We start from the raw sequence: 144,179 nt of genomic DNA on the forward strand, positions 1-144,179 counted from the left end.
GTGGGATTTTCTGGCCTTGGGGCGAGCACGGCCAGAAAATCCCACCCAAAGTCTTCCTTACAACATGCGCAACACTTTAAAAACTTCTGCAGCACCAAGAAGCTTTAGATTTCAGACTGTTTCCTGCCATATTTCAACCAATCAAATGATACTTTACATCAATGTACTTGCTTCATTCACTGACTTTCACACAAACTTCCACCAAATCCTCTGTCTCACTGTGATCGAGTTCATAACAGATCCTAATTGTTCATAATCTTATAACACAATGGCCTTGCCTTAATCAAGATTAAGATCGTCTTAACTCCATAACTAGTATGAAATACAAGAGTTTGAAATATTTAAACGATAAGAACGTTACTATAAACTTAATCAGAACTGAATGTATTTTTCTGCTTCAGTACAAAAGAATCCCCCATGCCTCCAGGACCCATTAATGAGCTGATTCATTTGGTCTGGCTGCCAATTGAATAGCAGCAAGAAGCACACTACCACAAGCAACAGTTAGCTTCAAAAGGCAGTGCATTTTGTTGTTAAAATGGTTTGGTTGAAAAAAAACAGGAATATCCAGCATCAAATGAGAATCAAGCATTTGGTGCAAATGTTCAAAGCTGAGTAACTAATCTTTAATGTTATTGGACATCATAGACACTGTACTTGGAAGATATTTGTGCCCGTTGGACAATTTCAGCACTGATGACCCAGAATAATAATATTATGCAGCCAATTGACTTATGGTTAACTTAATTAAATGACTGTCGTGCTTATTTGTTTCTCAAAAGGATTAGTCTGGAAGGCAAACATTTTTGTGACCCAGTTGTTAATCATTCTATGATTGACCAACAGAATGTGGGCTGAAGTAGGGCACATCGACTTGTGTCTTTCTTCCATTTCCTTTCCAGCACAACTTACCCCTTTCCCTCTTTGTCCTTGTCCTCAGGAGAATTCGTTTCACTTTCGCAAGAAGCTGCACCTCGGGGTCCGGCCAGAAATCTGCTAAAGCCCATCCCTGATAGCTGAAACAGAGGAGCCAGGCAGCAATGTCAACACAAGTGGAAGCACTTAATCACCTCGTGGCAACAATTAAAAAGTGAAAAAGTTAAAAAGCGCTCTTTATTGGCAGAGAGCCAATTTAATCGCTTCATTGGTTATACCGAATTTACTGTACTTAGCCGTGACAGATCCAAATCAATAAAATGTATTGAAGTCATGATCATATCAGGTTAAAGTGTTAGCAATTACATTCTGACACGCTTTGAAGTCTCTGAAGCCTTGGACCTTTGTTCCATTTGAAATCAAACATGTTTATCGAGCAGCAATAACATAACTTAGTAAGGCTTATGCTGATTCAGACAGTAAAAATGTGGCTATGTGCTTCTTTCTGTTAATGAAATGGTAGAAAAAAATGTACACACTCTGGATAAAGGCATGGGGCTGATAGGAAGGTGACAAATGTGATTTTGGCCACTGTGTTCAAACAAAAAAAAACATTTTACTTTCAAAATAAAACTAAAACTCACTTCCTCATTCCTAATCACATGAAGTACATATTTATGTAACAAAATAAGGAAGATTGGCAATAAAAATATTTTTTAGTGCAGTGCAGACTTCAATGTCAGGTTCATATATACCCCCTTAAAAACAAGAAGAATTGTGAGTTAAACAACTATTCAACCTTCTTTAACTGTATGTTGCATATTGGTTAGACTAGTACAGAGATATGTTGGAAGTACCAGAAATATTCTCAAATATTGCAAGTAAGTGCAAATTTTGCAATAAATAAATTTACACATTTGCACAATTGAAAGAAAAATCTTACATTTTAAACTAAATGGTTCAGAATTAAATGACCTGAGGCTTTGGAGTATATAGTGTGTGTGTGTGTAAGTAACTCTACTAATAAATCTGTAAAGCTAATTTATCTGGCAACTGGTTTACATGGGCATTCAAAATGTCCTAAAATAGACTTATTAGGCTGTGTCACCAATTTTCCATTTTTTTTTGTCATGTACATTTAATGCGACCTTTTGTTTCACCTCTTCAGCTTGCAAGTGGAGTAGGATGATGAAAGTGCGTAGGCCCGTGTGTAGGTGGTGTGGGAGGAAGCAGCAATGAACAGTGAGAAGAACCTCTCTGCTGATAAGCAGTTTCCTGAGCATTCGGGGAAATGCAGCAGTGTACATTATAGGCAGGGATTACCACAGAGAGTGAGAGAAAGAGAAAGAAAAGAAACACCAATCTTCTGTTGATCGTTTTAGCTTTTACTTTTCGGTGAGTAAAGAAGCGGAAAGGCAAACAGAAAGCACAAGGGGTCAGAAAATTTGGCTGTGCCTTGAATGGGTTTAAACTTGAGAAGTTGTGCGGTTGAACTGGTTTTCAAAGTCCAATTTGGCTGCTCCTGTCAGCATTGCAGTATGTCGATGGAATTATGAAACTGTGATACATGTTTGTTCCTGCCCTTTTTCCACTTAATGTGCTCTGTGTTCTCTGCACTTTTAGAAACAAACTTCATGGACACAGTCTGAGCAACAGTCAGCTACTGCCATGGTGATGTAACATTGTCCTCCATACATTTTAAATGTATTCCTGTTGTTGGTAAGTTACTTTGAGATTTTTTTTCTTGCTCTGTGATTAAAATGATGTGGCATATATACCAGTTTCATACCTGTTCCTTCGTTCTGCTTTGTACCTGTGACAGAAAAAATGGGTAAATACATTGTGTGTATTTTAACAAGGTAAAATAAGATTAATCTAACACAAATTTGAGAAACAGATACAATATTGCATTGTATTTTGCAGAGTATCATGAAAGAAATGTTTGTCCAGATTTTTAAACTCTGATATCACTTAAACAAAGTGTAGTGTACTGAAATGGTAGTCCTCAGATTCATAAGTAGTTCAGATAAAAAATGAATGAAACTGTATTTAAGAATGAGTTTAATAGTACAGTTCATTAAAATATGTGCCTATTGAGAAAAATAGATCCATTGTATTGTCATTGAATTCTTTTGCTGATAGAATTAGTTCTGAAAATAGTTGAAGCATTTCTGTGGTCTTTATTCCAAACATAGAACACGAAGGAGTGCCACATGGATCAGTTATGGGTTGTTCTTTCTGTTTTCACTTCTGGTGCAATTTAACAGCAGATTATCTCAGAAGATAATATTTTGCAATGCACCTTTTGATTATGATTGCATTCGCATCTGAAATATTTGAGGCTCAAGTTGGATAAAAACTTTAAAAATTGTATTTAAAGTTACATTTATCAAAAGTTAAATTGAATCTATTATTATTATAAAGAAATGGAAAGCTTAAGTATAAGTAATTTCTATTAAATTATTGACCATTATGGGCAATGTATCCATTATTAAGGTATGATTTTCCGACAATATGCCAATTACTTTCACAATGAGTTAGCTCCCAGTTTATGAGGCTGTAAAACTGAGGACTATACAATGTCAAAGTGAAATTTGAACAAACTTGTTGCTAATGAGGAATTGATGCACTTGGATGTCAGTTTTTCCTTTGTGTTGTGCTTCTTGCTTATACACAACACTAGCATGCATACACAAAAAGTTGCGAGAAGCACATGAGAATTAGAACATACCATTGATAAGTGTATGGTTACCAGGATCCATCCCACAGGAGAAGGTCTGGCACAGAGAGGCTTCCAAACATCCTTTCCAATTATCCTGATGAATTTTAATCTTGCAAACACATGTTTATTTCTAGTACGGTCAACACCTTTTAACGGAATATTCCACTGGAGAAATCAGACATGTTAAATCCAAAATCTTTTTACTTTCATTATATTACCCATTTGAGATTAAATTCTTTCAGTTGTGTGTTCCTGTTAACTGAAGAAATTTGGCTTGCACTTCTCATTCTTTGATAAATGTCAGCTATTCATTACCATACTCTGTATCACACTCAGGAAAGAGCAACCAGATCGCACCTAAGTGTAAATTGGGATAATCTATGAGAAAATGTTTGAGAAACTGTGCTTTACAGTATAGATTGGACATTTAGGGGAACATCACTCACACGTATAAAATATTAAGCGGCATAGATATTACTATAAGTTACCTCAAATTCAGCCAGGTAGGTGGAACAGCATGCATCAATTCAATAAATTGATATAACTTTAAAGCAAATGCAAAAGGAAGGAAGGTGACTAGAATTTAGAATAATCTGTCATATTAATGAACTCAAACATAATAAGAGAGACTCAAGATGTAACTGACTGCAATAATAGGAGATTTGGAGCTGTCGGAAAGTTGAATTTTGATGACATAGAATCTTAGAATCCCTACAGAAGCAGGCCATTCAGCCTATTGAGTCTGCATCGACCACAATCCCACCCAAGCCCTATCCCCATAACTTTGTGCATTTACCCTAGCTGGTCCCTCTGACACTAAGGGACAATTTATCATGACCAATCCACCTAACCCGCACATCTTTGCACTGTGGGAGGAAACCAGAGCACCGGAGAAAACTCACGCAGACACGGGGAGAAACTCCAAACAGACAGTGACCCAAGCTGAGAATCGAATCTGGGTCCCTGGTGCTGTGAGGCAGCAGTGCTAACGACTGTGCCACTGTGTCCTTGACTTTTGTTGTTATTTTCTTATTTGTAAGTAGTGCAAAGGGAGGTTAATGAAGGAATCAGAGTCTATTTGTTGCAGAAATATGGCAGTCATGTGCCTTTTAAAGTGATCCCAGTATATGACTTGAATCTTACATGTGATGTACACAGCAGTGACAGCTTCTAAATGGTATTGGGTGGAATGTTCAACTTTGACAAAGCTGTGAGACAGGCAACAGTGGATCAGTTGCCCATTATACACCTAGCATAACTGTCAATCACATTTTTCACAAAGTCCTGTGCAATGGTTTTATTCACTATCTCTATTAGATGAAGAAATCTTTTGCATCCATTATTATCTTCAATGTGCCTAAATTACATAAAGATACCAGAAACTGAATATAGTTTAAAGTCCTGCAATTTGAAGGAACATCTTATTACCTGTAAGACGGTAGCTGTTATATTGATATAATTCTTTATAATAGATGCCTTAATAAACTATTATTTCATTGCCTATTGCTGAAAAAAGACATTTCGTTGAAGCTTTTCATCTTGCACTCACCAGAACAGTTGCAAGAATATCAACATCAGGAAAGCAGTACGAGAAGAAAGTGCTGATTTGTTGACAAGTGGATTCTGATTGGTAGAGCTTGCCATGTAAAATGCACCAGTTAATGGTGACTGACAGTTAACTGACATACTAGTTGAGCAAGCTGCCAGGGAGCTGTATACCATAAGCCTATCTTCAGCAGTCAACACAGACATTGGGATTCTTGCAGTTCCACACACTATAAGGTTGGCCTTAGCAGCAACGCCATAAATAGGACCAAAACCATTTGCTTACAATGCAAAGTTGATGCTGAAATAGGCTGCATCGCCGATATCCTAAGGAATAATGACTACTTGATCCCTGATTAGATCATTTTGTGCTGTATATCATGCAAATTTATGAACAGACCCAAGACCGTCGATTTTGGCCCTGGAAAGCACCCAGTCCATCTCAGATTATGCTGAAAAGGCAAGATATCTCAGAGGAACGGTGAAGTTAGCTGTTTCACACTGCTACTATGCACTTGCAATGCAAGTGGTGTTTGCTACTAATAGGATCCTCCAGTCAAGTCAAAAAGACATTCTACCTCTCACAATTGAGTAATGTAGTAAATGAAATTCAGTGCCAGTGCAATGTCAGGTATGTAGGCCGTACATCCCAAATACTGGCAGAAGGTATCAAACAGCATGTCCCTGCTGCTGTTCGCAATGGGCAAGGTACATACTGTCCCCAACCAGTCCATGCTCAAACAGTTCCACACGCTATAAGGTTGGCCTTAGCAGCAACGTCATAAATAGGGCCAAAAACTATTTGCTTATGATGCAGACTTGATGCTGAAATAGGCTGCATTACCAATATTTTTAGGGATAATGACTACCTTGATCCCTCATTAGATTATTTTGTGCTGTATATCATGCAAATTTATGAACGGCCCCAAGACCGTCAATTTTGGCCCTGAAAAGCACCCAGTCAACCTCAGATTACCCTGAAAAGGCAAGATATCTCAGAGCAACAATGAAGCTAGCTATTTCAGTGTCAGTGTGATGCCAGGTATGTAGGCTGTACATTCCAAATGCTGGCAAATAGTACCAAACAGCATGTCCTTGCTGCTGTTTGTAATGGTCAAGGTACAGACTGTCCCCAACCAGTCTGTGCTCAACCACAATATCCAACATTAGATGTGATTCCGCAATTGGACAACATTTGCATAAAATCCTTAGTGTGCTAAAAATTATGCTGACAACCAATTTAAGGTTGTAATTTGGGCTCGCAACATGGCACAGTTGATAATCAGAGGACATAAATATGTGATTGATAAATGAATCAGAGGTAATGTAAGAGAACACTTCTTTATGCAGTGAGTTGGAAGCTACTCATATTAATAATGGAAACTACATATTAGTATGCAAGGACCAATTATTTGCAGACAGGAAGAACATGTACACACATTGCGCCTGTTTCAGCTAAGTAAAATAAAAGATAGACATTCACTGGTTCATTCCTCAGGTCATTGCCTTGACCAATCAGATTCAAGCTGCCTGGTTTAAATTCTAAGCAATGCTTAACAGTTAACTGTCAGTCACCATTAACTGGTGCATTCCCATGGCAACACCTCTCCCAGTCAGAGTCCACTTGCCAACCAATTGACACTCTCTTCTCATACAGAATACAGTTGTTGCTTCCCTTAACATTGGCATTTTTGAGAACCTCCTAATGAGTGCAAGATGAAAAGTTTTGACAATTTTTTCTCAACAATATGCAAATTCTGTACTACCAAATATTCTTTACTTAACAAGTAATATCCAACTTGAAAAATATACAGTTCAATGCGAATCTTTATTGCATGGTGACATCTAGTATATATATAGACACGCGAACATATAAGCAATTTTACACACAATATTTTTTCTCACTCACATCAACATTCCTAAACTGCAATATAACCTTAAAATATTTACCTGCGGGATGCCTATTAAAGTACAAATCCTGTCTCATAGTGATGTTACAACCTTTTTTCACTAAACCAATTTACTTAACTTTGTGTGCAAGATGATCTACATATCATGATATAAAATTATTAAAGCTACCTGTAACCAAAGATTAATAGAATGATATGGCACAGGAGGAGGTAATTTGGCCTATCATGCCTGTGACCTCTCTGTGGTACACTTAACCAGATACTCTCACATCGTTATCTTTCTCCATAGTCCTGAATATTTATCTTTCAATTACTTACCAAATTCCCTGATGAAAGCCACCGTTAAAATTTTCTTCCATCACCACCTCAGACGATATATTCCAGATCACAACAACTCACTGCATTAATAAATGTTTCCTCACATTGCATTTGTTCATTGGCCAATCACCTATCAACTTCCTTTGATTATCATTGAATTTTCCTGTTCATGATCGTGAACACATCCATCAAATTTTCTTTTAACCTTTATGAGAACATCCCCATTTTCGCCATGTAGTTGAAGTCCCTCATTTTGGATAACGTTTCAGTAACTGTTTTATAGAGCATGGACATCCTTCTTCAATTGTGCTGCCCACAATTAGTCATAATATACCAGGTGAAGCTAAAGCAGTGTTTTATAAAGGTTTAGCAGAATGTCCTTGCTCTTGCCCTTTGGATTTTCACCACAATGGAGACTACTGCATGGAATTTAGAAGGATAAGGGTGGGGGGGGGATCTCATTGAAACTTACAGAATACTGAAAGTTCTGGATAGAGTGGATGTAGAGAAGATGTTTCAATTAGTAGGAGAAGTGGCATAGTGGTTAGCACTGCTGCCTCACAGCGCCAGGGACCTGGGTTTGATTCTTAGCTTGGGTCACAGTCTATACGGAGTCTGCACGTTCTCCCTGTGTCCATGTGGGTTTCCTCTGGGTGTTCCAGTTTTCTCCTACAGTCCGAAAGACGTACTGGTTAGGTTCATTGGCCATGCTAAATTCTCCCTCAGTGTACTCGAACAAGCGCCGGAGTGTGGTGACTAGGGGATTTTCACAGTAACTTCATTGCAGTGTTAACGTAAGCCTACTTGTGACACTATGTGGTGGACCTCAGTTGTGCCTTTGTCCTATATGGACCACCGTTGTGTGTGTTTGTCATACCTGGACACATCCCCTTCCAGTTTGGTTCCTCCCCTCAGCACCTAGTATAAAGGTGGCTGTCTCCTCCCCCTTGTTCAGTCCAGGTCGGTTAATTGTTGGGATCTGCTCCTGATTCTGTTGTGAATAAAAGCCTACACTTATATTGGCATATCGGTAGTCTTTCGCCTTATTGATAGCGCATCACACTAATAAACTTTTAAAACTTTTTTTTAGACTAAGATCTGCGGGCACAGCCTCAGAATAAGGGGATGACCTTTTAGAATTGAGATGAGGGGGAATTTCTTCAGCCAGAGGGTGGTGAATCTGTGGAACTCATTGCCACAGAAGGAGGCCAGGTCATTGAGTATATTTAAGACAAAGATAGATTGGTTCTTGATTGGTAAGGGGATCAAAGGTTATCGGGAAAAGGTGGGAGAATGGGGTTGAGAAACACATCAGCCATGATCGAATGGAGGAGCAGACCCAATGGGCCGAATGGCCTAATTCTGCTCCTGTGTCTTATGGTCTTATCCTCAAAGTGGCAAAAAATCCCAGAAATGGACAAAATTAAAAGTCCCGCCCCTCCAAACCCAGCATTTCCTATCTTCACAAGGGGCGAGACTGGCGTTGGGCCGGTGTTCACACATGCACAGGGCCATTTAACTCACCAGCTATGCCCCACTTTGGATTCTTGCAGCCCTCCAGCATTGTGTACAGAGCAGACCAGATCAGAGAAGACTTGCTTTCTGTGCATTTCCTTTGGAGAACCAGCGTTCTCCTCGGAAATGTGAGATCACCCTGTGAAGTTATATTAAAGTTTTAATTTAGTGCCCCAGAAATGCCAGGACCTTAACTCACACTGTCCTTTTGTGACCCAAGAGAGTGGGATGGTGGGGCTGCTGCAATTTTTCATTGCCCCAACTGAGCCTTCCGCCCAGATGCAAGAGGAAAAGAAATTGTGCTTTGGAAATGCAGCTGAGGAAGCATAAAGAATGGGCATAGCACCCTCTCACATAAAGGCAATAGAGGCCAGTCAACATGGGTCCTCCATCTTAGAGCTCAGATGGAGGACCCAAAGGTCATGAAGAAGAGACAGTGGCACAAGCAACAGGAAGGAAGGGGAGGAGATGGAGAACAATGAGGTTCTATCCTGTGGAGTAGGTGTACAGAATGAGGACATCCTACTCAACATGACAGAAAACCAGTGCCAGAGAAGACTCAAGCTGAGTCCCAATGTTGTGACAGATATTTGTCACATGGTGCAGCAGCAACCTGATCCACAATTCATGTCCTGCCAGTGGCTGCAAAGGTAATCTATGCCTCAAGTTCTTTCCAGGCCTCAGCAGGAGACCTGGCTGGTATATCCCAACCAGTAGAACACAGATGCATTAAGGAAGTCACTAATGTCCCATTTGCTCATGTGAGGGAGTATCTTAGTTTCACCATGGTTCTCAAGTCTCAGGCTCAGAGAGCCACAACCTTTGTCCAAATTGCAGGCTTCCCTCAGGGGCAGGACATAATTGACTGCATTCATGTCATAGCCAAAGCCCCAACTCAAGCACATGGATGCCTTTGTAAACCCCATCAATGTGTCAGTGATTTGTGACCACAATAAGGTGCTTCTTCAAGTGTAGTAAGAAGTTTAACAACACCAGGTTAAAGTCCAACAGGTTTATTTGGTAGCAAAAGCCACACAAGCTTGTGTGGCTTTTGCTACCAAATAAACCTGTTGGACTTTAACCTGGTGTTGTTAAACTTCTTACTGTGTTTACCCCAGTTCAACGCCGGCATCTCCACATCTTCAAGTGTACACAGATTCCCGAGATAGCTGCCACTACTCCTTCGTACTAAGGAATCTACAATTCCCCAATCTATTTCATAGAACCATACAATCCCTTCTTATAAACTGCACACAGAACATCCATCTGCGCAGATCTAAGGTTGGCTCCAAGGGGACAAGGACATGGCCAATGACCCCCTAGAGGCACCCACAGTTGGAGGCAGAGCAAACTACAATTGGCAGCTGTGTTGTAACCGGGAGCACCATCGAGCAGGCCATTGGCATTTTAAAAATAAGGTTTTAATACCCCAGTTGCTCAGATCAACCTCTGCAACATATCGCAACAAAGGTTTCAAGATTAGTTTTTGTGGGCTGCATGCTGCACAACATTGCACAGTGTGAAGGGGAAAGCTTCAACCACTGATGAGGAAGAAAAGGAGGAAGTGCAGGAGGACCTCGGGGACTGCAACGGTTCAAGCATGTCACCACTACCTTCTCATGGGCAATTAAGGATGGATAATAAATGCTGGCCAAGCCAATGTTGCCCATGTCCTGTAAATGAATTTTTTTAAAAAGAAGCCCAAGTGCCTTCGGGCTATTCCGATAGAGAGGAGGATGCTGAGCCCATGAATGGCAGAGCAGAAGGGAGGCAAGGGCATGTATCCAGGGCTGATACCATGCAAGAGGGTGTCCTTGTCAGAGGGGTCCTTGCCCAGAACAGATTTTAGTAACCTTCTCCAAAATTACTAATGGCAGCAGACAATGGTGGTGACAAACCGTCACAGGAAAATCCTTGTACATTGATGTCCGAGGCTCTCGAGGGGTTGCCTATCCCTCACAAGGGAGCAAATGGGTTAGATTCTATTGCATTCAAACTACAACTATTCTTTCCATTATAAACATGGTCATCAGTATTTCCAAATAGATATGGAAATGAATCTCTTTCATCCTGGCCCCCTCACATGAAGGCCATTAACTGTGAATGAAGCACCCATGCCGCCATACGTACCATTGTCAAACCATGACTGCAATGCAGATAATGGCAGGAATGAAGGCGTTAAGCCCCATACACTTTGACATAAGTGTATGATGCATCAATCATGCAAATATGACATCTTGCACATGATTAGAGAACTGCACTGTGACTAGAACTTGGTGCTATGTGCATTCCAACAAATGTTTTAGGTTAAGACCTGGGACTCACATGCATCAGCTCTGCCTTAAATCTACCCTTGCAAACTGTTCAAACCACATCCTGTGACATTGGAAATGACAATACAGTCACTGTATTGGTGACAGTGGACAACTTGTGTTAACTGGGTGATACATGACCTACTGAGCTGAACGGCCTACGCCAATGACAAAGTACAATACTGTAATGTGGATTAATGTCTCGCACCCAGCATTTGGTCATGGAGTTGGATCATTACCTCCTTTAATGTCACTTATAAATGGAAAGTGTAGGATATACAAGGAGCTGTTAAATGGCAGAGCCTTTGACCTCTGGACTCTTATGTGATACAACAGAGAAACAGAGAAACTCTCATGCAACTCCCCAATCAGGCCACATCATTGCTCTAGATGAAGCCATATCACGATGCAACTTAGCATGCTGCCTTCAATATTACCCGTAAGAAGGGGCCTTACATTTTTATCTTTCCTTTTGAGCTCTCTATTATACATATTATACAGAGCATGCAGAGGTGAAAATAAATTTATTAGACAAATGTTCAAATATGCTATATGCAATGTGAATACAGTAACTATGGCGAACCCATTGAACTCTAGGTGAGATAGCACCCTCCAGTCCAGCATACTTCTATGAAGTGCCCCTCCATATAGTTGAAATGTCCTCCCCACATGCTAACCTGCTGCTTTGCTTCCTATTAACTATTATACTTCCCATGGTTTTACCCCTCCCTTTCCCCCACTTGCTAGTTCAATTAATAAGTTAATTAATGAAAATGTAAGTCAAGAGGGTCATAAGCAACTCAAAATATATTGCTATAATTCAATTTCTTATGCTTTCATACACATGTACATCTTTTTTATCTATGAATACTCTTAATGGTATGTTTGGGAGAAGGGCTCTGCACTTAACTTGCTGCCATGTATTTTGTTTGATTTATTTTTGTCACATGTATTGGGATACAGTGAAACGTATTGTTTCTTGTGCACTATACAGACAAAACATACCATTCATACAGCACATAGGGGAGCAGGAAAGGAGAGGGTGCAGAATATAGTGTTGTGGATGATGCTCCAATGTGACATACTCGAGGAAAATTGACTGCCCTCTTCGTCAGGTTCGCCAAACAGGAAAAGCTCCCAACTCTGTGAACCCGACCCATGGATAAAAAATCCGGGTCCCAGTCTCAATTTAATAAAGATGTGCTTTTTTAACAACCTGCTCAACTTGTTTTGTCACCATCAAGTATTTGTGAACATACACCCCTAGGTTTCTCAGTTCCTGCATCACCCTTCCCCACTTTAAAATTGTACCATTCAATTTCTGTTGCCTCTCTTCCTTCTTCCTCCTCAAAATTAATCATTTTGCGCTTCTCTGCATCAAATTTCACCTGCCATATATCTACCCATTCCACAAGTCTGGCTGTGTCCTCCTGAAGTCTGTTCTAGTTTCCTCATTGTTATACATGCCAATGTTAGTGGACCTTCATCTTGCTAATCATTCTACTGCATAGTAGTTTGTGAAATGCTTTCTGGAAGTCCCAATTTGCAGTGTCAACCACTCACAAACACTTTCCATTACTTCACCACCCACCATCACGTCAGTCTGCCTGGCCTGTAATGTTGGGTTTATCATCCAATCCTCTACCGCATAATCTATGGAAGACTGGAATAATGTGATCAAAGATTTTTCAATTTCCACATTTGCTTCCCTCAATAACCTCGGATACAACTTTCCTTCTTTGAGTACGACCAATCTTTGAAGCATCTCCTCTTTATCTATTTCTAATGCTATCCACTATTGCTACTATCTCCTCAGGAACTGCTACATTGGCAGTATCCTCTTCTCCAGTGAAAACTAATGAAAAGTATTTGTTTCATGGTCAGATACGCCCACGCACTGATCTGCGCATTATACTACAATATATTTAGAAAGACCCATTATCTCCACACTAGTCTGTACATCATACCACAATGCAGAAAAGCCCATTTTCCACTTACTAGTATATGTGTCGGACTACAAGATACACAAAAAAAAATTACACACACTTCAATTTATGTATCATACTGCAACATATGTCAAAACTTCCATCACCCGCACACTAATCTGTGTCATACTACTATGTAGAAAACCTTCATACGCACACACTAATGTACATATCTTAAGACAATGTATAGAGAAAACTGACCAGAGTTCCTGATTGCTACAGAAACCCGACTAGAATTGGTGTGTGTTGAGGGATTGTGATTCCCCACCCCTCCTCCAGCTTTCAAGTAGCCTGGCAATATTAACTATGAAAGTCCGACACTAGGCTGAAGCATCAAATAACAACTGGTGTCTGTGGAACTGTACTATAGCAAGGAGCAAATACGGTGAGGAGGGGACAAGGCAGGTGGAGACAACTCCAGGGAGTGGCTGGAATAACAAATTCCTCAGCTTGAACTAAAAGTAACTGTTTGTCACAGCATCAATTATTTTTGCCCAGTAGATTTCAGAAATGAACGCTTAACCATCTTGACTGCTGACATTTTTGATCTTGAAATAAGTCATCAATTTGCAAAAGAAAAGATAAAGGCACAACTGTAGAAATAAAAGGTTTCATTCTTCTCATTTTAATGCAATGCCCATTCAATATGAATCAAGCACAAACTATATTTCGTGCACTACAAAGTCATTCATAACCAGGAAATAGAAAGGATATGGAAATTGTGCTGCTTTCAACTATATCACAAAATAAACAGTAGCTTTGTTCTCCACCTTTGTCCACCTCAGAGAAAAATGAATAAATAGCTTCAATTAACTCAATTCTTTTCAGATGATGCAGCTATGCTAACTCCTGGATCAACAGTAAAAGCCGCAGTGGGCTGTATTATGCTCTGGAATAGTTTTAATATTTAATTATCTGCACTAATACAATTACTAATCAAATCCAACATGAAATGATTATGAAGATCAAAAGAATATTCTATAAAACTGAGTCAATATAAATCCGACCATGAAAAGCTTGGTTTAACTTAACAAATAACATCAGCAACTTAGTCTTTGACCAACATGTACTGGGTCAATAAAATGCTGAAATCCTGAATTGCCTGAGAGGTTCTTTTTTCCCTCTGGGCTTTAGTTAAATCAGGAGGTAATAGAACCATATACAAAACTCATTGATTTTCAGCATAGATTTTGTTTAGTAGAAATTTCAGGTATTATTCTGATCCATAAATGACCTTAAACATGTCAGGGTTATATGAACTTTAATGCTGTTTGTTTCGATTTCTATATTTAGTGATTACCGTGCAAGATTTTTTGTTGCCTCATGTGTCGTTATTTCCATTATGAGGTTTATGTTTTAAAGTATTAGAATTACACATATATGGATATTGTCAAAGTTTGAAATAAAATTCAATAATCTTCAGGCTGAAGTTTGAATTTTGTGTTTCTCACCGCAACAATTCTTTTAAATTTTCTGATCATTTACAGTCAAGTTGCCATTTAAGGGGTGCCTTCACATCCGAACCAGCCTGGATATTGTGGAGCCTGCAGGTAGTCTCAGCCCAGGCCTGCCTTGTTCTGAGGTATATTCAACGCACAGCATGGTACAATCTGGGCTAGCTTCTATTCCGGTACATACTGTGAGGTCAACCTGCAAAAGAGAGCATGGATCCTTCAACAACGTTCGCCACATCATTCAAATCAGTAAAACAAAGCCGCCTTCAGGAACGGTAAGAGGAGAATGATTCAACAGCTGAAAGAATCACTTCTGCAGAGAACAATTTCAGTCAAAATCATAGATTTAAAATAGTTGGGTTTTTTTAACATGAGAGCAGAGGAAATGTCTGTACGGAATAATTTAGCAGAACCTTTGTATATCTATGATCTACTGATCATGGTCTTTTGTGGCAATAATTTCTTAATAACACCTGCTATCATGTAAATCTCCAAATCATACACCATGGGCTCAATATTAATTCTGTTGATCCTCTGAAGGCACCATGATTTTTCCCAGTGAATAGGAAAACCACATTAGATCCCTACTCTAGGCTCATTTGCATAATGTCACCCACAAAGATATGATGGGGGAGTAATACCATTTCTAAATATCATTAAGAATGCCATGCGGTCGACCCAGGTAGCTGCCCATGGCACTGTCCACCTCCAGGGAATTGAGATAAGTCTGAGTAAAGATGCTGAAATGAATTTCGCCCCCTGCAAGTTGGCTTCAATAGAGAAAGGTTAACCAGGCTCCTGCTGCTAATTGCAGTTGGAAGCATATATGTGATAATATCAAACCAGGCATGGAAGGATCCATCTTGTCTGTGATCCCCTCCATAGCAACATAACCTGCTGATTCTCATGCTGCTGACCTTTTCCCCTCTGCTCTGCAGTTAGGTTGATATCTTCTGCATCTCTCGGAGTTGAGGGATAGTGTGGTAAATAAAACAAAATGAGCCACGTTGTTCCCAGAACTTAGAACTGAGATGACCCGAGGAGGTGCATCACTTGTTAACTTACTAGCAACTTACAGCTATTGCAAAGTAACAAAATTGTTTGCTGCAATGACTAAAAAGCTGTTAATGGTTCTCACTTTCTTTCCAAAATGGAGGCCAGGGAAACTTGGAAGTTTGTTGCTAATTGTAGAAGGTTCCATAAAAAAAAAATTGATGACCAACACAATGGGCTGGATTTTCCATGCCGTCACTGGGTGTATTTTCTGGGGGGAGGGGAGATGGTCATGCCCACACTTAGCTAACCCAAATAATATGCTAGTTGGCAGGCGCTGAAAGGGGCTGCCTACCATGTTTAAATGAATAATGAAAGGGCAATTGGGCTTGTTCACTAACCTATTGACCTGAATAATACACTGTCCACACCACAATATGACTGGAGTGGGCAGGCTGGTAACAGAGGCAGGCCATTTTTCGAAGCGCTACAAGACAAAAGGCAAGAAAGAAAGTGGTGGGCACCTCAATCAGGCAGCTGCCCTGCATGTATTGGGAGCACCTTCCTGCAAGATGTCACCCAGCCACCTTCTTTCCATACCACCTGCCTTACCAAACCAGTTTTATTCAACATTGGAGAAAACTTTATTTATGCCCAGTTGTTGACCTGCCTCATTGGTAAGCTGTGGCAAATAAGATGGTGCAGCAACACATAAGTTCCCTTGCATTGAGACCCCCATCCTGCATTTATAATGAATTTGTCACAAGGGGGCAATGGGATGGGGATCACGGGTGGCATGTAGGCCTGGAATTTCGATTGGCCAGGATTTTTGCAACACTTGCAGCAGAAACGTGGCAATAAAAGAAAATCAAGACCATGAAGCCTGTGCAGCTATTGCATCAGTTAAGAAAATTTCATGTGCCTTTACTCATGACTTTTGAATCTTCCTTTGCATTTAGCAACAAATTTTTGCTTCTTTTATCAAATGAAAGCAGCATATTCAACCTAATCCCCTTTCTCATGAAACTAACAGGATCACAATTTTACCCTTTATTAACATCGCATGAGATGGGAAACTGGTGCCCGATCCTATCTTTGAGATTTCCTGCCAGACAAGTTTGATTAAAATGACCCCTCAAATACCTCATTGAAATGGGGAGGCAGTGGCATAGTGGTATTGTCATTGGACTAGTAATCCAGAAACCCAGGGTAAAGTTCTGGGGTCCTGGGTTCGAATACTGCCACGGCAGATGATGAAATTTGAATTCAATAAAAATCTGGAATTACAAAAGTCTACTGATGACCATGAAACCATTGTCAATTGTTGGAAAAACCCATCTGGTTTATGAATGTACATTAGGGGAGGAAATCGGCTGTCCTTACCTGGTCTGGCCTACGTGTGACTCCAGACCCACAGCAAAGTGGTTGACTCTTAAAGTGTCATCAGGGATGGGCAATAAATGCTGGTCCAGCCTGTGACGCTCACTGCTCATGAATGAATTTTAAAAATGTTAGTCTTTAAGTTGAACGCTATTAGGTGCTCATGCTACAAAGTTGCCCAGAGTCAGAAAATCTTTGGTGCTTTTATTTGTCGCATTACCTCACTATTACAAGGCAACATGATTGAATGCTGTTAAGTCAAAGGCATTACTAAAACAGTGCTCGTGAGAAAGTGGCTTTACACTGAATCCTTGGCTCTTCCTTCTTCATGCTGCTGCTCAGCAATATCATCCAGAAGTATGATGCCAGCTTCTGCAGATCGAATGATGATGCACAACTTCATCTGTCAGCCTCCTACATTGGTCCCAAAGGCTGTTTCTGTACACTTCAATTTCCTGGTTGCGATTTAAGGCGTGAATGAGTCAAACTTTCCTATGTCTTGTAAGCATCAAAATTAAAAGCTTTTCTTTGACATGGCTGGCACTGGCAATCTCTCAGTCTTAACTTCTTCAATCTCCCTCATTGCCACCGCCTCGGGCTAAATAAGGAGGTGTAGAACTTTGATGTAATACTCGATGACCTACAAAATGTTCTTCCCCCGCATCAGTTCAGTTACTGAGACAGGTTTTCCATATTTCTCATGCCAAATGCTTCCATCTCCACAGCCCACCACCAGGCCAGAATCGAATCCACAAATTTATTCCAGAGAAGTTATTCTCAAATCGTCGGAAATGTGCAGCAGGTCCAGCAGCTCCTGTGGATAAAGCAGTAGAGTTGATGTTTCAGCTCGTAGATCTGGCCAGTTCTGATGATCGGTTATTGAACTGAAATGTTAACTCTATTTGACTCTCTAGTGGTGCTGCCAGGCCTGCTGCCTATTTCCAGCATTTTCTGTATTTAAATTTTCAACATCCATGGTGTTTTATTCTCAAATAGTCTTCTAGCCAGTCTCCACCCTCACTCAGAATGTTATAGCCCCTATTCTCATCCACCTAAGGTCCCACTCTCCAATCGCTTCCGTTCATTTTCTGCCCATTCTGTAACAAGTTGACTTTAAGAACCTTGGCCTTACTTTCAAATCCCTTAAACTCCATCTTAACTTACTTCAGTTTGCCTTCCACTGCACTTTCTACTACTTCAACTATGGCCTACATTTAGAGATTTCCCCTTCGAGATGGGGAACGGGAAGTGGGTTCTATTCCAGGTCGTAAACTCGCCTCCATTCCAAAACTGTAACTGGCAGTGATTTTTCCATAGGCTTAAATAGGTAAGGGAGGCGTCTGTTTCCAATAGGCTATCCTGGTGCAGGAACAATGGTGGACCTAGAGCATATGAAAGGAGGCCTGCAAAGGAGATCTGTAAATGTTCCTGTATCTGAGACAGCGGCTTTCAAATCATGTTGTCAGCTAATTGTTACCATGCGCAGCTTATTTATTAAACTCCCTCCTGCCTTTTCCAAACCCAGTATTCTAGAAAACATTGCTGTGCGTCCTCTATGTTGGAAGTATAAGGCAAGCCCCCTGTGTTCTCCTATGTATTTATCCCCACATGGACTACCACCTGTAAGCCCCTTCCTGCAACCTTTAATTCCGCATTATGTTTGAGAATGACATATTCAAATCATAAAGAAGAATTTAAACTTAAACAGCAGCACTTTATGAGGGGAGTGCCGGCTAAGGTTAACTACAAATAGATTAAAATATATTGCAGCAAATTGAACAGTGGGAAACATTCAAAGAAATAATTCAAAATGTTGATCAAAAATACATTCCATTGAAAAATAAAGACTTAGCGAGGAAGATCCATCCAGGGGATAATATTGGAAGAGGCTTAAAATGTTGCAAAGAATAGTATTAGTAAGTTTGAGGATTGGGGATATTTTAGAAACCAGTAAAGGGTCACCATAATGTTGATAAAAAGGGAAAAAATACAACATGAGGGTAAACCTGCCAGGAATATGAAAGCAAGTTGTAAGAGTTTTTTATTAATAAATAAAAAAGGAAGAGAGTAGCTAAAGTAAATATTGGTCCAATAGAAGCAGGGCAGGAGAAATTACCGTTGGGAAATGAGGTAGTGGCTGAGTCATTGAAGAAATATTTTGCAATTGTCTTCACAGTATGCGACACAAGTTACATGCCTGAAATAGAGGGTAACCAAGGGCCTAATAAGAATGAGGAAATTAAGGTCATTAATATCAAAGAAAATGTACTGGAGAAACTCAAGGGACTAAATTTCAACAAACCCAAGACCTGATGATCTACATCCTAGGTTCTAAAAAAAAATAGCTGCAGAGATAGTGGATACAATGGCCATGATTTTTCAAAACTTCTTAAATTCTGGAATGGCCCCAGAAGATGAGAGGTTAGCAAATGTAACACTGCTGCTCAAGAAAGGAGGGCAGGAGAAAACCGGGATAATCAGCCTAGTTATCTTGACACCTGTCATTGGGAAAGTGCTGGAATCTATTATTAATGAAGTCTTAACAATGCACTTAGAAACTTTGGGTGGGATTTTACGACCTCGCTCGGGCGAGATGTAAAATCCTGCCCGAGACCAACGGAGATTTCCATTCTGCTCGCCATTCCGGGGTGGGTGAGGCAGTAAAATTCTGGCCTTTAAGTTTAAAGTTTATTTATTAGTGTCACAAGTGCGCTTATATTAACACCGCAATGAAGTTACTGTGAGAATCCCATAGTCACCACACTCTGGCGCCTGTTCAGGTACACTGAGGGGGAATTTAGCACGGCCAATGCATCTAACCTGCATATCTTCTGGACTGTGGGAGGAATACGAAGCACGTGGAGGAAACCCAAACAGACATAGGGAGAACATGCAGACTCTGCATAGATAGTAATCCAAGCTGGGAATTGAACCCGGGTCCCTGGTGCTGTGAGGCAGCAGTGCTAACCATTGTGGCATCATGCCACCCCAAGTCGACAATGATTAGAACAAGTCAACATGGTTTTACAGAAGGGAAAAGAGAGTAGGAATAAATGAGGCATTTTCAAGTTGGCAGTCTTTGACTCGTGAAGTGCCTCAAAGGTCACTGCTGGAGCTTCAGCTATTTATAAAATTTAGGTGGGAATGCAAGCTGCGAGGAGAACACAAAAAGTCAAAAAGAGATATAAACAGATTAAGTGAGTGGGCAACAAGGTGGCAGTTAGAGTATAATGTCGAAGTGTGTGATTACTCACTTTTGTTGTAAGTATAAAAAAGTAGAATATATTTTAAAAGGAGTGAAACATCTAAGTATTCAGACTTGGATGCCCTTGCATAAGGAACACAAAAGTTAGTGTATAGGTACAGCCAGCAATTAGGAAAACAAATGACATATTAACCTTTATTGCAAAATGATTGGAGTACATGAATTAAAAAAGTCTTGTTAGATACTTGCTAGGTAGATACTGAGAGGTTATTTCTCCTGGCTGGGGAATCTAGAACAAGGGGGCACACATTCATGGTAAGGAGCCAATCACTAAAATTAGGAAAATATTTTTTCACTGAAAGGGTTGTGAATCTTTGCAATTCTCATGCAATCAATGAATACTGTGACACTACTGTGCCTTTAAGAAATGTATTTTTAAAATCATGTTCTCTGCAGTTTGTAAGCAGCTTTGATTTTTTTTTCATTGGTGCTGACCTGTCTGCTTAGATGTCCTTTTATTGCTACTAAACTTGGGTTTGGTTTATTTTTAATCTGGGCCTAAGTTTTACAAGTTTATGACCATTTTGAATTATTCGGGGAAGAATGATTGATAGGTCAGGTGACAAGAGGTTTTACTTCCAGTTTTGGTTGCTGGTTAGTTAGAAGGTGTTTGGACTTCAGGATTGATGCAGTATTCTGTGTTTCTCCCTGGTATTAGAAATTCTGGCTAGTTATTTGCAGTTTTTCTTACTTTCTGAAGTGGAAATTCTGGTGTTGGTGGTTTGCTAGCTAGAGGCCAGCAGTGACATTACCTCCACCTTAAGGTGCTGGGATTTCTAGAATGGAGAAACCAGAGTTTCAATTCTTTATGCAAAGGACTAATTCACAGCAGGTGTTGCAGAGCTGCAAAATCACGTGAACATCCTTGTTTTCTGTGCTAAACCTGGGACGGGTGTACGTTTGTAGGGAGGCAGAAAACATGGCCAGAAAATCCTGCCCAGAAAGTAATGTAGCTAAGTTTGCTGATGATACAAAGTGAGCTGAGCTGTGGACCTGAAGAAGGGGCTTGGGGCTCCGAAAGCTTGTGTGGCTTTTGCTACCAAATAAACCTGTTGGACTTTAACCTGGTGTTGTTAACCTTCTTACTGTGGGGCGGACACAGAGATGATGCAAAGAAATATAGGAAGGTTAACTGAATGGACAGCAAGATAGCAGATGAGTTATAATATGGGGAAATATTAAGATATTTACTTTGGTGGAAAGAATAGAAAAGCTGAATATCTTTTAAAAGATGAAAAGTCTCTAAGTATGGGTGTTCAAGGAGACTTGGGTAGACTTGTACAAGGAATGTTAAAAGTTGACTATACAGATACAGCAAGCAATTAGGAAGGTAAATGGCTTGGTTGCTTTCATTGTACAGGGACTGGAGCACAGGAATAAAGAAGAATGGGAAACGATCTCAATGAATTGTACAAGATTCTGAAGGGGCTTGAAAGGGCCAACTCTGAAAGATTGTTTCCGCTGGTCAGGAAATCCAAATTGCAGGGGGCACAACCTCAGGATAAGGTACTGATCATTTAGGACTGAGAGGAGGGGAACTTACTTCACTGAAAGGGTTGTGAACCTTTGGAATTCTCTGTCCCAGGGGGTTGTGAATGCCCCGTCATTGAATAAAGCAGCGTTTTTTTTTCTCAGAGAATCAAGGGATACGGGAATGGGCAGGGAAGTGGAATGTTATTTTTATTCATTAATGGGATGTGGATATCGCCGGCTAGGCCTGCATTTATTGCCCTTCTCTAATTGTCCGTGAGAAGATGGGACTGAGCTGGCTTCTTAAAACTGCTGCAGCCTATGTAGTGTAGGCAGTTGAAGCCCATGAACAACAGAATAGCATAGCAGACGCAACAGGCTATATGGTGACTCCTGCTCTGATTTCTTGTGTTGTTGAGTTGCCATTCGACCCCAAGCTGGATTTACCAGGATGCTACTGTCTGGCCTGGCAGGAACTTCGCTTTTAAAAGATACAAAAATTTAAACATGGAATGCTATGCCCTCATTCCCCCTCCCTCCCTCAACAGGCATACCCACCCCCCAAAAAAAAACTGTGAACACATAGAACACCCCCCCCCCCCCCCAACCCAATGGAACATCTCTGCATGGCACAACACTGCCTCCCTCCCCCCAAAATGCATCACCACTTCACCCCCGCCACCCCCCCCCCCCCCCCCCACTCCCCGGCACACCCTCATGGAACCCTCCCCCACACCCCCACAAAACACCTCCACCCTCCCCCGCCCACTGAACACCTATTCACACAATGCCCCTCCCCCAGTGAACACCCCCAGCAGTGGCTGGGAGGTGCTGGGTGCAGTGCCAAGGCAAAGGACAGTGATGGGGTGGTGCCAAGAGTCATTGCCTGGGGCTGTTCTGGGCAATGCCAAGGGTCAGTACCAGGTGGCTTGCCAAGGGAGCAGTGCCCAGGAAGTGCCAGGGGTAGTGCCCAACAGAAGGTTAAGTCCAGTCAGTACCAAGGGGCAGTGCCAGGGTAGTACCAAGAGTCACTACCAGGGGCAGTGCCCAAGAAGTTTCAGGGCCAGCCCCGGAGGACATTGCCAGGGGACCATGCCATGGGGCCATGCCCAGGCAGTGCCAAGAGGCCATGCCAGGAGCAGTGACCAAGCAATGCCAGGACCAGTGCCCGAGCCTGACCTTCTCTGCCCTGCCCAATGCATACACCTGAACTCCTCTGGTAGGTTCTGCTTGCCAGGTGCACACCCTGGGAGACCTGTCGGGTTCACATCAGCGGAAAGTCCCATACATGTAAACTGTATTTTGGGACTCACAAAAGATTTTCTGTACCTGCCGCTGATCCCACCCACTGAAAACAAGAGGGGAATATTCGTCCCTCCAACTTTCAGTGGGTTCCAGACGCAGGGTAATTAATTGACCAATGAAAGTTGAAGCTTCATGGACAATTTCCATGCAATCCAAACATCTGGGGTATGACCCTCCCTCTTTCCAGCACCTACATCTATGCCTCCTTTGGGTAAACCATAGCTAAATAATATAATAAGCACTTCAGATAGGATGTGTTCATTTTAAAAGTATGGGTTTTCAAAAGCTATAAAATAATAATACAGCATTTGATCAAACACGGTTATTAACCAGTCAAAAGATGTCAGATCACCACTCAAGGGAAATTACCATGATGTGCAGCTCAATTAAAAAGGATGGTTAGATTTTCTATTATTAAATAGTCTTTTGAAATGTATACTTAGACTACCAATATGTGATGGATGTAACATGAACTCTATTAGTCTATGCATTTTTCTGTCAGCACTGATCAACAGCAACCCCTGAGACACTAGTCTATTAGGGCTGTGGAAAAGTCACCAGCACCAATAGAACTGGTCAGGGCTGAATGCAGAGAAGCTTGTTTGCAGCTGGGATTATTGTTTTGGGTGTGTTGGTCAGGATTCATCTCCAGAGAATGAGTGAGATTGATGGAAGTTCAAATGGCACATAGGACGTTGGAAGGAACTGACTCCATAAACTAAAGGCCGTGTCCCATTATTTTATGGTTAAACCTCAGATTCAACATGATAAAAAAATAGATACGGTAAAAGAAAAAGTTAAATGATTTTTTATGTAACAAAATTGTAACCTTAAAATAGGAAGCATCTGAAACCTTTACAAAAAAAACCCCATGAGACTGTATGATGTGGAGATGCCGGCGTTGGACTGAGGTGGGCACAGTAAGAAGTCTCACAATATCAGGTTAAAGTCCAACAGAGTCACTCACCTGAGGAAGGAGCAATACTCCAAAAGCTCGTGATTCCAAATAAACCATTTGGACTTTAACCTGGTGTGGTGAGACTTCTTGCCATGAGAATGTAGTTGACTTTTGTTGTTATTGACAATTCAGTAGTTCAGAATGGCTTTTCTCTCAGTAAAATATATTGAGAAGCTATATATGGCATGGATAAACTATTCCAGCAACAGCTTAATCTAGCTTCACATTATGTACAACGGGCAAAGACTATTATTGTTTCTTACCTTTCGACACAACAGTGCCATTACATATCTTTCCAGGAGGAATAGAGATGAACTGGGGAAGAAACTTACCTGGAGCAAATAAAGATGTTGAAAATATTTGGCAAATTACCCAGTGATGCCCAAAATAATAATTGTAAAATAATTTGCAACTGAAGAGTCAATTGTGACACCAGTTGTATTTATATAGTCAGCAGAGTACAATGGAACCTATAGACAGGGATTGCTGTGAGGGTGAGAATGACAAAAGCTTAGTGTAGGATTCTTCAATATCAAATAGTGAAGTGATTAAATTGGAGCCACACAAAGGATATGGCAAGGTAACTGTCACTTGATTCTGGGGGGAATTCTGCCCTCATTGCGTAACAGAATCTCCAATTGGTATGGGAATGGACCCTTGGTGACATTTCAGTAATGGCAATTGTCTACCTGTTGCTTGCCAGTCACTGAGCTGGCCTCTATCAAAATCGCTTCAAGATGGGACCATGGTGAGGGAGCAGCACGGACGCCGGCGGTGCCAAATTGTGTGTGCACCGGCCTCTGATCCAGACACCAAACTCTTTTAAAACTTCTGCACTATGGGGTCAGCTTCCACATGTACACTCAATTCATCCATCTCTCAAAGAAAAACAAAGAACAAAGAAAAGTACAGCACAGGAACAGGCCCTTCGGCTCCCCAAACCTGCGCCAATCATGATTCTCCCTTTCCATAAATTCTCTGGAACCCTCCGCTACTTTTGTGTTGTCAAATTGTTTGTCTGACGTCTAGTTTGGAATTCTCCAGCCTCCCATTAGCGTGTTTCTCAGCAGCGGGATCTTCTGGTCCCGCCGCTGACAATGGAAATTCCCATTGTAGCCACCCCATGCCCCTGGGAAACCCATGGCGAAAGTGCACAGCTAGCGGCACCAGAGAATCCACCACTGGTGAACATAATCTCAGGAGAGCCACAAGTTCCTCTAGATAAATCTTAGGTAGACAGAAATCATTGGCTTGGATCCCACCACAAATTCTATTCCATTGACACTGATTCCTTGTTACTCCTTGGCAATTATCTCAGGCTGAATCTGTTCATGTCTGAATTTCCAAGTCCAAATGGGTATCACTGGCTGGCCAGCATTTATTGCCCATCCCTAGTTGCTCTTGAACTGAGTGGCTTGAACTGCCCATTTCAGAGGGCAGTTGTAACATTCAGAGTTAATATTTTATTGATTATTCTCCTTATCAAAATAAAAACAGGTTTATATTTTGCAATGTGACTAAAGAAATTTGTTCTGACTGTGTTAAAAAACCATTATACTTCACCAATTCTTTTAATCCTGGGTCTCCCAGGTATATTACTGTGCTCCCAATTTATTTTTTCCATCGTTCATTGCCTAGATCACCACAAAGGCAAACTTGAATATGAGTTTTCTGACATTTTTTCTCTACCTTAAAATATTACTTTTCAATTTCTTTTCTTTCATTTGATATCATACTTCCCCCAAACCCAAATAATAATATTAGAGCACACATCAATACTATACAAGCCAAATTCCTTGTCATTGTACACAGTCATTTTTAATAATATAATGTAAAAATGAATTAACCAAGACACTTAGAATCAAAGTAGTTAATGATACTTCCTGATTATTGACCTGTTTTGTTAATTATACACTCTGTTTATCTAATCTCTGTTAAAATCATTTCCCCTGCAAAGTTATTTTACTCACCTTTTTTATCAATCCAGAAGTTAGTCAGTAGACCCCAGTTTTGTTTAGTGTCATTCCTCATTAACATGTGATCCATTTAGTTTTCTAGTTCCTGTAACAGTTACATCTCCACTGTGATCTGCTACGTAAATCTGACCATTTTCAAGCGTGGGTGGTGCAGATTTCTCAAAAAAGAATGTGGTTCATTTGCTGATGCTGTGAACAGTGGGCCTCTGGACTTCTGCAACATATGAGCAAATACTGATCCAGATGTGCTGTGATCTTTGACATCTGCATATGAACTATAGAAGAGCTTTGTTTTTTTACACCTTCATATTTATCTTATTTCCATCAAAAAATCCATACACAATTCTAAATACACCTCATAGTCAGCTACAATGAGTTTTCAAAAGCTCAGTACATATTTATCTGGACTGCAGCAACAACCTGCATTTATTTAGAACCTTTTAATGTTCTAAACAGACCCATAATGAGCATTATCAAACAAAGTTTGACATTGAGCCACGGAGGAAATGTTATGACTTATGACGTAAGTTTTAAGAGAGAAGTAGAAAGGCAATGAAGTTCCAGAAAGGAATTCTAGAGTTTAGAGCATAGACAATTGAAGGTATGGTCATCAATGGTGAAACAATTAAAATCAGGGATGCGCAAAAGGCCAGAATCAAAGGAGCGTGAAGATCTTGTGTGGTTGCAGGTTTGGAGGAGGTTGCAGAGATAAGGAGGGGCAAACACATGGAGGGATTTGAAGAAAACATAGAGAATTTTTTAATTACAGCATTGCTTGACCAGGAGAATGCATAGGTTAGTGAGTGTGATGATAGAATGGGACTTGACATGAGTTGGAATATAGGGAGCAGAATTTTGGTTGAGCCAGTTTAATGCCAGTTAGGAAGCTGACCAGGAGAATCTTGGAATAACAAGAGGTAGCAAGGACTAGGAAAATAAATGCACTGCAGTACAGGTGTCAAGAAACATAAAGGAGTAGATTTGAAGGGTGATTTTTGCACATTGGGTTGTTTACAAAAAAGAATGCAGGAAAACACAAGAAGATAAGTCCTTCTTGAGAGAGTGACATGGAGTGTCCATTGGTACAACATATTGAATGAAGTGACCTTCTTGTGAGCTGAGATTTCAAGATTCAATAAGAAAAGAAGATTTGGAAAGAAAGATTGACATTTATGTAGTTTTTATGACCTCAGATTATCCCAAAGCATTTTATGATTTACACTGTAAATGCTGTCACCGTTATAATGGAGAAAACATGGCACACAATTTCCGCACAGCAAGCTCTCACAAAAATGTAATGTGATAATGACCAGATAATCTCATTTAGTGATAATGGTTAAGGGTTAAATATTGGCAAGTAGACAAAGGAGAATGTCACTTTTCTCTTCGAAGAAAGCTTTAGGATTTGTATCTTAATCTGAGAAGGTAGCCACGGCCTTTTCATCTGAGAAATGACACCTGTAACAGTGCAGCACTCCCAGCGGGACGCCTCTGCTGCCAGAAAAGATGTCTCAGGGGGGAAGGTTTTGGGGTGGGGGGTAGAATATTCTTCCTTAAAGGCTGGGACTTTCTGGCACCACCGTGGCAGGACCCATCATGGCAGATATGGTGAGCCAGCCAAAGATCTGTTAATGTTGGTGGCACTGGTAAATCCCACCGATAGTCAACGCCAGACAATCCCTCCAGAAGTCACTTTAGATTGATAGAGTTGTGTTTATAATAATCTGCCATTCAAACACCACTTCCACTGAGTCCCTTAACTTGTTAGATTTACTCTAGCTCCAGTGTTTTCGCAACATTGGAAAACCTGGTGAGAAAGCTTCCTGTCTGCTTGTTTCCTGTGATTCATAAATAGATTTAAAATGACTGGTGGAGTGGATTTTAAGGAGGCCACAACACTGGGAAACGTGGTGTGCAGGGTGACTGAATTAGGCAGGATAAAAATCCTGACGATGGGTTGAAATGCAGAGGTAAAGTTAGTGCCAGATTTGGGGCATGTCAAGCCTCATGCTGGCTTGTGGCAGGCTCATACTTGTAATACATTTTCATGCCATGAGTACTCATTCATGTAAAACTTTATCTTAAATTACATCCCACTTTTAAGATAAAGTCAGTGGTGCACAAGAATCCCATGGCACCCAGTTCATGTTTGCTTAAAGGTGGCATGCACCAATCAGCTTTGTGCAGGTGTATGTAAGGTCAGCAGTTTTTCCTTGTTTAGGGCACAAGGGAGAAGAGGAGAATAATGGCAGCTTTTGTGGAGACTCAAGACCGGCAAGTATGGGTCAATAGTGGACGGAGGGAGAGTGGAGTGAAGTTAGGGGCATTGAAATGGGATCTTTGGGAAGATAGAGAATAGGGTCAGGAGATGGGCGGAGAGGAAGGGGGAATCTAGGGAGGACATAGAGTGGTATCAGGAGCATTGAGGAGTGAAGTGGGAAGGACCGGGCATCCTGGATGTGGTGGGGGGAGGAGTGGAGGGAGCAGTCAGTCAGGTTAGGAAAGTGAGGGAACTATAGGGCGGTTTCAGTGTTATCCAAATGTGTTTCCATCTCAGGGTATAGGATGATAGAATTCTTACAGAATTTTGAGTTTGCCTACATTTCTATTACCCCATTGAGAATGATTTACATAAGAACATAAGAACATAAGAAATAGGAGCAGGAGTAGGCCAACTAGCCCCTCGAGCCTGCCCCGCCATTCAATAAGATCATGGCTGATCTGAAGTGGATCAGTTCCACTTACCCGCCTGATCCCCATAACCCCTAATTCCCTTACCGATCAGGAATCCATCTATCCTTGATTTAAACATATTCAACGAGGTAGCCTCCACCACTTCAGTGGGCAGAGAATTCCAGAGATTCACCACCCTCTGAGAGAAGAAGTTCCTCCTCAACTCTGTCCTAAACTGACCCCCCTTTATTTCAGACAATGTACTTTACAATGCATAGAAGGAGGGCCAGTTGAGCCTGCAAGTTTAGCCATGTCCCACAGAGTGCGGAGTACAATACTGGGCACTAACATGAATATTCAATAAAGATTGACAAAATCACAAGAAAGGAACTGTCCTTAATTCCCAACAATCAGTGCCAACCATGAGACTTCCCATATATTTAGCTCTCTGACTCAGCTTGTCTCAAATGAAGATACATTCACTGACCTTGATCACTCATGCAAGATCATTAGACTTTTTATGGCATTGCTGCCAGCTCCTTGTCCACCCTGCAGAAATTTGGCTATCTGCTCCATCTCCCTTCTGAGGATGATCTTTGAGGGACACTGTTATACATGACATAGTAATTGATCAGAAAGTGTATCTTAAAACAGTTCAGCTAATTACCGGTTAATTTTAGATCTGATGTACCCAGCCAAATAAAAGCATCACAAAACAATACAGTACCATCTAACATGTACACAAGAAAGGTGAATGCTTAAAGAGGAGAAGGAATTTTCCACAAGAAGTGTTCAAGTCAAAAGCATTTTCACAAACCAGACAAAATGATGATGTATCAGAATGATAAGAAAAAAAATTGCAATTTATAGCGCCTTTCACAGCATCAACATATCTCAAATTATTTTCCACAGGATTTAACACTTTTGAAGTTTGGACATTGATGTAGTGCAAAAAATGGGAGTAGCCAATTTGCATACAGCAAGGTTATACAGACAGCAACAAGATGACATTTACATTCAGATTACTATTGATTACTATAAAAATGTTTATGTTAACCAGTGAAGGTCAGCCTAATTAGCATAGACTGGGAATCAAGCCTACATCTTTCCTGGTATGTTTCAGAGTCATACTGCAGTTATTCAGCAGTAAGGCTTTTAAAATTGATACTGTACTTTTTGCATGCTTCACAGTGAATCATAGAATCCCGACAGTGCAGAAGGAGGTCATTCGGCCCATCAAGTCTGCACCAGCTCTCCAAAAGAGCATCCCACCCCTCTGCCCTATCCCCATAACCCCACATAGTTACCCTGCTAATTCCCATAAGCTACACATCTTTGGACACTAAGGGACAATTTAGCATGGCCAATCCATCTAACCTAGACATCTTTGGACTGTGGGATGAACTGGATCACCTGGAGGAAACTCACACAGAGATGGGGAGAACATGCAAACTCCACACAGACATCAATCAATGTTGGAATCGAACCCAGATCTCTGGTGCTGTGAGGCAGCAGTGCTAACCACCGTGCCGCCCCAATAACAGAGCAAAGGTGCAGAATTCTACCACAGACAAAAGAGTGAATAGAGTCTTTGATCCCTGGTTTGCAATCAAACCCATATCGCAGAGATAGAGTAGTGCCTTTCATTAGCCGGAGGCTTGGCATTTAATATTTAACATCTGCAGTGACATTAAATATTGAATTAGATAAGGGACAAAGATACTTGTTCTGGGTTCTGTGTAGCTTAACCTGAAAGAATACAAAGGATGAAGATGAGTTATTTTAACATTATATCTTGTTAGGTTGGAAATCAGTTGAGACCAATGACAAATGTGTTACATTTCTAGAAGACCTGAAACCACTAAAATGCATAGACCTGAAATCTTCAAGAATAATTGAATAAACTAAATTGTGCTCTGCAATATTTTGGAGCAGATAATGAACCTATACGAAACAAATGGGATCATCCTTTCATTTAAAATACCAAAGTGTGAATGTATTAATACATTTGTTTTTAATATTATAGAGCATGGTTCCATTATGGCTCTCACACGTTTACTATTTGAATAATTGGCACCCAGTTAACAGGGCATCAATTTTTAATTCTGAAAGTATGAAGCTCATTTTTCTCCCAGAAAGAATATAATCATTTGATAATGTCTTCGTTATGCTTGAATTAATTTCACGATAGATTTCAAATGGATATTTTTTGTCAATTTATCTCTCAGTTCTGGGGGGGGTTAACCTTTGATTTGATTTATTGTTGTCACATGTATTAGTATACAATGAAAAGTATTGTTCCTTGCGCTCTATACAGACAAAGCATACTGTACATAGAGATGATGTGGAGTGGAGTGCCACTCACCTGATGAAGGGGCAGCGCTCCGAAAGCTCATGCTACCAAATAAACCTGTTGGACTTTAACCTGGTGTTGAGTGACTTCTTACTGTACATAGAGAAGGAAAGGAAAGAGTGAAAAATGGAATGTTACAGTCATAGATAGGGTGTAGAGAAAATTCAACTTAGTGCGAGGTAGATCCATTCAAAAGTCTGATGGCAGCAGGGAAGAAGCTGTTCTTGAATTGGTTGGTATGCGTCCTCAGACTTTTAGAACATAGAACAGTACAGCACAGAACAGGTCCTTCGGCCCACGATGTTGTGCCGAGCTTTATCTGAAACCAAGATCAAGCTATCCCACTCCCTATCATCCTGGTGTGCTCCGTGTGCCTATCCAATAACCGCTTAAATGTTCCTAAAGTGTCTGACTCCACTATCACTGCAGGCAGTCCATTCCATACCCCAACCACTTTCTGCGTAAAGAACCTACCTCTGATATCCTTCCTATATCTCCCACCACGAACCCTATAGTTATGCCCCCTTGTAATAGCTCCATCCACCCGAGGAAATAGTCTTTGAACGTTCACTCTATCTATCCCCTTCATCATTTTATAAACCTCTATTAAGTCTCCCCTCAGTCTCCTCCGCTCCAGAGAGAACAGCCCTAGCTCCCTCAACCTTTCCTCATAAGACCTACCCTCCAAACCAGGCAGCATCCTGGTAAATCTCCTCTGCACTCTTTCCAGCGCTTCCACATCCTTCTTATAGTGAGCTGACCAGAACTGCACACAATATTCCAAATGTGGTCTCACCAAGGTCCTGTACAGTTGCAGCATTTGTACCTTTTTTCCAATGGAAGAGAGTATGTCCGGAGTATGTGGGGTCATTAATTATGCTGGCTGCTTTTCCAAGGCAGTGGGAAATGTAGACAATATCAGTGGATGGGAGGCTGGTTTGAGTGATGGACTGGGCTTTGTTCACGACCCCTTGTAGTTTCTTGCGGTTTTGGACAGAGCAGAAGCCATACCAAGCTGTGATATAACCAGAAAGAATGCTTTCTATGGTGCATCTGTAAAGTTGGTGAGAGTCGTAGTGGATGTGCCAAATTTCCTTAGTCTTCTGAGAAAGTAAAGAGGTTGATGGGCTTTCTTAACTATAGTGTCGGCATGGTGGGGGAACCAGGACAGGTTGTTGGTGATCTGAACACCGAAAAGCTTGAAGCTCTCAACCAATTCTACTTCATACCAATGTAGACAGGGGCATGTCCTCCACTACGCTTCCTGAGATCGATGACTATCTCCTCCGTTTTGTTGACATTGAGGGAGAGATTATTGTCATTGCATCAGTTCACCAGATTCTCTATCTCATTCCTGTACTCTGTCTCATCATTGTTTGAGATCAGACCCACTATGGTCTGACCCACTATCAGCAAACTTGAAAATTTAATTGGAGGGGAATTTGACCACACATTCATAGGTGTATAAGGAGTATAGTAAAGGGCTGAGAACACAGCCTTGTAGGGCACCAGTGTTGAGGGTGATCATGGAGGTTGTGTTGCCTATCCTTTCTGATTGTGGTCTGTGGGTTAGGAAGTTCAGGATCCAGCTGCAGAGAGAGGAGCCGAGCCCTAGGCCATGGAATTTGGAGATGAGTTTTGTAGGAATAATGGTGTTGAAGGCTGAGCTGTAGTTGATAAATAGGAGTCTGATATAGGTGTCTTTGTTATCTTGGTGTTCCATGGTTGAGTGCAGGGCCAGGGAGATGGCGTCTTCTGTGGACCTGTTGCGGCGGTAGGCGAACTGTACTGATCAGTCTGCTGCCTTCCAAGATGGTGACCTTGGGATCAAAATCAGATATTGCAGGGAGAGGAGGCTGCTCAATCTCAGAGGTCTCTGGGCAAAGACCAAGGTCTCCAAGGACATTTTTCACAATTTGCTGTTTGCTGATGACTGTGCACTAGCTGCTGGTTCAGAGCTGGACATGATTGTGCCATGGTCGTGTTCTTCAATGCATACAACTACTTCAGCCTTCTGATTACCATGAAGATAACTGAAGTCATGTACCAGCTTGATGCAGGCAAGCCCTGTCTCGAGCCCAGGGTTTCAAACCATGGCCAGAGCCTGTCAGCGGGACAGGTTCACTTATTTCGGCAGCAGCATATTCTCTCAAGCTGTCAATATTGATGACGAGACACATGCAAGAATTGCTAATGCAATTGACAGATTTTGAACATCAATCTGGGATCAAAGAGGATTAAGTCTGTCTACCAAACTCAAAGTGGGCCATAGACCTACCCACTTTGGTGTACACATACAAGACATATCACAGAATTCTCCCATCCTGGGGCTAAATACTGTGGTGGGGGTGGGAACCTGTAGTCTTTCCCACTGTGGAGGCCAGCAGGACAACACATCAAATCTTCTAGCCTTGACTTAATTAATTATGCACCCAAGGGTTTGCGCTGTTTTCTCTGGCCAGGCAGACCTAATGACACACCGTTCACCATCCTATCTGGCTGCCATATTGAAAAGGCGCCCAACATCACTGACCCTCAATTGAAGAGAGAAGGTGGATGTCTTGAAAATCAAGATGGATCTCCAGAGACATTCTGAGGCTGGAAGATGGACCCCCTCCAGGCTTCCAAATCTGGATCGTGCATCTACAGATGCTCGCCCCTCCGAGTGTTTTGGGGTCCAGGGCTTTGGTGGCCTCCATCTTTCCCTCCAGAGGCAGCTTCAACTATTGTTCAGTTGAATCCTGACATCTGCATGCCACATTTTTTACACGTGCTTCTCACCAGCTTGTTTTCCCACAGACAATTGGGCGAAGGTGGTCAAGCCTTCAGCTGCATCCCATTGGCAGAATACAAATCAGTTTCACGCCAACCTCTAGAGGGTTTCCTGATCTGCCAAGGCGGGCACCAGTGGAAAATCCTGCAGAAAATTCACACGGACATAAAATTTTGTTTGGGGCCTCCCGCTGAATTCTTTGCCCTCCCTGCTTTTTATTGAACCCGCCGATGGGATCTTGGAAGAATTTTGTGGCTGAACTGTGTACCAGTGTCGTTCTAAGAAGCTGAACCACATAGAATAGAATCCCTACAGTACAGAAGGAGGCCATTCAGCCCATCGAGTCTGCACTGACCACAGTCCCACCCAGGCCTCATTCCCGCAACCTCTCATATTTGCCCTGCTAAGCTGCCATACACTAGAATTAATTTAGCATGGTCAATCAACCTAACCTGCACATCTTTGGACTGTGGGAGGAAACTGGAGCACCTGGAGGAAACTCACGCAAACACTGGGGAGAATGTGCAAACCCCACATAGATAGCGACCCAAGGTTGAAATTGAACCCGGGTCCCTGGCATTGTGAGGCAGCATTGCTAACCACTGTGTCATCGTGCCACCACATACGTAAGCTGTCTTCAGAATCATCTAAAGATCAGGTGGGAGGACAAAGTACCAAACACTGAAGTGTTCACGTGCTAGCGTGCTAAGCATCCACAGTTTATTGAAACAGTCACAAGTGGTCATGCTGCCAGAATGCTTGACACTTGCTTACTAAAGAAAATCTTGTGTGCAGAGCTTGGGCTGGATTTTCTGGCCACGCTTGCCCCGAGGCCGGAAATTCCCACCCCAGGTCAACGGACCTTTTCATGATCTGCCCCCGCCTGCTACGATTCCCATGGTGGGTGGGACAGGAAAATTCCGTCCCTTGAGTCTGTGGTGCACTTTCATGACTTTAGCAGTCACTTACGTATACATTGAAACTCTACCAAACACCCCAGATAATGAACATCAAAAGAAAAGAAGGCTATTTAAGGCTTAAGACAAAAAGTATCATTCAACATATTTTTTATACTCAAACACCTCACCTCCAACCCACCACAACGTCGAGAATGAATAGTAGACATCAATCAGGCCACCCACACATGTCAGGACGTGGCACAAACTTAATCATCACAAAGTGAGTTTGGGTATGTGGTTAATGAGCACATGACTCAACACATCCGGGCTAATCTTGTTATTGCACAATATTTTATGACAACATTTCCCTCATGTTACAAAGTGTTCTACTACAGTGCAGGCACTCAGAAAATGCGAACAGAACTCAAACTGGGGTGGAGGGAGTCCCGACAGTCAACGGAACTAGTGAAAATAAATACAGGAAGGATTTGCTTTCGCTGTAAATGGTATTCACAAATTATGGAATTGGCACTTCCTTATCGTTCTTCAACATTTTTAGTAATTGTCCGAATAATTAGGGTAGCACAGTGGTTAGCAATGCTGCCTCACAGTGCCAGGGACCCAGGTTCAATTCCAGCCTCTGGTCACTGTCTGTATGGAGGTTGCACTTTCTCCCCGTGTCTGCGTGTGTTTCCTCTGGGTGCTCTGGTTTCCTCCCACAGTCTAAAGATGTGCGAGTTAGGTTGATTGGCCATGCTATATTGTCCCTTAGTGTCAGTGGGACTAGCAGAGTAAATACGTGGGGTTACGGGAATAAGGCGTCGGTGGGATTGTTGTCAGAACATGCTCAATGGGCCGATTGGCTTCCTTCTGCACAGTCAGTATTTTATGGATTCTATAATTAGATATTTGGCCAATTGCTTTCTTGACTGAGTTATTGGGCAGCATATTGAAATAATTAGAGCATGCAGTTGAAGCACCTCTCTTATTTATATCATTAATCAGGAGAGTATTAACAATCTTGGGTCTATTTAATAAAGCGAGCAAAGGGAGCCTGGATGACTGGGGGTGAGTGGGAGAGAGGGGGTGGTTAGTTTAGTTCACTTTTCACTGTACTCCCCAAATGTACTCCCATGCAGGAGAGCTAATGGGATATGCAGAGATTCCAATTGCCATTCAAGCGATGATGCGGCAGGGAAAAAAATTATTTTAAAAATGTAATTCAAAAGATCACTTGCCTTTATGCCTTGTCAATGTAGAGTAGTAATAATAATACATGGAGAATAATATGTTAACAATTTGGTTGGAGAGAAGACTCTCTTCTTCTGAACAAAATCAGTGTTTGTCGGCAAAAGCACAAAGATGTGTCATTGCAACAGAATTAAGTTCAACTGCTATAAAACAGATCTTGCATTTCTTGGTACTAAGTCCACACATCATGATCGTATCATTGCACATCATGTTATCTCATTTAGCTTAGAAATGACTCAGTTGATTCAGTCTAAGTAAAGACGGACTTCAGATCATGATAAAATACACAATCCATTCTCATAGGATGATTTGGTGTTGTTATTGCCTAAGTCTGTGAGTAGAAGAAGCAGGAGACGTGTCATGTTGACTCATTAGCGGCATTCAAATGTACAATCTTCTGATACCGGTCAAAAGATCGACATGACAAAATTGGTTCATAGCCTAAGTTGACACACCTCAGTCCTACTTTGCATTGTCAAGGATGCCATGTTCTGGATAGAAGCCTGAAATAGAGTACCATCTTGCTGGCTATTCAGATGGACTTTAAAAAGATATTTTCATGGACTTGTTCTGCGAAGTGAAAATTGAATCATCACCACTGTATATTGAAAATTCAGGATTTCGCTGCTCACAATTTGCTCACTTTTGCTCCTTGAGCAGTGCACCATAAAAATGACCGCCTGAAGGTTCAAGAGCATTACTTAAAAATAACAGTTCTGCCAATGTCCTGGTGCCAATGACAGATCGAAAATCAGATCAACTGGTCATCCATGTTAATGACATTTTCTGAGGCCTGCCTGATGCAGAACCATTCCTGTATTTGCCAACAGAACAGAAACTGCTCTTCGAAATGAAACTCAGTGGCCAAATGTGAACATTGGATCAATGAAGACCGGCTATACAACTGAAGATGTGCGTCAGGATTCTGCAGACGTCTTGATGCGGGGACCCATGTGAAAATTTCCTGAAAAGTTTGATTTTCCAATGTGTAATACATCTAATCCCTAAGATCCTCCGTGAATCGCTTCAATTTTAAGCTGGGGTTGGGGATTTTGGACAGTTCCATGGTACTTACTGTGGTCGCATAGCCCCTTTAAGAGAATGATCCCCGAAGGCCATGTGAACTGGCTGGATCTTATATGGAGTCAAGGTGGGGAAAATGAGTCAATCGGTTACATAGGGGCATATCCCGGGCTGGGGAGGAGTGGAGAATAATTACATAGCTAGTTCTTTCAGACCCTTGTTAGTAAACAATTATTTTTCATTGGCAATAAATCCTTTTATACTTTGAGCCACATCGAGTTGCCCTTTATTTATTATACTTACCTGAATAGTTACAGAGAAAATGTGAGACAGAATAAAATCTAGTCTAACAGCAGCACACCTCCACGGCTGACCCTTCAATTACACCTGACACCCAACTCCTGCCGCACCACCCCCCCAACCAAACCCCCCTATCCCCTACCCATCTTCACTCACTCACTTACCATTCAATTTTTCACTCATTCAGTAATATTCAAAAACTGGACCTATAAACTTACCATTGAGTAGCTGTGTACCATAAAAGGGTGGGGGCAGTGGGGGGGAGGGGATGTCATAGAGAAAGAAATCATAGAAACCCTACAGTGCAGAAAGAGGCCATTTGGCCCATCGAGTCTGCACCGACCACAATCCCACCCAGGCCCTACCCCCATATCCCTACATATTTTACCCACTAATCCCTCTAATCTACGCATCCCAGGGCACTAAGGGGCAATTTTAGCATGGCCAGTCAACCTAACCCGCACATCTTTGGACTGTGGGAGGAAACCGGAGCACCCGGAGGAAACCCACGCAGACACGTGGAGAATGTGCAAATTCCACACAGACAGTGACCCAAGCCGGGAATCGAACCCAGGTCCCTGGAGCTGTGAAGCAGCAGTGCTAACGACTGTGCTACCATGCCGCCCATGCCCACGCCCTGTCTTCCCCCAATTTTACTCTGCTCTGACAGAGATTCCCCAGGAATGCTGTGATGCACATATTTCAGAAAGGCAGCACTGAGAGAGCCCATACAAAATGCACAGCATCGCTGAGTAGGAGAAATTTCGAGCACAACAGAAATCAGCTCATCATTGCTGCTGCTCAGAACATCCGGGCCATTTCATCAAGTGCTTTGAAGAAGTGACACATTGCTTCATAAATACATGTATTGTCTTCATTATTTTTTTCTGAAACTGGAAAGCTTGGAGGATTGATTGGTGTATGTTAATAAAATTTGTTTTTGTGCGGATGGTGGGGGTGGGCGGGCTGAGAAGTGTGTAGATGGTATCTTGATGGCTTTATTTGCAATACGTATATGTAAAAAGCCACATGATTGAATCAATACTTCCACAGTTGATGTTCGCCACATAATTATTTAGCAACCAAGCCATGAGAGGTCTGTAGTCACACAAAATGGCTGGTCACAATTTATTCCATTGAATCACTATTGACAGATTTTCAAGTGAGAACCAATTTTGCAATTATCAAAGCTAAGGTTGATTTGTGATGCAAGAACTGCAAATAAAATAATTATTTCTCCAGAAGAATTAAAAATTCTACTGGATTTTAATGAATACCAAATACTTGGCTTGTCCTGCTGGTTGATGGGTGTGGTGAGCCGATAAGATCGGGCGAGAGGCGAAAAATCGTGTTTTTTGTCTCTCGCGATGCTACTGGGCCTGTTTTGCTGGCAAAATCAGCTTTGCATCCTTAATTAGTGAGTCTCGGACACTATTGTCCGGGCTCACTTGCCCTTACCTGCTCAGCAGTCGAGGTCCTCACAGGTGAGGATCACATGGTCCTCACCAATGGGGACCAGACGTGATGGCCTCACCGGTGGGACTGGAGGCCACTGAAGCCCCGCCAGGTGGTTGGGGGCAGGGCTGTGCAGAGCCCCTTGGTCAGTGCCAGCCTGGCACTCTAGCACTGCCCACCGGGCACCCTGGCTGTGCCAGTGAGCAATCGGCGGTGGGTCCTGATGTCCACGGTGGAGGTGGGAGGAGTGACAGGAGATTCCCTTCAATTGTCACAAAGTTTTGAATAAACTCAGCATTCCCTCACATTAGTAGCACATTTACTACAGAACTTTGGGAATGTAAATATGGAGTATTTGGATAAGTAAAACAATTTTATGACTGTTTTATAATTTATTTATCTCTGTTTAACATTTCAAGTAAATATTCATATCAATGGGTGTTTCCCATGTCTGTGTGGGTTTCCTCTGGGTGCTCCGGTTTCCCTGCCAAAAGACGTGCTGGTTAGATGCAGTGGCCACGCTAAATTCTCCTACAGTGTACCCGAACAGGCACCAGAGTGTGGCGACGAGGGGATTTTCACAGTAACTTCATTGTACTGTTAACGTCAGTCTACTTAGTCATAGAGTCATAAAGGTTTACAGCATGGAAACAGGCCCTTCGGCCCAACTTGTCCATGCCGCCCTTTTTTTTAAACCCCTAAGCTGGTCAAGACAGATGTTGGAATTCGAATTCAATAAAAAATATCTGGAATTAAGACCATGCAATTGTCGGAAAAACCCATCTCATTCACTTAAGTTTTTTAACTTTAAGTTTATTTATTCGTGTCACATGTAGGCTTACATAAAGACTGTAATGAAGTTACTGTGAAAATTTCCTAGTTGCCAGACTCCAGCACCTGTTCAGGTACACTGAGGGAGAATTTAGCATGGCCAATGCACCTAACCAGCACATCTTTCAGACTGGGAAAAAACGAGAGCACCCGAGGAAACCCACGCAGAAAAGGGGAGAACATGCAGACTCCATATAGATAGGGACCCAGGACCCAGTAATTGAACCCAGGTTCTTCGTGCTGTGAGGCAGCAGTGCTAGCCACTGTGCCACCCCACATGTCCTTTAGGGAAAGAAATCTGCTGTCCTTACCTGGTATATGTGACTCCAGAACCACAACAATGTGGTTAATACTCAACTGCTCTCAGGCAACTAGGGATGGGCAATAAATGCTGGCCAGCCAGCAACGCCCATGTCCTGGGTGAGACGGGGGGTGCTAAACTCAATGGCAATGCTGTGATTTAGAGATTGGCACCTCAACACCCCACCCCCCTGTACATCGGGATTCCTGGCAGATAAGGGGAACATCCCCAACCCTCAAACTCAGAGGACCGACCTCTATAACCCCCTCCCCCCACCACCACCACCACTTAATGGTCAGGTCCTCCCACTACCTCTCAACCCCTCTCCCCCACCATGCAAGCATCAAGGTGACCTGAGTCCCCCCTTTCCCATCTCCACTGACATCAGGCACCTCACCGTTCTGAGCGTCCATTCCACTCTTCCACCCCACCTCTTCCCGCCCCCCCCCCCCCCCCCCCCCCCCCAACACCATCACCACCTTCACCATGCAAACTCACCCACTCTGCCCCACCATCACTAGGGGGTAGTGCCAGGCATCGCCAGCCAAGTCCCTCACCACCTGCAGCTATACTCACCTCTGCACCCTGGAGTGGTAATCACAACTTGTTCCCATTTTTGGAAGCCAGCCATGATTCACGCCGGCAAGGGGGAGCTGCTGATGTTACCCAAAGATACAGCATCAAAGCATTGAATTACATTTAAATGCTTTCTAATTTCTTGAAATCAGATTCACTACCAGGAAGGGAGGGAATCTGATTGCATCATTAGGGAGCGCCCAGGAACATTGCGCTTGGAAATTTCTCTGGTGCAAATCCCCATATGGCCCTTTCACGAGAGTTAGCGGCCATAATAGGATTTCTGCCCAAGGCAAACAGCCCCGGACATTGACAGGTGCTCCTGTACCTATAAGAGCATCTACATCCGAGCAGTTAATGGCTACTGTCACATGTGGCTGGCTTCTGTGTCTAAAAGAGAGTACAAAAGCATATTGAGACTTATCCACCTCTACATTGGCTGCATTCTCAGTACATTTTGGGTGCAGGCTTGTGATATTAGTTTTAGGAGTTAAATTTTGCTGATTCATGACAAACATGAGCAACGTGGTTGAATTTTCCACAGGCTCAGAACGGTGAGGTGCCTGATGTCAGTGGAGATGGGGAAGGGGGGACTCAGGTCACCTTGATGCTTGCATGGTGGGGGAGAGGGGTTGAGTGGTAGTGGGAGGACCCAACCATTAAGTGGTGGTGGTGGTGGGGGGAGGGGGTTATAGAGGTCGGTCCTCTGAGTTTGAGGGTTGGGGATGTTCCCCTTATCTGCCAGGAATCCCGATGTACAGGGGGGTGGGGTGTTGAGGTGCCAATCTCTAAATCACAGCATTGCCATTGAGTTTAGCACCCCCCTCACCCAGGACATGGGCGTTGCTGGCTGGCCAACATTTATTGCCCATCCCTAGTTGCCTGAGAGCAGTTGAGTATTAACCACATTGTTGTGGTTCTGGAGTCACATATACCAGGTAAGGACAGCAGTGGCAGGTCACTCTGTCCATTTGGATAAACACCGGAATGGTAGTAACTTTGGGTGGTACAGTGGCACATTGTTGCCTCACAACACCAGGGACCCCGGTTCAATTGGGTCACTGTCTGTGTGGAGTCTGCACGCTCTCCCTGTCTGTGTGGATTTCTTCCGAGTGATCTGATTTCTTCCCAAACTACAAAGATGTGCGGCTTAGGTTGATTGGCCATACAAATTGCCCCTTAGTGTCAGGGGGATGAGCAGGGTAAATACGTTACAGGGATAGCGCCAGGGTGGGACTGTTGTTGGTGCAGGCTCAATGGGCCAAATGGCCCCCTTCTGCACTGTAATTCTATAATTCTAAGTCACAACACTGTTTGTGAGACTACTGTTATTGGATATAAATTGTCCCATTGGTAAGATGCAGCATGGGTTCATGAAGGGAAGGTCATGTTTGACTAATTGGTGTAATTCTTTGAGAACATTACATGTGCAGTGGACAATGGGGAACCTGCGGATGTGGTGTATCTGGATTTCCAGAAGGCATTTAACTAACAGAAAACAAAGAGTGGAGGTAAATGGGTGTTTTTCTAGTTGGCGATCAGTGACTAGTGGTGTGCCTCAGGGATCAGTGTTGGGACCGCAATTGTTTACGATTCACATGGATGATTTGGAGTTGGGGACCAAGTGTAGGGTGTCAAAATTCGCAGATGACACTAAGATGGGTGGAAGAGCAAAGTGTGCAGAAGACGCTGAAAGTCTGCAAAGGGATATAGATAATCTAAGTGAGTGGGCAAGGGTCTGGCAGATGGAATACAATGTTGGTAAATGTGAAGTCATCCATTTTGGTAGAAATAACAGCAAAATGGACCATTATTTAAATGGTAAAAAATTGCAACATGCTGCTGTGTAGAGGGACCTGGGTGTCCTTGTGCAGGAATTTCAAGGAGTTGGTTTGCAGGTGCAGCAGGTAATTAAGAAGGCAAATGGAATTTTGTCCTTCATTGCTAGAGGGATGGAGTTTAAAAACAGCGAGGTTATTTTGCAGCTGTATAAGGTGCTGGTGAGGCCACACCTGGAGTACTGTGTACAGTTTTGGTCTCCTTACTTGAGAAAGGATATATGGCACTGGAGGGGGTGCAGAGGAGATTCACTTGGTTGATTCCAGAGTTGAGAGGGTTGGCTTATGAGGAGAGACTGAGTAGACTGGAGCTGTACTCATTTGAATTCAAAAGAATGAGGGGAGATCTTATAGAAACATATAAAATTATGAAGGGAATAGATAAGATAGAAGCAGGGAAATTGTTTCCACTGGTGGGTGAAACTAGAATTAGGGGGCATAGCCTCAAAATAAGGGGAAGCAGATTTAGGACTGAGTTGAGGAGGAACTTCTTCACACAAAGGGTTGTGAATCTGTGGAATTCCCTGCCCAGTGAAGCAGTTGAGGCTACCTCATTGAATGTTTTTAAGGCAAGGATAGATAAACTTTTGAACAGTAAAGGAATTAAGGGTTCTGGTGAGTGGGCGGGTAAGTGGAGCTGAGTCCACGAAAAGATCAGCCATGATCTTATTGAATGGCGGAGCAGGCTCGAGGGGCCAGATGGCCTACTCCTGCTCCTAGTTCTTATGTTCTTTCCATGTGAGTCCACATTGTACACGGGAGTTGAATTTGGAATGTGACAGGTACTGTTTACAGCCACATCGTCAGTGGCTCAAGACTCTAAAAGCAATAACAATTTTGGTAACTCCAGCAGCTCTGACAGCCTTCTTTCTTTGTTGCATGTTTTTTCACTTCACTGATTCGAAATTTAATTATTTGTATTTGGTTTCAAAATTGATATATTCTATATCACCAAATTTAAATTTATTTTCCAGATGCCTCAATTGTGTGTGACATTGGTCAAGTGTCTCATTTACTTCCTACTTAGTCCATTGGAAGACAATTATTTCATATATTCTGTTTCTCTTAGAATGTTTAGATCATTTTTTGCTGTGTTTTACTCAGTTTTCACCTTGTGCAGGCATAAGTGTCTCAAAAGTATCTTCCAATCATCACCATTCCTTTTGTCTTTTTGTCTGTGCCCGATCTATCAATTACAGCCCCCCACCCCTGCATCCTCACAGTATAAATCTTGTCAGACTTTCCTTGTATTCAGCTCTGACAAATGATCACCCAGACTCAAAAAACGTTGGCTCTATTCTCTCTCCACAGATGCTGTTAGACCTGTTGAGATTATCCAGCATTTTCTGTTTTTGTTCCAATTCTTCACCACCAGACTGAAATAAGGCCTTTTCTCTTTCACTGGTCATGCCAGCAGGATCATCTGGTCCCCCCCCAATGGCACACCTCTTCCATGGATTTCACAGTGCTGAGGGGTGCATTCAACAGGAGACTCCATTGACAATGGCGCGTGTGATTATGTGTTTGTATAGCGGTGGCACAGTGGTTAGTACTGCTGCCTCACAGTAGCAGGGACCCATGTTCAATTCCAGCCTTGGGTGACTCTGTGGAGTTTGCACGTCCCCCCTGTGTCTGCGTGGGTTACCTCCGGGTGCTTCAGTTTCCTCCCACAGTCCAAAGATGTGCGGGTTAGGTGGATTGGCCGTGCTAAGTTCCCCCTTAGTGTTAGAGGGATGCAGGGTAAATACGTGAGGTTACGGGGATGGGTGGGATTGTTCTCAGTGCAGGCTCGATGGGCCAAATGGCCTCTTTCTGCACTGTAGGGATTCTATGTGTGTCTCAGTGTATATATGTATATGTGTGTGTATACATATGTGTATGTACCATACAGGCCTTCCTCTTGCTAATCCCAAGATGGATTGTCTCTGTTTCTGGAAAGAGGCTGCAGCCTCAATGTGTTATCTTCTGAGTCTCCAACTTCAAATGCTGTCTACAGAATGTAGACAAACACACTCCAAAAGTTTCACATCAATGTTTCTTATTTCTCACCACCTTTGTTACCATTGTGATGTTCTTGGGGAAACAGAGTAAGATTCAGTAGTTGCTGCTGAAACATTCGCCTTCGAGTCTCCCTCTGTTGACACATGAGAATAGTAGTCTTAAATGGACAAAATGTACAATGTAATTTTCAATACATCATAGAGGTCATGGGAAGGTAAATGGGCCTCTGATGCTGGGTTATATGTGTGACACAATGAACCAGTGCTTAATGTAACATGAAGCCTTTCCACAATCATCTTTTCAGGACTTGACAATAGAGGTTCCTACCAGACTATCCAAGAAAATCACCTCTATCCAGGAATATTTTAATTGTTTATTTTAGACATAGGCATATTTTTTAGCTTCACACACTAGCTAGATCCAAACCACAAAGCCTGTTAGGACAGAAATAATGTTTAAATCAAAGTTCCTTTTAAGTTGCTTGTGTACCTTAAGTTAACTTTAATTATTAACTGATTGTGGTGTTCTGGTTTGGTTTAATCAACCAATGAGGTAACATGCAAGCCGTTCTAAACTTCCAGTCCAATAATGTTCAAATAGGTCAAAGACATGAGTAGGAAACCAAAATGCAAATAACCTGAATTACTAGAACTCGTTAACAACATATGAATCACAAGCAGGAATCTGCAAGCCTGGTTTTCCCTGAAGTATAATACCTGAGCTATAATTGATTCCTATAATTCCAAGAAGTAGTTATCTAGGTTTCACAAGGATTATCAGGATTTCATTAACCCTAAATTTAATAATTCTGAAGACAGAGGGCGAGATTCTCTGGCCTCTCCTCAGTTTTTTTTCTCGGCAGCGGGAGGTTTGATTTGATTTGATTTATTATTGTCACATGTATTGGTATACAGTGAAAAGTAGTCTTTCTTGCATGTTATACAGACAATGCATACTGTTCATAGAGTACATGGGGAGAAGGAAAGGAGAAAGTGCTGAATGTAGTGTTATGGTCATAACTAGGGGTGTAGAGAAAGATCAACTTCATATAAGGTAGGTCCACCCAAAAGTCTGATGGCAACAGGGAAGAAGCTGTTCTTGAGTTGATTGGTACGTAATCTCAGACTTTTGTATCATTTTCCCAACGGAAGAAGGTGGAAGAGAACATTTCTGGGATGCGTGGGGTCCTCGATTATGCTGGTTGCTTTTCCAAGGCATGCCATTCGCTGGCAGTGGCATCTTCTGGTCCAGCTTCTGTCAATAAGAATTCCCACTGAAGCCACCCATGCTTTAAGGAAACCCACGGCAGGAGATGTGCCACAAGCGGGATCAGAGAATCCCGCTGGTGTGAACGGCTGGAGAATTCCAGCCACTGGGCGGAGTTTTCCTATAAAATTGGCAAAAGCCATAATTCTCCAACCTCGCAAGCAGCTGTGATTCTCTGGTTCTGCTGCTGAGAATGGAGATTCAGCTGAGCACCAAATTCTCCGTTTTCACTGTCAGTGGGGATGGGGCATACAACATTGGAAATGTCCGGCCGATGTGTTAGATTCTGACTGAAAACTGGTGTGTTTCTCCCCAGAAACACAGCCAGGTTTTCACTCCAGATCTTCTGACATTTTGTTTTGCGTTATCATTCTGGTGGGGGTGGGCCTGAAAGAGCTGGCAAGCCTGGCTGCACAGAGATCAGGGCGCTGTTTTTGGAAACTAGTAATGATTCATGCCAGCGTAACATCATGCCACTGGGGGTGGGCGGTGTCTGGGGGCTAGTGGGGAGCAACTAATGATCCCGGAAGCTACAGTGTTAAGCTGGGCTTGAACCTGATTATGTCTCTAGCGGAGGTGGGGAGATCTCGCTGCTGTAAGTCCCATTGTGGCCCTCTCACAAGGGTTAGCAACCCATAATGCAATTTGTCCCTGTGGTAAACCGGCCAGATAACTTCACCCACTTTTAATTGCTTTCATGTCCAGATCTTACATTTAATGACTTCGTTATTTTTATAATGGGATATTGGCATCGCTGGCAAGACCAGCATTTGTTCCCCATTCCGAAATTACTCTTGAACTGAATGGCTTGCTGGACCATTTCAGAGAGGAATTAAGATTCAACCACATAACTGTGGATCTAGAGTCTCAGAAAGGCCAGGCCAGACTGATTTTCCCTAAAGGATAATCATGGACTAGGATTTATCTCAGCAGATCATGCTGCAGTCAATGACTCCTCTTCAACCTGACCATCTGTATAACCACAATACTTAATGATATTGATGCTTTTGATTATGGCCTATTTACAGCAAATGTAGCGTTGTAAATTTCATTGAATTATAGAATCCCTACAGTGCAGAAGGAGACCATTCGACCCATGAAGTCTACACTGACTCTCTGACAGAGTATCCTACCCAGGCCCTCTCCCCCACCCTATCCCCGTAACCCCACACATTTACCATGGCCAATCCATCTACACAACACATTAAGGGGTATTTTAGCTTGTCCAATCTATCTAACTCACACATCTTTGGACTGTCAGAGGAAACCGGAGCACTAGGAGGAAACCAATGCAGACGGGGAGAATGTGTGAACTCCACACAGTCACCCAAGGCTGGAATTGAACCCGGGTCCTTGGTGCTGTGAGACAGTAATTTACTTGGCTGTTTAATTTTTTTACCGGGCACACTAAAACTAATAAGTACAAATTTTCACCACTAATCTTGATACAAGTTATATTTTGTTGATTTTTTAGTATCTGCAAATAAAGACATTTTACATGATTTATTCCAGTTTTTAAATAATTTTAAAGTGGACCTTAGCACCATATTCAGCAGCTTGAGGCCATGCGATTTTACAGAAACTCAAAGCTCATTAAAAAGACAAGTGAGAAGGATACTATCCCAGTCACCATCGTAACTGGGTGTGTAAGGAGGGGGATAAAGAAAAAAATTCACAAATATGACTACCCAACACCCACATTCTGATTTTGAAATCTTTGAAACTCAGCATAGTTTCTATAATTCCCAAAGCTTTCAGTGACAGGCAACATGTAAAAGTTTTTAAAAGAATGACCCAAGTTAGGGTGGGCCACTCTTTTAGGGACAGTTTTATGACAGGAAGTATAATATTTATCTTCGTACCAACCCTCAATTAGAAAATAAATTGATGCTCCACTTGTTGTCCAACAGTAACACCTGATAAAGCCTGCCCCATTCAACTGAAAGAATAGCTTGTTACTAATACATAGCGACCATAATATGGATCAGATTTCACATTAAGAATAATGATTCCATTATAACAGCAGCCACTGTTATAATGGAGGAAATTGGACATTATATTCTGTGTACACACACACGCTCTGAAATCTAGGAGTTCCTTTCCAAGTTGCCTTACTTCGTCACAAACTTTGGAATAACAAGACTCATAAAAAAACTCAGCTTTAAAATAAATATTTACCTATTAGATACCCACTAAACATGCCAGGAAAATTTAAGGCTTGTCAAATCAGCTATAAATAGGCACTATGGTTAGCACTGCTCCCTCACAGCACCAGGGACCCAGGTTCGATCCCCAGTTTGGGTCACTGCCTGTGTGGAGTCTGCACATTCTCCCCGTGTCTGTATGGGTTTCCTCCGGGTGCTCCGGTTTCCCCCTGCAGTCTGAAAGACGTGCTGGTTAGGTGCATTGGCCATGTTAAGTTCTCCCTCAGTGTACCCGAGCAGGTGCCAGAGCATGGCAGCTTTTCACAGTAACTTCAATGCAGTGTTAATGTAAGCCTACTTGTGACACTGATAACTAAACTTTAAAATAATTTTTAATGGTGCAACACGTCTTGCTTGCTACCAAATAATACTTCTAGCACCTCCTTTAAGCATGGAGTGTCATTCCTTCAGATTTCACACGTTGCTGATGATTTTCTTTCTGATTCTCTTAACACCATTTTTATTTCCCACTCTTTCTTTGGTTTACTGTATATCATTAAATGAAGTATTCCAGCTTACATTTCCTGCCAGAATTTTTCGGTCGGCAAATGTGGAAGCAACCATGGTTCCCACCTCTGCCCATCAGTGCTGGGAGAATGGGATGTCATCCTCGCTGGCCAACTAAAGGCCGACCAGCATACAATGTGATCATAATGATTCAGAAAATATTATTGAACAATCTGAATGTAGTGATCTTGTTGTTTAATAATTGTGATGAGATTTGTTACACCAGTTTATGTTCCAAGCAGTTGATTGCAAAGAATAATGTTTGAATTCAGTGCTGATTCTTCCAATGTTATCATTTTGGTTTCATCATCAAGGGCATCATCAAAGGGGAATTTCACAGTCACTTCATTGCAGTGTTAATGTCAGCCTACTTGTGACACCAATAAATAAATTTTAAGCCATGCATTATTTCCCATTTGAAAGGGCTATGCCTGGAATTTTTAGTAACCAGTGGATAGAAAATGCACACAAATGATCCCAGTTATCTGGCCTACTGACTGTGACTTTTTTTGTCCTGCGGACAAGTGCCTTATAGAACATAGAACATAGAACAGTACAGCATAGTACAGGCCCTTTGGCCCTCGATGTTGCCTTGGTTGGTTCCTCTCACAAATGGGAGGAGGATTTGTCATGCAAATATCCAGTCCTATGCTTTGTCATTGAACCATTCTCCTACACACAGTAAAGGTGTTGGACATTTGAGGATAACCAATTCCTTTCAAAATTCAGTGCTACTCCTATTACTTAAGGATCTGGACTTCACCTGATGAAGGCACAGCACTCTGAAAGCTTTGATTTGATTTATTATTGTTATATGTGTTGGTATACAGTGAAACATATTGTTTCTTGCGTGCTATACAGACAAAGCATACCATTCATAGAGAAGGAAATGAGAGAGTGCAGAATGTCGTGTATAATCACAGCTAGGGTGGAGAGAAAGATCAACTTCGTGCGACGTAGGTCCATTCCAAAGTCTGATGGCAGCAAAGTATGTGACCTCAGACTTTTGAATCTTTCTCCCAATGGAAGAACGTGGAAGAGAGCATGTCCGGTGTGCGTGGGGTCCGTAATTATGCTGGCTGCTTTTCTCAGGCAGCGGGAAGTGTAGACTGAGTCAATGGACAGGAGGCTGGTTTGTATGATGGACTGGGCTTCGTTCGCGACCCTTTGTAGTTTCCTGCAGGGTCTTGGGCAGAGCTGGAGCCAGACTAAGCTGTGATACAACCAGAAAAAATGCATTCTATGGTGCATCTGTGATTTCAAATAAACCTGTTAGACTATAACCTGGTGTCGAGTGACCTCTCATCTTTTCTGTCTGATCAATGCTGATTTGACACTGGAGCCATATTAGCAATGTTAATCTCTAATGCATCCTTTTAATAAGGGCTGTATAGTGGAGAATGCCTACTGGGGGAAAGAGAGAGCAGGAAGTAAAATGAAAACAACTGTCTTAAATAATTAAAGAAATAAGACACTGAAGCAAAACAATATTTAGTGACAGATGTGAAAAATTTAAGAACCACATCATTTCTCTGTTTATATGTCACAGCACTTTGAATAAAAATAAATACAGATGTATCAGGCTAAAAAAAATTGAGATACCATATTTATGTTTCTGCCATAATGAATGCCAAGAAGCCCTGTGCAGATATTTAAGAATAGAGGCCACATGTGTGGTAAGAAATGTTAGTTTATCTGAAGCAGAGCTGCTGCCATATTAGTAATGGAGATGTTACTGTGGATATTATTGTCGGCGCGATCCCAGCTGTGGAAAAATAAATAAATCCATTCTGGGTGATTACTGAAGTGAAATGAAACAAGAGGAGCAGTAATTGTTTACAAAATGAAAAGCTGATGAGGAAGTATTTTTTGTAAATACTCGCTTCTGCTCAACCCTCAGAAATGATTAATGGGTTGTGCTGAAACACACACCATTTCTATTCCACAGCTGAGAGCAACCTGGCAGTCGCATTAATGGAAAACTCTCCATCAGTAACGTGACACTTGAAGCCCAGTTTCAAGTGAACTGACATTTCCTACCATTTGTCCTTTAATAATGCAGTGAGTCCGAGTGCTAGGTAGATACATATTCAATGTCTGGCAGCTTTAGCGAGTAAATTGCGGCATTTAAAGTTTATAAAAATTATTTATTAGTGTCACAAGTAGGCTTATGTTAACACTGCAATGAAGTCACTGTGAAAAAACCCCAGTCACCACACTCTGGAACCTGTTCGGGTACATTGAGGGAGAATTTAGCACGGCCAATGCATCTAACCAGCACGTCTTTCGGACTATGGGAGGAAACCAGAACACTCAGAGGAAACCCACACAGACACGGGAGAGAACGTACCAACTCCACATACAAGCCGGGAAGTCAACCCGGGTCCCTGGTGCTGTGAGGCAGCAGTGCTAACCCAAAACTTCAGGTCTTCACAGCTTTTGAGAATTGAAGCCAAAAGTCAATTATGTTCAACTTGTTGCCATCTATTTTGTGTAGGTGAAAAATGTAGGGGGCAATACTCCAGGCCCGTTGCGCTACTCAATCAGAAGCTGTGTAACGGGCATCCCGCTGGGTGCCACGGCCCCCATGCACCTCTGGGCACCGGATTTCCTGCGCCATCAGCTGTGCGCCAGAAATCGACGCGGAGCTGTATACATTATGTAAATAGGCATTTGAATCTAATTAGCGTTTTCCCCAGTGGTAAACCACTGTTAGCTTATGACCTGTATATGTGACATGCCTGGACACATCTCTGCCGGCCCTACCGGAGACTCCTCCCCTCCCCCGGTACAGGTATAAAGGCGACTGCTCCCCCCTGCCTCAGTCTGGACAAGTTCATCGCCATGGGTGTGCTCCAAGTCTTTTGCTAATAAAAGCCTATTTGTTCTTGCATACAAACTAGTCTTTGCTCGATTGATGGTGCATCACCCCCCCCCTCCCCCACCCCCCTAACCCCCATTCCCCCCCCAGGAGTGTTTCACTTCAGTGGGGTTTACTACAGCTCCCCACTTTCCCAATCCTGCTGGAGTGAAGTGAGGCCATTGAGGCCCACAGAAAGTCAGGAGTGAGGGGGGGATGCCCCCTGGGCATTGTCAGCTTGCCAGTGCCAGACTGGCCCCTGGGACAGCCCAAGGGGTGAAGTGGCAAAGCCCAGGGGGCATCTTTGCACTGCCCACAGGGCATTGGGCAGTGCCAGGGGGAAGGGGTAGGGGCAGTCCTGCTGCCACTCTGCACTCGGGCTTGATGACAAAGAGAGGGAGGCCAGTGATTGGGGCTGGCCATCAGGACAGTGGGCTTGGCCTGATTGGGGGGGGGGAGAAAATCGAGGGTGGGGCAGGGAGATCGAGGCAGGTCGATGGAGCCTGGCCCGGACACATCCAGGGGGCCAAGCGATCTGTCCATGGGGGGGAATCAGACGAGCAGCGATGGGGGGTTGCAGGCTGGCCAGCGATCAGGAGGCCGGCAATGTGGGGCCACTGCACATGCGCCGATCACCTCTATGACAGGTCGGCGCATGCGCAATGGTCTGCTCAGCACTATGCTGCCGGCCTCTCCAGCGGGAATAGGCCCCACCTGAAGTGTTTTAATGAGATTCACAGTAGGGCCTTCTGTGATGCACCAAGTGTGGATGATTCATTTTGAAAATCCGGCTGAAAAAACCAACGGGATTTACTCCAGTTTTTATGCGAATTCGACACTTAGAACTTTTTGGGAGAACACCACCCGTATTTTCTTCGACAGTATATTGAGGAAAAAGTCAAAAACATCAAGCCTTACAAAAAGAAAGATTAAAAAGTGGATATTCATTCTTTGGAACATAGTCATTAAACAATGAAATCAAACACATCAAAACAGAATGTTCAGCTTATGATTGTGAAATTTATACAATCCACTGTACACAGGATGAACTGTGTATTGAAGCATCCATCATTAGAATGTCAACCAGCCAATGAAAGAAACCAACATTCAGCAGTAACAAAAAGTGCCTAACATATTTTTGTATGATTATTGGCCACATGGGCTTTGGGCTCTTAACTCTTTACAATTATCTGAAATTTTCTTTAAAGTTATTTATTGAAGAAAACCATTAGATGTGAGGGCGGCACAGTGGCAAGCACTGCTGCCTCACAGCGCCAGAGGCCTGGGTTCAATTCCGGCCTTGGGTGTCTGTCTGTGTGGAGTTTGTACATTCCTCCTGTGTCTGCATGGATTTCCTCAAGGTGCTCTGGTTTCATCCCAGACTCCAGTGATATGCAGGTTAAGTGGATTGGCCATGCGAAATTGCCCCTTTGTGTCCCAAGATGTGGAGGTTAGATGGATTAGCTATGGTAAATGTGTGGGGTTACAGGGATAGGGCAAGGGAGAAGGCCTGGGTAAGATACTCTGTCAGAGAGTTGGTGCAGACTCAATGGCCTCCTTCTGCACTGTAGGGATTCCATGATTCTATGATGTGCTGTTTGTCCTCACCACCCAGGCATTAGCACAGTAAGGAAAACCAGCTGGGATTTTCCTGTCACAATACCTTTCATAGTATCTGGTATTCAAGTGATACCTAAAGCCATTTTACCCAATATACTTGCTTTTCTTTCTCATCTCTTGTTGTTTACTCTTAATCATAGCATATTAAATTCAGACTTGCGCACTTAGTGTCACACCCAAAGTTGAAAAATGAGCCAACACTTAGAAACTCAGAAAGCAAACTGGAGTTTGTCGTGAGTCACTGTCAACCATTTGAAAGGAGTAAACATCTTCAGAACATTGTGAGATGAAGCAGGAAGATGGACATTTTTATGAGTTACTGTAATGTAGAACACATTTACACAATGCACACAATGAATGGAACAGCAGATTATGGTTTCTGCTTTGGTTACAATGGGTATTGCACCTAAAATTGAGCCCCTTTTGATAAGAATATGTTTTTTCCTTTAGTTCGACTCCAACACATTTGCACATCAATAAACACAAAGGGTGAATTGTCCCATTCTTGCCTGTGCTGGTTTGGAGCCAAAAAGACAGAAACCTGCTGTTGTAAACTCACGTCGCAATTCTCCCATAGGCAGGTCGATGGTGGATTGGTCTTCATACTGGCTGGTGGCGCAAATGCCACTTGTTTTCATTATCATCTCCTGATCATTAAAATATCTGGCCACCGGTATTCCATCAGGCCATCCAATCTTGTATCACATCAGAGTGTAATTACATCTCTCTGTCTACCACCACCCAATTGACAAAGAATAGTATGCAGATGGTAGTCCTCAGTTTGCAAGAAAGTTGGAGGTGAGTGCAACAAAGCTTTCTGCCATAATACTGTTCTTGATGTGCTGTTCACCACTCTGCTGGGGCAGACCGGTACCTGCCCTTCATCTTCATACTGAGCTCATCTTTGTGGGAAGAACCGTGCTGCTGGACCCATGAAAACATGTGTGGTCTCCGAGTCAGATCAGCATCCAGGGTTGGGGACTACAAGAGTTTCCTTCCCTTTGGTGCCACACACCAGTGTTTATATAGAGAACACTGTGCTGAGGGACCAACAAAGTCCCTTGGAGCTGCCACAGCAACAAAGGTCCGAAGTTTGACCGGTGGTGGAATGCGAGGTTAGGCTGGAGGTTGGGGGTGGGTGGAAGCTGACAGAGACAAGAGGGGCAATGTGGAAAGAAGGCTGTTTTTCCAAATCCAACAATTTACATTACTTTCAAAAAGGCTTCTATTTCTTTCCCCACAGGAAGTTTGATTTATTATTGTCACATGTATTGGTATACAGTGAAAAGTATTGTTGTTTGCACACTATACAGACAAAGCATACCGTTCATAGAGAAGGAAAGGAGAGAGTGCAGAATGTTACAGTCATAGCAAGGGTGTAGAGAAAGATCAACTTAATGTAAGGTAGGCCCATTCAAAAGTCTGATGGCAGCAGGCAAGAAGCTGTTCTTGAATTGGTTGGTACGTGATCTCAGACTTTTGTATCTTTTTTCTGATGGAAGAAGGTGGGAGAGAGAATGTCCGGGGTGTGTAGGGTCCTTAATTATGCTGGTTGCTTTCCTGAGGCAGCAGGAAGTGTAGACAGAGTCAATGGGTAAGAGGCTGGTATGAGTATGCCAACATGCAACAAATGTAAAATCTGCTAAAGTACCACAACAGATTTTAGAAATATATAGTGTTAGTTTCAGTTTGAGAGAAAAAAATATGAATGAAACATGCAATTTCGAAGTCCCTGGGTAATCATCTCACTGATTTTCCGTGGGCATGGAGCAGCCTAAAGCAGGCCAGGCCAACACTCCAGTGAGTTACAAGCACTGAATTTACGGTGGTTATATTGGAAACTGTTCTACTTTCATTATTTCATTCTTTATTCATGAAGAGAAAAAAAAACACAAATGCTGTTTGTTAATAAAACCTGCTGTTAGATGCAGCTTCCACAATCTTGCAGTAAACCTCTCACTTAACACATACTTGACATTTGTGAAGAGGTAGTGATAATTTAAACACCACCTACCCCTTCCCTTTTTTCCAGCTCAACTTGTCTGTTATTGATGTGTACAGTGTGGTAATGAAGTATTACTGTCATGCCAAGCAGTCACAACAAGTGGTCTTCAATTCACCAGCTACTAAAGAGTATGAAAATGATAGCTAGCGTTCAGTCACTATATCCTTCACCTACTTTTGAGAACAGCATCAGTGTATGAGAAGTTTATTGCTTAAGTTCATAAGCGACACCCAAGCCAACCTGTGACAAATTTGGAAATATGCTTTGAATATGTTGCATTGATATTCAGGGCCAACCGCTTTGATGGGGTAGCTTGAATTGCAGTTCTTCGATCAGCCTTGATTAACAATCATCAAGTGTAATATCCTCAAAATACACAAGTAAAACCTCTACCACATAACTTGCGTGGCAACTGAGATGAGTTTTTAAAATATCAGTACAGAAATACACATTATCTATAATGGCATAGGCCTGAATTTTGTTACAGACGGAGAGCCTCTCCTTCATCACAAAAATGACAGTGGAAATCCAACAAAACTTAATTCCCCACTGCCCCCAAAACACTGCAACTATCATTACTGCTTTGGGTGGGAGTGGAGAGTCGGGAATGTGGGCGGGTTCTAATTTGTCCATCCATGATTCACAGAGACAACTGCACTTGTTAAAGTGCAGTCACCTCATGATGATTCGATTTGGGCGGTACGGTAGCACAGTGGTTAGCACTGCTGCCTCACAGTGCCAGGGACCTGGGTTCAATTCCCTGCTTGGGTCACTGTCTGTCCAGAGTTTGCACGTTCTCCCTGTGTTTGTGTGGGTTTCCTCCGGGTGCTCAGGTTTCCTCCCACAGTCTGAAAGATGTGTTGGTTAGATGCATTGACCCGAACAGGCACCAGAGTGTGACGACTTTCACAGTGACTTCATTGAAATGTTAATGTAAACCTTACTTGTGACATTAATAAATAAACTTTATTTTTTGTTAGTAAGATGTTCAAAACATGTTCAGTGCACTTTAGCCCTGGTAGGGGAAGGTGTAAAATTCCCGGAGTTCTTTGGAAAGATAGGGCATCTTTGAAAATGGCCCTATGACACGGTTGGGGGAGGTCAGATAGATTTTGGGAGAAGTAAATTGCCCCTGGAATTGTTACGAGTCAACATGAATGTGTGAAAAAGGGCATAGACTTATTGGAACTGTGAAACTCATTGGGACTGTCAAGAGGGCTATAAAAAGGAAGTTTCAAGAGAGCTGTCATAAGAAGCTGTGAAAAGGAACTTTCAAAGGTAGCTGTCAAGTCATTAAACTTGTCCCTGTTAAATATTTATTAAAAAATATTGTTAGCAGTGTTAAAATAAAAATCAGTTCTTGCTATTTCACTCTATTTCATATAGGCCTGAGGGTTATCATTACAAAATCAATGTATTACTGATTTAAAACTTTTCATTATCACCGTGAAGTTTCAGTCCATTCACAATTTTATTGATCAATCCATATACTTATAAACTCTTTGAAATGGAGCTATGAATATCATTGCTTGTTTTTATAAGGAAGGACATGCTTGCTATTGAGAGGGAGTCCAGCGAAAGTTCACCAGACTGATTCCTAGAATGGCAGGACTTAAATATGAAGAAAGATTAGATCGGCTGGGCTTATACTCACTGGAATTTAGAAGAATGAGAAGGGATCTCATAGAAGCATAAAATTCTGATGGGACTGGACAGGCTAGATGCAGGAAGAATGTTCCTGATGGGCAAGTCCAGAATTAGGGGTCACAGTCCAAGAATAAGGGGTATGCCATTCAGAACTGAGATGAGGAAGAACTTCTTCACTCAGAGTTATTAACCTGTGGAATTCTCTACCACAGAAAGCTGTTGCACCAGTTCGTTAGATATGTTCAAGAGGGAGCTGGACGTGGCTCTTGCGGCTAAAGGGATCAAGGGGTATGGAGAGAAAGCGGGAGTGGGATACTGAAAGTGCATGATCAGCCATGGTCATATCGAATGGTGGTGCAGGCTTGAAGGGTTGAATGGCCTACTCCTGCACTTCTTATCTCTGTTTCTATGTTTCAAAATGAAGTTAAATGCAGTGAGTGTTTTATTTTCAATAAGAATGCTTTTTATAAAATCATCAATAGAAACTCAAGAACTTTAGTTGATCTCAGCATTGATCATGCGGAGTGCCCATGGAGATCTGCCCATGGTGGATGCTGGATGAGTTGGCATGGTAGGGATGACAGCAAAGGGTAGTGAGTAGGTGGCATGGGGTGACAATGAATTGGCGCTAAGTTGGCATAGGGGCTGTAAAGATCCATGGGGTTGGGTAGTGGGACATTGGTTGACATGGAGGGTATGAGGGGCCATGAGTATGGGTACAAGGTCAGGCATGATGTTATGGGGGACTATGGGGTGTGCCATAAGGTGGCATGGATTGGCATGGATGAGGCATGGGGAGTGTGTAGGGGAGAGAGGATCTGAGGAATGAGGACTGAAGGGCTGTTGTTTTGCTTTATTGCTTTTTCTCATTGTTTTGACAAAGTACCTGTGAAGCAAAGTAGGCTTCTCTCCCCGCCCCCCCCACCCTCCCCCCCCCCCCCCACCCGCCCCCAACCTCGCCCCCAACCCACCTCCACACCCGACAGCATTGTTTCTGAGTTATCCACCATGACTCCCATAATCAACCTCACCCACCCACCATCCCACTCCACTCCAATCCCTGAATGAAACTCCAAAGTTCCAGCACACGCTTCCCCCCAGGTTGGGCAAACAGTGCTGGGAATTGTCCTGACTCTTTATTCCTAACACAAAAGCCAAAATTCAGGCTATAATGTCCATGACTGACACCAGACTATTATTTCACTGCACAGAAAGGGCTAGATGACCTCACTACAGTAGTATTGGTTCAAATTTTCTCAGGTATTCCCCTGGACTCTTGCTTTAGCTTTGGCAAGAGATGAGTGGAACTCATTAGAAAACACCAAGAACGCTGCTTGTAATGAAACTTTGCTATTTCTAGGACATTCCAACCTACTTTGTAAGGGCTGGAATCTCTACCCAGCACTTTAAGATTGGGGGTGGATTTGGTTGCAAGGAACTTGTGGGTGGCATGATGGTACAGTGGTTAGCACTGCTGACTCAACTCCAGAAACTCAGGTTCAATTCCCACCTTGGGTGACTATCTGTGTGAAATTTGCAAATTCTCCCTGTGTCTCCATGGGTTTCCTCTGGTTTCCTCCCACAGTCCAAAGATGTGCAGTTCAGGTGGATTGGCCCTGCTAAATTGTCCCTTAGTGTCCCAAAATGTATAGGTTAGGAGGATTAGCGGGGTAAATGTATGCGGTTACAGGGATAGGGTGAGGCTGAGGGCCTGGGTATGATCATTTGTCAGAGAGTCGGTGAGGCTCGATGGCCAAATGGTCTCTTCTGTGGGGTTACTATTAATCTATGAACTTGCTATGCCAGGAGTTACCATTTGCCCAGTTCATTCAGAATCCAGCAAGCGGCCTGGATCCTACAACTTCCATTGGATGTCCTTTGCCTCAAAAGAAGGCTATGGAGTAGGGATTTTATAGAAATATTTTGATGGTAGATGACATAGAAACTGCTATATATCTGAAATGATAAAAGACAAGTTGAGGATTGATGTCAAAAAAACTTGTGCAACATAATTAACAAAATAAATTTACAGGCAAAAAGGGGAGGTAAAAGCATATTGATCATTCAGAAGTCTGTTAGGTTCTGATAGAGAATACTCAGGTTTTTTGTATGGGTGGATGAATTAAGTTGTGTTAAATGGATTTCCTTAACTGTTTCCATCTTGCAATCTTGCAAAAATACACCAATAGAGAAAGGCACATTTTCGATATAGCAGGTTATTCGTGGTGGGATTTTTCGCTAGCTGGTCGAAGAAACCATTCTGTGTTGCTGTTCATAGGCAAATCCACATTTATACTTGGCCCATTATTTTTCTGTCTCCCTCTCTTTGGTTCTTATTCAGAACTCAACAACATGATGAATCATTAATTTTCTTTTTCCAGATTTTTTTGTAGTATTTCTCAGTCTTTCAGTTCCTCTTTATTATACCAGCCTGTGCAAAAATCTTGATAATCAACCTCTGGACAACTGTGTTGAGATTGCTGACAGGGATGTAATCTGTGAAGTGCATTTGCAATGAATAAGAGCAGTACGGGAGGTTTGCTAGTGTCACACGGGAGGATTTAAACTAGTTTGGCAGGGTAGTGGGAACCAAAGCAAAGGTGAATTAGCTGACGGGGAACCAGACAGTAGGGCCAGTAAGACTCAGAGAAACAGCAGGCAGGATGAGGTTGCTAATCAGAGAGGGTCTGGTGGACTGAAGTGCATTGTTTCAATGCGAGAAGTGTAAGAGGTAAGGCAGGTGAACTTAGAGCTTGGATTAGGACTGGGAACTACGATGTTGTTGCCATTACAGAGACTTGGCTAAGGGAAGGACAGGATTGGCAGCTTAACATTCCAGGATACAGATGTTTCAAGCAGGAAAGAGGGGGATGTAAAAGGGGTGGGGGAGTTGCACGACTGGTTAAGGAGAATATCACAGCTGTACTCTGGGCGGACACCTCGGAGGGCTCATACAGTGAGGCAGTATGGGTAGAGCTCAGGAATAGGAAAGGTGTAGTCACAATGCTGGGGATTTACTATAGGCCACCCAACTGCCAGTGGAAATAGAGGAACAGATGTGTAGGCAAATTTTGGCAAGGTATAAAAGTAACAGGGTTGTTGTGGTGGGAGATTTTAACTCCCCCTATATTGACTGGGACTCACTTAGTGCTAGGGGTGTGGATGGCAGAGTTTGTAAGGAGCACCAGGAGGGCTTCTTGAAACAGTATGTAGATAGTCCAACTAGGGAAGGGGCCATACTGGACCTGGTATTGGGGAATAAGCCCAGCCAGGTGGTTGATGTTTCAGTAGGGGAGCAGTTCGGGAACAGTGACCACAATTCAGTAAGCTTTAAGGTACTGATGGATAAAGATAAGTGCAGCTCTCAAGTTAAGGTGCTAATTACAAGAATATTAGACAGGAACTTAAGAATGTAGATTTGGGGCAGATGTTTGAGGGCAAATCAACATCTGGCATGTGGGAGGCTTTCAAGGGTAAGTTGATAGGGATTCAGGACCGGCACATTCCTGTAAGGATAAAGGATAACTATGGCAAGTTTTGGGAACCTTGGATAACGAGAGATATTATGAGCCTAGTCAAAGAGAAAAAGGAAGCATTTGTCAAAGCTAGGAGGCTGAGAACACATGAAGCAAGTGTGGAATACAAGGAAAGTAGATAGAAACTTAAGTAAGGAGTAAGGAAGGTTAAAAGGGGTCACGAAAAAGCATTGCCCAGCAGGACTAAGGAAAATCCCAAGGCTTTTTATACATATATAAAGAGCAAGAGGGTAGCCAGGGAGAGCATTGGCCCACTCAAAGACAAGGAAGGGAATCTATGCGTAGAGCCAGAGGAAATGGGCGAGGTATTAAATGAGTACTTTGCATCAGTATTCACCAAAGAGAAGGACTTGGTGGATGATGAGTCTGGGAAAGGATGTGTAGATAGTTTGAGTCATGTTGAGATCAAAAAGGAGGAGGTATTGGGGTTCTTGAGAAACATTAAGGTAGATAAGTCCCGAGGACCTGATGGGATATACCCCAGAATAGTGAGAGAAGCAAGGGAGGAAATTGCTGGAGCCTTGAGAGAAATCTTTGTATCCTCACTGGCTACAGGGGAGGTCATGATGTGGAGATGCCGGCGTTGGACTGGGGTAAACACAGTAAGAAGCTTAACAACACCAGGTTAAAGTCCAACAGGTTTATTTGGTAGCAAAAGCCACAAGCTTTCGGAGCCTTAAGCTCCTGCTTCAGGTGAGTGGGAATTCTGTTCACAAACAGGGCATATAAAGACACAAACTCAATTTACAGAATAATGGTTGGAATGCGAATACTTACAGCTAATCAAGTCTTAAAGGTACAAACAATGTGAGTGGAGAGAGCATTAAGACAGGTTAAAGAGATGTGTATTGTCTCCAGACAGGACAGCTAGTGAAATTCTGCAAGTCCAGGCAAGCTGTGGGGATTACAGATAGTGTGACATGAACCCAATATCCCAGTTGAGGCCGTCCTCATGTGTGCGGAACTTGGCTATCAGTTTCTGCTCAGTGACTCTGTGCCGTCGTGTGTCATGAAGGCCGCCTTGGAGAACACTTACCCGAATATCAGAGGCCGAATGCCTGTGACCGCTGAAGTGCTCCCCAACAGGAAGAGAACAGTCTTGCCTGGTGATTGTCGAGCAGTGTTCATTCATCCGTTGTTGCAGTGTCTGCATGGTTTCCCCAATGTACCATGCCTCGGGACATCCTTTCCTGCAGCGTATCAGGTAGACAACGTTGGCCGAGTTGCAAGAGTATGTACCGTGTACCTGGTGGATGGTGTTCTCACGTGAGATGATGGCATCTGTGTCGATGATCCGGCACGTCTTGCAGAGGTTGCTGTGGCAGGGCTGTGTGGTGTCGTGGTCACTGTTCTCCTGAACGCTGGGTAGTTTGCTGCGGACAATGGTCTGTTTGAGTTGTGCAGTTGTTTGAAGGCAAGAAGTGGGGGTGTGGGGATGGCTTTGGCGAGATGTTCGTCTTCATCAATGACATGCTGAAGGCCCCGGAGGAGATGCTGTAGCTTCTCCGCTCCGGGGAAGTACTGGACGACGAAGGGTACTCTGTCCACCGTGTCCTGTGTTTGTCTTCTGAGGAGGTCAGTGCGGTTTTTCACTGTGGCGTGTCGGAACTGTCGATCGATGAGTCGAGCGCCATATCCCGTTCTTATGAGGGCATCTTTCAGCGTCTGGAGGTGTCTGTTGCGATCCTCCTCATTCGAGCAGTCCCAGAGGATTGGAGAATAGCCAATGTTTAAGAAGGGTAGCAAGAATAACCCAGGTAATTACAGGCTGGTGAGCCTTCAGAGTGGTAAGGAAATTATTGGAGAGGATTCTTTGAGACAGGATTTATTCCCACTTGGAAATAAGTGGACGTATTAATGAGAGGCAACATGGTTTTGTGAAGGGTTCATGTCTCACGAACTTGATCGAGTTTTTCGAGGAAGTGACGAAGATGATTGACGAGGGTAGGGCAGTGGATGTTGTCTACATGGACTTCAGTAAGGCCTTTGACAAGGTCCCATATGACAGACTGGCGCAGAAGGTGAAATCGCATGGGATCAGAGGTGAGCTGGCAAGGTGGATACAAAACTGGCTCGGGCAAAGAAGACAGAGGGTAGCAGTGGAAGGGTGTGTTTCTCAATGGAGGGCTGTGACAAGTGACGTTCCTCAGGGATCAGTGCTGGGAATCTTGTTGTTTGTAATATATATAAATGATTTGGAGGAAAATGTAACTGGTTTGATTAGTAAGTTTGCGGACGACATAAAGGTTGGTGGATTTGCAGATAGTGATGAGGACCATCAGAGCATACAGCAGGATATAGATCGGTTGGAGAGTTGGGCGGAGAGATGGCAGTTGGAGTTTAATCCGGACAAATGTGAGGTAATGCATTTTGGAACGTCTAGTACAGATAGGAAATATACAGTAAATGGCAGAACCCTTAAGAGTATTGATAGGCAAAGGGATCTGGGTGTACAGGTACACAGGTCACCGAAAGTGGCAATGCAGGTGGAGAAGGTAATCAAGAAGGCATACCTTGCCTTCATCGGCCGGGGCATTGAGTTTAAAAATTGGCAAGTCATGTTGCAGCTTTATAGAACCTTAGTTAGTCCGCACTTGGAATATAGTGTTCAATTCTGGTTGCCACACTACTAGAAAGATGTGGAGGCTTTGGAGAGGGTACAGAAAAGATTTACCAGGATGTTGCCTGGTATGGAGGGCATTAGCTATGAGAAGAGGTTGGAAAAACTTGGTTTGTTCTCACTGGAACGATGGAGGTTGAGGGGCGACCTGATAGATGTCTATAAGATTATGAGAGGCATGGACAGAGTGGATAGTCAGAAGCTTTTTCCTCGGGTGGAAGAGTCAATTACTAGGGGGCACAGCTTTAAGGTGTGAGGGGCAAGGTTTAAAGGAGATGTACGAGGCAGATGTTTTACACAGAGTGTAGTGGGTGCTTGGAACTCGTTGCCGGGGGAAGGTAGTGGAAGCGGATACGGTCGTGACTTTTAAGGGGCATCTTGACAAATACATGAATAGGATGGGAATAGAGGGATATGGTCCCCGGAAGGGTAGGGGGTTTTAGTTAAGTCGGGCAGCATGGTCGGTGCAGGCTTGGAGGGCCGAAGGGCCTGTTCCTGTGCTGTAATTTTCTTTGTTCTTTGATTAGAAGAATTGGTGAAGTATAATGGCTTTTAACACAGAACAAATTTCTTTCGTCACATTGCAAAACATAAACCTGTTTTTATTTTGATAAGGATAATATTCAATAAAATATTAACTCTCAGGCTTGGAGGGCTGAAGGGCCTGTTCCAGTGCTGTAATTTTCTTTGTTCTTTATTCACTGTTCAGCACAAGCAGGAAGGTATTTTGTTATACAGGTCCATATCAACACTGCAGCAATCAGAACTTCAGGTCGTCCTAGCTTGATCTGGAGCAATTGCTTATTTATTGGAAAACTGAATGTCAGCAGTGATGTAACAGAGGCACCAGACTTCCTGTGTGTATCACACCGTGAGACTAGTGTTAATGCATGTGTGGGCGACCAGTAGGCAGATTAGGCAGCAACATAGAAGATAGCATTGATAAATGAACATTACTTGAGAAGCATAGAGGGGGAAGCAGCAAGGTGATGATAGCATCCCTTTAAACGTATTCATCACGTCCTACATCTTGTGTTCATTGAGTTTGGCATACAAAAATAAATATTGACATTCATTGAGAAAAGCATCAGGTATCAGTTTGCTTTTGTGTTCTGTGCAAATCTGCAGATGTTAGTATTTGATAAACTTACCAGGTACAGTGATTTTTCTTTCAATGGAAATGGGTTTCAATTTAGCAACTTATCAGAATAGACATAACTACCACCTACACAGTGAGAAAGAAAGCGATTAGTAATGGGTACATTGTCACAATGAAATTTTGAAATTCAATGATCTCTTTAAGTGATTTAAAAGCCATGGTTTATATTCCATGCCAGAAATTATTCCAATTTTAAAAAATTTTTGTGTCAGAGGTAGGCTTACATTAACATGGCAATGAAGTTACTGTGAAAATACCCTAGTCGCCACACTCTGGCGCCGGTTCAGGCACTCAAGGGAGAATTTAGCATGGCCAATGCACCTAACTAGCACACCTTTTTGGCCGTGGGAGGTAACTGGAACACCTGGAGGAAACCCACGCAGACAAGGGGAGAACGTGCAGACTCTGCCCAGACTGTGATCCAAGCCGGGAATCGAACCTGGGTCCCTGGCGCTGTGAGGCAGCAGTGCTATGCACTGTGCCATCATGACATCAATAAATACTAAATGGTAGTGGATAAGATGTCCACCTTGTCCTTACATAACCATTCTGAAATAACATTTTTTTCCCTCTCATTGGATCTGTTTTGTTTCGATTTAATGTTGTTTCTTTCCCAAAATATTTAGGGCAAATTTCATGTTCCATTATATTGAAGTGTAGTTAATTTTAGCTCTAAAATTACTTGAAATTGATATATTCTACAAACAATATTCAGTGAATAGTTTTTTTTGTTTCTAACAGTATTTGAGTTTGCTGTCAAGCGTTGCCAACAGTTTTGAATAATGAGGTCAATGATAAGGTTTTGGAATGTGATGATGTCTATTCTATTCTTGATAATTAGTGATACAACCAACAGCATCAAGATATTCAGGACACTGGCAAAAGACATGAATACCGGTGGATGTACATGTTGCAGCAGAAGTGTATTTAGTGCGCAACCTAATTAAAATACGGTCTAAGAAATTAACTTAGAAAGCTCAATTGAGTTTCTTTTGGTACTACTAAGTCACCCAATTGTGATGCAATTGGCACAAAGGATCACCTCGTTTTAATTACAAATTGTATTCAGCATAAATCGGGTTTCTGTGACCTTTTACATAAGTTTCAAAAATACTGTGCAAGAATCAAGACCCACCATCAAAATGGCCACACCTCCTTTCCCTGGAGTGAAGCAATCACCAGTGGCTATTTCTAAAGTTTATTTATTAGTGTCACAAGTCGACTTACATTAACACTGCAATGAAGTTACTGTGAAAATACCCTAATTGCCTCACTCTGGTACCTGTTCGGGTACACTGAGGGAGATTTTATCATGGCCAATGCACCTAACCAGTGCACCTTTTGGACTGTGGGAGGAAACCGGAGCACCCTGAGGAGACCCGCGCAGACACGGGGAGAACGTTCAGACTCCGCATAGACAGTGAACCAAGCTGGAAATTGAACTCAGGTCCCTGGCACTGCAAGGCAGCAGTGCTAACCACAGTGCCACCATGACGGTACTGTTTCTGATACAATTGTGAGGTATTGTAGTACATCAGTGAAAACGCAATTAAAAGGAGTGCCCATTATGAAGAGTATCTCATTTTCAAAAACATTTCACATCATAGAACATAGAACATAGAACATTACAGCGCAGTACAGGCCCTTCGGCCCTCGATGTTGAGCCGACCTGTGAAACCAATCTCAAGCCCATCTAACCTACACTATTACAATATCATCCATATGCTTATCCAATGACCATTTAAATGCCCTTAATATTGGCGAGTCCACTACTGCTGCAGGCAGGGCATTCCATGCCCTTACCACTCTCTGAGTGAAGAACCTACCTCTGACATCTGTCCTATATCTATCCCCCCTCAATTTAAAGCTATGTCCTCTTGTGCTAGCTATCACCATCCGAGGAAAAAGGCTCTCAGTATCCACCCTATCTAATCCTCTGATCATCTTGTATGCCTCCATTAAGTCACCTCTTGACCTTCTTCTCTCTAACAGAAACAACCTCAAGTCCCTCAGCCTTTCCTCATAAGACCTTCCCACCATACCAGGCAACATCCTGGTAAATCTCCTCTGCACCCTTTCCAATGCTTCCACATCCTTCCTATAATGCGGCGACCAGAACTGTTCGCAATACTCCAAGTGCGGCCGCACCAGAGTTTTGTACAGCTGCAACATGACACCTTGCCTCTTTTTGGTCTATCTACATATTATGTCAGGAAATCCTCCTGCACACATTGGACAAAAACTGACCCATCTAAAGTACTCGAACTATAGCTTTTCCAGTCAATATTTGTAAAGTTCAAGTCCCCCATCACAACTACCCTGTTACTTTCGCTCCTATCCAGAATCATCTTTGCAATCCTTTCCCTGGAACTTTTCGGAGGCCTATAGAAAACTCCCAACAGGGTGACCTCTCCTTTCCTGTTTCTAACCTCAGCCCATACTACCACAGTAGACGAATCCTCATCAAACGTCCTTTCTGCCACCGTAATGCTGTCCTTGACTAACAATGCCACACCTCCCCCTCTTTTACCACCTTCTCTAATCTTACTGAACCATCTAAACCCCGGAACCTGCAACAACCATTCCTGTCCCTACTCTATCCATGTCTCCGAAATGGCCACAACATCAAAGTCCCAGGTACCAACCCATGCTGCAAGTTCACCCACCTTATTCCGGATGCTCCTGGCGTTGAAGTAGACACACTTCAAATCACCTTCCTGTCTGCTGGTAAACTCCTGCGACCTGAAAACCTTATTCATGACCTCACTACTCTCAACCTCCTGTACACTGGATCTACAATTCAGGTTCCCATCCCCCTGCTGAATTAGTTTAAACCCTCCCGAAGAGCATTAGCAAATTTCCCCCCCAGGATCTTGGTACCCCTCTGGTTCAGGTGTAGACCATCATGTTTGTAGAGGTCCCACCTACCCCAGAAAGAGCCCCAATTGTCCAGGTATCTGAATCCCTCCCACCTGCACCATCCCTGTAGCCATGTGTTCAATTGCTCTCTCTCCCTATTCCTCTCCTCACTATCCCGTGGCACGGGTAACAAACCAGAGATAACAACTCTGTTTGTTCTCGCCCTAAGCTTCCACCCTAACTCCCTGAATTTCTGCCTTACATCTCCATCCCTTTTCCTACTATGTCTTGGGTGCCTATGTGAACCACGACTTGGGGCTGGTCCCCCTCCCCCTTAAGGATCCCAAAAACACGATCCGAGACACCATGGACCCTGGCACCTGGGAGGCAACACACCAGCCGCGAGTCCCTCTCGTTCCCACAGAATCTCCTATCTATCCCCCTAACTATGGAATCCCCAATAACTAATGTTCTATTCCTCTCCCCCCTTCCCTTCTGAGCAACAAGGACAGACTCTGTCCCAGAGACCTGTATCCCATGCCTTACCCCTGTTAAGTCGTCACCCCCAACAGTTTCCAAAACGGAATACTTGGATAGTATTAGCTGATATATCAGATACTATCAGCTAATAAATGTAAAGAGGCATCCATTCTTTTGGGAGAAATCACAGATTCCACACAAATGTGCCAAAAAGTTTATGTTTTCTCTCAAGTCACAACCCAAACTCTTTTACACATCACCGAACAGAAAAACATCTACTTAGAACCAGCACAGTAAGGCAGCATGTTAAAAGGTATTCTTTTATTTCAAATTGCTTTGATGAAATATTCCTTGACACAATTAAGAATAGTAACTTGGTAAAGCTTGATTAATATGGCTGAATATAGGTTTCTCAACAAAATACGCATTTAAGATCACTGCCTGTTCAGAATCCAAATTTCAATTGCTGGAAACGACGATTGGAAAATGTACAAAATTATATTCTAGCTAGATTGCAGTACAATTCCCCTATGAGTCACTCAAACTCACCATCCTCAATTGGAAACATATTGCCATTCCTTCACTGTCACTGGGTCAAAATCCTGAAACTCCTTCATTAACAGCACTGCAAGCGTTCATACTCCACAGTGATGGGAGGTGATGACCTAGTGGTATCATCACTAGACTATTAATCAGCTAATGCCCTGGGGACCTGGGTTTGAATCCCACCACAGCAGATCGTGGAATTTGAATTCAATAAAACATTTCTGGAATTAAAAATCTACTGATGACTATGAAACCATTGTTGATTGTCGGAAAAACCCATCTAGTTCACGAATGTCCTTTAGGAAAGGAAATCTGCCATCCTTACCTGGTCTGGCCTACATGTGACTCCAGAGCCTCAGCAATTTGGTTGACTCTCAACTGCCCTCGGGCAACTAGGGATGGGCAATAAATGCTGGTCAGCAATGACATCCACGTCCCACGAATGAATAAAACAACAGGGACTGCAGCAGTTCAAGAAGGCAGTTCATCACCACCTTATCAAGGGCAATTAAGGATAGGCAATAAATGCTGGCCTAACCAACGTCAACCAGATCTCATGAATGAATAATAAATAATAATAAATATCCTATGAATGAATAATGGTATTTTAAAAAATCATTCAAAACCTTTCAAAATGTGTTTGCTAATGTTCTTGGGCCCAGCAGATGCAATTTAATTTTTGGAGCCTGTAGGTTTTGGATGATTTTATTAAAGTAGCCTAGCTGTCTGCATTGATTTCTGACTTTTTTTGCAAATGAGCTTCAATGATGATTCACTTTTCAAAACAGAGACAATTTTTGGCACATTTGGTGTGAAATCTGTAATTGCTCCCACAGAAATGGGAACCATGGTTGTCATTTTCCATGTAGGAACCTGTCACAGGGAATGCAGCTGGTTAGCCAAAAGTTCAATACCCTTCAGCCGGACCAGATGATTCTGGTGGCAGGCGGGGCTATAAATTCCTGTCCTCTTCTCTCTCTATATTTATCTGATTGCATCTGATATGAAAATTGTTTTTTTGAAAATTTGGAGAAATTTGATACTCTTCACTTTTATAACAGATACTCTGATCAACGGGGCTGTCACTAATGCACTACAATGCAGGTTTCCTCACGCAAACAGAAATAGGCCATCCATACCCACCAGCCTATTCTGCCTTTCAATTAGATCAGATTGATCTGCACATCAACTCCATTTACATCTTTCTGCTCCATAATCCTTGATAATAAATAAACTTTAAAACTTAAAAAAAACCTAAATACCCTGGCCTAACAAAAATCTGTTAACCTCAGTCTTGAAAATTTCAAACTGATTCAGCATCCACTGCGTTATGGTAGAAAATTCTAGGTTTCTATTACCCTTTTGTGAAAAAGCGTTCCTCATTTCACACCACACTTAAACAGCCTCGCCTTAATTTTAAAATTATGACTTATTTGTTCTGCCATATGCAAGCAGAGGAAATAATTTCCCCATTCCTGCACTTTCAAATTCCTTTATTATTTTAAATATCTCAATTCGATCACCACTCAACCAAATTAAAATGAATAGAACCAAGTTTATACAACATGTCCTTGTAACTGATCCTTTGAACCCTGGTATGATATATCCTGTAAGAAACATAGAAACATCGAAAAACTACAGCACAAAACAGACCCTTCGGCCCCAAAAGTTGTGCCGATCATATCCCTACCTTTTAGGCCTACCTGTAACCCTCCATCCTATTAAGTCCTATGTACTCATCTAGGAGTCTCTTAAAAGACCCTATTGAGTTTGCCTCCACCACCACTGACGGCAGCTGATTCCACTCGCCCACCACCCTCTGTGTGAAAAACTTCCCCCTAACATTTCCCCTGTACCTACCCTCCAGCACCTTAAACCTGTGTCCTCTCGTAGCAGCCATTTCCACCCTGGGAAAAAGCCTCTGAGAGTCCACCCGATCTACGTCTCTCAACATCTTATATACCTCTATTAGGTCTCCTCTCATCCTACGTCTCTCCAAGGAGAAAAGACCGAGCTCCCTCAGCCTATCCTCATAAGGCATGCCACTCAATCCAGGCAACATCCTTGTAAATCTCCTCTGCACCCTTTCAATCTTTTCCACATCCTTCCTGTAATGAGGTGACCAGAACTGAGCACAGTACTCCAAGTGGGGTCTGACGAGGGTCTTATATAGCTGCATCATTATCCCCGGACTCCTAAACTCAATCCCTCGATTGATAAAGGCCAGCACACCGTACGCCTTCTTAACCACCTCCTCCACCTGCGGGGCCGATTTTAGAGTCCTATGGACCCGGACCCCAAGGTCCTTCTGATCCTCTACAGTACTAAGAGTCTTTCCCTTTATATTGTACTCCTTCATCCCATTTGACCTGCCAAAATGGACCACTACGCATTTATCTGGGTTGAAGTCCATCTGCCACTTCTCCGCCCAGTCTTGCATCCTATCCATGTCCCTCTGTAACTTCTGACATCCCTCCAGACTATCCACAACCCCACCAACCTTCATGTCATCGGCAAACTTACCAACCCAACCCTCCACTTCCTCATCCAGGTCATTTATGAAAATGACAAACAGCAAGGGTCCCAGAACAGATCCCTGGGGCACACCACTGGTGACCGACCTCCATTTAGAAAAAGACCCAACTATACCTACTCTCTGCCTCCTTTGGGCAAGATGTGGAGATGCCAGCGTTGGACTGGGGTGAACACAGTAAGAGTTTTAACAACACCAGGTTAAAGTCCAACAGGTTTATTTGTTAGCAAATACCATTAGCTTTCAGAGCGCTGCTCCTTCATCAGATGGAGTGGAAATGTGCTCTCAAACAGGGCACAGAGACAGGGTTAAGAGACAGGTGTCTCTGTGCCCTGTTTGAGAGCACATTTCCACTCCATCTGACGAAGGAGCAGCGCTCGGAAAGCTAATGGTATTTTCTACCAAATAAACCTGTTGGACTTTAACCTGGTGTTGTTAAAACTCTTACTCCTTTGGGCAAGCCAGTTCTGGATCCACAGGGCAGCAGTCCCTTGGATCCCCTGCCCTCTCACTTTCTCCAGAAGCCTTGCATGGGGGACCTTATTGAACGCCTTGCTAAAATCCATATAAACCACATCTACCGCTTTCCCTTCGTCAATGTGTTTAGTCACATTTTCGAAGAAGTCTCACAACACCAGGTTAAAGTCTAACAGGTTTATTTGGTAGCACAAGCCACAAACATTCAGAGCACTACCCCTTCATCAGGTGAGTGGCAGTTCTGTTCACAAACAGGGCATATAAAGTCACAAACTCAACTTACAAAATAATGGTTGGAATGCGAGTCTTTACAGGTAATCAAGTCTTAAAGATACAGACAATGTGCGTGGAGACAGGGTTAAGCACAGGTTAAAGAGATGTGTATTGTCTCCAGCCAGGACAGTTAGTGAGATTTTGCAAGCCCAGGCAAGTTGTGGGGGTTACAGATAGTGTGACATGAACCCAAGATCCCGGTTGAGGCCGTCCTCATGTGGGACCGTCCAGGAAGGGACATGAGAAGTCTTTGGCAGGTAGGATCAAGGAAAATCCTAAAGCTTTCTATAGGTATGTCAGGAATAAAAGAATGACGAGGGTAAGATTAGGGCCAGTCAAGGACAGTAGTGGGAAGTTGTGCGTGGAGTCTGAAGAGAGAGGAGAGGCGCTAAATGAATATTTTTCATCAGTATTCACACAGTAAAAAGACAATGTTGTCGAGGAGAATACTGGGATACAGGCTATTAGACTAGACGGGATTGAAGTTCATAGGGAGGAGGTGTTAGCAATTCTGGAAAGTGTGAAAATAGATAAGTCCCCTAGGCCGGATGGGATTTATCCCAGGATTCTCTGGGAAGCTAGGGAGGAGATTGCAGAGCCTTTGGCTTTGATCTTTATGTCATCATTGTCTACAGGAATAGTGCCAGAAGACTGGAGAATAGCAAATGTTGTCCCCTTGTTCAAGAAGGGGAGTAGAGACAACCCTGGTAATTATAGACCAGTGAGCCTTACTTCTGTTGTGGGCAAAGTTTTGGAAAGGATTATAAGAGATAGGATTTATAATCATCTAGAAAGGAATAATTTGATTAGGGATAGTCAATACGGTTTTGTGAAAGGTAGGTCGTGCCTCACAAACCTTATTGAGTTCTTTGAGAAGGTGACCAAAGAGGTGGATGAGGGTAAAGCAGTTGATGTGGTGTATATGGATTTCAGTAAAGCGTTTGATAAGGTTCCCCATGGTAGGCTATTGCAGAAAATACGGAGGCATGGGATTGAGGGTGATTTTGCGGTTTGGATCAGAAATTGGCTAGCTGTAAGAAGGCAGAGGGTGGTGGTTGATGGGAAATGTTCATCCTGGAGCTCAGTTACTAGTGGTGTACTGCAAGGATCTGTTTTGGGGCCACTGCTGTTTGTCATTTTTCTAAATGACCTGGATGAGGGCGTAGAAGGATGGGTTAGTAAATTTGCGGATGACACTAAGGTCGGTGGAGTTGTGGACAGTGCGGAAGGTTGTTTCAGGTTACAGAGGGACATAGATAAGCTGCAGTGCTGGGCTGAGAGGTGGCAAATGGAGTTTAATGCGGAAAAGTGTGAGGTGATTCACTTTGGAAGGAGTAACAGGGTTACAGAGTACTGGGCTAATGGTAAGATACTTGGTAGTGTGGCTGAACAGAGAGATCTCGGTGTCCATGTGCATAGATCCCTGAAAGTTGGCACCCAGGTTGATAGGGTTGTTAAGAATAGCTTTTATTGGTAGTGGGATTGAGTTTCGGAGCCAGGAGGTCATGTTGCAGCTGTACAAAACTCTGGTACGGCCGCACTTGGAGTATTGCGTACAGTTCTGGTCACCGCATTATAGGAAGGATCATAGAAATCATAGAAACCCTACAGTGCAGAAAGAGGCCATTCGGCCCATCGAGTCTGCACCGACCACAATCCCACCCAGGCCCTAGCCCCATATCCCTACATATTTACCCACTAATCCTTCCAACCTACGCATCTCAGGACACTAAGGGCAATTTTTAGCATGGCCAATCAACCTAACCCGCACATCTTTGGACTGTGGGAGGAAACCGGAGCACCCGGAGGAAACCCACGACACGAGGAGAATGTGCAAACTCCACACAGACAATAACCCAAGCCGGGAATCGAATCCAGGTCCCTGGAGCTGTGAAGCAGCAGTGCTAACCACTGTGCTACCGTGCCGCCCTTCCGGATGTGGAAGCATTGGAAAGGGTGCAGAGGAGATTTACCAGGATGTTGCCTGGTATGGTGAGAAGGTCTTATGAGGAAAGGCTGAGTGACTTGAGGCTGTTTTCGTTAGAGAGAAGAAGGTTAAGAGGGCGACATGGTAGCACAGTGGTTAGCACTGCTGCTTCACAGCTCCAGGGACCTGGGTTCGATTCCCGGTTTGGGTCACTGTCTGTGTGGAGTTTGCACATTCACCTCGTGTCTGCGTGGGTTTCCTCCGGGTGCTCCAGTTTCCTCCCACAGTCCAAAGATGTGCGGGTTAGGTTGATTGGCCATGCTAAAAATTGCCCCTCGTGTCCTAGGTAGGTTAGAGGGATTAGTGGGTAAATATGTAGGGATATGGGGGTAGGGCCTGGGTGGGATTGTGCTCGGTGCAGACTCGATGGGCCAAATGGCCTCTTTCTGCTCTGTAGGGTTTCTATGATTCTATGACTTAATAGAGGCATACAAGATGATCAGAGGATTAGATAGGGTGGACAGTGAGAGCCTTTTCCCTCAGATGGTGATGGCTAGCACGAGGTGGGTGATGGCTAGCTTTAAATTGAAGGTTGATAGATATAGGACAGATGTCAGAGGTATGTTCTTTACTCAGAGAGTAGTAAGGGCATGGAATGCCCTGCCTGCAACAGTAGTGGACTCGTCAACATTAAGGGCATTTAAAGGGTCATTGGATAAACATATGGATGGTATTGGAATAGTGCAGATTAGATGGGTTTTAGATTGGTTTCACTGGTCAGCGCAACACTGAGGGCCGAAGGGCCTGTACTGCACTGTAATGTTCTATGTTCTATTATTTTGTAAATTTGAGTTTGTGTCTTTATATGCCCTGTTTGTGAACAGAACTCCCAATCACCTGATGAAGGGGCAGCGCTCCGAAAGCTTTTTAACCTGGTGTTGTGAGTCTTCTTACTGTCTTTACCCCAGTCCAACGCCAGCATCTCCACATCATAATATATCCTTCCCACTGCCAATCCATGTCTGAGATGCAGTGCCCAAATCCGAAATCAATACTCCTGATGGAGTACATTTATGATTTGGATTTAAATGTAGGGGTATGATCAAGAAGTTCATGGATGCCACAAAAATTGGTAGGATGGTAAATAGTGAGGAGGATAGTTGTACATTGCAGGAAGATATTGATAGACCAGTCAGGCGGGCAGAGCAGTGGCAAATAGAATTCAACCTGGAAAAGTGTGAGGAACAGTGTGCACCTGGGGAGGGCTAACAAGGCGAAGGATTACACTATGAATGGTAGGACTCTGGAAAGTATTGGAGATTAGAGGGGGACCTTGGAATGCATGTCCATAGATTCATGAAGGTGGCAGGGCAGATAGCTGAGGTGGTTAGGAAGGCAAATGAGATACTTGCCTGTATTTGCCAAGGCACAGAATACAAGGGTAGAGAGTTCATGCAGGAGCTGTATAAAATTCTGTGTCGGCCACAAATGGAATACTGTGTGCAGTCCTGGTCAATGCATTACAGGAAGGATGCGATAGCACTGGAGAGGATGCAGAGGAGATTTACCAGGATGTTGTCTGGGTTGGAGGGCCTGTGCTAGGAAGAACGATTGGATAGACTGGGGCTGCTGTCCTTGAGCAGCAAAGGCTGAGAGGGGACCTGATTGAAGTAAATAAATATTATGAGGGGCATAGATAAAGTGGGTAGGAATCCACTTTTTCCCTTCGTAGAGGGGTCAATAACCGGGGGCATAGATTGAAGGTAAGAGGTAGAAGGTTAAGGGGGGAGTTGAGGAGAATCTTTTTCACTTGGGAGTGTGGTGGGTGTCTGGAACTCATTTCCTGAAAGAGTGGCTGAGTCAGAAACACATTTAAGTATTTAGATTAACTTGCGCTGCCGTAACCTCCAAGGTTACGGTACAAGTGCTGGAAAATGGGATTAGTGCAGTCAGAACCTAGTTGACTGGCAGGGACATGATGGGCCAAATGGCCTCCTTTTGTGCTGTATATTTCTATGAATCTGTCCAAGGCAATGTAAAAATGAAGCACAATATCCTTACTTTTCCATTTCAGTCCCCCATGGAATGAAGACCAACAGTCCATTTGCCTCTTTGATGACTTGTTGTACCAGCTTTCTGTAATGTGTGTGCTTTGTCAACAAAATCCCTTCACTGCCCCAAAACTCCTCATTACTCATGGTTAAAATATTCTTAGATTCAAAGAGGATGATCTCACCCTCTTCCCCACCCCTCCCCCACCACCCTACTCAGTCTGCCTGGGAGAGGAATTGTAATGCGGGTGAGCATGTGGGTTTGGATAAGTGTGGGGGAGAGTTAATGAAATAAACATGAGAATGTCGAGAAGTTAGCTGACATACACTGACTTCCTCATTTAGTCTTGTGTGTCTGCCGTAATCCCCTCAGGCAAATCGGCTTGGTAATTTTGTTACGCTGATCGCTCTGTTACCTATTTGTCATCAGGATCACACTCTGTCCCCCCCAACCTTCCTGGAACTCACCAGAAAAAGCAAGGCGAGAATACAGCAGCAATTGAAGGTACTGAAGACATGACAGTGAAACAATGCTGATAAGTACTGAAATGGGCAGCATGGTGGCACAGTGGTTAGCCCTGCTGCCTCACAGCGCTAGGGACCTGGGTCAATTCAGGCCTTGAATGACTGTGCGAAGTCTGTACGTTCTCCCCGGGTCTGTATGGATCTTCGCAGGTGCTCCGGTTTCCTTCCACAGTCTAAAGACATGCAGGTTAGGTGGATTGGCCATGATAAATTGCCCCTCAGTTTGTGTGTGTGAGTATTTGCCCTGTGTGTAACCACTGTTCCTCCATGCTGCCCATTTCAATCCTTGATGTGGAGATGCCGGCGTTGGACTGGGGTAAGCACAGTAAGAAGTCTCACAACACCAAGTTAAAGTCCAGCAGGTTTATTTGGTAGCACAAGCCACAAGCTTTCGGAGCGCTTCCCCTTCATCAGGAATGCGCATTCCAACCATTATTTTGTAAATTGAGTTTGCGTCTTTATATGCCCTGTTTGTGAACAGAACTCCCACTCATCTGATGAAGGGGCAGCGCTCCGAAAGCTTGTGGCTTGTGCCACCAAATAAACCTGTTGGACTTTAACCTAGTGTTATGAGACTTCTTACTATTTCAATCCTTATCAGCACTGCTTCATAAGTGCAGAGCATCATCGACACGTGTGGCACATCACATTTCTACTGCTGACTGCATAGGCAACTTTCAGTCATGCCTTGCTTGTTTCACTTGCAGGCTCCTTTCTTCTAATGACTGCCGGTCAGCACTCACAGCACATCCAGGGGGGTGTCACTAAACCAAGGTGCAGCCTTTCACCATCTGAACTGCTTTTTGTCAATTTCTTCTGTGTATACCCAACTCCATCAGATGGTATGTCTGGAGTGTCCCTTTAAATGATAGAGCTGAAATGGCCTCCCTCAGGTCTGTACCACTCCTGCACATGTGAGCTGGTTGGAAAAACTGGAAATTATGAGGTGAAGGCTAGCTTAAAAAGCCTCGGGCAGACATGCTGCATTTATCTCCAGGTTTTTGATGGGTTATTGGCCATGCTATTTTCTCCCTCAGTGCACCTGAACAGGTACCGGAGTGTGGCAACTAGGGAATTTTCTTAGGAACTTCATTGTAGTATTAATGTAAGTCTACTTATCACACTAATAAATAAACTTATACTTGCAGATAAGATGTTCTAGACTTTCCTTCCCCTACCCCAAGTGGGTCAATCTGACATCTGCCGATTTCCTTGATCTCAAAGCATTTTCATGGAATGTGTCGGGTAGGACAAGCATCCAGTGAAATCCCAGCCCATGATCAAAAGCTTGCTGTGACCCCTGAGGAAAATGGGGCAGCAGTGGTGGAAGATAGGAAAGAAAGTGGCTTGTCAAGCTCTCCCTCCCCACCCTTTGTTGAGCAGGAAAGAGGTTGTCATCCCTGCAGAGGTGGGGTGGGGTATATCGCAAGAAAGGCCAATACACAATCTTTCCATTATTTCCACTACTGCTCTGCCTGAATTGGAACACAATACAGGTAAAATTCCAGGCTGCTAAGTTAATCTTTTTGCATGTGTTTCTCCAAGATCAAGCCTAACAGCTCCAGTGAGAATCATAACAAGTAGCACTTTGGTGCAATTTTAAAAAAAAATTTGAAATCTCAACACATTTAATTATTAGTGGTTAGCACTGCTGCCAGGGACCCAGGTTTGATTTCCAGCTTGGGTCACTCTGTGCGGAGTCTGCACATTCTCCCTGTGTCTGCGCGGGTTTCCTTTGGGTGCTCTGGCTTCCTGCCACAATCCAAACAAAGTGCTGGTTAGGTGCATTAGCCATGTTAAATTCTCCCTCAGTGTACCTGAACAGGTGCCGGAGTGTGGCAACTAGGAGATTTTCACAGTAACTTCATTGCAGTGTCAATGTATGCCTACTTATGACACTAAATGAACTTAAACTTATTTTTCAAGCCTTTTATATCAAATTGATCAAGTGCAGTATTTTGTTTGTCTACCATTGATAGTCTCAAATTGAGACAACAGGGACTTTACACAGTTTCCACAGCTAAAGCTTTGAAGTTTTTGCAACCCTGCTCAAACGATTTTTTCCCCCAGAAACACGATTAACTTCAGAATTCCAGTTAGTACAGCATATAGAATGTAAAGTGGAGGCAGAATAAACCAGGACTTGAATACAAACAAAAAGTATCAAACCATGCCCAGGCTGTTATAACCTGCTACTCCTCCATTAAACATCCAGAGTAATAAAAGTTAACCACAGGTACCTACAGGGAGGCAAACATGTGCTGACCACATCCCCTGACTGTGGTTGTGACGGAGCCGTTTTAGTAGTCTGCTTTACTGTACATCAATATAGGAGACAAATGTCCCTTGTGTCTGCTTCCCCTCCCTTTGTGTTCTAGAAATGGGGATTACACTGTCGCAGAGACGTCTTCCAAAATGAAAGTTGTTCCCAATTCCTGCAGGCATTCAGTCTACACATAAATACGATGGCAGGGAATAGGTCGCAGACATTACTGTGTACAGTTAGCCAGGTAAAAATGCACAATTCTGTCCTCACTGTTTACTGAGCTATGAGGCCAATCTATTCTGAAGAGTGAGCTCAGTCCTTTGGCATGGGGTGGGGCTACAGGACGGAAGCAGTGATTTCCAGTTGTTAACACCTTACCTCCCAAGCAGTAAAGCTATAAAACAAACAGATGCATGCTTAATTGAAAGCGCGATGGTTCTAACATGTAAGAAGCCCTACAGTCCAAAACTGCAACTTTAACTACTGTTCAAGTGCAAGAGAAGTGGATTTCATATCAAATTGGACCTGCATCACCAATATGTGACAGCTCATCTTAAATATACAAAAATGTTCTTCCAGCCATTGTAACTTGCTGGCTGTCTGTAGCGAAGAGGATATTAAACCTTTCTGAACAGATCAAAGTTTGTACTTGTTCTACTTGAGTTCTGATCATAAATCATTGTCAGGTGTGTGAGCTTGCTGATGGAGGACTTTGGTCTTCTGAATGTTGAATTTAAGTCCCATCTTCTCGTATGCCTCAGTAAATATGTTGACAATTCTACTGCCCATCTCCAATTGCCCTTGCGAAAGTGGTGATGTGCTGCATTCTTGAACCATTGCAGTCCTTATCTTGTAGGAACACCCATGACATTGTTAAAGAAGAGAGTTCCAGGATTTTGATCCAGCCACAGTGAAGGAACGGTGATATAGTTCCATGTCAGGATGGTGTGTGGCTTGTAGGTGAACTTGCAGGTAGTAGTGTTCCCATGCATCAACCACTCTTATCCTTCTTGGTAGTAAAGATTGAGAGTTTGGAAGATGCTGTCGAAGGAGCCTTAGTGAGTTCCTGTAGTGCATCTTTTAGATGGTAAACACTGCTGTGAGTGTGCACTGGTGGTGGAGGGAGTGACTGTCTAAGGTGGTGAATGGGGTGCCAATCAAGTGGGCTGCTTTGTCCTGGGTGATGTTGAACTTCTTGATCTTGTTGGAGCTGCATTCATCCAAGTAAGCGAAGAGTATTCCATCACACTCCTGACTAGTGCCTTGTAAATGGTGGACAGGTTTTGAGGTAAGTTACTCTCCACAGACCTGCTCTTGTAGCCACCGCATTTATATGGCTAGTTCATTTCGATCTCTGATCAACAATAACTACCAGGATGTTGATAGTCAGGGATTCGACAGCACTATTAGTATTGAACATTAAGGAGAGATGGTTAGATTCTCTCTTGTTGGTGATGGCTACTACCTGGCTCTTTGTGTGACGTGAATGTAACTTGCCACTTATCAACCCAAGACTGAATATTCACGCCATACTAAGACCACCTATTTACATCTCTCAGGTGAAAAGTCATGAATCTGAGGTGCTGCTTGATCTGCTTTGTATTTCCAGCATTTGTTCTTATTTCGAACATATGATGCAGCCCAAATGACAGACAGCCCTACATGGCAAAGCAGAGTTCCCTTGGAACCTTTCCTGTTGTATCAGCAGTAATCTTGTTCATGCACGTGAATAGTGAGTCAGCCAAAGTTATGGTAATGGAGCAGGAGAAACTCCCAAACAAATCCCTGTTGTGATCTTCGAGTAACCTTAACACTTTTCTCTTATTTTTAATAATATTTAGGAGAGGCTCGAATGTATCCCTTACACTGGATGTGAGTGCTTTGGGAAATATTGAACCCATCAAATCTACCCCTCGAGAAATAACTCTACTGTACCTCAAAACCACCAGTTGTTTGTTAAATAAGGAGCAACTGAAGGAAGCCACGAATAGCGTACAAGCACTGGAAGCTGAATTTTCGGTAATGCATTTTCAAGTTTTTAAGTTGCAAAGCAGATTGCATCTAACAATATTTCATTTTTTATACAATAATTGTTGTGGGAGCACTTATCTGATAGGATTCCTTGGAGGGCAACCGAGAGCTCAACACTATACCCTACTATTAGCACCTATTAGTCTCATTATTGCATTGTAGAGCATAATCTTGTTTCCATTGAACTGAAAACTTGAATGATAATTGGGACATTCAAAATGGGACACCAAAAAATAATTCAAGCAAAAAAAAATTACATTTTTGAATTTAACCTTCATAAATTACTTAATAAAAAATGGACGCTAATGCAACACTTGACTTTTCATTGCTCATGGCCCATCGTGTATCTAACTTTATTACTGAACTTGTTTGGTCTGATCACTAGCTTTGGCAATTTTTATAGCAATCAGTGCCTGCCTCCTCTACATTACAAACCCACAGTCAGCTCCGAACATTTCATGTAAAATGACTTGCACTTGTTTTTCAAAGCATTTTCAAACTTCTCCTATCGTCTTGAAGGTCAGTGAAAATCCTGGCATGAAAGAATTTCAGCAGGGATTCAATCTAAAATTTACAGCGGAATATTTCTCTAAGAGTAAAATCATTGCAATTTTGAAATCATAGAATCCCTATAGTGCAGAAGAAGGCCATTTGAACCATCAAGCCTGCATTGACAACAATCCCACCCAGGCCCATTCCCCTTAATCCCACATATTTTACCCTGCTAATCCCCCTGAACCTAATGGGCAATTTAACATAGCCAATCAACCTAATCTGCACATTTTTAGACTGTGGGAGGCAACCGGAGCACCGGGAGGAAACCCATGCAGAAACAGGGAGAATGTGCAAACTCCACACAAACAGTGACCCAAGGCCGGAATTCAACCTGGGTCCCTAGCACTGTGAGGCAATCGCACTAACCACCGTGATGCCCAAATATACAAATAATTTTACATTTCCACGCAAGAAGGCCCAAATGTTCAGGGCTTTACAAACCCACCTTCATATTGAACTCCCATGTTAAGATGAGTTTTTTTTAGCCCTAGCTACACCTAAGTTTTGTCAAGTATTAATTAGCAATAAAGCAATCTTAATTTAGTCTCTCTGTGGAATCTTGAATGTGAGCAGAGGCCTAAAAGGGATTTTTTCTCAATTTTTACTCAATCTAAATCCAAGTTCAAATTGAATCCAATTCATGGTCCCCACAAGGGAGATAAACAAGATCCAAGTTGACAAGATAAGGCATTGCACCACATCTTGAGCTTAATCTGATGCTTCATCGTAGCCAAAAGGCTGATTTGCCTTTGGAAAATTGCATCAGGCGACACCTCGCTTAAACCTCATCAGCTACCCTGATCATTGACTGCACCATCATGGTTTTACCCCTTGCAGGCGTCAGCACAGCCAAAGTGCAATGGGCTAGCTTTGTCCTGGATGAACCACCTGCATGATCATGGTTTCACCCTGGAAGATCAACCTGCCTGATCATTGACTCTCCCCTGTCAGGGATTAAAGAAAAACAAAAGCACCGACAACCAAATAGCCCATAAATGCAGCACAGATTCTAATATATTCAAATTAACACGTCCTCACCATCCAAGTGCATCATTCTCACAAAGTGGATTATTCCTGTGGTTTGTGGCCAAAATCTGGTAATTAAGATATCCATCAAGAAAACTCTTTAAAACCAAATTACAAATGTGAAAGAAATGCAATGACTAATCATACATATTCCTATCCCTTTAAGCTTTCCAAATGAGCTTCCTCATGCAAGTTAAACCAAATAGATGCTATTCTGTTCTTATAATATTTCATTTTTTTAAACCACATGGATATAATGAAAAGACACACACTGGGGCCCTAAAAAACAGAAACGGTCTTGACCAAAGAAATGAGCAATGTCACAGATGTGTTAGAGCATCAGTCATTAACTGGTCTAATTATATTGTTAAAGGGATTGTGTGTTTTGTGTTCTGATTATATGGTTGTCATAGTCTCATTGCTGTGATTATCTTTACTTGTTTTCGTTTCTTCCTGTGCTCCATTTCCTAAATCTAAACCAACAGAGTAAAATTCATGGCAGAAGTCCGTATCCTACCATTGTGGAACAGTCTTGCACTTAGCCCTGTAAATGTATATGATTCTTTATGGTAATAAAGTGAGGAAGAAATGGTTCCAATCCCAAACTCTATTATTCCTCCATCTTGCTCAGTGCAAAATTCGCCAAAAGAAATACGCTTAAAATTAAGAAGTCAAGAGTGACTGTTTTATAATAATTAATTTAAGTCCATACTCTAATTAAAGCTATGCAGGAAACATTGGATCAGTATATTGTAGATCATAGAATCATAGAATCCCTACAGTGCAGAAGGAGTCCATTTGGACTGTGGGAGGAAACCGAAGCACCCGGAGGAAATCCATGCAGACAGGGGGAGTACGTGCAAACTCCACACAGGCAGTCACCCAAGGCTGGACTTAACCCAGGTCCCTGGCACTGTGAGGCAGCAGTGCTAACCACTGTGCCACTATGCTGCCCATATGTTTCCTCATTTTCAGCAGTATAGCCATAGAATCTGACCAGTGTGGAGACGCTCATGAGGAGTAGAATTTGAACAAAAAGCAGAAAAATATGAGTATCTGGAACTGATGAATTCAAGTCTAACATATGTTTGACAAAGACGCTCAGAACTGTCAGCACCAGGAGCAAGATTTATGATCCAAAGGAAAGTGGCAGATTGCAACCCATTTAAACAGATGGATTGGTGTTTATTTTTAGTAGTCAAATAGAACAAACTATGTTTGCTAGATCAACCAATAGGAATGACCCTCTCTGACCATAAGCGTGGTTTGACAAGCCTACATGTTCCTTTTACAGCACTATTACACATTTACTTTTGTCAGGAGTACCGGTTAATTTTTTGACCAGACATTAGCTCCACCTATTGGTCACACTTGGTTACTCTGTTACTTCCATTGAGTCTTGGTCACCATTTCATCATAGAAATGGAGAGAACCTGAGTCGTGCTCGGATGCACACATGCACTGAGGGAGGTCTTGTGGTGCAGTGGGTAGCATCCCTGCCTCTAAGCCAGAAGCTCTGAGTTCAAGTCTCACCCCAGGATCTGATGGCCAGGGAAGGCTCACTCATAAAACAGTGATGTATCCAGTCTGCAAATTATCCTGACACATGGGAAGAGCTGAAGTGATTCCTAGTCAGCTATGTAATGGGAAGAATTCTGATGCCTTCATCACTATCCATAGCTCCAGAATACAACATGCATGTAAAAGGTCATGTTGCCACAGCAAGATCCCTGAGTGAACTGTAACACGGTACCATCGCACATGCATTGTTATGTGATGGTGCCGGGTCATAATGGTGGGTGCCATTCAGCTGCATAGTGTAAAGAATGAATGGCAAAGATTATGGAATTAGTTAAACGTAAACAATGGCAGCAGAGAAATTAAGTGAATTAAGTGAAATGCCAGATTGGGCCATTGTGGTGAAAATGGTGGATGAACCCAGAAATTTTAAGTTATGCCCCCAAAACATGATACTTATTATTTTGGGGAGGGGGGGTTGGGGGGGGGAGGGAGGTGGTGAAGTCAGGCCAGGGTTTGCGCATGAACAGTTTATGGAGGTAACTGACCATTTAAATAATCAGCTGCCATCACTGAAGTGGGATTTTGATAGGCAAAGATTGTGAAAGCCAATGTGTACAGATTAGACCAAGCAAGAACCGGTCCAAACCTGGTGGATTTATTTGGATAATTAGGGCATTTCTTCAGAGAGGTACTCATTTGATTATGGTCCTGGGACACTTTTTGAAGAGGCAAGGCACCCTTTAGGAGAGGTAAGTTATCCTTTGGGGTAGATAAGGCTCCCTCAGGAATAAGTAAGGCATCCTTTAAGGTAGATAAGGCACCTTCTGGGTTTATTAAAACAGATACGATCTTGCATAAATAAGCATATAAAATCACTGGAACTGTCAAAGCTGCCAAAGAGATGTCAAGCTGTTGATTTGTCAAGAAATTGTCAAATCTATCCAAGATCACAAGGAACATTACAAGGGAGGAAGTGTTAGGTTTTTTAGGGAACATTAAAACTGAAAAAGCCCCAGGGCCTGATGGCATCTATCCTAGACTGCTCAGGGAGACGAGAGATGAAATTGCTGGGCCTCTGACGGAAAACTTTGTCGCTCCTTTGGACACAGGTGAGGCCCCTGAGGATTGGAGGATAGCGAATGTGGTCCCGTTGTTTAAGAAGGGTAGCAGGGATAATCTGGGAAATCTGGGCGGCACGGTAGCACAGTGGTTAGCACTGCTGCTTCACAGCTCCAGGGTCCCGGGTTCGATTCCCGGCTCGGGTCACTGTCTGTGTGGAGTTTGCACATTCTCCTCGTTTCTGCGTGGGTTTCCTCCGGGTGCTCTGGTTTCCTCCCACAGTCCAAAGATGTGCGGGTTAGGTTGATTGGCCAGGTTAAAAATTGCCCCTTAGAGTCCTGAGATGCGTAGGTTAGCGGGATTAGCGGGTAAATATGTGGGGGTAGGGCCTGGGTGGGATTGTGGTCGGTGCAGACTCGATGGGCCGAATGGCCTCCTTCTGCACTGTAGGGTTTCTATGATTTTCTTCTATGATAGGTTGGTGAGCTTGACGTCCATGGTAGGGAAGTTGTTGGAGAGGATTCTTAGAGACAGGATGTATGTGCATTTAGAACGGAACAATCTCATTAGTGACAGACAGCATGATTTTGTAAGAGGGAGGTCGTGCCTTACAAATTTGGTGGAGTTTTTTGAGGAAGTGACAAAAACGGTTGATGAAGGAAGGGCCATGGATGTCGTCTATATGGATTTCAGTAAGGCATTTGACAAAGTCCCACATGGCAGGTTGGTGAAGAAGGTTAAGGCTCATGGGATACAAGGAGAAGTGGCTAGATGGGTGGAGAACTGGCTTGGCCATAGGAGACAGAGGGTAGCAGGCGAAGGGTTTTTTTCCGGCTGGAGGTCTGTGACCAGTGGTGTTCCGCAGGGCTCTGTATTGGGACCTCTGCTATTTGTGATATATATAAATGATTTGGAAGAAGGTGTAACTGGTGTTATCAGCAAGTTTGCGGATGACACGAAGATGGCTGGACTTGCGGATAGCAATGAGCATTGGCGGGCAATACAGCAAGATATAGATGGGCTGGAAAATTGGGCGGAGAAGTGGCAGATGGAATTTAATCCAGATAAATGCGAAGTGATGCATTTTGGAAGAACTAATGTAGGGGGGAGTCATACAATAAATGGCGGAGCCATCAAGAGTATAGAAACGCAGAGGGACCTAGGTGTGCAAGTCCACAAATCCTTGAGGGTGGCCACACAGGTGGAGAAGGTGGTGAAGAACGCATATGGTATGCTTGCCTTTATAGGACGGGGTATAAAAGCTGGAGTCTGATGATGCAGCTGTATAGAACGTTGGTTAGGCCACATTTGGAGTACTGCGTCCAGTTCTGGTCGCCACACTACCAAAAGGACATGGAGGCATTAGAGAGAGTGCAGAGAAGGTTTACCAGGATGTTGCCTGGTATGGAGGGTCTTAGCAATGAGGAGAGACTAGGTAAACTGGGCTTGTTCTCCCTGGAAAGACGGAGAATGAGGGGAGAACTAATAGAGGTGTACAAGATTATGAAGGGGATAGATAGGGTGAACGGTGGGAAGTTTTTTCCCAGAACAGAAGTGACGATCACGAGGGGTCACGGGCTCAAGATGAGAGGGGCGAAGTATAACTCAGATATTAGAGGGATGTTTTTTACACAGAGAGTGGTGGGGGCCTGGAATGCGCTGTCAAGTAGGGTGGTGGAGGCAGACACGCTGACATCGTTTAAGACTTACCTGGATAGTCACATGAGCAGCCTGGGAATAGAGGGATACAAACGATTGGTCTAGTTGGACCAAGGAGCGGCACAGGCTTGGAGGGCCGAAGGGCCTGTTTCATGTGCTGTACTGTTCTTTGTTCTTTGTCCTTAACTGTCAAAACCCATTGGGACTGTCAAAGCTACCAAGAGATTTCATAGAAATCATAGGAATCATAGAAACCCTACAGTGCAGAAGGAGGCCATTCGGCCCATCGAGTCTGCACCGACCACAATCCCACCCAGGCCCTACCCCCACATATTTTTCCCGCTGATTCCTCTAACCTACGCATCCCAGGACTCTAAGGGGCAATTTTTTTAACCTGGCCAATCAACCTAACCCGCACATCTTTGGACTGTGGGAGGAAACCGGAGCATCCGGAGGAAACCCACGCAGACACGAGGAGAATGTGCAAACTCCACACAGACAGATTTAACTCTGATAGACTTCAAATTAAAAAATTGTGGAGTTTTAAAAAAAAATCAGTGTTTGATATTTCACTCTGTCTGCTAATGTAGGATTTGTGCTATGTTTCTGATTTTATAACCTAATGTTATCACAGTGGGGTCCTTGTTATAGGATCAGTTTAATTGGCAGCTCCAAATGGGACCTCTGCTGTTTGTGATTTATATAAACGATCTGGAAGAAGGTGTAACTGGGGTGATCAGTAAGTTTGCGGACGACACGGAAATGGCTGGACTTGCAGATAGTGAGGAACATTGTCAGAGGCTACAAAAGGATATAGATAGGCTGGAAATTTGGGCAAAGAAATGGCAGATGGAGTTCAATCCAGATAAATGCGAAGTGATGCATTTTGGTAGAACTAACGTACGGAGGAGCTATACGATAAATGGCAGAACCATAAAGGGTGTAGATACGCAGAGGGACCTGGGTGTGCAAGTCCACAGATCCTTGAAGATGATGTCACAGGTGGAGAAGGTAGTGAATAAGGCATATGGCATGCTTGCCTTTATAGGACGAGGCATAGAGTATAAAAGTTGGGGTCTGATGTTGCGGTTGTATAGAACGTTGGTTCGGCCGCATTTGGAATACTGCGCCCAGTTCTGGTCGCCACACTACCGGAAGGACATGGCGGCTTTGGAGAGAGTGCAGAGGAGGTTTACCAGGATGTTGCCTGGTATGGAAGGGCTTAGTTATGAGGAGAGATTGCATAAACTGGGGTTGTTCTCACTGGAACGATGGAGGATGAGGAGTGACCTAATAGAGGTGTATAAAATAATGAAAGGCATAGATAGGGTGAACACTGGGAAGCTTTTTCCCAGGTCGGTGGTGACATTCACGAGGGGTCATAGGTTCAAGGTGAGGGGGGGGGAGGTTTAACACGGATATCAGAAGGACGTATTTTACGCAGAGGGTGGTGGGGGCCTGGAATGCGCTGCCGGGCAAGGTGGTGGAGGCGGACACACTGGGAACGTTTAAGACTTAACTCGATAGCTATATGAACGGAGTGGGAATGGAGGGATACAAAAGAATGGTCTAGTTTGGACCAGGGAGCGGCGCGGGCTTGGAGGGCCGAAGGGCCTGTTCCTGTGCTGTATTGTTCTTTGTTCTTTGTTCTTTGTTTGTTATAGAATAGAATTCTTTGCTTTCATTAGTTGAAGGAATTTCAATGCATTAAATGTTTTTTATATAAATCTGAGTCTTTTCTTTTAAATAGGGACATTGTCAATAAACACACAACTTTACTTTATGTCAGAATGGCTACAGAGGTTTGCTTATGGTCGATGAGTTGGCCTGAAGGGGACAAGAGCAAACAATGGTGGGTGAGGGCCATGGGTTGGCACTATGTTGGGATAGTGGCTATAAAGGACCATGGAATGAGTGGTGGGGGGACAAAAGGTGGCATAGGCATATTAAAAACCATGGGGCTGCACTGAGGAGCACAGTTGGCATGGCTGTATGAGTGGCCACTGGGTATGATAGGGGACATGTGTTGGCATAGAAGTATGAACTGCCATATATGGGTGGGTGGAGAGGCATGGGTTGGCATGGGTGTATGAATGGCCATGGGCAGTGCTTGGGAGCATGAGGAGGCATAGGTTGGCCTGGCTGGAGAAAAGGGGGTGTGTGGGAGGTGAGGAAGGTGAGGGCTGTTTTTCTGTTTTAATCATTTTTAAAGTTAAATTCAAAGTGCCAGAGCATAGAGGTCGGACTTCCGGCCAGACACCTGCTCACCTGGCAACCTCTGCACTCATTCTTGGGATGGTGGAGCTGTTTTTTAATGCAGCCCAGACCCCAGGGTTGAAAATCAGCATTGGAAGCAACCGCTTTTAAAGCTCAGGTTTGCAGAGCAGTGAATTCTCCCATCTCCATGCACCCAACCCAGGAGTGAACAGCTTAGTATTCAATATGGCCCATTACTCTTTTATAGTGATGAGATCTTGTTCTTCTCCTCCAAACATAATTTCATAGCCTCCCCTGGTAAGGGTGCTAAATCCTGGTCTTGCTGAGCCAGGGATATAACCATGGACCTTCTTAACATGTACAGCTCTGCACCACATCACATGAAGCTTTCCTTAATTCTTAATAATAGTATATTTAAGAATATTGGCGGCAAGGTGGTACAGTGGTTAGCACTTCTGCCTCTCAGCTCAAGGGATCCAGGTTCAATTCCAGCCTTGGGTGACTGTGTGGAGTTTGCACATTCTCCCCGTGTCTGCGTGAGTTTCCTCTGTATGCTCCGGTTTCTTCCCACAATCCAAAGATGTGCAGGTTAAGTGGATTGGCCATGCCAAATTGCCCCTTAGTGTCCCTAGATGTGTAGGTTGGATGGATTAGCCATGGTAATTGTGTGGGGTTATGGGGATAGGGCACAGGAGAGGGCCTAGGTAAGATACTCTGTCAGAGAGATGGTGTAGCCTCAATGGGCTGAATGGCCTCCTTCTGTAGGGATTCTATGAATCTTAGTCCTGGGGTAGTATAAAGAGTTAACAGATGGGATACATAATTTATGACATTGGTAGATGATGATGTATCACTCACATCAGTTATTTGTTAGACTTGAGAGAGAAAAAAAGAGAGAGATTGGGACACCATGCCCATGAGCAACATGCTACTCTGTAACCTGTTTAGCTATAGTATTAATTGAATGGCTACCAGAGTATGACTACAGTCTGTCTAGTAACCAAATACCACAACTAGATCCAACAGACAAGCAGGACCATCTCGGAACACAATATAGTTTACTGAGATTGCTGGGGGCCTGTGTAACAAAACTCCCAATCCCCAATTGCACCAGGGAATAATGTTTGCTTTGGTCACAGAAGTATATTTATTATAATTTCACACTTTTCTCAATTAGGCTCAACTTTAACAATATCATTTCCAAGAGCTCTGTACTGTACTTAAATGTTTGCATTTCACTCAGCCTCTAACCTGTACAATAATTGCACACCTCATTCTGACATTTTTTTTTTCTCTCTTTAGAAAATTCCGCCTAATTTTATTGAATCTGATGAATTGAATATCCCAGGGCATGCTTCTAAAAACAGATATAAAACAATTTTACCAAGTAAGTCTGAAGTGCAAATATTAACTATTAACATTAACTATCGCAATAGAACATTGGTGCAGTTTATCAAAGTTTCCTTTCTGTAAACTTACAAAGAACTGAATTAGGATGAGAAATTTTATTAATGGTGAAGGGCGCTTACTACATTTATTTGAATACTAACCCTGTTAGGAAGGTACAGTATACGCACTAATGCAACATCATTTTTTCCTTTGTTCTGTGTACGAGCTGTGTCTATACCAGGCTGTGACAGTCAGAACTATTGAACTTAGAAACATGTTGATTGGAAAATAGTTATACCACAGCAAACAAATAGGTTTTTTGCTGCTTATTGAACTGAACAATTCAAGTTGAATGTAGCATATTGACTGCCATGTTTCCTCTTGAAGAGAGAATCTCTTCTTTATTACAAACCAATATTGATTAGTATTTAATAATTTTGTGAAATAAGAAAGGAATAGAGAGGGAATAGAGAAAGAAAGGAAGAGACAGAGAAATAGAGAAAGAGAAAAAAGGGAAGAGCAAAAAACAGAGAAAAAAAGAAAGGGAGAGTCAAATAGAGAAAGTGAGAAAGAAATAGGAAGAGCAAAATAAAGGAAGAAAGGAAAGAAGGAGGGAAGGAAGCAAATGAAGCAAAGAAAGAAAGACTTGTATTTATATAACCTTGCGTGTCCCAAAGCAATTTACTGCAAATGTATGACTTTTCCATGGAATAAACATGAGATTCAACATCCTTGATTTTAATTTTCATTCTCACTGGTTGACTTCCGCACACTTGAGGACGGCCTCAACCAGGATCTTGGGTTCATGTCACACTATCTGTAACCCCCACAACTTGCCTGGGCTTGCAAAATCTCACTAACTGTCCTGGCTAGAGACAATACACACCTCGTTAACCTGTTCTTGGCTCTCTCTCCACTCACATTGTCTGTACCTTTAAGACTTGATTACCTGTAAAGACTCACATTCCAACCATTATCTTGTAAATTAAGTTTGTGTCAATATATGACCTGTTTCAGAACCCAAGTCCTCACTCACCTGATGAAGGAGCCTGAGACTCCAAAAGCTACTGCTGCCAAATAAATCTGTTGGACTTTAACCTTGTGTTGTGAGACTTCTTACCGTTGTTCAAACAGGCAGCTCGCCAATATCTTTTCCTGAATAACTGAGAATAGGCAATAAGTGCCTACCTTGCCAGTTTTTCCTCATGTCTCAAGAATTAACTGGAAAATAAAACAATGGTTCACTGTTAAATTATACCAAATCTCAGATGTCTTATCCAGAATAACATATATTTGTATTAAATTTGAAGTAAAAGTTCTAAATGGTTAAAGAACACTCAATTAAAAAGCACACTATATAATTAAACTGAAATTTGAGACACCCGCAGACATATTCATTAGGTGCAGAAAATTAAATAGTTTTTGTTCTGTTAAAGTCACACATATAGGACATGATCTTACCAGCCGTTCACACCACGTTCCCGCTGCAGCGAGGCTGGAGAATTTGGCACCCAGCCAAATCTCCATTCACTGCAGTGGGATGGGAAAATCCCGCTAGTGTGAATGGTGGTAACATTCCGGATACACTGTCTTCCAGATTTTTATATTCGTTTTGCTTTGTATATGACTTTGATTATCTATGTATTCAGCTTTCTCTTGAGTTTACTTATCCAAACTGGGATTTTCATCCTAAAGAGCCACTGTCTTTTAAAAAATACTTATGGTCTTTTCTTAACAATACTGAGCCATGCAAAGAAGTGACTACATTAACCAAATAAACTAAATAAAGTCGACTTGGATCAGCAAGTACATAGGTAAAATTACATCAGGGAACTATCTGTATAAGCAAAAATTTATATCTGTATCAAACTTACAGGCATGATCATGCACATACAAAATCAGTTATAGAATCATAGAATCCCTACAATGCAGAAGGAGGCCATCTGGTTCATCGAGAACAGTAGTCACAGTAAGTACATGAAAGCTGATCACAAACAGACACTCAAAATCAGTGTTGTTCAAATCAAATTAACAAAATATTAGACGAAATGGTCGGCTTATGATGAAAGTAAGGAGGTGTGGGATAGAGGGAAAGTTGGCCAATTGGATCGGTAACTGGCTATCTGATCGAAGACAGAGGGTGGTGGTGGATGGAAAATTTTCGGACTGGAGGCAGGTTGCTAGCGGAGTGCCGCAGGGATCGGTGCTTGGTCCTCTGCTCTTTGTGATTTTTATTAATGACTTAGAGGAGGGGGCTGAAGGGTGGATCAGTAAATTTGCTGATGACACCAAGATTGGTGGAGTAGTGGATGAGGTGGAGGGCTGTTGTAGGCTGCAAAGAGACATAGATAGGATGCAAAGCTGGGCTGAAAAATGGCAAATGGAGTTTAACCCTGATAAATGTGAGGTGATTCATTTTGGTAGGACTAATTTAAATGTGGATTACAGGGTCAAAGGTAGGGTTCTGAAGACTGTGGAGGAACAGAGAGATCTTGGGGTCCATATCCACAGATCTCTAAAGGTTGCCACTCAAGTGGATAGAGCTGTGAAGAAGGCATATAGTGTGTTAGCTTTTATTAACAGGGGGTTGGAGTTTAAGAGCCGTGGGGTTATGCTGCAACTGTACAGGACCTTGGTGAGACCGCATTTGGAATATTGCGTGCAGTTCTGGTCACCTCACTATAAGAAGGATGTGGAAGCGCTGGAGAGAGTGCAGAGGAGATTTACCAGGATGCTGCCTGGTTTGGAGTGTCGGTCTTATGAGGAAAGGTTGAGGGAGCTGGGGCTGTTCTCTCTGGAGCGGAGGAGATTGAGGGGAGACTTAATAGAGGTTTATAAAATGATGAAGGGGATAGATCGAGTGAACGTTCAAAGACTATTTCCTCGGGTGGATGGAGCTATTACAAGGGGGCATAACTATAGGGTTCATGGTGGGAGATATAGGAAGGATATCAGAGGTAGGTTCTTCACGCAGAGAGTGGTTGGGGTGTGGAATGGACTGCCTGCAGTGATAGTGGAGTCAGACACTTTAGGAACATTTAAGCGGTTATTGGATAGGCACATGGAGCACACCAGGATGGTAGGGAGTGGGATAGCTTGATCTTGGTTTCAGATGAAGGTCGGCACAACATCGTGGGCCGAAGGGCCTGTTCTGTGCTGTACTGTTCTATGTTCTATGTTCTATGAAAGAACATGGGAAGCAAAAATAATATCCTGATTCTGCATATCCAATCAAATCAATTAAATACAGCAGGTCCAGCAATATAAAAATCATAACTATTATGTAACTTGATAAAATGATTCAGAATTTAAATTTCAGATAAAGATTTGCCAACTAGGGGTAAATCTGATCTAATGTAACAAATTATGTAAGCTGAGAGGTTGGCAAGGCAGGTATGTTGAATCCAGTGGATGATTAGAAAAGCACTTGCGTCCTGGTCTAGAAGTCCTCACCTTGCTTTAGCCAGTGAGTTTCTGCAAAATTCAGCCGGCTAGAATTATATTTGAAATGGTGCAGGAAGGTGAGCCATGCAGCATTGATAATATTCAAATAGCCAAACTGCGTCATGGTTTGGGTTGATTGCCCACCCCAGTTCTGCCTCTGGAGGCAGGCCTGATGTGGGGTTCAGAGTTTTAACATCTTAACCACCCACCTGACCCAAGCCAACCTTTTTTATCCAAATATAATTATTTGAATATAAATTCTTATTTAAGCAAAATATGGTCCCAGTTACGCTTGAGGAATGCTCAATGAAAAGCCATTGATTGTAGCCAAAGTCTATGTGTGGAACAACACACAATCTAACAGCTAAAACCATGTCTAAAATTTTTCCCACTTTCATGTTTAAGTTCTGAGTTTCAACATTATCGCTTTGTGCGAAACCGCAGAAGATTCCCGCTTTTTTTGCATTGTATTTATTCTCTATGATTAGAATTCCAGTTACAGATTGTATCGTAGTTATCACTCATATGAAGCACTGTTTTACAATGAAAGTGGAGTGGATAGTTCTTTTGTTGAACACTCATATCTGCTGAAATGAAATTGTTGAATGGATGATGAAAGATGGCCAGTGGTAATTGGTCAATAATGTACTTCTACCCACAGAGAGTGGTATCATTGCTACCAAAAATATAGAAAGCCATCCTGAATGACTCATATTCCAGCACTTGTCCTGTTATTCTTGTCATTTTGCATAATATTTATGTGCCTTTTTGACACGGCACAGTAACATATTTATAGATTTCCTTTTCACGACTACTCACTAATAATTTGTATTTATTCATGTCACATTTGGCACAGTTAAAAACAGGGGAAATTGTCTGTCCCAAGTACCCACTGCAGTCATCGAGCATTCTCAGCTTAGTTCAGTTCAGGGTTTCTGCTAGATTGGGGCTGAGTTTCCTCCCAGTTGTATCAATGCAGGGTGCTGAAGATTATGATTCAACTGCAAAATTAGAAGAACATAACAGGTCCCACCAACCACACCAGCAGGGATGTTTTAACCACTAAAAAAAAGATTGGCTTGGGTCAGGTGGGTGGTTAAGATGTTAAAACTCTGAATCCCACATCAGGGATCCAGAGGCAGAACTGGGGTGGGCAATCAACCCAAACCATGACGCAGTTTGGCTATTTGAATATTATCAATGCTGCATGGCTCACCTTCCTGCACCATTTCAAATCTAATTCTAGCCGGCTGAATTTTGCAGAAACTCACTGGCTAAAGCAAGGTGAGGACTTCTAGACCAGGACGCAAGTGCTTTTCTAATCATCCACTGGATTCAACATACCTGCCTCGCCAACCTCTAAAATCAAACACACCTTTGACCCTTTTGATTACCCTCAGACCTCCAATTCCTGAGGTCTCAACTCCCTGGCTCTGCAACACCTAGCTTCCAATCCCATGGGCCTGCGAAATACGACCTTTCCCCACAACTCCGGACTTCCATTCCGCAGGCCTGCAATCCCTTACCTTGCCACAGGCATCAGATTGGATCTAACCCCACCCAGGCCAAAGATTTGGCCCTCCACCCCAGGTTGGGGCTTGGAGCTACCTGATTCTGCAAACCCTTCTCCAATGTTCCCTGTCCACCAGAAGCCAAGCCTGTCAGCGAGGCTGTCATCCAAGTAGGGAACCTATCAGTGATTCCACAGCATGTGGAAGAAACTCGTACTTCCGAGTTTCCCGCATGCTACCAGACACCCCACCGCATTTCCTCCCCCCCCCCAATCCCCCCACTGCTGCTTCTGAGGGGATCAAAGAGTAAAAAGAAAATTTCCAGAAGATTATCCAATGGCAGCCAAGTTAGATCATTTTCAAAGGTGTCGTTTCTGTCTATTTAGAACTGGTGAAATACATCCAGTAAGAAGTTTAACAACACCAGGTTAAAGTCCGGACTTTAACCTGGTGTTGTTAAACTTCTTACTGTGTTTACCCCAGTCCAACGCCGGCATCTCCACATCAGAAATACATCCAGGCAGCATTCAGTTAGACCACTTTGTTAACTTTGCCCTCAGTGTGAGAGTTATTTGGTACTGTCCATATCTGCTCTCCACATTTGCATTAACTAAACCACACAGTATCTTCACTCAGCTAGGAATCCAATGCAGATGCATGATCCACAAATGTTGAATGTATTCTCCCCCACTGCACCCACTCAGATTTCAATATGATTTTACTTTGAACAATTTGTTTCGATTTGGTTGAAAGGTTACTGCAGAGTTGAACATACTCAGGGTGCCTTTTAAAATTGTTTTGTCCCCTTTTAGACCCACAGACCCGAGTCTGCCTCACGTCAGGGAAGCACGTTAATCACCTGAGCTCCTATATTAATGCAAACTACATTCGGGTAAGATGACTTACTTTTCATGGTAACAGCAGTATAGAAAATTGCTTCTGTCCATGCTCAGATTTTGGCTCACTTTAACTGCGCTTAGTATTAATTTTGCCTTTAAGTAATCAACAAATTCTAAATTCTTAGCCATCTTGTTCAAATCAATAATGAGTCGACATTGTTATCTATTGTTAACTTCCTCAACTAATTCAATTGTACGATTTAGACATGGCCTTGACCTTTTCTCCTGCCTGTTCTATGATCTGTCTCGACCCTTCTAAGGCTACAGCTCATCTTCCTATTTCCAATATCCCTGACACCTTCCTTAATATAAAGGCAAATATCCACTGTTTTTAATTTGACTTTAAATTTATTTTCAATGGATTTGCTTTCCAACGTGGATATGCCAGTGTTTGTGTACTAGCATTTCAATTCACTCCAGTGCAATCCTGTATATTTTTGTTTAACTGGCTTCTTGTGTCTTTTCCAGTAAGATTTTAAATTCCTAAGTAAATTGGGTGGAGTTTCATATATGTGAACCTATTATTAAATAGCATCTGGATATGATCAGCTTTGATTATCTCTTTCACGCAGGGATATGGAGGAAAGGAGAAAGCATACATTGCTACCCAGGGCCCCATGGTGAATACAGTAAATGACTTCTGGGAGATGGTTTGGCAAGAGGATTGTCCAATAATTGTGATGATTACAAAGTTAAAAGAGAAGAATGAGGTATATGAATACCTTTACTCCTTTCCACGTTTAAAGCAATAAGAAAGTTAGGGGATGTATGTCAGTGGTAAAATGGTTTTCATGTGGAACGCTGATTTTAATTTTTTTTTTATTATACTTTTCCAATTCAATCAAATCAAGTCCAATTCAGAGTCTCAACAAGTTGAGACATTTCCGATCCAAGCTGACAAGACAGGGCCTCCACTCCTGTCTTGGGCCTGATCTACATGAGCCAAGCTGATTGGAGTAGGTGCAGACTCTCCTCCTCCAAGGCCTGATCTCATTTGCATCTTAGCCAAAAGGCCGAGGTGCCACTTTTAAAAATTGCTTCAAATGAAGCTTAAATGGAACGCTGATTTTAATGCTGTATAAAAGCATATTTTTACTTATTGTTGGGATTAAACATCACTGGCTAGGCCAGTAGATATTACCCATTCCGAAATGCCCTTAAGGTGGCGGTGAGCTGCCTTCTTGCACCACTGCAGTCCATATGATATAGATATATCCGCTGTGATGTTAACCCGGGAATTCAAGGATTTTGAACCCGTGCCAGTGAAGGAATGATGATATAGTTCCAAATCAGGTGATGTTCCCATGTGTCTACTGCCCTCGTCTTTCTAGGTGGTAGACATTGTGGGTGTGGAAGGTGCTGTCGAAGTAGTCTTGGCAATTTGTTGCAGGGCACCTTGTATATGGCACACAGTGCTGCCACAATGCATCGGTGGCAGACGGTGTGAATGTTTAATAGAATCCATAAAATTCCTCCAGTGCAAAAGGAGGCTGATTGGCCCATCAAGACTGCACCAACTCTCCAAAAGAGCATCTTATCCAGGCCCCCCCGCCCCCCCACTCCCCCCTGCCCCCCCCCCCCCCTACTCTTCAATAGCTAGCGCAGTTAATTCCTGGTCAATGATAGCCCCCAGAATGTTGATGGTGGGGATTCAACGAATACGGTTGGATATCAAAGGGAGATAATTAGATTATGTCTCAACGGGGATGGTCACTGACTTGAACTGATGTGGCATAATGCCACTTGCCACTTATCAGCCTAAACCTAAATGCTATCCAGGTCTTACTGTGTGCAGCCACAGATGAGTTTCAGTCCCTCATCTTGTGGAGGATTTAGTGAGTCCTGGTTTGGGATCTTGGGTATTTCTACCACCCTTTTTTGGATCTTGTGCTGTTGCAGCAGAATCCCTCCTGCCGCACCAGGCAATTTCCTCCTTTATGCTAGTAGGCTCTTCTTGAGGTCAGGAGTCCTATAGACCTGACCCTGGAAATGGCTCTGCTGCATCTGAAGCATCAGAGCCTGCCTTGAAGAAGGCAATCCCCATTTTTGTGCAGGAGATGTTCAATAATCAAACTATAATAAGGCCATAGTCGTAAAGCTGTCATAAGACAATAACTAAGATAGAGATTTGATTTTAAAGTGTCTTGTTATACCTATTTTAAGTGTACGATTCTATTTAAGAAATCTTGCTGAAACTACTGAGAACGCTTGATACCATGTGCACATGACATTATCAAAACACAAGCACTTTCCGTCCCACTTAAACTAAGCATCTTGTATTTTCAGAAATGTGTTGTCTATTGGCCGGAAAACCGGGATACCTTTGGCAGGTTTGAAATTGTTGCAAACAATCAAAAGGAATGTGATGGATACACTATTCTGGATTTAAGTATTAAGGTAATGGAACAGGCCTAGTTAATAAAACCCAAATATAGAAGATGGAATTCAATGCCAATAATTTTGAGATGGGACTCTTCGTTCTAAAATCTAGCCCAGAATTTGCTGTCAAAATAACAGTTGCTATCAATATTCCACAAACAGACATAAGATTAATGACCAATTAATGTGTCTTTTGGTAATATAATTTCAGGAAAGAATATGGGAATGTTGAATGGGACAACAGAGGACAAGGTGCTCTGCTTTGAGTACAACAGCAACAACTTATATTTGTAAACCACCTTTGAAGGAATAAAATATCCCAAGGCATCATAAAACTAAACACAACACCAAATCATAGAAGGAAATAATAGGGCAACTGACCTAAAGCCAAGACGAGGAGATAGGTTTGAAGGTGTGTTTTAAAGGAGGAAGGAGAGATGGAGAAGTTCAGAGAAGGAAAACGTCAGTAAGTACTGAGGCTGGGGTCGAGCTGGGGGCCAGGGCAAGACTAGCTAAGAAGAAGAGCATTCTGGAGCAGGATAACCTGAATGGGCCTGGAGGTCTGGAGTGCATCGGCTTTAATGCGAGGAGCATAACGGGTAAGACAGATGAACTTAGGGCCTTAATGCTTACGCGGAATTTGGATGTGGTTGCGGTGACAGAGACATGGTTAGAAGAAGGACAGGGCTGGCCGCTGAATATTCCAGGGTGTAAGTGTTTTAGGCGAGACAGAGGAGGGGCTAAAAAAGGTGGGGGGTAGCGATATTAGTTAGGGAGCATATTACAGCGGTGCAGAGGGTGGACAATTTAGAGGGGTCATGTAATGAGTCGCTGTGGGTGGAGCTCAGAAACAGGAAAGGTGCAATCACTATGCTGGGGGTATACTACAGGCCACCCAACAGCCCACAGGAAGTGGAGGAACAGATATGTCAGGAGATTCTGGATATGTGCAGAAAAAATAGGGTTGTTGTAGTGGGAGACTTCAATTTCCCTGGTATAGACTGGAAAGTGCTTAGGGCTGGGGGTCTGGACGGGGAGGAATTTGTAAAATGCATACTGGAAGGTTCTTTGGAACAGTATGTAGATAGCCCAACTAGAGAGGGGGCTATACTGGATCTAGTTCTGGGAAATGACCCGGTCAGGTCGTCATAGTTTTGGTAGGGGAACATGTGGCAAATAGTGACCACAACTCTGTTAACTTTAGGATAGTAATGGACAAGGACGAGTGTTGTCCTAAGGGTAGGGTGCTAAATTGGGGGAAGGCTAACTATAGCCGGCTTAGGCAGGAATTGGTGGCCGTTGATTGGGAGAGGCTGTTCAGGAGTAAGTCCATGTCTGGCATGTGGGAGTCTTTTAAGGAACAGTTGATAAGGCTGCAGGACAGGCATGTGCCTGTAAAAAGGAAGGATAGGAAAGGTAGGATTCAACAGCCGTGGATAACCAGGGAAATTGAGGATCTGATCAAAAAGAAAAGAGAGGCGTACGTTAGATCCAGGCAACTGAAAACAGATGGAGCTCTGGAGGAATACAGAGAGAGTAGGAAAGAACTCAAACGGGGAGTTAGAAGGGCAAAAAGAGGTCACGAAATGTTCTTGGCAGACAGGATTAAGGAGAATCCTAAGGCATTTTATTCATATGTTAGGAACAAAAGAGCTGTCAGGGAAAAAGTCGGACCTCTCAGGAACAAAGAAGAGGAATTATGCTTAGAACCCAAGGGAATAGGGGAGATCCTAAATGAATACTTTGCATCGGTATTCACAAAGGAGAGGGACTTGTTGACTGGGACTGTCTCAGAGGAAGGTGTTGGCCCGTTAGAGAGAATCTCCATTACAAGGGAGGAAGTGTTAGGTTTGTTAGGTAACATTAAAACTGACAAATCCCCAGGGCCTGATGGCATCTATCCTAGACTGCTCAGGGAGACAAGAGATGTAATTGCTGGACCTCTGACAGAAATCTTTGCCTCTTCATTGGACACAAGTCCCTGAGGAAATCTTTGTCCCTGAGGATTGGAGGATAGCGAATGTGGTACCGTTATTTAAGAAGGGTAGTAGGGATAACGCACGTAATTATAGGCCGGAGAGCTTGACGTCTGTGGTAGGGAAGTTGTTGGAGAGGATTCTTAGAGACAGGATGTATGCGCATTTAGAACGGAACAATCTCATTAGTGACAGACAGCATGGTTTTGTAAGAGGGAGGTCATGCCTTACAAATTTGTGGAGTTTTTTGAGGAAGTGACAAAAACGGTTGACGAAGGAAGGGCCATGGATGTCGTCTATGTGGATTTCAGTGAGGCATTTGACAAAGTCCCTCATGGCAGGTTGGTGAAGAAGGTTAAGGCTCATGGGATACAAGGAGAGGTGGCTAGATGGGTGGAGAACTGGCTTGGCCACAGGAGACAGAGGGTAGCAGTCGAAGGGTCTTTTTCCGGCTGGAGGTCTGTGACCAGTGGTGTTCCGCAGGGCTCTGTACTGGGACCTCTGCTATTTGTGATATATATAAATGATTTGAAAGAAGGTGTAACTGATGTTATCAGCAAGTTTGTGGATGACACGAAGATGGCTGGACTTGCGGATAGCGATGAACATTGTCGGACAATACAGCAGGATATAGATAGGCTGGAAAATTGGGCGGAGAAATGGCAGATGGAATTTAATCCAGATAAATGTGAAGTGATGCATTTTGGAAGAACTAATGTAGGGGGGAGTTATACAATAAATGGCAGAGCCATCAAGAGTATAGAAACACAGAGGGACCTAGGTGTGCAAGTCCACAAATCCTTGAAGGTGGCAGCACAGGTGGAGAAGGTGGTGAAGAAGGCATATGGTATGCTTGCCTTTATAGGACGGGGTATAAAGTATAAAAGCTGGAGTCTGATGATGCAGCTGTATAGAACGTTGGTTAGGCCACATTTAGAGTACTGCATCCAGTTTTGGTCGCCGCACTACCAGAAGGACGTGGAGGCTTCAGAGAGAGTGCAGAGAAGATTTACCAGGATGTTGCCTGGTATGGAGGGTCTTAGCTATGAGGTGAGATTGGGTAAACTGGGCTTGTTCTCCCTGGAAAGACGGCGAATGAGGGGAGACCTAATAGAGGTGCACAAAATTATGAAGGGTATAGATAGGGTGAACAGTGGGAAGCTTTTTCCCAGGTCGGAGGTGACGATCACGAGGGGTCACGGGCTCAAGGTGAGAGGGGCGAGGTATAACTCAGATATCAGAGGGACGTTTTTTACACAGAGAGTGGTGGGGGCCTGGAATGCGCTGCCAAGTAGGGTGGTGGAGGCAGGCACGCTGACATCGTTTAAGACTTACCTGGATAGTCACATGAGCAGTCTGGGAATGGAGGGATACAAACGAATGGTCTAGTTGGACCAATGAGTGGCACACGCTTGGAGGGCCGAAGGGCCTGTTTCCTGTGCTGTACTGTTCTTTGTTCTTTGTTCTTTGAATTCCACGAAGCAGCTGAAAGCCCAGCCGCATTTTTTTAAAATTCATTCGTGGGACATGGGTGTTGCTGGCTGTCCAGTATTTATTGCTCATCCCTATTTGCCCGAGGGCAGTTGAGAGTCAACCACATTGCTATGGCTCTGGAGTCACATGTAGGCCAGACCAGGTAAGGATGGCAGAGTCCCGTCCTTAAAGGACATTAGTGAAACAAATGGATTTTTTCCAACAATCGACAATGGTTTCATGGTCATCAGTACGTTCTTAATTCCAGATTTTTAAAAATTGAATTTACATTCCACCATCTACCATGGCACGATATGAACCCAGGTCCCCAGAACATTTGCTAAATTTCTGGATTAATAGTCCAGCGATAATACAACTCAGGCATCGCCTCCTCACATAAGGAGATATTAAGCCAAATGACAAAATGCATGGTCAAAAAGTAGGTTTTAGGGAGTATCTTAAAGGAGAAAAGTAGAGGCAGAGAGGTTTAGGGAGAGAATTCCAGAGCCCAAGCCTGTGGCAGCTGAAGGCATGGCCACCTATGATGAAGCAATTGGTGATGCCAAGAGGGCAGAAGGGCACAGATATCTTGGAGAGTTTTAAGGCTGGAGGAGATTACAGAGATAAGGTGATGGAAGACTTGAAAACAACGATGAGAATTTTTAATTTGAGGAGTTTCACTGGGAGCCATGTGAGCACAGGGGCAATTGGTGAATGGGACTTGTTGCAAGTTAGGATACAGGCAACAAATATTGAATAACCTCAAAATACGTCACTGAATGACAGTGGAGAGTTGTTTGAAAAGAAGTTTGGGGTCAAAAACCACCGGCAGGTCCTACAGTGCAGAAAGAAGCCACTTGACTTATTGAGTCTGCACTGACTCTCTGATAGAGCATCTTACCCAGGCCCTATCCCTGTAACCCCACATATTTACTCTGCTAATCCACTTAGCCTACATATCTTGGGACACTAAGGGGCAATTTAGCATAGCCAATCACCGCACATCTTTGGTCTGTGGGAGGAAACCTGAGCACCCAGAGGAAACCCACACAGAAACGGGGAGAATGTGCAAATTCCACACAGACAGTGACCCAAGCCGGGAATTGAACCCAGATCCCTGGCACTATGAGGCAGTGGTGCTAACCACAGTGCCATCTTGCCACTGTGGTATCATATTTACACATATGGGAATAGCCATGCAGGCAGCTATCCTGGGAGAGAGAGAAACAAACAGAAGACACAGATCTCCAGGCCATTCTCAAGTACTGCCAAATAACAGGATCAGTCTAATTGTTTTGAGTAACAGTTCAGAGTAGGAGAGTGAGGACCAGCATATATCAGAAAACTGGTTGGAGGGGGAGAAATAGGCAAGGCAGTTGATGCAACCAGTACTGATCTCCTTAGGTTTCAACAAGAAGCTTTGAGGAAAAAGTAAGATGACTTATTTATTTCTAGGATGGAAAGCAGTCTCGAAGTGTAAAGCACTATTGGCACTCATCCTGGCCTGATCACAAGACCCCAGATACAGCACAAACACTCTTGGACCTCATACATGAGGTCGAAGAAAGCAGGGAGACTGCAGGGAACAGGGGACCCATCATAGTTCATTGCAGGTGAGAAAAACATTTTAAGTTATTCCTAACTGTAGTAATTCTAATCAAAATGCTGAGGGAAAAGTAATGAAAATAAACTGTTTTGAGTGTTTGCTGGATTAAAGAAGATGTGGATTTCACTATATTATGTTATTTTTGCCCAAGCTTGCACTTTATTACAGAAATACAAGTACATTTTTTAGTCATGTGATATTGCTCAGAAGTATTAATTGTATTATCAGGAAAGGATAACAGCAAAGCAGTTGCATATTTCCTTTCTATCACAAGGTTATCATACAACCAATGCAGTAAAATGTCAATTTAAAATGCCCTGACAAATGTTGCTCGTTAAGGACACTGCTCCTTCATCAGAATGGCAACAGTGACTGTCTTTAGTTTGCATTTACTCATTATTCTGTTATGATATGTAATTAAGGGCTAAATTTTGGGTCAGAAATGCAACACCAGGACTAATTGGGCATCTCAACCCCTCACTGTGTCAGGAGCAGTCACCCAGCAGTCATTCTCCCCAAAATCATCCAATTAGTGGCCAGAGGGTGCATTTGCCATCCAGTTAATGGAAAGTTCTTTAGCCTTTGCAGGTAAGGAAGATAAAAGGACGGCACGGTAGCTCAGTGGTTAGCGCTGCTGTCGCACTGCGCCAGGGACCTGGATTCAATTCCGGCCTTGGGTCACTGTCTGTGTGGAGTTTGCACATTCTCCCTGTGTCTGTGTGTGTTTCCTCTGGGTGTTCTGGTTTCCTCCCACAGTCCAAAGATGTGCGGATTAGGTTGATTGGCCATGCTAAATTGACCCTAGTGTCAGAGGGATTAGCAAGGTAAATATGTGGGGTTACGGAAATAGGGCCTGGATGGGATTGTGGTCAGTGCAGATTCGGTGGGCTGAATGACCTCCTTCTGCACTGTAGGGATTCTATGATTCAAAGGCATTTCCATCTTGAAGCAATCTCAGCAACTTTAAAGGAATTGAAACAAAATGGTCGCAGCCGCCAGATCACTATTGCAGAGGTGCAGTGTGGATTGGGGGGGTTTGTGCTATGACTGTAGCTGTGGCCAGGTTGGTAAGTAGGGTCCAGAGACACCCTGGAGTGGATGTCCCCCCCCGCTATGTCACCTGGAGGCTGACTCCAGGCAGCTGTTTTATGCCCTAAGGTGACCTGGAATCTCGCTGTAAATTCCAATGGGTCTCTGATAATTGGCCGTTAACTCATTTTGAGTGGCTACCCACTGTTTGCCATCCCTATCTCTTCCACAGCCTTTTCCCAGCCCAATCTCATCTCTGTATCAATTGAAAGTGCATAATTTACATAGCTGCCCGCTTGCATTCTTGCCCCCTATAATGGGAAAAATTCAGCCCTAGTTGCCACCCATGAAATCTTTGATAATGAAAGCATCCATTCTATTTAGTGCAGGGATTGGGAGGACTGGCTGTTTCATTGCTACAAGCATTGGCTGCCAACAGATAAAGGAGACTAACGAATTGGATATTCTTGGAATTGTATGTCAGATGCGGACAGACAGGTCAGTGTTGATACTTTGAAGCTCGTAAGATTTCTAGCATCTATGTTTAAATCACTTTTGTGTTTTACGGGATTGATAGAAATGTTTTAGACTGTAACATTTCTAGTTAAGCATAAGATGTCAATGTCATGTACTCTTAAGTATGATGCAACATATTTAGATACTGGCTACAAATATGCAAAAAGATGCCCTATTAAAGCACTTTCAAGCTCCCAACCATCCAGCCTTTCCCTTGCCCACATTCAACACAATCCACTCAGTATAACACTTACTTGTTCATGGCCTGGCCATTTTTACAGCCATCATCATCTTCATTTCCCCAACTGGTTAGGTATTCATCCATAAATCTAACTCAAACACACCAAGCATGCTTGGGACTTACACTTCTCTTTCAAAATAACTCACTACTCCAGATATTTCACCCAAGTAGTCGTTGCATTCAACTCCTCTCTATGTCTCCTCTTCCCTAATTTCAAACAAGAGCAAGAACTCATGGACATTGTTACTTTGACTGAGACCATCCCCTTTCCAGTTGCTTGCCATGCCTATTCCCCACTATAATCTTGAACCAGTGTCTTTTTATAGTGTCCATTGCATTTTCCATCATGCCGTTCTCCTAGCTATTCTTGTCCATGAGATCCATATCCTATTCCTTTGACCCCATTCCTGATCATTGTAGGGAAATTTCAATGTTAAACCAAAAATCAATGATGTTCACATTTTCCATGGTCTTTTTGCTGGTTTAAGATTCTGTTTGCTGGATCCTTAAGACTGGTCCTGAACCCATGTTAAAATTACAAAATTCTGCCAATTATGCTGTTCCAGAATACTCTTTAAATTATATTCATTTTCTTCAGCACACAGTCCTCATAGGTACAATTCAAAATATTTTTGTATCAAACCTTAATTAACTATAAACTGACTAGTGTACTCCAATTAAAATATTATATGATTTAATATTTTTAAGGCATTTTCAGCTATTTTAAATCGGGTTGCTCACACATTGTGGAAACAATTAAAAATGTCTAATTTAGTAATAAATAGACTTTCAGCAGTTTTAATAAAATTGTACTAGGCTTCTGCTCTTAAATACAACAAAAAGACTTTTCAACAGAAAGGAAAAATTAAACAATAACATTCTGTTACATTGCCTGATTGCACTGATGGAGGTTTTAAGGGTGGAATTTTCCAGCCGCGCGAACCCTAAAACCGAAAATTCCCACCCGAGCTCAATGGACCTTTAAATGGTCCATCAAATTTTCTGTTCTCCCTGTGATGATTCCCTCAATCGGCAGGACTGGAAAATTTACCCCTATGTTTGTGGTTATGTAAATTCATTTTATTGAAAATTTGAACTGTAGCCTGCCCAACAAGGTTTTAAGTGCATTTTGGGTGCAATTACCTGAAGCAGTAACACTACCCTTCTGCACTATCTCCAAGTCCAAATTATTTACATGTACTGAATCTTAGTTGATTATTTACTGTTCATCAACCATTTTTTCTTTCAATGATGCTACATTTGTTCTTATGCCGTTGTCCAAATTTCTGCTAATAAGTCCCTTATAAGACTCCTTATCAAACATTTTCTGAATATACCATTATGTCACATCTTTTAATAAATCTAAATTTGTTGCTTCTTGTAATAACTCTGCGGAGACAAAGGTCCCATCACCATAAGTTCCTTTATTTACAATACAAGCTAGGCAATAGAGTGCTCTCTGTTGCTTCCTGCTTCCGCAGGCAGAGAGGCTGACACACCTGCTTTAAAAAGGGAACATGAGGGAACATGAGTCCTAATTGATGGTCCAATCAGGAAACTCTTTTGATGAGAACTCAATCAGGGAGTTCATTCTCTGGCAGGCCAACATCATTAGCCTGACTGAAGTCATCACACTTCTTCAAAACATAGGGTGGGATTTTCCGGCTGTGCTCTCCCCAAAGCCGAAAATCCCGCCTTATGTCAGTGGACCTTTGCATGGTCTGTGCCCTGCCCACTACAATTCCCGTGGAGGGCAGGATGTGAAAATTCCACCCATAAGAGCTCAAATTAGTATTTAACATATTTATGCTGGTTGTTCTTGAATAATGCATGCATTTTTAAATGCTCACTAATTTCATCTTCAATTATTGATTCTTTGTGATTGCCTACAACTGATAGACAAAGTGATCTACAGTTAATGAATTTTTGAACAAAGTACTACATTGGCTGTTTAAATTGACTGAAGAGTAGTCAATGAATCATCTTTAGCTGACACTGTTTGAGTGATAGAATAGTTAAAGAGGAAGATTTAGTACGTTATCAGTTTTCTTAAGGGATCGAGATTAGAATCTAGCCCAGATTTTTCAAATGTGAGACTTTTCTCTCTATGACTCTCAAGAATCACAAATCATTGTCAGAAAAGAGATAAGAACGACTGGGTATGGGAAATTAACAGTCCACACGGATGCAATAGGGGACTGGGAAATCCTGCCAAAAATCAATGGACATGTTGCTAGGTCACCAAATGTTCCATCCTGCCTAGGATGATTTAAGGTACATTGTTTTCCAAGGGCAAAGATAACTTTACTCTCTGCTTAGTCTCACCATATTTAGATATACTCTTTGTTTAGTCTCACCTGATGTTGGTATTCATAAGAATAGATAGTTTTGCATTTCACAGATCTACTCACTTTGACAAATTCAGCAGTTTTCCCAAAAATAACAACTATGTAAAAGGAAATTATGCTTAAGAGTAGCCAGTTGAAACTGACTGGAAACAATATAAGAACCCTGGACTCTAAAAGAAGCTGGTATCAAAATATATTACTTTGACATTAACTTTCACAATATTTCGAAAAATATTTAATTCTTCGCATCACATCCTTTATTTTACTGATTTCTGTGCAGAACAATTCAGTTCCTTCACAATAGAATTCCAGATCAGGTATGTTGGCCAATACCTTTCAAGCTCTGAGGCAGCATATCTGAGGGGTGCCCCAAAAATTAATTGGGTACCACACTCTCCATGCCAACCACTCCAATTGTTCCCAGGTAAGGATTACATGGCAATTGCCTGGGAAGTTCAAGCCTGTAATAGGGAATTGCGCTGCACTGGGAACCATCTGAAAATGCGATTGAAATCAAGTGATTTAATGGTCAAGAAAGGTGCCTTTGTATCACAGCCAAATAGAATCACAGAATTCCGACAGTGCAGAAAGAGGCTATTCAGCCCATTGATTCTGCATCGACTTTGTGACAGAGTACGTTACCCAGGCCCTCTCCTCCACCCTATCCCTGTATACCCCCGCACATTTCCCATGACTAATCCATCTAACCTCCACATCTTGGGACATCAAGGGGTAATTTAGCATGGCCAATCCACCTCTAACTTGCACATCTTCGTTGAATATTAACATGCAGAATCCTTCCAACACACACCAGTGGCAGGCAGTAAGAGCGGTAGATACACATGTCAGCCATGCTTTAAATGGAGTGGTGTTCCCTCAAGCTATAAGCCTGTGATGGAAGGCTAGCAACCTGTTCCCCAGGTAAAAACTAGCTTTGGGAACAGATGAAAGTCTCCCTTGTACCCCACTAGATGTGGGAAGAGAAACAACGATGTGGAGATGCCGGCGTTGGACTGGGGTAAACACAGTAAGAAGTTTAACAACACCAGGTTAAAGTCCAACAGGTTTATTTGGTAGCAAAAGCCACACAAGCTTTCGAGGCTCTGAGCCCCTTCTTCAGGTGAGTATCAACACCTGAAGAAGGGGCTCAGAGCCTCGAAAGCTTGTGTGGCTTTTGCTACCAAATAAACCTGTTGGACTTTAACCTGGTGTTGTTAAACTTCTTACTAAGAGAAACAACACCAGAGGAAAGTTGGCCGGTTCAATCGATAATTTGATGTACTAAAATCCAACCTTCTGAAATTGGCAATTAAATTAATTTGTTAATCACTTCCAATCCCTCTGCTCTGATGAAAATGTATTTCCTGTGTGAAGGTATTATGAATGTGTCTTAAAAATATTATATGGCCGATCTGAATTCTATCTTTTAGGGGTGGAATGATCCAGACAAGTGAGCAATATCAATTCTTGCATCAAACTTTATGTCTTTATCAAAGCAATCACTCCAAGAAGTCTGATTTGTCTTCAACTTCAGAATGATGAGTACCTCTCTGTATTTAATAAAGCAGTGGCGAATGTTCAAAATAAAATCTCTCCAGGGAACAGAAGAATATATCATGAATGAAACAGTAGAAAAAAAAACGCTTCCACAATTGCAATATTGAATGTTTATGGTAGATTTCCATTTATCTGCAATGTAAGGTATTAACTCTGGACCTTGGATGTGTGTCAGTGCACATCTGATGGCTCAGTGGCAAATATGGCATCTTTTCGGATTAAGATTCTCCCAATTTCTTTGGTTAAAATAAGAAACACTTCCTGCTCTTTCATATTAGTATTATATTTCTTTACCACATGTGAATTGTTTTACACCATGGCCACGATTCTCTCAAATTGGGACTAAGTGCCCACACCAGTAGGAAAACTGCAGCTATAGGCGTGAACCTGGGCTGGCGGGCAGACCGGGAGCATCTTGATGGTTTTGACGCTCGGCACAAAACCGGTTTCTTGCCCGGTGCCTGATTCTCTGGGCCGTCGTGATTCTTGCCGGAAGCTCACAGGCCTTGAGAATGCCTCCCCCCCTCCCCCCATTTGCTACCTAACAATCCATAGAGAATTCCACGGAACTATGAAATGGATGGAGATTTATTTCATCCAGGATTATGTTCTTAAACTCTAAAGCCAGGATTTTCTGTTTCCCCAGGGAGGGAGCTCACCGTTGGCCATCAGTGGGATCTTCTGATTTCACGCAGCAATGGCCATTTGTGTTGTTCACCAACTGGGGGACACATTGGGGGTTCGCCTTCGGCTTTACCAAAAGATCCCACCAGTGTGAAGAACTTAGACTCCTGGCCTAAGTCTCAGCCTATTAAGGTTCCATCATGTTTTCAAATTATATGATTTATTTGGATTACAAAACATTAATTGAACTAGAAAGATTATGATGATGGAGAATGAAGTATTCACTTATGGTAAATTCACCAAGATAAGTCTTTTTAGTGCTAGCCACATCAGTGCAACTGCCATTGTCAGTAGAGTGCCATAACAAAGTGCCTCAGTCCAGCTTCAAAGAACACCCTTTACAGCATTGCTAATACAGGGCCAATTATAAAACCATGTTTTAAAATTATTCTTTTTTAATGTTTTTTTATAACGAGACTACTGCACATAAAACTGCCTGAATGCCATTCATTTGCACTCTTAGTGATTTAGAGTACTTTGACACCACATTTTAGGCACATTTCAATGATTCATAAACATGGTCCAATAGTCACACTTACTCTAATACATTTAAAATTATTCCTCTGGCAAAAATCTCAATATGTCCAGAAATGTATTTTCATGTAATTTGTAGTGTGTTTTTACTTTATAAAGGATAGAGCTGGCCATGGTTGGAAGGCTGAACAATTAGGGAAATTCAGGGATGGTGAGGATCTTAGACATTCTATACTTTCGAGAGCATTTCAAATTCCAAAAGAGATTGTGGAACATCAATTAAAGCATGTGTCAAGTAGGGAAATGGTAGTGTAGTGATGTCACTGCACTAGTAATCCAGAGGCTTAGGCTAATACTCTGGGGACACGGGTCCAAATTTCACCACATAGGGGGAGTTTGATTTCAATCAATACATCTGGAATAAAACCTCGCCTTAGTACTGGTGACCATGACAACCTCATCAATTGTTGTTAAACCCATCTAGTTCATTCATGTCTTTTAGGGAAGGAAATCTGCTGCCCTTTTAAAGTTTATTTAGTAATATCACAAGTAGGCTTACATTAACACTGCAATGAAGTTACTGTGAAAATCCCCTAGTCGCCACACTCTGGCGCCTGTTCAGCTACAACTGAGGGAGAATTTAGCATGGCCAATGCACCTAACCAGTACGTCTTTTGAATTGTGGGAGGAAACTGGAGCACCCGGAGGAAACCCACACAAACATGGCGAGCACGTGCAGACTCTACATAGACGGTGACCCAAGCCGGGAATCGAACCCGGGTCCCTGGCACTGTGAGGCAGCACTGCTTACCACTGAGCCACCCTTACCTGGTCTGGCTCACATGTGGCTCACAGCAATGTGATTGACTCTTAGCTGCCCTCTGCCCAGCAAGCCATTCAGTTCAAGGCTAAGTAGGGATGGACAACAAATGTTGGCCTTGGCAGTAAAATCCACATTCCATGAAAGAACATAAAATAAATAAAGGGACCAATTTGTAATGCCATCACACATCATTCCCATTCTTGTTCCACCAGAGGGTAAACGTGCCAATCTTTGCCAACAGTTTGGCTGAATAATGACAATGGCAGGATTCTTTCTCCTATTTACGATATGCATTTCCTGATGGGTTGACCAACAAGCTGCGCTGATGGAATCTGTAAATGGCACTAGTTGAACCCTTCTGCTCTAAGACACTTGCAATTGTATTTTTGCCTTCCAACAAACAATTATAGAATCTGTAAAGGATCTATAAAAATCTGTATTGTTTGTTGGAAGACAAAAATACAATTGGTCGAGGAAAGGTAATCACAAACCACCAAATACTGGGTTTGCTAAATAACCTATTTATTCAGTGGCACTCCCCTCAATGATACGTGTGTTTTGATATTTTGGTATTAATTATTATAACCCAAACTAAAAGGTCAGAGATTTCCAAATGTCAAGAACTGGTTTTCTATCAAATAGCATGAATACTAACTTAGCAGGTTTCCAGTAAAGGGGTTGCTCGATCATGCATATGATAGGATATATCAATCATTACTTTCAATACATTAAAGGTTTAGAAGTTTGCCAAGTTTAGCAACATGGTAATTTTGCTTTTCATTTATTTTAATCTATTCCTGTTAATGCAAAGCCAAAATTCAGTTTGAAAAGGATATGGATTAGGCAACAGTGCTAATTAAGGTGTTTTAATAAAACAGTAAAATGGGTATTTTTTTCCCCATAATTAAACAGATAATTCAAATTAAGAGTAGATGCACATTTAAAAGTGCAAGAATCTGACATTTACAATATATTCTCCCTGCAATTATTTGCTATTATATTTTCATCACTGCTATCATACCCCTCTGCACTAACTCCCAACAAGAGAGTTCGGAGTCTCTGCTCCTAGGTCTCTGCCACTATTGTTCTGGAACTGCTTGGTGGAAGACACACGGAAGAGGTCAATTATTTACTGATGCTGACATCAGTTTTTTCTGTGGAAAATCTGCTTTCCGATAGCCTGAATAAGGTTGGGCACTTGATGATTGTAAGGGAATCTGCAAATGAAAATGCTGCTCCTTCCATTCTGTAGCTGAGCTCAATGGTGCACTCGGTGCAACATCTAATAGGAGTTCCTACTATTATTCAGTTATGTACATGTAGCATTTTTATCAATCAGCAGTGGTAGAAATTACAGAATTCTACTTCAGTCTATCTGCATTGCCCTTAGTATTCTTATCTGTTTTAAGTAAAATATAACAGAGCTTCATTTCCACCATTTTATATATTTTTGATAAATACCAGGATAAATGGAAAGTTATTGTAAATGATGCATTGCAAACTTTCAGAATGGAGACCACTTTATTTTTATATGTACTTTTCATATTGCAAATTAAAATATGAATGTTTTACAGCTTTTCAATAAAAATCATTAAATTTGTTTCTTTTTATATTTCAATACTTTACCTAATGAAGATAGGTACTCTGAAAGGAGTAGATTTTGTTTAGGATCGCTATGTTTTGTAGAATAAATCTAAAAATTATTCTGTATGTACACTAGATCGTGTGTTCTTCTGTTTAACATTCCAGAGTTTATAATGTTTGAGAATGTGCTAATTAAATTATGATTTTTATTTTGGCTTATTTCTTTGATTGTGCTGCTAAAATGTTGTATTGATAAGACACTTAGATTTGCACAGCCTGATTCTTTTATCAAGATCACAATAGTGCCTATATTGTTTATAGACAAATATGACTTTGTACCCTGAAAAAAACGCAATCGGATGAATTTCCTTCTGTCAACTGTTTAAAAACAAAACACGATTCTCCATTTTGTACTCATCATGTCTTGTAAAACTATTGAAAGGATCCCCAAGTCTGTCTGTGTGATTAGGCATTTAGAAAATAATAAAGCAGATTTCAAAAAGAAAAAAATATCATTGTGTATACCTGGGCATAGTAGAAACCTTCTTGGATAAAGTTTATGTGTAATCTAATTTTGCACTTTGAGTGTATTTTTCTTTTACCGAATGCAGTCAAATCTTGGGACACAATCAACCAAGCTATGAATTTGTAGCCCATTTCCCTTTCTCTAAGTTGCTACAAATACAAACTACATAGCTCAAGCGCATAATTATGATATCCATTTTAAGAGCAAGATATTATTCCATTTGCAAAATGGATTTGCAGTCAATTTAGTGCAAGACGCAGCAAAAGTCTTTAGATTTATTTTGCTCCTTACTTTCTATGATGTGGTTACCCAGCGATATTTCACATAAAAAGGGGAGGAACAATCCATGTTAATGAAGCAGAGGGAGGGTGATCAGTCATTTTTCTTTCCAAGGTGGGGTGTGTGTGTGTGATGGTTTTTGCCTTGCTTACCACGACAGGTGAAGACACTAATGTGACATTTTGGATCCAACTTTTGCCCTCCTGTCACAGAGACAAAGGCTGGAATTCTCCGGCCGTTCACGCCAGCGGAATTCTCTGGTCTCGCTGGCAGCACAGTCCCGCTTGTGGGCCTCCCGCCAGCATGGGGTGACGTCAATGGGAATTCCCATTGATGGCGGCGGGATTAGAGAATCCCGCTGCTGGCCAACGGGGCACCACTTCCCGCCAGTGGGAAACACGTGGCTGGGAGGCTGGAGAATCTCGTCCAAAATAGTTTGAACAAATCATCATGACTTGTCTTTCACTTTTGTGGGCTCAAAATCCTGGAGCTTCTCTTAACAGCACTGTGGGTGTACTTGCACCATATGGATTGCAACAGTTCAAGAAAGTGGCTCACCACTGCCTTCTGAAGGGTATTTAGGGATGGGCAACAAATGCTGGCCTCCTGAGTGACACCCACACCTCATGAATAAATAATAACTTTAAAAATGCATTACATTATGACTGGCTGTTTCTGTCTTCCTGCATTCTGGTATGTTGATGGAATTCATGATGCAAGCAGATGGTTTGAAGGTTTAAAACAGAACTTTGTGAACAAAAGAAAAGTGAGGTCCTGTGACATACCATGCTGAAAATAAAAGTCCATCCCAAAGTTTGAATGTGGTATTTTTGATTCAGTTTTGTTGGGCTCTTCCCAGATAAGGTAACAAGGTGTTTTTTAAAGTTTATTTATTTGTGTCAGAAGTGGGCTTAGATTAACACTGCATTGAAGTTACTGTGAAATCCCCTAGTCACCACACTCTGGCGCCTGTTTGAGTACACTGAGGGAGAATTTAGCATGGCCAATGCACCTAACCAGCATGTCTTTTGGGCTGTGGGAGGAAACCAGAGCACCCGGAGGAAACCCACACAGACACGAGGAGAACATGCCTCACAGACAGTGACCAAGCCGGGTATCAAATCCGGGTCCCTGGCGCTAACCACTGTGTGCCATCATGCTGCCCTTTTGACTTCATACATCAAAAATCTTATTAATATAGAAACTTGAGCATGCCTTTTTTATGCTGGTTTTATGTTTGCAATTATCCAGGATGGAAAAATTGAAATGAAAAATCCATTTGTATTCTTTCAGACAAAATGGCTTACCCACCTAGTTCCATAACCCACGTGCGAGTGGGAGAAGGGGAAATGGGCAACAATTTAAGACATGTGCTGCACTTTGTTACTATGGGGAATATATACTTGCTCTTTTTCAAAATCCTAAGCCTTCAACTATATTCCCAACCTTTCAGTTTCATTTGTAAGTTTTTTTTTTAGATTCAAGCCAGGCTACACAGCTGTCATTTAAATCAATTAATTGCTATTGTTAAATAATGGGTAAAATACTCTGACCACTATAATCAGTAGATAAAAGTACCGTTCACCTTTGTATTAGAAAGGTTATTTTGAGATTGCATAAAGTGCTTTTCAGCATCAAAATCTCGACTGCCATTTCCAAAGAATACTATTATTTATACTTCATGAAATTATCAAAAAGCTGTTCTATAAAACATTGCCATTGTCACTGTCTTACAATTCAGCATGGATATGGAGGCCCTCTCAATCCTGGTATTGCATCAACATCATGTTGCTTGGAGTCCCAAAGCAAGTGAACACAATGAAACATTTTTTTTCCCAATTGATTGAAAGCTGATCTTTTATATTAGTTATGTGCCTGTGCTGAGAAACTATACAAAAGTTAATCTGAGTTTCCCTTCACACCTACCACTGATTCTGTAACACATTCTTGGTAAAGAGTCTGTTTTAGGAGTGCCTCAACCAACAATCTAATCCAATTAGAATGAAGACTTGGAACAAGGCTTGTATCTTTTAAAGTAGGCAATTTTGTTGCTTTTTGTTCTAAGGTCCCAAAACTCTGGGCGGGATTTTATGGCCGTGCTCGTCCCAAAGTCAGAAAATCCTGCCCGAGATCAATGGACCTTTGCATGATCTGTGTCCCGCCTGCTATGATTCCCGTGGTGGGCGGGATGGGTAAATTCTACCCTCCCTATACTATCAGTTGCCATAACCTAGACTATGGCGGAATTTTCTCATCTCACCCATTGGAATTGTAGCAGGTGGAACAAAACATTTGGTGAACCATTTAAAGGACCTTTGACTTCGGGCAGGAATTTCCTGTCTTGTGGCGCACACGGCCAGAAAATACCACCCTATATATTTCCTCTGTCCTATCCAATGGTGATGCTACAGAATGTTTTTGTAATTGCTCTGATCAATTTGACAAGATTGCATCGATGCAGAACAGGAAGGGTGAAATTCTCCCATGCAGCCTGGCGCGGGTTTGATGGTGAGTGGAAGGAGAGAACCTGGGAAGAGGCAAAAAGTCTGAAACCCACTGGCATGAAATCATGAGGCGATTTTCCAAATGGCGGGTCACTCTTCCTGCTGGCAGGGTGCAAATGCAATTTGCATTCATTTGCATCTCATGAATGCTTCGGGAATTTTCACAGTAACTTCATTGCAGTGTTAATATAAGCTTATTTGTGACACGTATGAATAATAAACAATAAATAAAACAGCTGCCCACTGGCATTGCACCAGGCCTTTCAATCTTGTATCAGTTCAGCGGGAGTTCATATCATTGTCAAATCCGCTTGCTAAAGCGTGTGTACAAGGCAGTCCTCAGTGACCAGAGATTTTGGAATGAGTGTAACAACTTTCCAACATTGTGCTACAATACTCCTGATGCACTATTCCCCACTCACCGTTCCTGCCCTCCATCTTCATGCCAAGTTGGTCTTCATTGACAGCACAATGCTGCTGGACTCATGAACCCTCCTGGGTCACCGCCTCAGATCAGTATTGCATCTTGGGTTAGGAAGTACAGGGGTCTCCTTCCCCCCTGGTGCTGCACATTTGTGTCCATCTGGACAGCGCTTCATTGTGGGAATCATGCTGCCTCACAACAAAGGTCTGAGGTTTGATTGGGGGTGGAGTGTGAGGTGAGGCCTGGAGTGATAGGGGTGGATGCTGCCTCATGAAGACAAGGAGGGCAATGTGGAAGGAGGGCTGTGCAAGAAGGGGGAAAGGGCAAACGCTCATGTTGGCAGGCAGAGGGGTAAGGAGGTGGGTGAAGAAGACAAACAATGGAAGACTAAGGGGAGGGAAGTTGGACCCTCACAAGCCTGCATGAATAGCTCACAAACATGGGGGTCAAAATGATTCTACATCGTTTACTGGAAGGGAATGCACAAAGACTCCAGATGCAGTGGGTAGAGGTCCAAGTGGGGCAAGGGCACAGATGATGGGTTCAGGGGAGGGTGGGTGAATCAAGGGACAGATTTCTTCTTGAGGTTGCTGGTCTCTTACCTCTGGGTTGCTGACATCCTGCACGGCTGGAGAGAGTGATGCGAGTGTGCTGGACCAATAATTAAATATTGCGTAGGACCTTCAAACCCATCTGGAAATCTCTACCCCAAAGGGTGGTAGACGCTGGAACATTCGAAGTACTTAAAATGAAGATGGACTGATATTTGATATATTGGGGGAAAGGAGGGCTATGGAGAAATGGCACAGAAAAATAACTGAGGTTGGCAAAGAACAGCCATGATCGTATTGAATGGCGGGGCAGATTTGAAGGGCCTGGTGGCCGACTCCTGCTTCTATTTGTTGTGTTCTTGTGACAGCTGAGGGCTGGCATACAAATCAGCTGCCGGACCACCAGGAGAGTCAGAAAGGAGCTCACCTGTGCATAAGTAATGAGCTTCCATGCAATCCTGTCATGCCCTCCTGCATTCTTCATTGAACCAGGGTTGATCCCCCAGCTTGATGATAAGGGTAGAGTGGAGGATATATCATTTACCGATTGCAGTTCTGTTACAACTGATGACCCACAGCACCACATGGATGCCTAGATCTGTTCAAAATCTATCCCATTTAGTACAGTGGTGGTGCCACACACCATGATGGAAGATTTTTTTTTTAATTCATTCATGGTACGTGGACATTGCTGGCTACTCTAGCTTTTATTAGCCATCCCTAATTGCCCTCAAGAAGGTGGTAGTGCCCCACCTGCTTGAATCACTGCTATTAACATGTTGTAGGAACATCCAGAGTGCTGTTAGGAAGAGGGTTCCAGGGCTTTGATCCAGTGACAGTGAAGGGTTCTCAATATGAAGACAGGTCTTCATCTCTGTAAATACTGTGTGGTGGTCACTGCTGACAATACTGTCAAGAACAGATGCAGATGAGACAGGTAGGTTGAAAAGGACAAGGTCAAGTAGATTTTTACCTCTTGTTGGATTCCTCACTACCTGCTACAGACCCAGCTTACCAACTATGTCATTTAGAGTTTGGGCAGCTTAGTCAGTAATGGCACTATCAGGCCATTCTTGATTATGGATATTGAAGTACCTCCGTCCAGAGTATACCCTGTGTCTTACCCTCAGTGTTTCTTCCATTGGTGTTCAATAGTGTTCAACAAGTCTACCCCTGGCGGACACTCAGTGAGTTGGCGAGAAGAATGTAAGGGCAAAGGCTGCAGGGTGGGGGCATGAGTTGGCACTAATTTAACATATGGACTCTAAGATGTCATGGGGATGAGCAGGACATCATGGGATGGAGCTAAGTTACCATATGGGTTGTAAGGAGCAATGAGGGTGATTGGGGCCATGGAGGATATGACAGGTAGTTTGGAGTAGGTGGGAAAAAGAGTTTGCATGGAGGGTATGAGAGGTCTTTAGGTTTGGGTGGGAGTGTAACTCAGGATGTGGAGATATGTTTGGGCAATAAGATTTGATTTGATATATTATTGTCTCATGTATTAGTATACAGTGAAAAGTATTATTTCTTGTGCATTAGACAGATAAAGCATTATGTACATAGAAATGGAAAGGAGAGGGTGCAGAATGTAAAGTTACAGTCATAGCTGGGGTGTAGAGAAAGATTGGCTTATTATGAGGTAGGTCCATTCAAAAATCTGATGCCAGCAGGAATGTGGGTGGAGAACTAGGGAGTTTGAGAGGTGAGAGCTCGAGGGTTTAATCTTAAGAAAACAAATGGCCAAAGTCCCAGAGAAGTGAGGTAGAGTTTTTAAACAGCTCACCTTGGCATGCCTGTATCGGGAGCAAAGGTCCAGGTCCTTATTTTTTAACCCCTGTTCTTTTTCTTTCAAGGATGACAGTGGATTGATTCTGAATGGGCAATGGTTCAGCTGGACTTGGCAGGCCTTGCATAACTCACCCAAGAAAGCATTTTTCATTTGTGAACCTAGGCAAGTGTTGACAAGCCATTTTCCACAGATGACATTACAGTTCAATTTTATCTCATTGGATCTGGCGCCATGACTGATGCTAGCCTTAGCCAATGGTACTGATGCCAAATTTAGGGCCCGAAATCCTGCCATCGCTAAAATCAGTTGGCTTTACACAGGCCAGGAACTGAACCTGGGACTTTTCTATTTTGTATTGTTCAGTGCTACAGTGGTTAATCCTAGTGGTTTACCCATTAGGCCATGGTGGAAGAAAAGTTGCTGAAGTGTGGTAATTTCTAAAAAAAAGATATGATTGATGGTCTCAGTGTTCAGACAGCTCAGTAATAACATTGATTTTATGGAGGTAATGACAGAAAAACTGTCAGCATTTACCATCATTACAGCAGTGAAACTGAAACAACTTTAGAAATCTGTGCACATGCAGAATAAAGTGGAAATGTTGATGTCAGTGATTCTATCATTCTCTAGATAAAAAGTTTATTTATTAGTGTCATAAATAGGCTTACATTAACACTGCAATGAAGTTACCATGAAAATCCCCTAGTTGCCACACTCCGGCACCTGTTCGGGTACACTGACAGAGAATTTAGCATGGCCAATGCACTTAGCCAGTACGTCTTTCAGATTGTGGGAGGAAACCGGAGCACCCAGAAGAAACCCACACAGATACAGGGAGAACGTGCAGACTCCGCACAGACAGTGACCCAAACCGGGAATCAAACCTGGGCTCCCTGGTGCTGTGAGGCAGCAGTGCTAACCACTGTGCCACCGTGCTGCCATGTCTCCACAGACTGCAAATAATAGGAAATGTTCTTATATTATGTTCTTACAGTTCACTGTAAAAAAAATCCTTTAAGTTGTGTCTTTTTGACTAAGGTGTAACTGGAATTTTTAAAAGCATATTAACTTCCTAATTACTCCCAAATAACCTCACTGGCCCTGAAAGTTAATTTGATGTTTGTGGACATCAACATTGGAACTCCATGACAATCACATTGACGGAATTTTCCCATCCTGCGGCAATTAACGGAGGTTTGGCTGGTTGCCAAATTCTCTGACTTCACTGTAGTGGGAACGTGGCGTGAATGGCAGGTAAGATCATGTGCCAAATTTCTGCATTATATTTTTTATCATTAGCTTCTTAAAATATTTAGGGTGAGATTCTCCGGCCTCTCAGATGTCTGTTTTCTGGCGGCTGGAGGTGGTGAGTTGTTTGTTTGTGGCAGGATTCTCTGTTCATCCCCGCCGCTGTCAATGGGAATTCCCATTGCTCACTCCATGCTGGTGGGAAATCCGCGGGCGGGGGTGCGCTGCCGGCAATACCTTAAAATCCCGCTGGGTTGAACAACCGGAGAATTCTGGCCTTATTTTTTTTTAAGTTTGTGTATCTTTAGATTAACTTTAATCTCAATCCAAGCAAAATCATGCATTATACTACAACAAAAATAGAAAATGCTGGAAAATCTCAGCTGGTCTGACAGCATCTGTGGAGAGAGAATAGAGCCACGTTTCGAGTCCGGATGACCCTTTGTCAGAGCTAAGAGCAAAGTGAATCAGAAAAGATATATACTATGATGGTGGGTGGGGTCTGTAATTGGATAAAGGGAGTGTAAATGAGGATGAAGAAAGCTGGGAAAGGTACTGAAAGTGTCCATGAAGTGATTAGAATTTGTGAATTGCAGAACAGAAGTCCAGATGGTTAAGGCTGTTGCACTGGGTGGTGGGGGTGTTGGGGTGGGCAAGATGGAGAGCGGGAATAGAGAAGTGGAAAATGGAAGTGAGAAAGAAGGATGATAAAAATGGATGAATGAGCTGAAAAGAAAAAACAAAATGAGATAAAATACATGGAAATGGGGTGATGGTGGAGGGGAGAGTTCATGCTCTGAAGTTTTTGAATTCAATGTTGAGTCTGGAAGGCTGTAAAGTGCCCAATCAGAAGAGGAGGTGCTGTTCCTCCAGTTTGCATTGGGGTTCACCAGAACATTGCAAAAGGCCAAGGATAGACACGTGGACAGAACAGGGTGATGTGTTGAAGTGGCAAGTGACAGGAAGGTCTAGGTCCTCTTGTGGACAGACCGAAGGTGTTCAGCAAAGCAGTAACCCAGTCTGCGTTTGGTCTCTCCGATGTAGAGCAGACTGCATCGGGGGCAGTGAATGCAATAGACCAGATTGAAGGAGATGCATGTGAAGCACTGCTTCATCTGGAAAGGGTGTTTAGGACCTGGGACAGTGATCAGGGAGGAGGTAAAGGGGCAGGTGTTGCACCCTCGATGATTGCATGGGAAGGTGCCGTGAGCAGGGAGTGAAACATGCATTATGCTATATGCATTTTAAATTAAAAATGAAGGGATTCAGTGCTGTTAACTTCCTGCTTTGCTGTCTATGATAACACCTCAATGAGATTGGCTGATAACTCTGCTTGCTGACATCACCGTTGGATGTCACTTTAACTTTGCACCAGAATCAAACTGCAGACAAGATAGTGAGGTCCGAGCTACAGAGATTGCTGATTCTTTGTGGGCAGATTTCTTCAAGGTCAGTGGTGAGTACTATTGCTTTGTTGCCGACCGAAAAATCTAGATCATTAGCTAACGTGAATGTGTCAGCGATGGAACTTTTATATGGTTGGCATCATCGCACTGATTTATTTTTACAAGCCAACTGTGAGCATAAATGTTTGACATATGCTGCAGGAATGCATTTCTTTACAATAAACAAAAACTTAAATGTTCATTTTTTTTAATGATCTATGTAGGAACTTCCGAATTAAGATCAAGGCAGTTTATTTTTCCTGAGAGCCATCTCATAACTTTTTATTATGAAACCTATGCGAAATTCCAGACTTCATAGCACATGGGAATGGATAAAAATTAGGAGGGAAACAAAAGAAAATCTAGAAAAAGGTTACAACGTGAAGTTTGAAGGAAAAATGGAATAGATGATAGTCCAAAGAGTCTTGACCTCACTACAGTGAAGATGCAGGGAGATGGAAGGATTTATTAGGAGATTGGGACACAAGGCATGAACAATTATTACAACACTATTCATAATATGGTTACTAAAATTAACTGAACACAATAAATAAAACATCTATATTAAATAGAATGAATTCTTAGGACATGTACATTGAATGATTTGGTTGCATGCTCAATGCACAGGCATTTGCAGAGAAGTCTGAGGCTCATGATTACTATAATCATGATATTTTGTACACAAAGTAGGGAAATAATTAAAAGCTGATGGATTAATTCTTCCAAACAACATTGATGTCTTCATTTTTTCTGTCGTGCAGTTCAAAGTGGATTAGCATTTGGAGATGGTTTTTGAACAGGTGCTTATTAAAAATATTAGTAGGCACAGTCACCACTAGAATATGGCATGTCCTTAAGTAAGCTGATGAGTATGTGACCTGTTATAAATCAGCAGGACCGCAAAGGCCACAAATGATAGCAGCTGATCACATAAACAGATGTTGTACTCACGATACATTCTGTCTTGGATGAAAATCTGAGAACTGCTATAAATCCATGACATATAATCTTTCTCATAAAATGTAAAATCTTACTTGTAGCTACAAATAGATGCATGCATGTTTGACTAAATGCTTGGCTTCTATTTCGAGGTGGAAATGTAACATTGAAAATGTAACTTTGCACAATCGCAATAAGATTTTGCAGAACATTTTGAATGATAAGATTAATTTTCATCGCTTCTGCAAGCACTGGGATACAAATCCATCTTGGTTGTCCTTGAAAATGGCAAATTGACTCTGCCTCATGTTCTTTTCTGCCCAGTATGAGTTGATGACCCACTAAGTCATGCCGATGTTCAATGGCTGCTCATTATTCTCTGGCACGTCTCCCTGAGTGTGTTAGGAAGCTATCAATTATGGTGGGATATTGCAGTTGAGTCCAGTACAGATCCCACTTGACATGGAAATGCGAGCACTTTCCAGAAGAATCAAATGTTATAGCAATTAGGAGCAGGAACTCTAGCTGACTTTTTCAGTTTCAACCCCCAACCTTCACACACGCTGCAGCCTAAGGAAACTGCAACTAATTTTAGTGTCTCAGTTAAAGTTCATATCAGGCAGTTCAGCAGGAATGGCAAATGGAACCAGAGCTTTGCTTGATCTCTGTACCTCAGACCTATGCAGTTACCAACTGAGGAAAGTCTAGTGAAGCAGTTTCAAGACACTGACTGACAAATCCTAGAGGATGATGTACAGATAATCTCACTGGTTAAATAAAAAGGTTTCATAAGCAGAAGTGTGCAAGATTTATCAAAAAATTAAGCGAGTGGTAAAATGCATAAAAAGATTTTAAAAACTTACACAGTGAAATAATACCAGTGAAAACAACAACTTGGAGTTTGCTAACTCCCCCAAATTTCAGATGGAACCAACATCCTACATTCGAAAACTGAAGTTTTCTAATACAGCAGTTAATCTACTGCTTGGGTAAGAGATGAAATAGGTGTCTGGGTGACAGTGCAAAATGGACAATAGCAAATCAGCCATCCATCTTACATTCCATTCAAACTGTTTTTCCAGAAGTCATCTTCACCCCCTTTTAATGTCCCTATAAGGGCCATCAATTCATAGAAGGTGATGGTCTGATGGTATTATCTCTAGACTATTAATTCAGAAACTCACCTAATGTTCTAGTGGCCCTTGTCTGAATTCCACAATGGCAGATGGTGCAATTTGAATTAAATAAAAAATAAATCTGGAATTCTGAGTCTGCTGCTGACCATGAAACCATTGCATAAAAGCAAATTACTGCAGATGCTGGAATATGAAACCAAAAATATGAAACCAAAGATGACAAAGGCAGCTTTGACAAAAGGGACATCTGGACTCGAAATGTCAGCTCTTTTCTCTCCTTACAGATGCTGCCAGACTTGCTGAGATTTTCCAGCATTTTCTCTTTTGGGACCATGAAACCATTGTTGGAAAAACCCATCTGGATCATTAATGTTCTTTAGAGAAGGAAATCTACCTGGCCTGACCTGGCCTACATGTGATTCCAGAGCCACAGCAATGTGGTTGACTCTCAACTGCCCTCGGACAACTAAGGATGGGCAATAAATGCTGGCCAGCCAGCGATAACCATGTCCCATGAATGAATAAAAAAATACATAAGTGCAAAGTTGTGGTCAGTTCTGATTAGAATAACATTGCGAGTCAAATGAGTGACGAGAGGCAATGTGCCATTCTGGAGGGAATGTGGAACTGAGCCCTAAAAAGGTGGAGTGAAGAAGGAGTTGTAGATGAATGGAGCCTGCAGGAGGAATGCTTTCTCCATGACGTGAACAGAAAGTGAGGGCCATAATGTTTGCAAAATTGTTGACTGTGTTGTTAGATTTATTTCTTAAAATATTTTATTTCTGGTGGAGGAAACATACGAGTGAGAAGAGAATATTTGTTTGATTATCTGAACATTTTGATGATTGGTCTAGAATGCTTAGATGACTTAATTATTGCTTGGTTTGTGTCTCGGAAAATACCCCAAATAGCAGCACAGCAGGGGGCAAAATATAAATCAAGGAACACCCAGACAGCATGCAGATCAGGTCATGAGTGTTTATCCAATGTGCAGGCAGCTGCTGCTGGTATCATGTATCAGATTTATATGATAGGACACCAATTATGAATGCATGCGCTGTTTCCATCAGCAGCATCCTCTTAATTTCCTTGTGTCAGTAACATTCTTCAATTACTCTACATGTCGAAGCAAACTGTCATCCATCTTTACACATTTCATCAAACAAATCAGAGCAGTGGGTGAAAGATGTTGACTGATGTGAAAAATACATTTTATTGACAGTTAGTAATAGAAAGCAGCTAGAATGATGTGAATTCATGAACTACCACCACACTTATATCAGCAAACATGTCCCTCTATTATTACAATTTGTTTGAAATGTTTTAATCAATGGGCGGCACAGTGGCACAATGGTTAGCAATGCTGCCACACAGTGTACCCTTTGTCGCCCAGTGCTTCCTCGGAGCCTTCAACATGTCATCGATGAAGACGAACATCTCGCCAAGGCCATCCCCACACTCCCACTACTTGCCTTCAAACAACCGTGCAACCTCAAACAGATCATTGTCTGCAGCAAACTACCCAGCCTTCAGGAGAATAGTGACCACGACACCACTTAACCCTGCCACAGCAACCTCTGCAAGACGTGCCGGATCATCGACACAGATGCCTTCATCTCATGTGAGAACACCATCCACCAGGTACATGGTACATACTCTTGTGACTCGGCCAACATCGTCTACCTGATACGCTGCAGGAAAGGATGTCCTGAGGCATGGTACATCGGCGAGACCATGCAGACGGTACGACAACGGATGAATGGACACCGCTAGACAATCACCAGGCAGGAGTGTTCCCTTCCTGTCGGGGAACACTTCAGCAATCAAGGGCATTCAGCCTCTGATCTTTGGGTAAGCGCTCTCCAAGGCGGCCTTCAAGACACACGACAACGCAGAATCGCTGAGCAGAAACTGACAGCCAAACTGCACATACATGAGGACGGCCTCAACCGGGATCTTGGGTTCATGTCACACTATCTGTAACCCCCACGACTTGCCTGGGCTTGCAAAATCTCACTAACTGTCCTGGCTGGAGACAATTCACACCTCTTCAACCTGTGCTTAACCTCCTCTCCACTCACATTGTCTGCACTTGTAAAGACTTGATTACCTGTTAAGACTCGCATGCCAACCATTATCTTGTAATTGAGTTTGTGTCTATATATGCCCTGTTTGTGAAACAAATCCAACACTCACCCGATGAAGGGCAGTACTCCGAAAGTAGGATTTTATGGCCTTGCTCATCCTGAAACCGTAAAATCCCACCCGAGGTCAACGGAGCTTTCCATGGTCTACTCCTCGCCCACTTCAATTCCTGTGGTGGGCGGGACGGTAAAATCCCGACCATTGTCTCTACGTTATTAAAAGGACAGAGAAACATTGGAAAAGGTGTATGATTTAGAACATCGATAAGAGAACGAAGAGAAAAATTTGAATGGGCTACGACTCTCTTCCCCGGAAAAGGTAAGATTCGGGGGTGATCTGATAATGTTTTGTAAGATTCTTTTATGGGTTGATAGGATAGATCTAGAGAAGACATTTCCACTTGCCCGTGAGGCCAGATCTGGGGGTTATAAATACAAGATGGTCAATCATAAATCCAACAGATATTTGAGCAGCAACTTCTGTATTTGGAAAATGGTTAGAATATAGAACTCACTAGCGCAAGGAATAGTTGAGACAAATATTTCCACTAGAGGGAAGCTGGATAGGCACAAAAGGGAGAAAGAGATAGAAAATTATGTTGATAGGGTTAGATGTATAAGGATGGGAGGAAGGTATGTAGCAAAAATATACAATTTTCTGATGTCCAGCAAAATAGAAAATTCTTGTTAAAGAACTTCAACCTCATTTTGTTCTTTGAGAGACAAACTGTAATTTCTCAGAGGGAGCTGTATTTATTCAACAGGATCTGGAATAAGTGTTGGAAACGTTCTTGATCATTGGCAATCAATCCTCTTATTGATTGATCTCCTGATGTTTGATGGCTAAGTCCACAGTCATGTAGGGATATATCTACACTGAACTAGTTTAAGAGATGGAAGTTTAAAGGAAATGCTTAAGTCATTACATTTACAGTTATATTGGTATTTAAGTAGAAATCATTTGTAAATATTTTTATAGTAAAATCCAGAATATCAGATGTAGACCTACCTTACAATGCATCTAAGAATCTTTCCTGCATTCTACGTTTTTTAATTTAGAGTCATTGAGTCATAGGGGTTTACAGCATGGAAACAGGCCCTTCGGCCCAACTTGCCCATGCTGCCCAGTTTTTACCATTAAGCTAGTCCCAATTGCCTGCGTTTGGCTCATATCCCTCTATACCAATCTTACCCATGTCATAGAATCCCAACAGTGCAGAATCAGGCCATTCAGCCCATCAAGTCTGCACCAACCACAAAAAGCCCACCCAGGCCCTATTCTCATAACCTCACATATTTACCCTGCTTATCCCCTGGCACTAACAAGCAATTTAGCATGGCCAATTAGCGTAACCTGCACATCTTTGGACTGTGGGAGGAAACTGGAACACCCGGAGGAAATCCACGCAGACATGGGGAAATGTGCAAACTCCACACAGACAGTGACCCAAGGCCGGAATTGAACCCGGGACCCTGGCGCTGTGAGGCTGCAGTGCTAACCACTGTGCCACCTCAAAACTGATGTGGAGATGCCGGCGTTGGACTGGGGTAAACACAGTAAGAAGTTTAACAACACCAGGTTAAAGTCCAACAGGTTTATTTGGTAGCAAAAGCCACACAAGCTTTCGGAAACTGACCTCAAAACTGTCAATGCTTTTTAAAAGACAAATTGTATCCACAAATTGTTCCACACACCCACCACTCTCTGTGTGAAAGAATTGCCCCTCCGGACCCTTTTGTATCTCTCTCCTCTCACCTTAAACCTATGTCCTCCAGTTTTAGACTCCCCTACCTTTGGGAAAAGATGTTGACTATCTACCTTCATTATTTTATAGATCTCTGTAAGATCACCCCTAAGCCTCCTACGCTCCAGGGAAAAAGGTCCCAGTCTATCCAGCCTTTCTTTATAACTCAAATTATCAAGTCCCGATAACATCCTACTAAATCTTTTCTGCACTCTTTCTATTTTAATAATCTCCTTTCTATAATAGGGTGACCAAAACTGTACGCAGTATTCCAAGTGTGGCCTTACCAATGTCTTGTACAACTTTACCAAGAAGTCCCAACTCCTGTATTCAATGTTCTGACCAATGAAACCAAGCATGCCGAATGCCTTCTTCATCAACCTGTCCACCTGTGACTCCACTTTCAAGGAACTATGACCTGTACCCCTAGATCGCTTTGTTCTACAGCTCTCCCCAATGCCCTACCATTAACTTTGATACTATGTGTATCAAAGGGATTGTGATACTGTCAGTATCGTTTACATTGGAAGATCTAATGAGTAAATACAGTTCCTTTTTTACACACTGTTAGACACATACACTGTGCATTTGCACAGGATTTAAATCGTTCATTTATACTTGTAAAGGCATAAAAAAACCAAGGCAATACACTAGAACCTGAAATAAAAGCAAAATGCTTCTGATGCTGGAAATCTGGAGGAAAAAAAGGAACTGCTAGAAATACTCAATTGATCTGGCAGCATCTGTGGAGGTGGGCATGGAGTTAACATTTTCGTGTAATAAATGATTTTTTCATTTTTATTACCTTAGAAGCTGATTCCATGCCTGCAACAAACATACAAATGCAGATCCAGTAACACAAATTGTACTCTCTGTAATGCTGTACTGCACTATTTTACTTTGGCACACTCTTTAGATTTCCCTAAAAATAAAATCCATTTGGAACAGATAGGAATGAAAAAGATAATGGGCCATAACGAGCGTTGGAAAGCATTGGCCGACTGGAATTACAAGATTTTAATGCACACTTATCTCCTCTTGAAAATGGAGCTGAAACCTTTGATGGCCGGAGCAGCTTGGGGCTTCCATTAAAATCATAGAATCCCAACAGTTCAGAAGGAGGCCATTTGGCCCATTGAATCTACATCCTGGCCCTATCCCCATAACCACACATATTTTACTCCACTAATCCCCCCTAACCTATATGTATCTTGGGGCACTAAGGGGCAATTTATCATGGCCAATCCATCTAACCTGCACATGTTTGGACTGTGAGATAAAACCGGAGCACCCGGAGGAAACACATACAGACACTGGGAGAATGCGCAAACTCTACAAAGACCGGGACCTAAGGCTGGAATTGAACCTGTGTTCCTGGTGCTGTAAGGCAGCGGTGTTAACTAATGTGTCACCCAAAAGACTCCTCACTGGCGCAAGCATAGTCCTGCTGCACTAGCTGTCATAAAGCAGGTAAGTTGAAAGTGGATCCCAGTTGGGGAGTTTGTAACATTTATTTTTTAGAGATCTGGATGAACAGAGTTGCAGGATTGCCAATTAACTTTTAACAAAAGGAATAAACATTAATCAAGAAAAAAATAACTATTATACAATGCTCCTTCACCTATACCATCACAGGTAGACACAGATTTGTAAGGATAACACAAATTACAAAATAGATTTTACCCTCTAATGTTCTCAGTAAGTACACATGTAAATCAATAGATAAAATGTGGTCGTACAGACCATACTCTGAAACCAATAACACATACCACTCAATACAACTTCTGTAAATTTCTCATCAAATCCCCCCAGATGGTTGTCACACTGTGAGCCAATGGTTTTATGGGAACTCTGATTTCCACATGGAGGTCTCCAAAATCCACTCTAAAAGAACATGCTTGTAATCTCCCACACAAAGCTTCTCTCAGATGCCTTCAGCAAGGATCCACATCCAGGATTTCAATCTCACCTTTCAGTATTCCTTTGCCCAGGAACACGACGTGCATTCAAGTTTTCACAGAGTCTCTCAGATACCCAGCCACCCAACTGAACACCTCTGGTTCACAGACTTAATTTTAAGGTGTCAACAAACTTAAGATTACTTCAGATGTTTGGCTTCTCACTAACCAACCTCTCCGGGTCTGTTCCTTGTAGTCCTGTTTTTAACTGAGAGCCTTTCTGCACTTTTCCTTAACTTCAGTGAACCGTACTTTGTTCAGATTCTGGTGCTTTGTCCCTTTAGCTTCAGTCTTCCTAGGGTCTCCTCTTTTCATACCCAGGTTCCTAGAACTATCTGATCTTTAACGTCTGGGACTTGCTTTCTGCCCCCTTGTCCATTGTCCTGACTGTACAGTCAGTTTCTGTAAGAGTTGTTTTCTTCTCAGTTACTTGGTACCAACTGAACTTAAATGCTTCTGCATTTCAGTGTGGGCCTTTGGTTGCAAGGCAACAGCTTAATTTTTTTAAACCAGTAATTGTTTTTATGCCGAAAACCTGTAATTGCAATGTTGGCAAAGTTTAAAATGAAACTAACAGGCACCAAGTTTAACATGAAGCTAACTAAAGTTTTAACTGTTTCTTAGCACATAGAAAAACAAATTAAGTTTAACCTAAACTTATACCTTATACCAACAAATTCAAATACAAGTCAGGGGTTTTGAGTTTGGGGTGGGAAGGTGGGGGGGGGCGGGGTGTCAGAGGCCAGATTTGATTTGATTTATTATTGTCACATGTATTAACATACAGTGAAAATTATTGTTTCTTGCGCGCTATACAAACAAAACATACCGTTCATAGAGAAGGAAACGAGAGAGTGCAGAATGTAGTGTCACAGTCATAGCTAGCGTGTAGAGAAAGATTAACTTAATGCAAGGTAAGTCCATTCAAAAGTCTGACAGCAGCAGGGAAGAAGCTGTTCTTGAGTGGGTTGGTACATGACCTCAGATTTTTGTATCTTTTTCCCAAAGGCAGAAGGTGGAAGAGAGAATGTCCTGGGTGCGTGGGGTCCTTAATTATGCTGGCTGCTTTGCCGAGGCAGCGGGAAGTGTAGACAGAGTCAATGGGTGGGAGATTGGTTTGCGTGATGGATTGGGCTACATTCACGATCTTTTGTAGTTCCTTGCAGAATTGGACAGAGCAGGAGCCAGACCAAGCTGTGATACAACCAGAAAGAATGCTTTCTATGGTGCATCTGTAAAAGTTGGTGAGATCCTTAGCTGACATGCCAAACTTCCTTAGTTTTCTGAGAAAGTAGAGACGTCGGTGTGCTTTTTAACTATAGTGTCAGCATGGGGACCAGGACAGGTTGTTGGTGATCTGGACACTTAAAAACGTGAAGCTCTTGACCCGTTCTACTTTATTCCCATTGATGTAGACAGGGGCATGCTCTCCTTTACGCTTCCTGAAGTCAATGACAATCTCCTTTGCTTTGTTGACATTGAGGGAAAGATTATTGTTGCCGCACCAGTTCACCAGATTCTCTATCTCATTCCTGTACTCTGTCTCGTCATTGTTTGAGATCCGACCCACTATGGAGGTGTCGTCAGCAAACTTGAAAATCGAATTGGGGGGGAATTTGGTCACACAGTCATAGGTGTATAAGGAGTATAGTAGGGGGCTGGGAACACAGCCTTGTGGAGCACCGGTGTTGAGGATGATCGTGGAGGAGGTGTTTTTGCCTATCCTTACTGATTGTGGTCTGTGAGTTAGGAAGTTCAGGATCCAGTCGCAGAGGGAGGTGCCGAGGCTCAGGCCACGGAGTTTGGAGATGTGTTTTGTAGCAATAATAGTGTTGAAGGCTGAGCTGTCATTAATAAATAGGAGTCTGACATAGGTATCCTTGTTATTTAGGTGTTCCAGGGTTGAGTGCAGGGCCAGGGAAATGGTGTCTGCTGTGGATCTGTTGCGGCGGTAGACAAACTGTAGTAGATCCAGGTAGTCCGGGAGGCTGGAATTGATTCATGCTATGACTAACCTTTCGAAGCACTTCATAATGATGGATGTCAGAGCCACCGGCCGATAGTCATTAAGGCACGTTGCTTGGTTTTTCTTAGGTACCGGGATGATGGTCATCTTCTTGAAGCAGATAGGGACCTCAGATTGTTGTAAAGATGTCTGTGAATACCTCCGCCAGCTGATCTGCGCACGTCCGGATACCCAATCTTTCCGTGGGTCCAAGGGTGTGGTGTTAAGATATGTTGGTGGTTAGAGTAGGTCAGACATTGATGGGGGCTGTGGTAGTCTCTGGGGTACAGGGGTCGGGTTGGGTTCAGTCGGGGAGGTTGGGTCAGGCAGTGGAGGGAATTGGCCGAGGAATCAGGTAGGGTCAGGAGTGGGGGGGAGGGGGAGGGTGGTGTCCAGCTGGGCCAGAGAGTCACATCATGTCAGCCTGTCAGGTCAGGGAGGGAGTCCAGTTAGGTTGGAGGATGGGCCGGGGAATTTGGTCAGGGGATTGGGGATGTAAAGCCGGATAAGAGGTGCATGGTGAGCTGGAGGCCTGGCTGGGTCCAGGAAAGGGTCCAGTGGGGTCAGGCTGTTGGATCAGACTGTTCGACCAAGTTGGGAAACAGGGCCCACCAGGTTGGGGCTGAGAGTTGGGCCCGTGGATTTGGGGGTCTAGTCCAGTGGGGCGGGGGGGTTGAGGTGGTGGAGAAAGAGAGTTTTGGGGTGTTTGTTCATAAAGGCTTCAAAACCATATATCAATTTTTATCAAATTAAAGCATGCCATTTGTTACAATAGCTTTAAAAATCATTTTCCTAACATTATTCTTTCTATATCCTACTGCATACTTACAAAACATTTCTTGTGGAAGAAACCTTAAAATTACTGCACATTCAGCGATGACATAAATGAAAATTTGCTACTTATTTCCAGGTTGGAATAAATATAACACAAATAAAGGTCTCTGATATTTGTAACTGGGTTCATTGATGAATTAAAAAATTTGCTCTTCTTAATAAAATACGTAAATGTGTACAAAGTTGATGGTTTTATTGGGTTCCATTATTTACAGATGATTAAAGTCAAATATTGGCTATTCTGAAATAATACTGATTTCAATTTTGATTAAAGGTAGGATAATAGATGAGTGATTGTGGGTCGCAAAGGCAGTAAATTATTAGAATGTTTCTCACGATGTCATAGTTGTAAGGGCAAAGTTCACATATGTATCTCACGGTAGGTTTGAATGACTGCCTTGAGATTTGTGTTATAGAGCTGTAATGTTTTCCTATTATCTCTCATTTCTTACAAAATAGCAAAGCTCCACTTTGTTTGATGTGATTTGTATTTTGAGATTGAATTTTGGTTTGGTCCTAAGTGGTGTTTATTCCTGGTTTGGATGACTCCAAAGTTTGGTGTTGGAGCCTGAAAAATCTAATAGATTCGTGAGTACCAAATCGACAATTAATTTCACTGATCTTTGAATTAAGATTTCTATAATAAATCCAGGAGTCAGCTGTGAAGGAACCGTGCTTTTATTGCACAAATGAAAATAAGCAATAACCACATGCCTGTGGTGATCAAAAGAAAAGGTCCCAACCAGGACTAAAAAGATTAATGGACCCTCTCAGGGTCTTGCTTTATACAGGACTCAGTATAAGAGCTCCACCTGGTTGGCTCATTACCAATCCTCAGGGAGCTTGTATTCAATAAACCCAACTGGGAGGTCAATTAATGATTCCCCATGCAGATCATGGGGCTTATCACAATTTCTAAATATAATAACCAGAACCTAGTGAATTGAACATGTTTAATTACTAATCATATTAATGTCAAGCATTCTCAGAGACACCAGTCTTTACTGTGTAATGTAGAGTATTTTATTTGTGCAATTCTGGTTTGACCTCAACTTCAGTTGTATAAATCTATCTTAACTATGGATTTTTGCTTTGGGAGATCAAAAGTGCATGGAGTAAAACAAAGAGAGAGGTTTACTGGAATTCAACTTTATTCAAATAAGATTTGATCCACAATAATGGAAAAGAGAGCACTTAAAGGTGTTGTGGAAAGATCAAAGGAAATGTGTCATAAATGAATTAGGGAAAGCAGGTGCAGAATATTAGAGGCTCGATTGAGAAGCAAAAATTGAAGTGGGATACTTTGAAATAAGGGCATTCATCAACTGACCAAAAAGCCAGTCATTGGGTGGGGGAGAAGAAGTTCAAGTTACAAATTACTTTAAAGGCTAGAATTTGTATGGCTTTACAAGAGTATGGTAATGCTTATCAGCAGGATGAAACCAAACTGAACTCCTTTGTGCTCTTCAACATGATTTTGGATAATCCTTCAGTAAATATTTGTAGTTTACACAATTGGAAAGGAAAAAAGCTCTCATTCCTTTCTATTTGTGTGCAAAGTTTCTCTTTGAAGTGACCTAATTCTACAGGAAGCTATGAAATCAGGCTCAAAGTTGACTTAACCATGATTCCAAGGTGGAGAGTTTTGCTGCTTAGTAGATTACAGAATTGTTCAATAATTTGGCCGATAGCTGAAGATCATGTAGAGTGATGGTGCATTCTTTGTGGTTGAGGAAAATAATTTCATTAATTTTCTGTCCTTTTCTGATTTAAAAAATTAAAATATTTCAGTTTGAAGATAAATACGTTAATTCAGCTTGACGCTACGAGGTGAGGCATAGTACCACACCATTTGGCCCACCGAGTCTGCACCGACTCTCTGAAAGAGTATCTTTTTCAGGCCTACCACTCCGCCCTTTCCCCTACACCGACTCATTTACTATGACTAATCCACCTAACCTATACATCTTTGGACACTAAGGGGCAAATAAGCGTAGCCAACCCACCTAATCTGCACATCTTTGGACTGTGGAGAAAACCGGAGCACCCAAAGGAAAGCCACACATACAGGGGGAGAATGCACAAATTCCACAGAGACTGTCACCCAAGGCCAGAATTGAACCCGGATCCCTGGCACTGCGAGGCAGCAGTTCTAACCACTATGGTGCCATTCTGCTCTTTAATATCTCTGTTTTATTGTATTTTACCTATTTCTGGACTCAATAAATATATTTCCTCTAATACTATCAATCATTGAACGTGAAGATGAATATGTTGAATATCACCATAAGTAGATGACACTTTGCTAATGCAACAGTATAATTCTATTCGAAGAGACTATCATCACAGATCAGACAAAATCTCCAGAACAGAACTTTCACATTTTTCACTTTGGTTTGCTGCGTGTTAATTGGTGTTAGCCAGAATGATGTGGGATTAATACATTCCCCTCAGCAAGAGAAGAGATTTTTAAAAAAGCAAGGGATTTCAGAACTGAACGTTATCCACGAGCCCCAGCTGGAAGCTCACCTGAGTTCATGTTGAATAAGGATATATTTGTGTTTGTCTATGATGTCTGCTGGTTGTCTGCATGCAATTCCTTGACATTTAATTGCCAAGGTTCGTGCAGGAGTAATAATCAGGAAGCTATGAGATCAGGTTCAAAATTGACTTAGTCAAGATTCCAGGATGGCGAATTTTGCAGTTTAGTAGATTAGGGTTATTCAATAAATCTGCCAATAACTGAAGATCATGTAGAGTGATAGTGCATTCTTTGTGGTTGAGAACAATGATTTAATTAACTTTCTGTCCTTTTCTAGTTTAAAGAATTAAAATATTTCAGTTCGAAGATAGATATTTTATTTGAGAGTAGCTAGATACTACTAGAGGCGCGATTCTCCCAAAAGTACTGAATTGGTGGGAAAACTGTTCTAAATCTCGACTGTTCTGACAGTTCAGCTTCTCACCTGAATCTCCGCGCTCTGTGCACTGAAGAGGTCCCAGTCATGAATCTCATTAAAAATCCAGGGCGGGGTGGGGCCTATTCACGCCAGAGTTTGACAGTTCTGGAGCTCTGCACATGTTCAGTGGCCCCAAACTGTCAAACTCTCATTTGTTAGCCAGCCCGATCTCTGGCCAGCCTGGGACCCCCGCAGTGCTGCCCCTCCTGCATCCCCCCCACAGCCCGATCGCGGCCCCCACAACAGTTCCTGGGCCAGCCCTGATCCCTCCCCCCGCCTCCCCCCCCCCGCCCCTCCGTCCTGTCCCGTCCTTGAGCACCCCAATGCTCAGGCCCCACCCCCCAGGCAATGGCGACCCCCCGAAGGCAGGTCCCCTTCCCTGGCAGACCACCACCACACACCCACTTCTGCCCCCCCCCCCTCCCCTCCCCAGCCTGCCCCAATCGTTGCCCTCCCTCCATCCCAGACTGATCCTCTCTGCAGCAGGACCCTCCACCTCCATCAATCGCACCTAGGCCCCACTCACAATAGGCCCTCCCCCTTGGCATTCAGTGCCAAGGTGCCCCCGGGCATGGGTAGTTTGTCCCTTGGGCAGTGCCAGGGGGCACAGACTGGCACTGCCAGGGTGCCCATGCCCAGGGGGCACCACCCCTGCCGCCCGACCCCCTGGGGAGCCCCTGATTGCCCCCCTTCATTCCGGCGGGGTCTCCTGCTAGCTCCCCGAACGTGGGGAGCTAGTCTGAACCCTGCCGGAATGGGGCGGGAGATCCTGATCATTAACAAATATATATATTTAAAACATATTAAAAACAGATTTAAATGACTTACCTGCCTTCCCGCTGGTTTCCAGCATGGTTTGACGTGGTTTGATAATGAGAACTGTTCGTCGGCTCTGGGAAATGTGCACCCGTTCCCGGCGCATGCGCAAATCCCCGATCAAGGCCGCAGACGCGCATCTCCTGGCTGGACCCGCCAGAAAGTGGCGGGCCACAATGGGAGAATCGTGGTTTAGATATGGCAATGTACCATACCATAGAATTCCTGCAGTGCAGAAGAAGGCCTTTTGGCTCATCGAGCCTGCACCAACACTCTGAAAGAACATCTTATCTAGGCCTACCACTCCGCCTTATCCCATACCCCCACGCATTTACCATAGCTGATCCACCTAACCTGCACATCTTGGCACACTAAGGGACAATTTGGCATGACCAAACCACCTAACCTGTATATCTTCGGACTGTGGAGTAAACCAAAGCACCCAGATGAAACCTACGCAGACACGAGAAGAACATGAAAACTCCACACAGTCACCCAAGGCCAGAATTGAACCTGGGTCCCTGGAGCTGTGAGGCAACAAATCTAACCACTGTGCCACCCTTTAATAAATGTATTTATTAGTGGCACAAGTAGGCTTACATTAACACTGCAATGAAGTTATTGTGAAAATCCCCTCGGCTCTACACTCCAGTGCCTGTTCGGGTACACTGAGGGAGAATTTAGCATGCCCAATTTACCTAACCAGCACATTCTTCAGACTGTGGAAGGAAATCGGAGCCTCTGGAGGAAACCCATGCAGACATGGGGAAAACGTGCTGACTTTGCATGGACAGTGACCGAAGCTGGGAATCGAACCCGGGTCCCTGGTGCTGTGAGGCAGCAGTACTAACCATTGTACCATATATTTTAATTGTTTCTGAACTCAATAATTATATTTCCTCCAATGTTATCAGTCATTTAACATGAAGATGAATAGGTTTAATATCACCATAAGTAAATGACTCTTCTATTAGAAGAGACTATCATTGCAGTTCAGAAAAGATCTTCAGACCAGGAAATTCACATTTTTCACTTAGGTTTGCAGTGAACTAGTTGGTGTTAGCCAGGATGATATGGGATTAATACATTGCCCCTCAGCAAGGAAGGAGATTTTTAAAAAGCAAGAGATTTCAGAACTGAATGTTATCCATCAACCCCAGCTGGAAGCTCACCTAAGTTCTTGTTGAATGAGGACAACATGGCTTTGATGTCTGCTGGTATTCTGCGTGAAGTTGCTTGGCACTTAACTGCCAAAGTTAGTGCAGGAATAAATAATCAATTTGGTACGGTGCCAGAGGACAATTGTATCAACACCTTGTTGAGGAAGGGAGAATAAACTGGCAGTGAATAGTAGTAAGAAAAATTCTATGAAGGATCCAGTACAAATAGTAATATGATTCACACCCTCAGTACAGATAGAATAATGTGCCCGCCCACATTCTTTTTGACTGTACAACCGTGCTATTCCTGTGATGCTGAAGAATGATCCAGCAGTTAATGGTCACAAGCAAGTTATAAAACTTATTTCCAAGTTCACGAAAATGTCACTGTGAGACAATATATTGGCACTTCTATGAGTAGAGTGACAGAATATTTACAAGGAGCGGGTGGTCATATTATGCTGATGCTAAATCCGTCCCTCTGCTGTTCTCTGGTGCCAATGTGAATAATTTATCAGCTTAACACAAACCAGTGCAGCAAAGTTTAAAAAGTATGTTTAGAAGATTTTGATCGAGCCCCGGTTAGATTTTACAGCAGAAGGGGTGAGGAGATAAAACAATGTACAACAAATGTTTGCAAATTGCACTCTGTGAGCTTGCAGATTCAAAATGAAAAAGAGTTTCATAGGCAGGATGAAACACCATGAATTATTTCGCACAAGCGCCTGCCTTCTACTATTCACCCTGCTAAGCTAAGGCAGCTGTAAAGATGAGGTACTAATCCACATTATTCACAGAAGTTAATTTGAACCGCTCCATACACTTGCAATATAAAGTTCAACCACAAAAAACATTGTTTGGAATATTTTCTATTACGGGTATTTTAGTAATTCAGAGGTTCTGTATCACAGATTAATAATGAGAATTTGGCCCAGCAATTTTGAAATTAAATCCCTCATCAGCTAATCCATAAAGCTTTCTTAGCTTCACACCATTTGTCAGACCTTGCCTCATCCCGACCTCACCTCTCTCGAACAAAGGTTTGCCATTCAGAAGTCCCAGCACTATGGTTAAGTTGCACCTTTGAGCTGCTTCTCCCGTATCTCCCAACTTTGTATTTCATAGAATCCCTACAGTGCAGAAGGAGGTCATTTGGCCCCTCACGTCTGCACCGATTCTCCAACAGAACATCTTACCCAGGCCTTATTCCTGTAAATCCACATATTTACCCTGCTAATTCCCCTAACCTATACATCTTGGGGCAATTTCGCATGATCAATCAACTAACCTGCATAGCTTTGGAGTGTGGGAGGAAACCAGAGCACCCAGAGGAAACCCACACAGACAAAGAACAAAGAGCAGTATAACGTAGGAACAGGCCCTAATATTTTCTTGCCTGTACGTAGTCCATATACCTCTATTCCCTGTACGTAGTCCATATCCCTCTATTCCCTGCCTATTTATGGATCTATCCAGATGCCTCTTGAACATTGTTATAGAATCTGGTTCCACCACTTCCTCTGGCAGCACGTTCCAGGCATTCACACCCTCTGTGTGAGAAACTTGCCCCTCTTTTAATCTTTGCCACCCTCACTTTCAATCTACGCCCCTGAGTAATTGACCCTTCGAACTATCCGCTCTATCCAGGCCTGTCATAATCTTGTAAACCTCTATCAGGTCCCCCCTCATCATCCATGGCTCCAACAAAAATAATCCAAGTTTGTTCAACCTTTTTTCATAGTCCATATCCTCCAAACCAGGTTACATCCTGGTAAATCTCTTCTGAACACTTTCCAATGCATCAACATTCTTCCGGTAGTATGGCGACCAGAATCGTACACCCTACTCCAAATGTGGCCTACAGCTGCAACATGATTTTCCAATTCCTATACTGAATACCCCGACCAATGAAGACCAGCATGCCATATGCCTGCTTGACCACCTTGTCCACCTGAGTTGCCACCTTCAGGAAACTGTGGATCTGCACACCTAGATCCCTCTGTATGCTAATATTTCTAAGGGCTCTACCATTTACCGTATACTTTCCTTCTGCAGTAAACCTTCCAAATTGCAACACCTCACATTTGTCCTGGTTAAATTCCATCTGCCATCTTTTGGTCCAGGTCTCCAGCTGATTTATATTCTGCTGCATCCTCTGACACTTCCTATCCGCTACTTCCCTAATTTTTGTATCATCTGCAAATTTACTAATCAGATCACCTACATTTTCCTCCAAATCATTTATATAAAGTACAAACAACAGAGGTCCCAGCACTGATCCTTGTGGAACACCACTTGTCACAGAGCTCCTGTTAGAAAATAACCCTTTCACTGCCACTCTCTGCTCTCTATGTCCAAGCCAGCTTTGTATCCATCTTACCAGCTCACCTCAGATCACCTATGACTTCACCTTCTGTATGAGCCTGCCATAAGGAAACTTATCGAAGGCTTTACTAAAGTCCATGTATACAACATCCACTGCCCTGACCTGGTCAATTTTTCTTGTCACTTCCTCAAAGAACTCAATCAAGTTTGTGAGACATGACCTCCCCTTCACAAAACCATACTATCGCTAATAATTATATTCTCTTCCAGATGTGTGTACATCCTGTTCCTGAGAATCTGGAATCCAATCATTTCCCCACCATTGATTTAAGGCTCACAGGCCTGTAATTTCCCGAATTGTCTCTTCAGCCCTTCTTAAACAGAGGAACAATGTTAGCTACTCTCCAATCCTCTGGTACCTCACCCATGACTAAAGAGGATACAAAGATTTTGGCCTAGGCTTCAGCAATTTCTTCCCTCACCTCTCTCAGTGTTCTGGGAGAGACCCTGTCTGGTCCTGGGAAATTGTCCACCTAAATGTTTTTCAAAACCTCCAATACCTCCTCTCTTTTTATCTCAACATGTCCTAGAATGTCAATATCCTCATTTCTACACCCACCATCCACCGCATCCTTCTCCTTTGTGAATACTGATGCAAAGTACTTGTTAAGGACCTACCTCACCTCACCTGGCTTCCCACACAAATTCCCTCATTGTCCTTGAGTACCTACCCTTTCCTTAGCTACCCTGATCTACCCTACATATGCATAAAAAACTTTGGGATTCTCCTTAGTCCTACCTGCCAAGGACATTTCATGGCCCCCTTTTGCCCTCCTAAGTCCCTGTTTAATCTCCTTCCTGCTCTCTTTGTATTCCTCAAGAGCCTTATCCATTTTCAATTTCCTGTAATTTATGTATGCCTCCTTCTTCTTTTTCACCAAGCTCACAATCTCTTTTGTCATCCAGGGTTCCCGAATCTTGCCATCGTTATCCTTCATTTTTACATGGACATACTTGTCCTGAATTATTAACAACTGACTTTTAAAAGCCTCCCACATATCGGATGTGGAATCACAAATAGTCTGCCAGATGCCACCTGTCCACAATACCTTTGGCTGTTTTCACTCCTGTCCTTAACGACTGCTTTTCAGTCCCAAAGCACTGATTTTAAACTCCTTCTCATTTACAAATCTATTACATTTTCCCACCCTGTGCTTTACTATGAACCCCATCATTCTTATACGTCACTCAAATCCTTTGTTGCGTCTCTGGTCAACTGTGCAATTCCCCCTCCTTTAATTTCACCTTGTATCACATTGCTTGCAGATTTTTAGATCCCATTCCTTGAAACTGCCTCCCCGAAGCGCCTGACTTCCTGTCTCCCTACTTTTCAAGGGCTTCTCCAAAACTACCTGCACTATCGTGGCTTTTGACCCAGTTCCTTTCCTTGCTTAAATGTGCTGTTATTGAATGTCCGAACCTTTCTCTCAATGCTATATTTGTTTCTCTCCAGTCAGGATATGGCTATGGCATTGAAGTGTCACTATAAGTCATAAATTAAATTCTCTGTGACTGTGACCGTGTGTCTGATCTTCCTTATGTTTCTCAACCTCTCTTCACCCCTTTGACGCAGTCATTCACTCTATCACCTTCTGATGCCTCCCCTCTGCAGGACTGCCCTCTCCTGGTTCCACCTCTTGGAAATAAATATAACAAGTGAAGAAAAATGCAGAACTTTTTAGTCCATTTGTTCTGGTTCATTGTACGACTCACCTGATGAAGGAGCAATGCTCCGAAAGCTCATGATTCCAAATAAACCTATTGGACTTTAACCTGCCTATCCCAGTCCAACACTGGCATCTCCATCTCATGTTCTGGTTCATGATTGATTATAACAGGAAATAAACTTGTGCAATCAAAATTCTGAATTAATTATCCAATTTTATTAGGTTGACTCAAAATATATCAACAGCTGCAAAATAAACCTATACTTCACTGTGGAATAGGTAATTGTTCAAAATATGAAGCAAGCAAAAATCCTACCATAACCCAAGGTCAATCAACTTCATATTGATTGAAGTTCTCTGGCCATTCACCAAGTCACTCCTTCCCCATGACTGAAACATCAAAGCTTCTTTACAATATATTCTATTCTATACCTTAGTTCTAAAGAGGGACAAGATAGTATAATGACAGCAGCTTACAGTCCAATCAGTATCTGCTTTGAGCCAAAATATCCAATTGGATGTTTTGTTCCTTGTTTGATAGTGTCAACCTTCTTTAAACTTCCTCCAGTTTCCATCCATTTGGGGTGAGGAGTGCTTGGGGGAGGTTCCTTACCATTTGCTAGTTTTCTATCAATTGCAGTGACTTGAGGTCATGGGATCAATTGCATTTTTCAGTGGTCAAAATCTTCCAGTCTCTGGACCATCAAAGACCAGAATTTTGATTGCACAAGTTTATTTCCTGTTATAATCAATCATGAACCAGAACATGAGATGGAGATGCCGGTGTTTGACTGGGGTGGGCACAGTAAGAAATCTCACAACACCAGGTTAAAGTCCAACAGGTTTATTTGGAATTATGAACTTTCGGAGCATTGCTCCTTCATCAGGTGAGTTGTACAATGAACCAGAACAATGCAACAAAGTTTAAAGTTACTTTATTAGTGTAACAAGTAGGCTTACATTAACACTGTAATGAAGTTACTGCCACACTCTGGCATCTGTTCGGGTATGCTGAGGGAGAATTTAACGTGGCCAGCACATCTAACCAGCACGTCTTTCAGACTGTGAGAGGAAACCGGAGCACCCAGAGGAAACCCATGCAGACACGGGGAGAACGTGCAGACTCCACACAGATAGTGACCTAAACCGGGAATCAAAACAGATGTGCATTAGGAAACTGTAGAAGTGATGAAGTGGGAACCTATGTGGGAATTGCCTGTAAAGTTTAAACTTCTGATGGATAATTCAGTGCTGCTCGGGACCATGCACAAAATTCTTCAATTCTGGGCTATAGTCGGGGAATTAAGACAAATCTGCATAACTTAACTTGATAGTTACCCAGGAAATGTTAGCCAGAGTTAAACGTGATTTACCATCTGGGTAACCCAGACACCCCCCCCCCCCACCGCCAAAATCCCTCCCTGACTACCTGGTTAGCCCCCAGCCATCCGATTACCACCTGACCTGACTACCTGGTTACCCTCTACTACAGAAAATACTGTGGATGCTGGAACCTGAAACAAAAACAGAAAAATGCTGGAAAATAAATCTGAGCGGTCAGCCCCAATTCACAGCTATAAACTGGTCACCAACAATCTTTTCCAGCAAGCAGTTCCAATTTAAAGTTTATTGTTTTCATTGCTGTGTAACTAAGTGATTTCATGTTAGATACAGTAATTATAAATACATTTGAACTTTGATTTTCCATTTGGCTTTATCGGGTTCAGCACATGGGTTTATATTGTGGAAAAATATTCAGTCTGCAACAGCTTACATCAGGAGCATTTTGCATACTGAACATGCTTTATTTAGCAGGGGTAGGCCACTCAGCCCCTTGAACCTGCTCTGCATTTCAATAAAACCGTGGCTGACCTGGGACCCGGGTTCGAATCCCGCCAATGCAGCTGGTGGAATTTGAATTCAATGAAAAATATCTGGAATTAAGAATGTACTGATGACAATGAAACCATTGTCGATTGTCAGAAAAATCCATCTGGTTCACTAACGTCCTTTAGGGATGGAAATCTGCTGTCCTTACCTGGTCTGGCCTACATGTGAGCCCAGAGCCAGAGCAATGTGGTTAACTCTCAACTACCCTTGGGCAACTAGGGTTGAGCAATAAATGCTGACCAGCCAGCGATCCCCATGTCCCACAAATGAATAAAAAAACACTTCAACTCCAAAATCCCACCTACCCCTTGCTTATCAGAAATTTATCTACCTCTGCCTTAAAAATATCTGCGTCTACTGCCTTTTGAAGAACAGAGATCTAAAGACTCGCGACTGTCTGCAAGAAAGAAATTTCTCCTCATCTTTGCCTTATATGGGCCTCCCCTTAATTTTGAACAGTGACCCCCTAGTTCTAGATTCGCCCACAAGAAGAAACATCCTCTCAACATCCACTCCATCTCATGTCAGGTATATCGTTGAAACTTACAATAATACTGAATACTTATTCACTGCAGTGCACCCAGCTTCAATTCCAGCCTCAGGTCACTTTCTGCGTGGAGTTTGCACTTTCGTTTTGTTATTGCGTGGGTTTCTTCTGGATGCTCCGGTTTCCCCCCACAATCCAAAGATGAGTGGGTTAGATTGATTGGCCATGCTAAATTGACCCGAGTGTCAGGGGGATTAGCAGGTAAATGAGGGTTACGGGATAGGGCCTGGGTAGGATTGTGGTCAGTACAGACTTGATGGGCTGAATGGCCTCCTTCCATACTGTAGCGATTCAAAAAGTTATAGTGTGAGACCTATCAGCTTCTGAAATACCTATTTAAGTGATGTTTGATTATTTTGACAGACTTATGAGTTTTTCAATGATTTCCAAATGCTACTATAGGGATAATGAGTAAAGTGGACACATGCTTCATGAGTTGTGGGGGCAGGGTTAGGTAGGGTGAAGAGATAAGGAATGAGATGGGAGGTGAGAGGACTCAGAGGAGAGAGTAACATGGCATTTACTCTTACTATTTATAATGGAGAACTTAGGGGAACAGAGGTGAAACTTTTAATCTGTCTGCCATAGCATTAGACCCCCTCCGTCTCTGCTTCTGATCTGTCTCCAGTTCATCTGCCCTTCAAGAGATGAAAATCCTGCCTGCTATGATAGCAGGAAAACCTTGACCCCTGATTCCCGTATTTACGATAAAAGTTTGCACTAAGTGTCTTAGTACAGGTAAAATAGGATGAAAGTTTTAATTATAATTCATTGCGGTGTGCAAAGAAATAGATAATGTAGAAAAAAGTAACAAAGCGTTTAATGGGAGGGCTGGTATTTCCAAATGTAAGAAGCAGGACTCCTATTGCCCATATAATTGCTTTCTCTCAAATTTACCAAGTCATATTTCCTATCCAGTCACCTAAAATCTCTTGTTATTTACCATGATAAGAGTCTGCAGCACACTGGTGAATGAAGAGCAGACACATTGCGCACCATTGCCTGGTAATTATATCTGAAAGAGATACATCAATTTCTGCTCATCACTCCAGGACTGAAGTGTTTCAGTGACAGGTTACTAAATCCTGAAATTGCAGAAGAGCACTGATATGGACGTCCAGATTCAGTCTAAGAGCCAATGTCATTGATGTCCTGTATTTGATTTCAGTGGTTTGACTGCTGCTTGGCACCCTTTTACCAAGGGTTTTGGGGTTTGCATCCGGGTCCCTGACATTGTGAGGCAGTAGTGCTAATCATTGTGCCATGAATGGGGGTGGCACAGTGGTTAGCACTACTGCCTCACAGTGCCAGGGCCCCGAGTTTGATTCCTGGTTTGAGTCACTGTCTGTGTGGAATCACGTTCTCCCCATGTCTGCATGGGTTTCCTCCGGGTGCTCAGGTTTCCTCCCTCAGTCCAAAAGATGTGCTGGTTAGGTACATTGGCCATGCTAAATTCTCCCTCAGTGTACCCAAACAGGCGCCGGAGTGTGGTGACTAGAGGATTTTCACAGTAACTTCATTGTAGTGTTAATGTAAGCCTACTTGTGACACTAATAAATAAACTTAAACTTTAAACCATGCCGCCCGCTACTCACAAATGACTT

The 144,179-nt window shown here is 42.7% G+C and overlaps 1 protein-coding gene across 1 annotated transcript; it reads left to right on the forward strand.

The window, feature by feature from the left end:
- Positions 1 to 2,082: 2,082 nt before the first annotated feature.
- LOC144511892 (receptor-type tyrosine-protein phosphatase R-like) lies at positions 2,083 to 112,117 on the forward strand. Its single transcript, XM_078242323.1, has 11 exons — positions 2,083 to 2,271; positions 2,500 to 2,595; positions 14,671 to 14,912; positions 79,461 to 79,638; positions 88,990 to 89,074; positions 94,844 to 94,923; positions 95,503 to 95,640; positions 97,217 to 97,327; positions 102,214 to 102,371; positions 103,778 to 103,891; positions 107,929 to 112,117. Exons 3-11 carry the CDS (start codon positions 14,848 to 14,850, stop codon positions 108,035 to 108,037), a joined length of 1,038 nt encoding a protein of 345 aa, XP_078098449.1. The 5' UTR covers positions 2,083 to 2,271; positions 2,500 to 2,595; positions 14,671 to 14,847; the 3' UTR covers positions 108,038 to 112,117.
- The last annotated feature ends 32,062 nt before the right edge of the window (positions 112,118 to 144,179 follow it).

Source organism: Mustelus asterias, chromosome 25 (assembly GCF_964213995.1).
Source record: "Mustelus asterias chromosome 25, sMusAst1.hap1.1, whole genome shotgun sequence".
In the NCBI taxonomy this organism is placed as follows: Eukaryota; Metazoa; Chordata; class Chondrichthyes; order Carcharhiniformes; family Triakidae; genus Mustelus; species Mustelus asterias.

What these genes read in the sequence shown, in the direction of transcription:
- LOC144511892 (XM_078242323.1), top strand. Translation starts at nt 14,848, where the DNA reads ATGGATCCTTCAACAACGTTCGCCACATCATTCAAATCAGTAAAACAA. An exon ending in CAAAGCCGCCTTCAGGAACG is followed by an intron (nt 14,913 to 79,460) that starts GTAAGAGGAGAA and finishes AATAATATTTAG; the next exon opens with GAGAGGCTCGAATGTATCCC. An exon ending in ATATAAAACAATTTTACCAA is followed by an intron (nt 89,075 to 94,843) that starts GTAAGTCTGAAG and finishes GTCCCCTTTTAG; the next exon opens with ACCCACAGACCCGAGTCTGC.